The 120,894-nt window shown below is 50.0% G+C and overlaps 1 protein-coding gene and 1 long non-coding RNA gene across 2 annotated transcripts; one reads left to right on the top strand and one right to left on the bottom strand.

Moving 5' to 3' along the window:
* Window positions 1–19,504: 19,504 nt before the first annotated feature.
* Lrrn2 (leucine rich repeat neuronal 2) lies at window positions 19,505–77,401 on the top strand. Its single transcript, XM_005005888.4, has 2 exons — window positions 19,505–19,889; window positions 74,376–77,401. Exon 2 carries the CDS (start codon window positions 74,609–74,611, stop codon window positions 76,745–76,747), a length of 2,139 nt encoding a protein of 712 aa, XP_005005945.2. The 5' UTR covers window positions 19,505–19,889; window positions 74,376–74,608; the 3' UTR covers window positions 76,748–77,401.
* Window positions 77,402–86,613: 9,212 nt separating this feature from the next.
* LOC134473998 (uncharacterized) lies at window positions 86,614–94,453 on the bottom strand. Its single transcript, XR_010044526.1, has 3 exons — window positions 91,517–94,453; window positions 88,375–88,532; window positions 86,614–88,274 (listed from the first exon to the last, which is right to left on the bottom strand). It is a non-coding gene; the product is annotated as an uncharacterized LOC134473998 (long non-coding RNA).
* Window positions 94,454–120,894: the final 26,441 nt, after the last annotated feature.

A 120,894-nucleotide genomic window follows, 5' to 3' on the forward strand; every position in this document is an offset into this window, starting at 1 on the left:
ATCACAGGTGCAGGGCATGGTCAGCATCTTCACCTGTGTACAAGGGGGCTGCACTCTAAATAGCTGGAGATGGTGCCATGGACTTCCAGCTTCCAGGGAAGGTCCCAGAGAGGAGTAACAGGGCAGGGCCCAAAGGTAGTTGTGCCTCACCTCTCTCCCTTGCAAGGCTGTCCCCTCAGCCTAGAAGGTCTCTCTCTCTCTGCTGGTTGACAAATGCCTCTTCCTCTTTTATGAATTAGCTTGGAATTTTTTTCTAAAGGCTTTTTAGGGCTGTTCTTGGACAATATTGCCATTTCTTCTGTCCCACTAGACCCTGTGTGACCTCCCAGGACAAAGATGCTATATACTTTCCAAGGGCAAAGATTTCTTTGTCTTTTTTTTGTTTTTAAGCAGCACCTCAAGTGGTACACAAGATAGACTATGCAAGTGGAGGTGAGACTCAGGAGAGATTTTTCTAAAGTGAGCCAGAGAAATGATTATGACCTGGGGGGGTAAGCTTTAAATGCTTGCTGTTTTTCCAATGACACCTCCAGGACCATAGCACCTAACCTGCTGAAGAAACACTACTTCCCTCAGGGATTCCTGGAGCTGACGGGGGACCCAGTTCCTGTTCTTGGGAGCTGCTGATGGGTAGAGGTGACACATCTCCTACCTTCAAGGAGTTCCCAGAATGAGGAGTAAATATATTAGTCATGGATCTTTGTTGCCATTTACTGGTCCTTTCGAGTGATGGGAAGTATGGCCCCTGAAAGCTCCAATCTAAATTGTCTTGCAGTTCAACCCCCAGAGGAAAAGTCCTGTATGCTAATAGCAACTCTGGGAGAAGGGACAGGGCTGGGCAGTGGACAGGTAGCAGATGGAAGCCTATGATGTGCACAGAATAGATGGGCCACAGGGCAGAGATCTAGTATGGGGTGGGGACAGGGCACAAGCTGTCTGGACAGACAGATATATAGGCTCCAGGCTGCTGAGGAGGCTGGGCATGTAAATTCAGCACAGCATATCGACATGGGGCACATAGAGCAGACGTGAGGGCACATCAATACACTAGAGTGCACTTAAATGCTGAGAAGATCCTGGTGTCTGGGGTCAGGGCGAGTTAAATGGGGAGGGTGTGTAGGAGGAGCTCGATCTTGACCAGGAAATGAAAGGCAGAGAGCAACAGGTCCTTGGGAGACAGGAGCCCAAGCGGTCCTTGCAGATGGCAGGAAACAGGAATAGAATGAGCTGGCGGAGTACAATGAGGTGCGAGAGAACAATTTCTCGGAGGATACTGAGACCTATGGTCCTACCCTACCATGGACCTAGCCCGGGCCCTTCCGCTCCCCATACATCACAGGATGTCCCCTCCATCCCCGGTGGTTGTGTCCAGCTCTTGGGAATCTGAGAAAGGAACAGAGTATGGGGTGTGAGGGAGAACAGGGAAGCCCTTGCTGTTGTCATGGCAACACAGTCAAATCCAACTGCACTGTAAACACCAGCGTGTGTGAGTCTTTTCCTAAGTGGGAGCCTCAGAACAGAAGGGAACAGGGACAGCAGAGCACAGGGTGTGCGAATCACCCAGAAAGCCTGCATCTGTCCTGCCTGGCCACTGCACAGGGGCCCTGGGGTGCTCCTTTCAGACGCAGAGGAAAGCCCTGCATGCCTAGTGCCTTCCTCCATGGAAAAGAACGTGATGGCAGGTGTGGGTTTGTGCCCCAGGGGTGGCTGGGCCTCAAGGAGCAGGGCAGAAGTTTTCTCCAGCTAGGCACACGGGTGGATGCTTATATCTGTCCCTGAAGCCCAGGAGCTCACACATGGCCACAGGCTCTGCACCACTCTCCCTGCGATGGGGTGAGCTGGGCTCCAGGCGGATCCCAGGAGGGCTGATTCTTTCAGTTGGATGCAGGAGAAGTCTGTGCCAAGTGCCCAGAAGGCTGGGTCCCTGGCTCCCCCTCCCATCTCCTCTCTCTTCCCTCTTTTCAGTACTCGCTTCCCTTCCTCTATCCCTGCTCAGTGTCCCTCTTTCCCCTTCCTTTTCCTTCTCTGCTTTACTCTTTTCTTGTTCCCCTCTCTCTCTTCCCCGACCTGTGTTGTCTCTATTTGAATTGATCAAAAGCCAGGAGCAGGTGGGAAAATACTACATTAGGGACAGAGGCAAGGAAGGCTTTGGGTTTAGATCTTTGTCTTCCTGCTATGGCAAAAGCAGAGCAGAGAGATGTGAGCATCATCAGTACCATGGGGTGCAAGTCACTCACATGCTTCCAACACTCAGGGATCCCACCAATCACACCATACCTCCTCCTGGCTGCAGGAACAGAATGTCAGGCAAAGAGAGTAGAGTTGCACCCTAGCCAACCTGTGTACAACCTACAGCAATGCGATTCCAACCCCTGGGGAAGTTGGGGGATTCTCAGCACTCCATCACTCATAGTTTGCCCAAAGCCAAAACTGAAGGATCTCTCCTGACTCTCCAACTGACTGTGTACTAATTAATGTGTGGCAGGTGAGACAGCCGGGTCTCTGCTCCTGGGGCTCCCAGAGTTGCTGGAACATCTGTGTGTGATGGCCCCAGAGCTGGGTCTGCAAGGGAGGGTGCAGGTCAGCTTGAAAGTCTGGCGCTAGGCAGGTTGGCTAAGAATTCTGAGTTCTTCAGAATTGAAACCAAAGTTCAGGAGTAAGGAAGGGTCCCTTAGACCCTCAGACCCTGCTAAAATAGAAATCTTCGTGTTGTAAAGTCACCTAGTGGCCTATAGCCATATTTCATGAAGCTCACAGACCCTTATCTCTGTGGGGGGCAGCTAACACCAAGGAGCCCCTGCACTGAGGACAATTACACTAACAGAAGATAGCTAAAGGTATCCTAGACGTCATCCTGGCTCCACAGAGGGAGGTTGGCTTACGAAACCTCTACAAATAGATCCAGATTTACATTCAGTTATCTCAGTGGATCTCAGATCATGGCTGACAGTGGCAACATGAGGGGCTGTCACCCCAAGAACCTTCACTTCTGCTCCAGGACCCCACACTGTGTGAAAATATGAGTTCCTAGGTACATTGGGCAGTAGGGGCAGGATGCCTCCAGCGGCAGCATCAGGGGCTATGTGTGTGCACATACATACATGACCTCACTGGCTTGCGCAAGAGCGAGGGGCGTGTGCTTGTGTGTGTGTGCCTGTTCATGAGTGCTTAAGCAGTATGGAGAGGGGACACTGCTCTGTTTATATGTCGTCTGCATGAATTTAGGGGAGTCTATAGAGACACTTGGATCAGGGCTTCTCACACCCCCGCCACTGCCCACAAGAAGGACGGGTAGGAGGCCAGGGCCAGCAGGCACCGTGGGAGGCAAGGACTGGCACTGAGGGAGAACTTGGCCTTTTTCTGCATCCGCCTCAGTCTGCTCCCGTTGATCAGACAGAAGGTCATGGTCGTCTTAGAATCTAAGACATTCTAAGTACTCTGTCTCTTCAGAGTGCGTTCTCACCTAGGATCTCATAACAGTATCACAGGAAACTCGGAACTCAGAGAGGTTAAGCAACCTGTCAAAGCCACACAGCTCATTGGATTTGACACAGCACAGCTGATCTTCCTTACCTATGGTGTCTACATCTGTGCACCAAACCAAGGGCATATCAAAATTATTCCAGCTGAGCATAGTGGTCCACACCTGTAATCACAGCTACCCAGATGTTTGAGGCAGAAGGATTCCAAGTTTAAGGCCAGACTCTGTTGCAAAATAAAAACAAAAAATGGCTAGGGGTGTAGCTCAATGCTACAGAACTTGTCTAGCATGCATGAGACCCTAGGTTCAACCCCCAATATAAAAAAATAAAAAATAAAATTCCATTAACAAATTTGAGTTTATGCTGAACTTGTAAAGACATTCCCTACACAGCACAGTATCACAACTGTTTATACAGCATTTACATTATTTTATAAATCATCTAGAGGTTATTGAAAGTGGGAGGATACTAGTAAATTACATACTAGTATTCACATACTAGTGAATACTATGTCATTTGACATAAAGGACTTGAGCACCCATGGATTTTTGGTATCTTTGGGAAGCTTCCTGAAAACTGTCTCCCAAAGATGGCTGTACTTCCTGGCTGTTTCCAGTGGGCCAGGAATGTCATCTTTTATCAAAGAAAGGCGGTACATTGCTTTGCAGTTCACCAGTCTAAGGCACAACAGGTCTGCCATTGACCCTGAAACTTGTCTTTTTTGTTTGTTGGTTGGTGTGGTTTGCTTTGGTACCCAGAATCGAACTCATGACCTCACACTTGCCAGGCAGGCACTGTGCCACTGAGCCATATATCCCTGACTTTCTTAGGCCTCCTGGGCTTAGGCCAGGATAATTTGTGTGGGAAGCTGTTGTGTGGGATAAACAAATAAGAAAAAAGCTAAAATGCCTAGAATAAAACAGCCCCCTCTAGACTTTTGTGCTGTATTTACTCACAGCATCCATGTATTTGCATACATGCATGTGAACACACACACATGCACGCACACCCACATAAGTATGGTTGCCCTCTCCCTGGGTGTCCTGAGAGTCCTCTCCCTACCTGTGGCACCCAGGCATTGGTCTTAGAGCAGAATTCCAGATCTAGAAGTGGCCCCAATTCCTCCCTCCAAGCTGTCCTTGTGTGGGCAAGAGACTCAAACAATGATTTAACACAGTCACACCGTGAAGAAAAACACATAAACAAATGCAAAGTAACAGCCCAGCTGTGGGAGCCTCACACAGCCCAGCCAGCGGGGGAATGCAATGAGGGAGGAACAGAACTGGGGTGCTGAGTCAGAACAGCTGTGTGGAGTCCAGCAACTGAATTCTCAGGTCCCCTGTATCTGGTGAGTTGTATCCCAAGATCCTCTCTGCCTCCAGTCTGGCACTGAGCACTACTAAGCGACTGTCTTACACCCCACAGGCTCTGACCTAGGGCCCAAGGCTCTTGTAGGGCGTGAAGCAGGAAAGTGAACTGGCCAAAAGAGGGGGCAGAGCAGGCCCTACCGCCTGGGGCAGTCACCTGCTGTGGTGACTGCCCCCAGGGTAGGCAGCCTGGGGCCACCTTACTGTCCTCAGCTCTGCAGGGCCCCTTCCTTCTGAACATGCTGGGAGAGAGAGGCCACTGTGCAAACCCGGAAACTGATCCTGGCATTATAAAGGAGCCCTGTATAGAGTACCCCGCCTGCCCCCTTCTTGGGGGGCTTGCTCACCACTGGCCTCCTTTAAGGTCTTCTAGAAGCTGATTTAAATCAAGCTTTAGAAAAAAAGAAAAAAAAAAACACCCTACTTTGTATCCCTTGGTTTATTTTCCCTGAGCTCCTGCTTGTAATTTGAACCACCCTGGAAAGACATAAACATTTCTCTGTTTGAAGAGTCTCCCAGGAGCACGCAGCAGCTCACTGGTCCTTCTGTGATGGAGGAAGCACCAAATGAGAGATGCCAACCCTGCCTGGCCTGCCCTGCCCTGCCCTGTCCTGGGCCTAGGCTGCTGGGAAGGGGAGCCCTGACCTGCCTGGGGAAGCCGGCAGCTTCTTGTGTCAAAGATGCTCCTGAAGTTTACAGCTGGTGTCTAATTTATAAGCTCTTTTTTACTGCTGTTATCAGGTAGCCACAAACCTAAGAAATAAAGTAGCCAGAGGAAAAATGTCCCCTCCACCTCAACCTTCCCAGGCTGCCTGCAGCCGTCAGGGCCTCTGTCTGAGTGGCTGAGGAATGGAGTCCCCAGGGGTGGACCTCCAAAGTGATTCCCTGGGGGCACCCAGAGGCAGGAGACATTCAAGGAAGCTGGCAGGGAGCAGAAGCTGCTGTCTGTCTGGGAGCCATTCAGGGAAAACCCCTGCAAGGCCCTCAGAGGAAGGGGCACTTGTGCAGGCCTCTCCAGGCTCTGGCTGGTGGACCTGGAGGCTGTTCTCCTGCTCTTTATGTGCCCACCTCAGCAGCCACACCCTCGTGCCAAGGACCACATGTGGCAGGAAGAAGGCAGTGCTACTGTTAACACCTTAGAACCAGATCCTGCCCAGGAATCGAGGCCCACCGCGGGCCTCATGGTCTGCATTGCATGGGCCGGCCAGATTAGCACAGAACCGAGTCAGGGCCCTTTTGATTTTTGTAGGGGATGGTGTGCGAATCCTGTCATCCATGGTGTGATACTTTATGTTGTTCTGGCGTCCCCTTCTCATCACTTCTGGGCCAGTCCGACAGTGCACAGGGGACTGACAAGCATGCAAGGGATTGGACTGAGTGACTCTGGGAAGGAAAGGGGACAAGAGCACTCAGAGGGGCATGGGCAGGTGTGAGAGTGAGGAGACCACAAGGGAAGAGCTCGAACCCATCCTGACACTGTCACTGACAACTCTCACAGGCACCGGCTGGGGAAGTTGGCAGCTCATGTGCTGGGCCTGGAACATGTGGTGTACCTGGTGAGGGGGGAGCCTCGCAAAGTCTCTGCAGCGCTGAATGCCAAGGCACAGCCTTTCACCCATCAAACTGGAGGAGCACAGGGCAGAGTGATGGCTTTTCCAAGGGTGCTTGGGAATGTATAGCAGAGGAGCTGCCATGGGGGCTGAGTGTTGCAGACGGAGTTTCTTGGCTGGAGAAGAGGAGACGGCTGTTTCAAACTGCACAAAGCAGGGTAAGCCGTGGTTATTCAGTGACTGAGTCCTGTTTGCTATGACTCAGCACAGATGAGCAGCTCTGGCCTCTGCCCTGGGTCAAGAATGCCCTCTCTTCAGAGTCACCCAAAGCTCAGGCCCTCTAGACCCACCCACTATGAAATCCCTCTGCATAGAGGACTTGTGCTGTCTCCAGAATTATATACTAGCTGTGGGTTTGGTGTCAGACAGCTTTGGGCTTGCCTGCCTAGCTGCCATCTCCAGTTCTGTGACCTTTGGCATGCACCAGCATGTCTGAGTCTTAGTTTCTTCATATGTAAACAAGCCATGTTGCTTTGCTTTTTGGGTCTCTACAGGATCTGGCTGAGAAGGCAGAAGGTGCCAGGCAATGGAATGGACTCGGTAGATGGTGGCTCAATGGAGAGGAAGTAGTAGAAGATAGAACAATCACAGTAGCTAACATTGCTGTGCATCGAGGACTCTACGAGCACTTGGCCCCCTGAAGTAGGCACTTTTTGCTGTTAGAATAGATTAGGACCTTAACAGTGAGAGAAAGTAATTTGTCCAACATTTTTATCTCAAAGGTATGAGGAAGCAGCACTCTGTGCCTCCTCCTGCCAGTGGCACTCCCTGCCCTCTTGACCTCCTGAGCGATTCCTCTGACTGTTAGCTGCAAAAATCTGTTGAGTCCAAAGAAGTCTCATCTGAGCTCCAACTCAGGAAGAGTCTCAGGATGGGACCCAATCAGGGAAAGCTTCACAGAGGACCAGAAGCTCCAGATAGACCTTTAAGGATGCACAAGTTATCGGGCCATGGGGAGACAAGGATAGGCATTCCAGAATGAGCGAGGACCCAGGTGCAAGATTATTGTCAGAGGGCTTATTAAGTCCCACATTTACATGTTGGCTTTTCACTCACATATTCATTCATTCATTCATTCATTCATTCATTCAGTAAATATTTCTCAAGCAGCTACCTTGGTGATACAGAAGGGAATAAGATCTCACTGGCTAAGAATAATATGAGGAGGACAAGAACAGTCAGCCCTGGAGATCCATGAGCACTATGTCTGTGGATTCAACCAACCACAGACAGAAACTACATTTTTAAACAAATCATACCTGTATTAACAATGGACAGACTTTTTCTTGTTGTTATTCCCTAAACAATATTACATAAGAGTGACTTGAAGAGCATTTACACTGTTGTAGGTGTTACAAATTATCCTGCCATGATTTAAAGCATATAGGAGGGATGGGGGGGGTAGCTCAGAGGTAGAGCTCTGCTTAGCATGTGCAAGGGGCTAGGTTTGAGCCCCAGCACTACAAAGTAATAATAATAATAACAACAGCAAAACTCTAAAGCATACAGGAGGATGTGCATAGGTTAAATGCCAATGCTGTGTATTTTGTATAAGATACTCGAGTAACCTCAGATTCTGGTACCTGCGGGAGGTAGGCAGGTGGCCCTAGTTACCAAGACATGACTCTATGGGATATTAGGGTACTCAGAGAAAGGCCGTTTGTCCATCCTTGTAGAGTGACATGAGGTTTTTTTAGAGGAATTGGTGCCTGAATTGAAGCATGAGGGACACACATGGAATAATACAAAACATTCATAGTTACTGTCATTGCAATCAGCACTATCAAAATAATTCACATTTATTGAGGCTGTGTACTTTACATACATTCCCTCCCAGTGCCCATGGCAACACTATGAGCTAGATACTATCCATCACTCTTATTTAGAGATAAAAGCATGGAAGCTAAGAGTTGGTGCAAGGCTCATCCAGAGTCAATAGGGCCAGGAAGTGGTACAGACAGGTCCCACCCTCTGTGTCCTGCCCACACACACACGGTAGAAGGCAGGAAGAAGCATTTCTAAGTTCATCATGTGTGTGCAGGTGTGTAGGGTGTTTAGGCCCTTAGGAATGCTTCCCCGTCTTCCCACAGTGTTGCCCAGATTTCCTATCCCCAGAGGCCTGGCCTTCCCACCCCTGGATGGAGCTGACCCTTTGGCATGTGGACCTGGTGCTCCAAAGTGCCAGAACACTGAAAGGCAAAGATGCTCTCAGGAGAGCCAAAGACTCAAGGTTCAGCCCTTCAGAGCTGGCCCATAGGAAGCAGGGAGCAAGGACTCAGATTCTAAGTTTTTGCCAGGCAACTCAGGTGATGTCCTGTGTCTGGCTGTGGCCAAACTCTCCCAACAAACAAACCAGAAATGTGAAACAGAGATAGATTCAGGGAACCCCTGCTCCCTGTGACATAAACTCCACCCTAAACCACTGCAGGGACCCAGTGTCCTTTGTCTGCACCATGAGGGCTCTGTCCAGGGATTTGTAAGGAGACAGGGAGAAGGATAGGACACACTGCTGGCTAATCATCTACCTTACAGGAAGCCCCTATGAGGAAGGTCAGAGGCAAATGGGGGCAGGGGGCCCAGGTGAGTGTGGGGGATTGCTTGGATGGGAGCAAGGAGCTACCTGCATCTCTCTCTTCAAGAAAGTCAGGCAGAGGTGACTGAGCTGAGTCCCTAGGCCACTAATGCTGGGAGCAGATGAGAACTGTTAAGTGAATCAAATAATAGAAAGATTTTCAGCTCTTCCCCCGCCCCCACCAGGGCGAGCAGTGCTAGATACTCCGTGCCAACTGCGGAGCAGAGCCTGGCGTCCCCGGGAACACAGTGTGGGTTCAGGGAATGCAGCCTTGGCTCCAACATACAGCAGCAGCAGAACACGAGTGCCATGGTAATTGAATTCTGGGTCTTCCTCAGACTTGAAGGTGAAGCTGATTAGGCTTAGGATAAACAAATAGATGAAGTAAGTTTATAGTCCTGCTTCACAGGATAGATAATCCACTTAGAATACAATACCCCCAAGAGGAGGCAGAGGCTGGAAATATACAGAGCTCCCAAATGAGATAAGGATGATTCGGAGAAAATGGATTCATTGTAGGTTAGAAGGAGAACTAAAGCATTTTGGCTATATTCCTAATATTTGGGGCTGCCAGGAGACTCACCCTTCCACGCCCCTACCCCAAATACCATGCCAGAGGTCAAAGGCAGACCCTGAGCCTGTGAACATAGTAACATAAAAGTTAAAGGTTTTTAATTTTTAACATGATTATAGATTTATATTTCTACAAAATAGCAGAGAAAGGACACTTGTACTCTTTACCCAGTTTTTCCCAATGGTAAATCATCTTACACAACATAATACAATCATTATCAAAACTGGGAAATGGATGTTGATACAATTCACAGGACCTGTTCTGGGTTTCACCAATTTTGAACCCATGCGTTGTGTGTGTTTGTGTGTGTGTGTGTGTGTGTGTGTGTGTGTGTGTGTGGGTGTGTGTGGGTGTGTGTGTGTGTGGGTGTGGGTGTGTTTAGTCCTGTTCACTTTCATTACATGTGAGGATTCATGTTATCACCATGATCAACCCAGAACTATTCCAGTCACACATTCAGTTGCACCACACTCCTCTTCCCCAAGCCCTGGCACTCGCTGATCTGTCCCTCCTTCCCGTGTATAATTTCTCATTTTGAGAATGTCATAAGAATGGAATCATGCAGTGTATGACCTTTGAAAAATATTTTTTTCCACTCAGCATAATGCCCTTGCGATCTGGCCAAGCTGATGTAGCCAGAGTTCGTTCCTTACTGTCGCTGAGTGGGACTTGCTCACATGGATGTACCAGTATGTCTGATCACTCACCTATTGAGTGACATTTCTACTATTTCTAGTTTGGGGCTATCACAATTAAGGCTGCCATGTACAATTATGTGTGGTTTTCTTGTGAATATGGAGTACATGTCTAAGAGAGGGATTGCAGAGTCATACAACAAGTCCATTTATTTTTAAGAAACTGAATGAGAGGACAAAGAGATTAGCTACTTTTGGGGAACCATGGGGTCTCCATTGGAAGTGGCCACTAGGCTTTAGATGGACCTTGGCTGAGAAAGGAAGATGTCCTTGCCCTGCAGAGACTGGGGCTGGAGCCGACAAGCTGGGAAATGACCAAAGCCAGTTGGAAGGAAGGGCTACCTGAACTCCATTTGAGGCAACTTAGGGAAAACACAGAAACAAATTTTAATCAGCAAAGTGATACTGGCCTCCAATAAACCCTTAACCATGCTAGAAAGATGGGCGTCTCAGAATGATTTCAAGCCATAATAAAGTGCTGGTAAATCAGAGTCCTGTGCATAAAAAATGCAATCAAAGAGGCTTAAGGGTTCACTGAGGAGTTTTATGGGCCTCTTGCAGATTCCAATCACCCACCTGCTGGGGCTCCCAAGTGGCACACACTGGGCTGTTTCCTCTCTCCTTCAATAAACATTTGCTGAGGCCCTACTGAGTGCCCAGGAGCTCTGATAGCTATTCCACCAAAGCAAACAAAGCCAGCATCTAGGCAGCTGGTCACATTTGTAAAGTAAGTCTGTCAAACAAGAGGGTGTTGGGGGATGAGATCTTGCCAAGACCTAGGGTATCTGAAGAAAAAGCATCTCACCAGCCAAAGCTTCTTACCAGACAGCAGGCGGTAGGTCGTGGAGAAGGTACCAGGGTGCCAGGGACCTTAGGAACAATGGTAACACACTGAGCTCCTTGTTGAGTGCTGAACACGTTATATTACCTTCACACTGTAAGATTCATCCTGTTCCTACATCCTTTCTCAAATGATAGGATCTATCTCAACTAAAGTCACCTTCAGCCAGGCATGGGGTCCACACCTATACTCTCAGCACTCAAGAAGCTGAGGCAAAAGGATCACCCTGAGTTTGAGATCAACCTGGCCTATAAAGCAAGACTCTGTCTCAAAATCAAAAACAAAACAAAACAAAAAAAGCCACTTGAGTGCACCTGTCACAGGGCCTTAGATGCTTCTCGCTTGCTGTTCTCTTCCTTCAAGAAGACCTTTGTGGGTTTTGGGCTGTTTCCTGTCCTGGCAAGACTGACCAAGAAATAAGGCACTGGAGCTATTGTCCATGCGGGAGCTGTCTGTGGTCTTCCCAGAGTTGTGGGCAACAGGAAGCCTTCCCTGTCATGCGGCAGTCACGGAAGAGCAGAGGACAGGAAGTGGGAAACCAGAGTGTCCACATTCTAAAGCATCTGGGAGCCCCTAAAATGTCCTTAGCCTCAATCAGTGGAAAAGGAGCCACATCAGCGCCTTCTCTTTGTCCTTAAGAAAAAAAGATACATTCTAGATAATTTCTCCATGATGGAAGAGGAGGAAGCGCTGAAGTAGCAAAGGAAATAAATTAACGCCATCTCAGCTAAAATCACACACAATTAAAACCTGGATCCCAATGTGCTTTTCTGTGCAGAGAGAGCAGCTTGAAAATGACATGCATTAGTCACCCAGTCCAGCCCACACTCGTGGTGTGGGGACCTAAACCCGAAGCTGCAGGGTGCAGAGGAAGTGGGCCAGGTCTTTGGCTTTCAGCTTGCCTATCTAGAATCTGGAAATCCCACTCTTCTGTGGGCAAGGTGCCTCTCTCTAGAGGCCATTTTACCCTACTTCCCTCTGGGTAGGACTCACCCAGGCAGAGGCAGAGGCCTGGGTTCCTGAAGAATCTGAACCATTATCCACTCATGCAAAAGGACACTGCAGTGGCCAGAGAACCTGGACTCTCGGTCCCAGTCTGTGGCCTGCAAAGAAGCTGCCCAGCATTTTAGGGGTCACACTCCCCCATCTCTCATCTTCAAGATGTCAGTCTCTCTCCATTCAGGGAGGTGAGTTTCTCCTCCTCCTCCTCCTCTCTTTGCCTTCTAACTTCTCTTTTAATTAACTTTCCTTCTGCTAGAAAAGAAAAATCCCCAGCAAAGGAGCTAGGCAAATGTATCCGAACAGAAGCAGAAGAGCCTTCAGGAATGAGAGATGCCCAAGTGCCCATGGACAGAGACTGGTGGCCAGTGATGGGCAGTTCTCCACATCCCCTGGAGTTAAACTAGGGAGGACTGTGACCTGGAGTAAGATGCCAGGATAAAATAGAAGGATGAGCTTTCCCACAGTCACAATTTTAATCCCTTTGACAGATAGCTCTTGGGGGATTGTGGGATCTCTTTTCCTTAAGAAGCAAGAGAGCTTAGAAGGCAAAAGGGAAAGGGAAAAAACCCAAATCCCCTAAAAACCCCAGTGGACTCGAAATTGGAGGACATGGGACTGAGACCAGTTTTGGGTTCTTCCTAGCTGGGGGTCAAGCCACTGTGATCCTCATTAGAGCTGATCAGGATGACACACAAGATGTGTCTATGCAGAATAGGGGCTCAGGCCAATTTTACCCAGTTGCTTATCATGCAGGCAGCTCCTGGGACAGGAGAGTGTGGAGTAAGCTGGGCTCTTCCAGAAGAACCAATCCAGCTTGGAACAGACTTGTCAGGTCACCTGATCCTCGGCCCTCCCTACCATGTGCAGTGTGAGGCCTACGGCCAGGATCTGGGTCTCAGATCTGGGTCCCAGCTGGCTCCCCTGCAGGGGGTACCTGGAGCTGGAAGCTAAGGAGCCAGTCCTCTGGGGCTCCTGCAGGTACAGGCAGCTTCTCAGCAGCCCTCTCCATTTTGGGCCCAGGTACCAGTTTCCCTCATTGAGTTCCAGACTGACTGCTCGGCAGCAGCTGCTGGTTGTGTTTCTGAGAGGTAACAGCCCCTGGTGAATCTGCAATCCTGGGGGAACCTGGACTCAATGGTTTATGCACTTCTCCTTCTCTCTCAGCTTGTCAAACAGAGCCAAGTCATGGAAAATGACTCACTTACCTGTGCCCTGAGCACTCCTGGGTGGGGACCCTTATCCAGACACTAGGGCCTGGGGGACAGTGGGATACAGGGAAAGGTTCTGTGTTGTGCAGGGAGAGATTATGGGAAGTCTGCCATGGGCAAGCACTTCCACGGGGCACTCTGGAAACATGGTAATGAATGATACATCTCCTTGGGAATGTTTATCACTTACTAGGGAGGCCCGGGTCCCCAGAGAAAGTAAGTTTTCAGACAAAATGCAAAAGATCACAAATACGCCTGAAGTAGCATAACGCAAGCATATTCCCACAGAAGGGAAATGGAGCAGAGCTAGAATCAAATGCAATGGGAGGAAGTTTTCAGGAAGGAGCTGATGAGCAGTGGCTGAGGAATGGTGCTCTTCCAAGTGTGGTCCTCAAAACAGCTGCATCAGAATTGCTCAGCGTACTGGTCAGAAATGTAGTCTGAGCCTCACTTCAGGCAGACTGAGTAGGATCCAGGAATCTGCATCGTATTCGGCCCCCAATGTGGCTCTTGGCCAGGTATAGTTTTAGAAACAGCAATATAGAAAACAAAAATAGAACCAGGTGGGAGCTACCAGGACAAATCTCGGGAGTGGTCTGTGGAGAACCCTACAAGCCCTAAGGTCTTGGAATTAATTCAAATATTGGAAGTGAGACCACAAAGACTTCCTCCTTGGAGAGAAAATAAGAAGGGGAATACAAGAGTCAGAGACAGCACAAAAAAGGAGGGCCAAGGTCAGGAGACAGAGTCCCAGCATCTCTGTCCTGTGAATCATTTCAGAAATGAAATGTTCAGAAGTAAATAAAATCTGGTTGGAAAAGAAGGCAGTCCACAGAAGTAATGCACAGTATAACGTCTGCATTTGAGTAAATAGTTTATTCTCAACAAGGGGGATGCCTCGTGTATATCTTATTTGTAGGGTTTGAAAAAAATGCAAGGTTTGGTGGATTCCTGGAAAGATACACAGTACACGGAACACCATGATTTAGTGCCCATATCTATGTTTATGTGAAACCGGAACAAAAGTATTCATGAAGCAAATTCCTATGCTATTTCATGATTTTAAAAGTGCTTGCCACAACCCCTAGTGGGTCTCACCCATGTCATAAAATCATCAAAACTGAGAGAGATGGGTAGTGATTACTTAGAGACAACATATTCGTGGGAGTCTGTGTTTTTGAGAGGTGGGTCAGAAGTCAAAATTGAGGATTCCTGGGACAGTTGTCTTTGGAAGCCTGGCTATTCTTCCTGACTCCCAGCATCTCCTAAAGAATTTCTTCTTCCAGAAACCCCTTCTAGATCAGAATTCCAAGGGGCATTCCAGTGGAGTTACTCCAAGTCCTCTCAGATGTCTCTTATGGTGTGTTTGTGGCACCCTTGACCTAAGAGATACACAGTTTGGAGCTGGCTAGGTGTGCTACTCACAAGGCAACTGGTTAGTCTGTTTTCAGTGTGACATGCAACACAGAACCCCAACTTCAGGCCTCTAGAGCCCCCTCTTTATCCATATGGGTCTGTATGGGGGGGGGGGGAGAAAACGCCCTAGTCTTTTCCATACTCTCTTCCCCCCACCCCAGAAAAATAGTATTTCCTAAGGAATTGCCTTAATATGTTAAGCCAAACAGAATGGGACTTGGTTACCATATTGCCCAGTTTAACTGTTTTAGATACTCAGATTCAACTTAGGAAATACAAAGTACAGATGTATCATTTACAGTTGCTTAAATATGGTATTTATGCTTATGCCTATAAAATGCTGGGTACCAGGACCTTGGTGAGGAATGTAATTTCCACTATCACATTGTTTCTGGGCAGAAACGATTCATCCCATATCATTTTTACCTGCAATGCCTTTTCCAGGAATATAATCCAAGATAAATTTGGGGACTCCCTGCAGTTCTACGCAGCTCTGCCACCTGCAGTGTGTGTCCTCCTGCCTCTCTGATTCTCTGTGTTTCTAGGGTGTCTGTGGTTCTTGGGAGCTCCTGAAGACAGGGGCCAGAGGAAGATCCAAGTCTTGTGGGGGAAAGGAACTTTCAATATTGTAAATATAAAATCAGTTCCTATGGTGATGTTTATTAAGCACTAAAAGAAGATCACAATAACTTACACAAGTCTTGCAAGTTCGGGTCCCTTTCTCCTAACCTCTCTTCATCATTCAGTTTATCAGAAATGCTTACATAAAAAAGCTTCCCAGCATTTGCAAGTTGGCTTTCCCTCCCTACCTAGAACACTCTACAGCTCCCAGCCTCCAGGGCCAATGTACACACTCCTTACCTTCCCCCAAGTGAGACATCCCAACACTTAAAATGCATCAGCTTCTCTGGCCATGTGCTTCTGTGTGTCTTGTTCCTTGTTTCTTACTGCTCTAGGGGACAAAGCTCAGGGCCCAGGCAGGAAAAGGTGGGGGAGTAGTATGCATTCTCCCCCCCCCCCAGCATGTCTCAAAGCAAAGTCCATCCAGTCACCTGAGTCAGAGTCACCTAGGGAGTTTATCCATTGCAGGCTGGAGAGCTATACAACCTGCCTCTGGGTAGGATTTGCATGTTCTCTAGGTGACTCTGATGTCTGAAGATCATTGTCCTGGGGCTACCCTTGTGAGTTAGGTCACTGCTGGGACTACCAAGGCCCTCTTCTTCATGTCCTGAGCTGGAGGCTGGCAGAGACTACATCCAACATGGAAGATCCCCCAAAGATTGGCCCACCATACCCCCAGCTTCCTTCCAGGTTTCTCCTCTCACAGCCCCCACCATAAACAGCACAGCGACAAACTCAGCGTCCAGACACCCGCTCTGAAGAGCCCAGTGCAGTTGAGACCAGGACATTTCTGAGGGTGTATTGTCCTGCCATCCTTCTCTCAAGACACTCTGATGTCACAGAGTCCTGGGTTCCTGGCAAGACATTATGTTTGGCTAAGCCCAGAGATTAAACTTGGAAGACAAAAGGTCAATAACAGGGCCAATAAATCCTCTGAGTAATTACCTAAGAGCTTTCAAAGGACTGTGGATTGACTCCCCAGCTTTGCCTAGGAAAGTGTCTGGCTCTGAACAGTAGCCATGGGAGCTGGGCTAAGACGTGCAGCTGCCAGTTGCTGAGATGCACTATGCACCAGGCACTGAGCTTACCACCAGATATTTGCATCTGTAAGTCTGAATTCCTATCCCTGTGGTGCCCTCACCCTAAATAAGCATAACCAGGAATTGGTTTTGTGTTTAGACTCTGCATTCTGATGGCCTTGAGTCTAGGTCTCAGCTCTACTATGTACTACTTGTGAATGTTGACCTTGTTTCTGCTGTTTCATTTATTTTATTCATTTGGATTTATTTAGAGACAGCATCTCCTAATTTTCCCAGGCTGGCCTTGAACTCACAATGGTAATCTTCTTGCCTCAGGCTTCAAGTGCTGGAGTACAGGTGTTGTGGGACCATGCCTGGTTTTGACCTTGCTTTTCTCCTATTTTCCAAGTCCTAGAGCTGGTGAAGTTCTCAGGGAGATGATGCATAAATGAAATCATTACCCTTTCAGGTGCTCAATAAATGTCAACTTCTATTACTTGAATTTAAAAAAAAAAAAAGGTTTTCTGGCAGTCCTGGGGTTGAACCTGGGGGCTTATGCATGCTAGGCAAGTACTCTACCTGCGAGCTACAGTCTCAGCCCTTTTTATTTATTTATTTTTTAAATTTTGAAACAGGATGTCACTAATGGCCCAGATTGGCCTTGAACTGGTGATCCGCCTGCCTCAACCTCCAGAGTAGCTGAGATTACAGATGCGTGAACAATGTCTAGCTTGAATTAATATTTCTTAACATAGGAGAGAATCAGAGTTCAGTGAGATTTAGTGCTTTTCCTAAAGCAACAGGGTACATGGACAAGCTGAATTTAAAACTCAAGTCTCTCTAACTGTAAAACTATGCAATTTCCTGGTCTCCAAAAATTATCATAATTTGAAGTCAGCCCAAGAGCAGGCTTCCCCCAGACTCTTCTGTAGCTGACAAAATTCCCCAGTGCCTCACCCAGTGGGGGCAGGGGGATCTGCCACTCAGGGACCAGCTATTGGTAAACATTCCTTCAATAATCAACTTTTGGGCTGTGCTGTGATGTCCCTGTCTCATCGTGGTGCTGCGTGGGGCCGCCTCAGCCTCGGTAAGACCTGCTAGGCCTTGTGCACAGGTACGGGAAGGTGGGGCACACGGTGAGGCGCCCGGCTTTGAGGTGTTGGCAAGCTCCCCTCCTTCCCCTTCAGTCTCTATGCTGACATCCGCCTTCTGGCTGGAAAGATAGCTCTACTATCTTGACAAAGGACTCAAATGCTCAGACTCAAAAGCTTCAAATCAGCTTGTGAACATTTTCACTCCCTGAGTTCTGCCAAGGCTTCCTTCCAAGGCCCATGACATTTGCTCTGCACTCTCACTGCCCCTCCTCTGTCCCTGTAGCAGCCACCTCCCTGGCCTCTGCTCTGCCTGCCTCTCATCTCAAATCACGCATGCACTGGGCCACAGCTAACCTGCTGTGCCTGGCACCTCAGGCCCTTCATTAGTAGCTTCCACTTTCATAGTGAGTCTACAGTGCAGCCAGCGTTTGCGAACATGGGAACTGATTCAGCCTGTAGATCAGGTCACTTCCCTACATGCTCCAAGCCTCCACTCTTCAGTCTGTTAAGTGGGGCTATAAGTCAACATGGAGCCTGAGATGACATATATGTAAAAAAGCCAGCATCTGATAGTAACTCTATAAATTTCCTCCCTGCCTCCTACCTTCTAGGCAACTCATTCGTCTCTGCTTGTCTCCACTTTCCTGCCTTGCTAGCCCCATTTTCCCTTCTGGTTCAAATCCTATCCTTCCAGCTGGGCTCAGCTGGAAGCTCAGCTCCTTTATAAAACCTTCCATGAATAACCTGAGCCCATAATGCCATTTTCTTGCTGTATTTCTATGGCACAGCCATTACCTTGAAATGTTAAAATTTATTTCTTGCAGTTTCAACTTGGTCCTCTCAGACCCTTGAGGCCATTATGCCCCACAGCGGGTGGAGGTGGGGGCCGTTGGATGGGGACTTAATGTGTGCTTATTAGATAGATGTAAGTGCACATGCTTCTGTAGTGATGAAACACAGACCTTCAGGCCTGTATTACAAAGCCTTCAGGCACAGCAGTCACCACTCCATGCACCCTCGGAAAAGACAGGGCGAGAAAGCTGGGTCTGTGTCTGGCTGGAGGCACTGAGTTCAAGCTCAGGGTGCAGGAAAGCAGCTTAGGCACACCAGGCCTTGCAGGACTCCCTGCCTCTTGGGCTCCACATTGCTGGATCTGCAGGCTCTGAGCAAGCCTATCAGCAGGGTGCGGCCTATCATTGAGCTCCTTTCCATTCTGGGTCTGAAGCCTTTGCCCCAAAGAAGACCTACTTTCCTGAACCCTCACTCTTAGCAATCCCCAAATTTTCTAAGCCACTAGGTGGTTGACAAACCCTACCCCCTTCCCCTGCAAGACTGGGCCTCTGCTCTCCTTCCTTCTTTCCTTTCTACAGGTCACCCACTCTGTGGGGTGAAAGGCACAGCCGAGCCTCACTAAGGGGAGGGGCCTTGCCAGTTCCTCCCTCACCCTTACCTAGACAGATATCCTTTACCCAGTGCCAGGATGGACTCTTCCAGAACGCTGGAGCTGCCTGCCTCAGCAGGCAATGCCAGAGAGGCATGAGAACCCAGGGGCTATTCCGCTGCATTCACTATGGTGAGAGGTGCCTGTGCCCACAGACAGATTCGAACCCGCCAGAACATCTCTTAGTTCTTTGCTAACTTTCAAGGATAGCACCATGCAAAGCAAAAATGTGCTGCTGGGTACATGCCAATGCCCACGAGTGGCATCCATACTCTAAAAACTGCTGAAATTCCCCTCTGTCCTCCTGGCCTTGGCGAAAGGGTCAGAGGGAGAATCAGAAAAGCCCTGTGGTCCTCCTGTCAGATCCCAGCGCAGTGCCCCTTTCTCGCCTCAGCCACGCCTGGGGTTTGAAAGACAAGGACAGCTCAAGCTTCAGCATCGGGCCCCACCCAACTCCTTCGGGGGGGGGTGTCAGGCAGAGGGGGCCTCCAGACACTCAGGAGTTAACGTGGCAGCGGGACTGGAGGGGGCTGGCGTGGCATGCAGGCTGGGAGGAGGCGACCGACCGGAGTGGGCTGGGGAGGTTGGAAGAGCCGCGAGAAGCGAGCGAGGAGAGCGAGCGAGCGAGCAGCGGGAGGAGGGGCGCGCGGAGGTGCGCCGGGCGCCGCGTGGGCCTACTCGGCGCACTTGGCACCGGGCAGCGGGCGCAGCCAGCGTCCTGCCCTCACCGCCAGGCAGCCTCCGGCAGCGGTGGGGGAAGGGGCAGGACATCGGCCATCCCGACGTCGCCCTAGCCGGCTCGCGGGCTAAGTGCACGCCGCGGAGCGGAGCCCACCGAGCCTCCCCGGCCTGGGCGCGCGGCGCGAGGGCGCGGACCGGCGTCCCCAGCCCGGCCGTGGGCTGCAGGCGAGCCGAGCGGTGGCAGGACGGCGGACGGCGCCCGCGGGGTGAGTGTGCGGCTCCGGGCCGACCGGGGTCGCAGACACCGAGGCTGCTAGCGCGGCTGCCGGCGACGGGAGAGGGGTAGCCGCCTGGGGCGCCCAGCGCGGTCCCCGGGGCTGCGCAGCTCCGCCGCACCCGGGCGGGGGTCGGGGGAGGGGCGGGCGCCTGTCGGCCGCCGAGATACCCGCAGCGGGGCTGGCGGCTCGGGAGAGGCAGCAGGAGGGGAGCGAGTGGGAGACTAGAGAATGCAACAGAAGGCGGCCGCTGCACTGAGGCTGGACCCGAGCGGCGGGGGAGGGGTCTGGGCCTCCATAAACCCCGCCAGGCCTGCGCTTCCCCAAACTGTTGCTGGGCAGAGCCGGGCCCTGGAGCTGTCGAGGCGCGGAGAGGTGGCAGAGAGGTTAGGGAGGGCGTGCCAGGGGCGGACCAGCAGGATGTCAGTGTTCAGAGCGTGGGGACTTTCCCCTCCTCAGTGCTCGGGTGTCAGAAGTCCTGCAGAGGGCATACGATGGCCTTGGGTCTGCCCTGGGTGGCTGGCTGGAGTCTGACTGCAGCCTGGGATGGGACATGTGGGGTGGAGGATGGGCCTGCCCAGGGCTCAGCTGGGGGCTCTGGAAGCCCTGGGAACCAGAACGGGAGGGCTGCGCTGAGGCTCCCACAGCACCCCCAGGAGACATGAACTGGCCAGCCACAGGTGGGCCGTCTGTCCTGCCGGCATGGCGAAGAAGGGCGGTGTGGGCTCTGGCTCGGACCAGCGGTGCGCAGCAAGGAGCGGCTTAGAGAGGGAGACTGAGCTGTATCTGGGGCCAAGCGGAGACTCTACAGAGGGACAGAAGAGAGAGACCCCGCGGGTGGGCCCTAGGGGTGTTGCTCGGCATCGTTCTGTCCCTGTCCTTCCTCCCCCACCGAAGGAACAGGAAGGAAAATGTCAGCTGGGCTTTGTGCTGTGTTCCTCAGGCTGCCGCAGCTCCCATCTGTTGAAGCCAATGCAGCTTCTAATTGGGCGACTGGCAGGGTTGGAGGGGGTGGGCTGGGCACAGTTCTGGGTTGCCAGAGATGGACTGGCAAGCTCTCTGCCTGAAGACCCGGGAGGTGGGGTGGTGGAAGAGGCAGCCTCCCCAGGTCAGATGGCCCCCTGCTAGCTTGGTCACCATCAGTGAGGGACAGGGCAATCGAGGTCTTTTCATGCACCCAGGACAATGGAGGCGCCACGCTCCCCTGCCCCGCAGCCAAGATTGGCTCTGCCCAGTGTTCTCTCCCTGCAGGGGAGGCCAGCATCTCTTGCCATTGCCCCCTGCTCCTTCAGTGTCTTCCCAAACAGAGCACCGGGCGTGGGCAGGTAGGGCTGGATCCAGGACTTCGAGGCCCCCTTCCCTGCAGATCCTGTTGCTACCTGAAAAAGTCACTTGTGGGTAGCTTGACCCACCTTCCTGACCAGGTGCTGTTGTTCCCACAGGACAGGAAGGGCACAGTGAGGGGTCTGAGGCCCCCAGACCTGCTTTCTTCCCTGGACTGACTCTGGTGCTCCCCTTGCTTCCCAGGGCAGCCTCTGGCCCTAGGATAGGGACTCATTATGTTGAGAGGATGAAATTAAAAGGCTCAGGGCCTCAGAAATTGAGGTCTCCCCCTCCCCCTCCTTGCTCCCCAGCTCCAGCTCTCTTTGCCCTGGCACTGCTGTCCCTCATCACTTATTCCCCACCTCCCTGAGACGTCCCTCCACCCCAGCCTCGGCCTCCACTTTTGCCCCTCTAGTCCTGTAAACTGCAGCCCATGCCTGAGCTCGGCCTCCACGTCCTCCCGCTGGGCACATGCTCTGTTGGCTTCGCTACCTTCCCTTCTCAGAGCAGCCTGGTTGGTGCCTGGCAGCTGCATTCCTCTACTGCCTCCATCAAATCCCCTGCACCTTGCTATTCACTCTGGCCCTTTTTACTCCCCATCCCCTCATTTCTTTTATTTGAAGAGAAAAAAAATCTACCGCTTTAAAAAAATATTCATTCAACAATTATTTATCAAGCACTTATTATGTGCCTAGTAGTATTTTGGGAATTGAGGATACAGCAGTAAACAAACCTCTGTCTCATACAGAGCTGAACTTGGGGTTCAACTTGACAGCTAACTCGTTCTGTACTCACCTACTCACTGGGCTCTCTCAAAGACCCGCCGGGGGTGGGGAGGAGTATGAACAGTCCCAGTAAGTCATCATCACACCACTGTCCCTGGATCTGCCAGGGCCATCTCCTTCCATACTCCTGGCACCACTTAAGTGGACATTTGTGGTCTGAAAGGATGTACCGGTTGATATTTCACCATCTTCTGGGGGACTGAGTAGAAGATTGGTGCTTCAGAGAAGGAGAGCATGCATTGTTGCTTATTGAGCACCTACTATGTACCAGTTTATATTAAAAGCTTTATAAAAAATTCTGCTCAATCCTCCTGATAGCTTCCTGAGATCCACATTATCATCCCATTTTCTGGTTGAGACAGTTGAAAACCCAGAGACAGTGGACCACTTGCCCTGGGTCACGTAGTCTCTGTTTTGAAATCACTCGGTACCTGCAGTTCAGTTTCCCCTCAGATCTGCGACATCTGGTGAGCTGTCTGGTTATGCCCGAGTTCCCATTTCACCTACCCTTGCAGCAGTGTGTCTGTCTCCCCCACTTAGGAAACTGGCATATAAAAGCCTTTGCCGATGGTTGCATGAATAAGCATCCTCAGATGATCAGAGAAGGCTTTCTGTGGAGTTGGGGCCCTGGGGAGGAGGGAGCAAAAGCACGGAATCCTTCTGATCTTCAGCAGATGTGAGCCAAGCTGTGGCCAGCGGCCACCCTTCCCCAGTCTACCTGTACCCAGGGAGAGGGCCTGGAAAACCACCGCTTCTCTTCAGGGTTAGCTTAGGAGCTTGGTCCATAGCCGACCTAACAAGTCAGTGTCACTCGTGTTCTCAGCCTCCCAGGGCAAGCCTGGGCCATGTGGAAGGTCTACAGCAAAGGATGGGGTGGGCAGCTACAGGGAAGGACAAGGTCATGGTCAGAGGCTGCAGTGGAATAAGGAGGAAGAGAGAGGCAGAAGGTACCTAGGAAACAAAAACCACAAGAGAGGTGCAACGCCCCACCCACCACACACACACACCCACCACACACACACACCTTTGCAGTCCAGTGTGGCTCCGTCCCTACGGGAAGAAATGCCACAAGTGCGCTTGGGCGCTTGGTATCTCTGGCCTGCAGCGCCATATTGGTCTCATTCAGGCCCCTGCTTAGTCAATCAGCCCATCTTTTCTAAGTGCCTACTGTACTAGGTGCCAGAAACAGAAAAGTCAGATGTTGGCCCTGCCCTCAGGAACTCACAGGAAATGTATAGATTCCAGAGCTATGAGCCTTGAATTTGAATCAGGCTCCCCCACTTATAGCTGGGAGCTATTGGGCAAGTCATCCAACTTCTCTGTGCCTGTTTCCTATGCCACTTGTCAGGAGGATTAAATAAGGTAATACACGTTGCCAGCCAGAACAGCATCTGGCATATAGCAAATGCTCTCAATCAGTGTTGTTGTTATTGTTATAAAGAGGGGTCAGTCCTGTAGACAAAACCAGGCCTGTGCTCTAGTTCAGAGTGTGCAGGGGTGACTGTTTCTGTGTGCGGACAGCAAAGGCTTGCAGAAGGACATAATATTTGGGCCAAGGCTTGAAAAGAAGTCGGCTGGTAGATGTACCAGACCTGGGGACACTGGTGCCGAGGGTATCTGGGGCACAGGAATCATGTCAAATGGCCTCATGTTGGGTACGAATTGGCCCTCATGGATATCTTTAACACCGCTGACCAATCCCTCTCAGTCTCTTTGTGCCCAGTGCAGCCCAGTGCAGCTTCCAGCGGGGCTGGCCAGCTGCCCAGAACAACCCCGCACCCCTTGGTCTAACATCAGCCCCAGGGCAGGGGACCTGTTGCAGCCCTGCTGGGTGTGGCTGCATGGCCCCCTACACTTCCACCACACAGACTCAGCTGAAAACTCAGAGGTGCATACACTTGTGCCCTGACTTCTGGACCTTGTTGGGGAAACCCTAGGAGACCCCGTTGGCCTCAGGGAGCTGCCTTATAGGAGGTGAAGTTAACCAGGCTGGGTTTGGACTTTCATTTGTCTCTGTCTGTTTCTTTCACCAACACCTTCCCTGCTGTTCAGTGTTTGATAGACTTAAAGAGAGTTCCAAGATGAAGAGCAAGCAGTGGGTTCCTGGGGCAAAAATGGTTTCTTGGCTACCACGGCTCACCTTGTAATGACACAGATTACAGTATCTAGCATTTGTTGAGCCCTTACTATGTGCCAGGTACCAAGCCAGGTGCTTCACCAGTGTTATCTCACTAAATCCTCAAACACCCCTGTTAGGTAGGCTGGGACTCTTATTATCCCTGATTTAAACGTGAAGAAGCCGAGATCCAGGCTTGCTTGAAGAAGTGTTACCAGAAGAGAGACCCAGGGAAGGATTTAACCCTTCCCTCTGACTCCAGGGGTCCTGTCCCTTTACCAGCCCAGAATCCAGGGCTTCCTTGTCATCTAGCCTACTTTCCTGCCTCCCTACAAGAAGAAATTTTCCACCTAGCCCTTGTCCAGCCAGGGCTGCTACCTCCTTTTGGAGGTCATCAGAAAGGGTCTCTCTGAGCCCTTCTTCCTGTGCCTGTGGGACCTGATATTTGTTCAGGATCCAGCACTGTTTCTTTGTCTCAGCTGACTGCCTCAGGGGGGCTGGCCCAGAAGAGTCAGTGTTCGTGGGCGACGACTGGGACCGACGTGAGGGGGACTCACTGGGAGATGCGAAGATGGAGGCAGAGAGCACACTCAGGATCATGCTGCCAGCAGGATGCCACTAACAAGGCGGCATCCTGGAACTTCTGGATCCCTGGAAGAGCAAGGGCGAGCGTTCCTATCCCCAGACATCTCGCCAGGCAGCTCTTTGGAAGAAAATAGATGGAAGAACGGGGCAATGCCTGAAGCTGTCAGCTCGGGTCCCCTGAGAAAAGCAGGTCTGTGTTATCTCATCCTTCCAGATCAGAAGAAAAAGATGGCTTCCTCTGTGCTCCTCAACCCTGCCAGGCCTGGGCCTCCTTCCTAGTCCTTGGTCCTGGTGTTCCCTTGTCTTGACTCAACATCATCTTCTCACATGCCTCGTGACAGCCCAGACAACCTGCCACCTCCCTACCTCCCAGCACGTGCACTGTTTTCCTGCCTGGCTTTACTCAACCTAGTGCCATGCCATTCGCTTGACAATTCCTGTCACCACATCCCCAGACAATAAGGTGAATGCTCCTAAGGACAGAGATCTCTGTTCCCTGCTGTCCATGTCCCCAGGCTAACTGGCCAGACCTGGATGCTTAAGAAATGGCCACTAATGAGACTCCAGTGCCACCATGCTCAGAGATGGGCAGGGCCTGAGACAGTTCTGCAGGTCCCCTCTGGTTATGTGAATCTACCCTTCAAACCTTGGGCAGCTTTGGGGACATCTCGTGAAGCTCAGAGCCTTCCACTCCCTGGGAGGTCTGTTCAGAAGAAGTGACAGCGGGCAGTGACAGCAGGCAAGCACCAGTTTTCCTCTTTTCCTCCTGCTCCACACGTGGTCATTCCTCCTCTGGGCGTCATCTCCTCTGCCTGCCAGGCCAAAGACAGCACTTTCATCCTGCGGCTCTGGGGCTCAGTCCGAGCACTTCAAGGAGGGACTGACTACCCGGCACCTGGCTTTTTAAAGTGCTCCCGCAGCCTTGTCTGTGGGTGTGGGGTGTGGGGTTAAGGGTATGGGGTGTGGAGCTGGAGAGAACATAAAGAGGCATAAGACCGTCTTTGCTGGTAGGGGAACCACAGATCGGCTGGGGAGGCAGAACTCGTGCTCACGAGAAATAATGAGAGAATAATACTAGACAGAATTTAAAACCAAGTGCTAAACTGTGTGACTTAGACTATAAATGTTATCAGAACTGTGAGCGCTGTGTGGGAGTCTATAGGAAACGCTTCCTCAAGGGGTGCGGCTGTCCGCACCCCCCCAAAGCCGAGCTGTGGCTCTGCAGAGGGGGAGTTCTCAACCAAATAAGGGGTGGTGGCACAAGGAGTGACAGGATTGTGGGGAGGCTTGCAGGTGGGAAAGGGGCAGCTCCAGCCTGGGGCTTGGCCTCTGGATAAGCTGCTTCCTGACAGCGGGGCAGCTGGGCTTCTGGTATTGTCTTTTTTTGCTGTTGTTTTTGTTTGGTTGATATAGTGGGGAGAACAGTGTTTTGTTTTAAGTATTGGGTATCAAATCTAAGTCCTCATACATTCTAGAGAAGCACTCTTCCACAAAGCCCTTTTTTAACTTTGACACAGAATCTTAACTAAATCCCTAAACTGGCTGGCTGAACTTTTACATCCTCCTGCCTCAGCCTACCCAAGAGTTGAGATTACATGTGTGCATCTCAACACTGGGCTTCTGATCCACTCTTTAATCCCTTAGGGGACAAGAAGGGCAGCCCTATAGGAATCAAATCCAACCTCCAGGGCTCTCCCCCTCTCCCTCCCAGGGCCAGCTGATCTCTGTTCAGGGCAACTTTCAGCTTTAGGCAGGTCCCACACTGCCCCTACTGTCTTTCTGCAGAGCTGCACCCTGGAATTCTCCTGGGCCCGCCTCTCTGCCCAGACTGCAGCCAGCTTCTCTCCTGGCCTCTTCGCCCGGCCCAGGCTCCTGTCTGGCAGGTTGGTCCTATAACATCCTATGAGTTTCATATTTAGTGAACCGGAAATCAAATCCTGACAAACGGAGCCGGCTTCTTCCCCGGGAAGAGGAATCATGGCCCCTCCGGAGCAAGGCTGAGCTTGCCTCTAAGGTGTGGAGGAAGGTCACCCAGTGCAGGGGGAGGCGGGGCTCTGTGTGGGTGCCCTCACTAACTGAGACACAGGTGGAGACACAGTCCTCCCCGCACCCCAGCCAAAGCACAGGATCCAAGAGTCTGCAAGCAGAGCAGTCCCCACCTCGCTCACCCCTGCCCATCCCAGGCCCTTGAGGCTGAGAAAAGAGAACTCACGCTGGACCCCAGACCGTGTTCCTCCAAGCAGCCAGCAAAATCTGAGGTCCTTGCCCTTAGTCCTCAGAATCCAGAGCAAACAGTCTGCTGGAGTTGGTTAGAGTCTCTGTCATCTAACCATAAGGACATTTTGCTTTATTCTCTCTGAGCCTCAGTTTCCCCATATATAAATCTGGGTTAAAGATGCTCACTTTTTTTTTTTTTTTTTTTTTTTTTTTTTTGTCTTGCAGTACTGGGGACTGAACTCAGGGTCTTCACATTGAGCTACATCTCCAGGCTTGCTTTATTTTTCATTTTGGGACAGGATCTCACTAAGTTGCCCAAGCTGGGTTCAAATGTGAGAGCCTCCTGCCTCAGCCTCCCAGAGTGCTACAATTACAGACATGTACCACCATGCCCAGAAAGTACCAGCCACTTTTTCAGGGTTGTTAATAATAGTAGCTAACATTTGTGAATGTTTATGACTCTCACTTGACTGTATTCTGTCTCACTGAATCCACAGGAAACTATGAGGTAAACATTATTCCTCCCCACTTTGCAGTTGAGGAAGCTAAAGCCAAAAAGCCTTAAATAACATGCCCAAGGCTATACACAGGCAGCAAGTGGCAAAGCCGGAAAGCAGCCCCAAATCATTCTGACTCTGGAGCCCGGGTTCTCAACCGCCACATGAAATGAACTGATCTGTGAAGTGCCTGCTACAAAGTAGAAGCTCAATAAACGTTAGCACTATTTCTCCTCCATTTCCCCAGGGCTGTTCCTCCAGAGAATAGCTTTCCCCTGGCTCGATACATTTCTTTCCCAGGACCCCCTGGGATGTGCAATAGAGGTAGGCATGGAATGAGCTGCCAGTTTATGGTGAGAGAAGAAAGGGCTGAGAAAGGATGAGCCATTTGCATAGTTCTAAAGCTCCAGGGCCATGACGAATGCCCAGGGCGCCTGTCTGCCCCAGTGGTGTGGTTCAGCCCCACTGGGGCGCGGCCCTTAGCAACAGGCACCTTGCCAGGGTTGCACTGGAGACCAGTGGCACTCCACCCTTGGGTACTTAAGCTGGTCACTGACCAGGAGCTGAAGCCTGTGCTTTCTGAACTTGGCTGCTTCGGGGTGTGATAAAATCAGCCTGGGACTCTGACTGGTTGTGGGAAGAGGACAGCACTGCAGGTCCAGTCGGGGGAGGATGGACAGGATCTCGGCCTTGTGACCACTGAGCTGGGGGCTTCTGCAGCAGGAGAAGTGTGCAGGGACACACACAGGGCTTCATCTGACCTTCCCTGGAAACAGAGCCAGAACAGATGGCCTGGAGGGTAGAGGGATGCACGTGAAACAGAGTGGAACTGAGAAAGACCCCAGAGCAGCCGTCACAGATTCCTCCTTGGAGACCCCTTTGCTGGGGGACCTAAGACCTGCGTCTACACAAGCCCCCAGCTCAGCCAGAGCCTGATGACACTCATGGTTGAGGCCCTGACCCTGGCTGGAGTTCCTCTGCATTTCCTCAAGGGAAAATGAAGGTCTTAGCACTTTAGAACTGATGGTATCCGAGAGCCCTCTTGCCCTGTAGTTTTCAAGCACCTATAGAAATGGACTCATGTTTTCAAAACAAAACTATACTGTGTCATGGGAGAAACAGTGGCCTCCCTGTGCCCACATACTAATCCCTGGAAAGTGGGCACACATAATGATACGGGGCGGGGAGGGGCGTGGAATTAAGGTTGTGGATGGACTTAAAGTTGCTACATTGTCTGATCTTCAAATAAAGACATTATTCAGGAAGTTGATGCAGGAGGATCACTGTGAGTTCGAGCCAACCTGGACTACATAGTGAGTTGAATTATATAGTGAGACCCTGTGTCAAAAAATAAAAATATTCTGGATTATCCTGGTGAGCCCAGTGTATTACAAGGGTCCTCATGGAACAGGGGCACAAAGTTGGCATCAGAGTAAGGCCATGTGGAGAAGACTTGACTGGCCTTGGGTGGTTATTGCTGAAGAAGGGGGCCATGAGCCAGGGAATGCAGGCAGCCTCTGGAAGCCAGGGAAGGGCAGGAAGACAGATTCTCCCTACAACCTCCAGAAATGAATACAGTGACACCCATTTTGGTCTGCAGCCTCCAGACCTATATGTGGTATGCAGCCACAGGAAATTAAGTATAAGATAAAAACAGAGCAGGGAGACCAGACTCTGTGACCTCCTCCTGACCTCCCAGGGAGTGACCCTGCAGAATTGCCTCTCAGCACAGAGGCTCTGAAACACACCATGTCTGACACACAACCTGCACCTCTCCCAGACAATGAAACCAAAGCCCAGAAAGAAGCAGCTTTGTTGGAGGACACAATAACAAGCTGGGACTCCAGGCCAGGGCTGGCTTGTATCTGGTCAGGGAGCTTGGATGCTTGCACAAACTCTGCTCTCACCCATTTTTAACAGATGTGTGTGTTTGTACCTGCAAAGTGCAGGGTGCCACACTGACCCTCTGCCAAAGGTGCAGTCAGTTCCCACTGCGGGGAAGGTGGGCACAGTACTGCTCGGGTTCTGTCCTGCCCTCCACTCCTCAGGGGCCCAGCACCCTCCAAACACAGGCAGCCAGCCAGGCCACTTAGGCCTGTCAGGGTCCCAGCTTGGCTTCATCAGAGCCACCTCCTCTAGGCAGGCATGTGCCTGCCTGCAGCACCCTAGCAAGCTTCAGGCGGGCAGGACACTGCCTCAGCGAGGAGAGAGGAGGAGAGGGGAGGGGACACGACAGCAGAGTGGCACCCTGCCTGAAACCAGCGCCACCATAGTGCAGCATCTCCCCTCTGCCAGAGACTTTGACCTTCCAGGCTCCCCCCACAACACACCTGAGCCACCGGCCAGCCCCCAGGGCTGCCAGCTCTTGGTGTCAGTCTCCATGGCAACCCCACATTTGCTGTTCTGGTTTCTAATGACTTATTGGCATGTGTGGTAATTTGCAGAGCTTGGCAGGCAGAGCTTAGGGAGCTCGGAGGAGAGGCGGGAAGCAGGGAGGGGACTGGGCAGGCGGGAGAGGGCTCAGGTGTTCCAGGAGAACAGAGGCACACTTGGTCCTGCCCCACCCTTCCTAGTCCCTAGGGAGAGGGCTCCCTTGGGTCCAGGGCCTCCCTCCCTCTCTGAGGAGCATCAGTGATCTCCAGGCCCCTGCGAGGGAGACAGATGGACAGACAGATGTAGCACACAGCTGCTCACCTGTCAGACAGACTTGGGCAGGCATACAGGAGCTGACAGCCGTGTTCAGCCACGGCAGGTCAGACCACTCACATCTCCTGCCCACTCCCTGAGCCCTGAGAACAAGGGGTCCCCTCCAGGCCTGGGAATCGCTCAGCCTCATGGGGAAAGGGGCGGGCAGGGACAGTCGTCCCCATAGGACAGGTGCTGGCAGACACTTGGAGAACCAGGCAGGGCAGCACTGAATGAAAGGCCAGATGATGTAGGTGCAGGGAGGGGCGGACAGTCGAGCCATCAAAGGGGAGAGGTGAGCAAAGCCTGACCCCTCGCTGCTGCTGCTCTGCAAGCTTACCCAGCTCAGCACTGCTTCCCGGGGCACGCGGCGGGGAGCTGTGTGGCTGCAGTCCGACACGAGCTTGTCTGCCTCTTCTTCACTGCTGTCACTCTGCAGTGGGGGAAGCGGCTCCATGTGCAGAAAAGAGCGGCGTCTTTAAAGTTAGCTCCTTTTGCATTAGAACCCCGTGGCTCCTGCTGACCTGCCGCATGAGCTTGGACATGTCTCTTAATCCCTCACCAGGCCTCAGTTTCCTTCTCTCTCATGTGGCATCAACATCCCCAGCTCCCAGGGTTGTGGAAATGAAACCAGTTCCTACTTACAGAATGTGTAATGCATTGTAGGCCCCAATAAATATGAGAGAATTTAGAAAGTAATCTTTTATTTATCTTCCCAAATAAATGGGAGTGATGTGATGGTTAATTCAAAGAATTCTGGTGGGCTTGGTGAGTTCTCCTTTTAAAATATTTGCAAATTGTCTTCATTCATTTGGTAAATGTTTATTGAGTATCTTCTGTGCACAAAGTCCTGGGCTAGAGCTGGGTCTTTCCTGGTGTATCACACTCATGGTGAGTCGAGGGGCCTGTGTGTTCTCGGAGCAGATAGTATCTCTCAGGAAGGCCAGGGCTACGGAGGTGGCTGCTCCCAGAGAAAGATCTGGCTCGTGAAGGTCCTGTCTAGGTTGTGTCCACTGAGAGCTGCTGCCCAAGTCCTCAGAAAAGGTGAGTCTGTTTTCGGAACCATAAGATGCTGCCAAGGCTTGAGGGGTCACCAAGGACTACCCAGCCACCAGCTGGAAGAGGGGTGCCCATTGTCACCTGGCTATCTGAACCATCACCACTCCCTCTGCTGGCACTGGGAGAAGAAGGAGAAAGCAAGAGGCGCTGGGAACTTGTTTCCGACTCTGTCAGCAGGAGGACTTCTGCCTGCAGCAGATGCAGTGTATGTTCTGGGTGCCTCCTCGTAGCCTCCTCTGAGATGGCGCCCCAGCAGTGGTGGGACAGGAGTAGCCAAGCCAGTGATAGGGTGACAGGAGTGGCCACCCACTGTTCCCCGCCCCTCTGCTCCACACCAGAGCTCGTGTCCATAGTGATGATGACCTGGGGACTCTGACCTTCGAGGTAAGGGTTGCTATCTCAGCACACCTGTAACCTATATCCCGCCCTTAGCCACTTCCCCTGACCTATTGTTAGCTACGAAAAACTTAAACTCTGCGGGAGGGAGAGGACTCCCTGAGATCACACAGCAAGTTAGTGCCACAGGACTGGATCTAAGGCTTCAACTTTTGGTCTCATGCTACATCTGGCTCCTCTTCTCAAGTCTCCTCCTCCCACTGCCTCTCCTGATCTTTACACTGGAGCTCCAGTTCACCGGTCCGTTCCCTGGTTCTCCTCCAAAGTCACTCATTCCCAAGGCCATTTCCTAGCTCTTGGCCACCAACTGAAAATCACTCAGTGGAGCATCCTGCTTGCTGGTTGCTACCTTCTGGTCCCGAAGCTTGCTGGTCTGAGGATTCCCACATTACTAGCCTCGCACCTCTGGAGACCTTGGGGCTACTGGCACCTCTAGGGTTTTGCCACTCATTACCTTCCTTGGCTTTCTCTTCCTTGAGACCAGAAGGATTTCATGGTCCATCATTTTAAGAATCTTCTACTTCATCTCCTTTTGACGTTCTGTCTTTTTATCATTCCAGTTTGGCAGAGTCCCAGTTCTGGAATAATTGTTCTATCTGGTCCCTTTGCCTACATCCAGGCAGCTGAAGCTGCTGGGGACATGGACACACACACACACACACACACACACACACACACACGGGACACGGACACATGGACACACACAGATGAGTACTTCTACAAACTCACCATCCCCAACCCAACTGGTTCTTCACAAGCGCCTGGTGTTCCCATCACGTCTCTTGGTTCCCTCTCGCCTGAGTCTCCACAATGACTGCTTCACACCTCCCTCCCCAAACCTCCGCCTCCAATCTTGCTCTCAGCTGAGGACCTCACCTCCCACTTCGCAAAGAAATAGAAGTTACCGGGCAGAGTTCCCCAGCTTGTTCCCACCAAACCCTCCAAAGCACCTGCCTCTGCCTCAGTTCTCACCCTGTCCTCTTGTTTCAGCTGAAGCAGCAGCGCTGTCACCCCGGTTACAACTTCCGCCACCTCCATCCTATCCTATCCTTGGTCTTCTAAATTCCCCACTGTGCTCAGGTTTCTCCCAGCTTCACAAAACAGAACAACTAACCCTGCCTCAAGCCCCATCTGCTGCCGCCCCACCTCTTCTCCTTTCAAGGCAACAGTCTTGGAAGAGTTGTTCTGCAGAGCGCTGGGTTCTGCACCGCCCACCTTCCCCAGCCCCTCCCGGTCTGGCTTCCTCCTCCACCTGCTGCAGCAGCTCTCCGGATCCCTGGAACCAGGCAGCATTTCTAGGTCTCAGAAGCGTTTCCCACTCCTTCTTGACACTTCCCTTCCTCTTCTCTGACCTTGTGCTCCTGGCTTCTGGTTACTCTGGGGTCATCTTTGCTGACTCACCCTTTGCTTCTGTCTTTAAACGTTGGCGGTCCTGAGGGGCTGGTTCAAGGTGTTCTCTGCTGGTGAGACGCTCTGTCCCTAGGCTATCTCCGCCCCATGAATGGCTTCCGCTATCATCTACCCACAAGTGACACCCACATCTCCAGCCTGCATCTTTTCCTATCTGGCTCGTATCCTGATATCCTACTGCCTAGTTGACTAAATTGGATGTCCCAGGAAACCTCAGACTTGGGATATCTAAGACAGCGCTATGATCCTCCTCCTAAATCTCTCCTACCTTCCCATCCCTTTCATCCTCCACCTCTTCCAATGTAGCCTGTTTTTGTGAATGGTACCATGTCAGACCTGTTCTGTATGCCACAAACTGGGAATCATTATCCACTCTTCCTTGTCCTCTGCTTACGTCTAGTCTGTCACCAGTTTCCTAGCTGCTCTAAAATAGCACTTGCATATACTCCCCTCCTGCCTCCCTGTCTCCACAGTGCTACTTTTTTTGTCAGTATTGAGGATTGAACCCAGGGCCTTTGCAATTAGCTACCCCCCTAGTCTATTTCAACTTTTTTTTATATTTTGAGACAGGATATCAAACTTGTGATCTCCCTGCCTCAGTCTCCCACAGTGCTGGGGTTGCAGGCATCACCACACCCAGCTGCACAGCTGTACTTTGGTTCAGGCTGCCCCATCTCCTGACTGGAATAGTCTGGCACCTTCATCAACTACATCCACGGCTGTACCTCCACTCTCATCTCGCAGCTGCTGCAGGAATGACCTCCTGAGGATGAAGACAGGACCCAGTTGTGTTCTCCTATCCCCTCAGGACACTCCAGTGACTCTGCTCCTTAGAGGAATGACCCAGCAGGATCTGGCCCACACTTACCCTGCTCCCCCTGCTTGCCCTGCACTGGGTGCACAGGCCTCTTACAGTTCCTAGACTGCGGAGCTCATGACCTTTACATTTATTGTCCTCTGGCCCTTGTCACTCTGCCTAGCTATACTTCTCCCTAAATTCAGGTTATCCTAAGCTTGAATAACCCTTCCTTAGAAAAAGCCTTTCTGTACCTCCAGGCTGTTATCCAACTTGCCAGTCCAAGGTGGTCTAACCTACCTTGTTAAACACCCTGACAGGGCCCCACAGGCTTCCCTTATAGCACAAAACATGATATAACAGTGTCACCAGGTATTTATTAGGTAAGTGCATGTTTGGGGCTTGAGGCTGTGACCTAATGAGGTTAGAGACCCTATCTGTTTGGTCACTTTCTATCACTGGCCCAGATTCTACTTTCAAAGTATTTGGGAAGGAATTCATGAATGAGAGGTCTTTAGGCACCAAAAGGATCCCATGGGAAAAGCCAGAGGGACAGAGGCTCCTTGCATGAGGCAGCAGTAGACCAGATGATCATGCCTTGCTAGTGGTTGGCTGTATAAAAAAGTGAGACTCCTGTTCCTGTCCCCCTGTTCTTCCCTCCCTCTCCATCTCCAGCTAAAGAGCTCTCCCAGATTCAAAGGACAGTCCCTGAGTTCCCAGTGTAGGCCCCTCCTCACCAGTAGTTCTTTCAGGAGCCATAGCAACAACTGGTCACATTTGAATAGCTCTTCACAACCTACTAAACTCTCTGGCTGTATTTGTCCCTTGTGCTCCCTCATAGGATCACCTGTGTTTTGGGGGGGGGGGGGGAGCTGCGGCTCAGAGGGACTTGCTAGCTACTGCAGTCACGTGGCTGGTGCTGTGCCCTCCCCGACCCAGTGCATGCCCACGCTGTAGAATAGAGGCTGCTGCAAGGTGGAGATTACCCACAGTAATGCAAGGGGCTGGCACCAAAGACAAACCTACATGAGGTGGGAAGGAGGGCATGTTTGGATGTAGCATGTCCTCTGGTTTGTAGTACACTGACTACGGTTAAGTTGGCTTTGCAGAGCCAGCTGGCCTCCTGCTTTGCTTGTGGATCCTTTTAGCTCCTCATTTCACCCCCAGAGTGCTCGGAGTGGCCAGAGAACTGGTGAAGCAAAGAATGAAGACAGTGGAAGCCCATGCAGGACGGTGGCTCCTCCTCCCAGTCACCTCAGCCTTTGCCTCCTCTGCCAGCCTCTTTCTTCCCTGCCTTTTGCTGTTCCTCAGAGGCCCAAGTAAAGCCACCTGGCCTGTTCCATGTGCACTCTGATCTCTGACCACACCTCCGGCCTCTCTCAGGCTGCTCCCCTGGCTGGGGCTATTCACAGTCTCTCCTCTGGACTGACTTTGCCAGACTTCCGTACTCACCTCTAGGAACAGCTCTTCCAGGAAACCTTCCCAGGCCTGGAGAACTCCTCCCATGTGCTCAGCGCCCCACACACATCCTACTCAGTGCCCTTCATTGCTGGGTCTCTCTCCTCTGATGCAGTTCGGCACAAGACTCAGTGATTCACTAGGTGTTCCCAGTGCCTGGTAGGCAGCTATAGCAACCAAATAACACACATTGAAGGCTCGCCATGCCCTCCATGCTGTTTAAGTGCTTAATTTTAACTCCTTGGATACTCAAAGCAACTTTTCATTTTAAAATAAGCATAGATTCAAGAGAGGAATAAAGAAATGTACAGGGAAGTCCTGAGAACCCTTCATCCAACCTCTCCTGGTGTTAAAATCCTCTCTGAATACAGTATAATATCAAATCCAGGAACTTTCCAGGGTGGTGGTGCATGCCTATAATCCCAGCACTCTGGGAGGCTGAGACAGGAGGATCACAAATTTAAGCCTACCTTGACCAATTGGTAACTTGGTCTCTCTCTCTCTCAAAATTTAAAATTTCAAAAAGGATCTAGAGATGTAGCTCAGTACAAAGGTTCTGTGTTCAGTCAACATACTGGAAAAAAAAAAAAACCACAGGAAACTGACTACTGACATTGATATAATCCCCAGAATTTATCCAAATTTCACACCCATTTAGGTGTATAACTTTGTATAGCTATTGCCATGATAAAGAATCTTAACTCTATCATGGCAAGACTTCCTCTGCTACCATTTTATACACAAACTCCCATCCCTAACTTCTGGCAAATACTAATCTCTTCTCCATCTCCATAATGTATAATAATTTCCAAGTGTTATATAGATGGAACCATCTAGGCTGGGATGTTTTTGCTATTGGCTTTTTTGAGCTCAGCATAATTTATTGTAAACCCAAATTTCGCGTGTGGTCATCCAAGTAGAGTAATCCCTTTTCTAGTTTTCCTCACAATCCAAAAGGTTATATTTGTAATCCCATTGAGACGTCATTGGAATCCTAGCAAGATAATTCCAATCTGCCACCACCAATGCAACCCACATCGAGAGTAAAAACACCAAGATATATTCCAAGTTAAGGACAGCCAAGGGGTCCTAAGTCCAGTCCTTGCGAGGACATGTAGACAAAGGCCTTGATCCTAGATCTCTCCTAGAATTTATTATCTTGTGAAGAAAGAGGGTGGCTCAGGGATGAATAACAGTGAGGACAGTAGGGAACTTGAACTGGCTGGCCAGGTGCAAGATTGGCATCTCTGTAGATTATAGAGATAAAGATATGCAGAAGAATCAATTTACATAATCCAATTAAGGGAGCAGTGGAATGGTTTTGGGGAGCTATCTCTTTGGTTTGTGATATACAAATTCTTGTGCCCTGGGGAGTCATAGCCTCTTATCTTGAGACTCATACCCAGTTGACATTCCTGGAGCTATTTGCTCTAACATCTCGGATGCTCAATCCTATATTGTGGAGAACACTATGTGAGGAACCAGGACTGTCTGATGGCTATAGATTTGGCACATTAGCACCTTAGCTAGCCTTGTTTGCAATCCTCAGAGCCAATTGAAGAGAGAAGGAAATACTCTAGCCAGCCTTTTACATATCAGTGTAAGGAAATGAGTCTCCAAGTAATCAAAGTCACAGTAGTTGTTTTGGATTCAAAAGGAGTCACTGGAGTTGTCTCCCACAATAATTTCCTTGAGTTTCATGCAAATTATTGCCTATATCAGTATCTTCTTTCTGTTGCTGAGTACCTGTTGCTGAGTTCCTCCCAGCACTCTGTGATAGGATGGGCTACAGTTGGCCTATGGACATTTGCATTGTCTATTTTATAACTGAGGAAATGAACTTACCCAGATCACATGGCTAGTAAGTGGCATTTAATAAATGTTTAGTAATAGGTGCCAAATAGATGCTTATTGCACTGAGCTCAGCTGCAATGAGGGTACTTTATGCTCTGCTGTCTCAGCATGGTGTGTTGCACATAGTAGGGTTGTGTTATGGTTTGTGTCTGGTTGTCCCCCGAAGCCTCATGCAGTCATGGAAGCAGCTGAGTCTAGTGTTTGTGACTGGCTTGTTCTCTAGCGCTGGGGTTGGTGGTGTAAGTGCTGCAGCTGCCCAGGCATGAGTAGCTGGCATACAATATAAGGGAAGGAAGGAGGCGTGATTTTCCTTTTTGTCTTTCTAGCTCTTGTTGCTTGTGGCCACCATGAATGCCTACCCCTTAGCCATGCCACCCTGCCTTGGAGCCAGCTGAGTATGAACTGAAACTTCCACTAACTGCAAGCTAAATAAACCTTTCCTTCCTTCATTTTGGGCTTCAAGTTTTTGCCTTGGCAAGGAAAGAAAAATAACCAAGACAGTTTGCCAGTGAGGATGTAGATAAGTGGCGTCTATACTTAGTTTGATAGCAGTCATGTCCAATTCAGTCTGCACCTATACATTCATGAGAGGAATACAGTAAATCCCTCTCATTATCTTATTTTCCATTTTGCTTGGAGTATCAGGAAGGGAAAATTGGGATGGTAAATATGATCACATATAGGTCTGACATTTTATTGCCCAAATGCCAAAGCTATTGGTTCCAAATTAATTTGTGCCATATTTGGATGGTATCTTGCATCTAATTTACAGGTTGCTCACTTGATCAAAAGGCAAAACAACCTTCCCAACTCCTGCCTTTGGCCACCATTGCCCTCCCAGCTGGTGCCAATGCAGTCTGCAGAAACAATTGGTGAGGACCTGCATGTGCCCACCCTAAGCTGAAAAGTCTGCTGGGGTGTTTTTGCTCACGGAAGAAGTAACAAGTTATTGCCACTCGGCAGGGGCCTCAGGAGGTTTAATTAAGGAGGATTTGTGGAGCTGTTGGAAGTCCTCCTCTACCAGGTATGGAGAGCCAAATACGATTAAGTGATTGGAAAGGAACCCCAAGTTGGACTAATCTCACCCTGGGCACAGTGCCCAGGAGGCAGGTTGCTGGAGTGCCTACCTAGCCCCATTCTTTAGAAAGGTGAGGTGAGGAGACAGCCAAGCCTTGCCTCCAGGGATACACTAGGGACAAGTGGGGCCCCTGCAGCAAGACTTTCACTGAGGATGTGTGGGAATGTGACCTTGAAGGAATCTGTGGTTTTGGCCACTGGAGTCCTCAACACAGGCCACAGGTAGCAGGGACTACAGGGTAAGACTGTGGTCACTGTCCTCAGGACCTGCCTCAGAGCTATGCAGGGTTATTAGATGCCAAGCTCAGTCCTATAGGGCCTATCCCAGCAATAGTTCATGGACCAGAGAGGTCATACTAACAGGCCTCTGGGAAGAAGTGTCCTGGAGGACTGGGTCCCACACTGGAAGAACAGGCCTAGGCATGTCCATAACCATACTTGTGCAGAGGGCTAGGCAGGAAAAGTTATAAGAAGCCATGTACAAGACATGTAAAGGGTTGATGTGGAGTTCAGAGCAGTTTAAAATGAGACTGCAAAGTAATTTTATCTTTTGGGCATGTCATTTGGTTTTTGTCTTTTGTGTTTTGAGACAAGGTCTTGATATGTAATTCAGGCTGCTCTTGAACTCACTATGTGGCCTAGGCTGGCTTTGAACTCATGGTGATCTTCCTGCTACAGCCTCCCAGGAGCTGGAACTATGGCATGTGCCGCCATACCCAGCTTGGGCAGGTCCTTTGGGAATGTAACTCCAACTTCTGTGAATGCAGAAGTACTCTCCCATTAGAGCCACTTCCCAGAGAGGACTGAAGAATCATCACCCCAAGGAGATGGAGCTGTGGTTTAGATAACGTTTCCCAAATGCTTTTGTGGGCAGGCTTAGTCCTCAGCCACAAGATATGCATCAGTGGTGAGGACTTTAAGAGGTGGGGGCTGGTGGGAGGATTTGAGTCCCTGGGGACTCACAGAGGATTGTGCACCTGCTGTCTCTTCCTCTTCTCCCATCCCCACCAAGGAGTGTGAACACCTCGCTGTCCGCATGCTCCTGCCATGATGTGGTGCCTCATCTCAGGCCCAAAACCCAGGAGCCAGTGGACCATGGATGAAAGCATCCACATCAATGAGCCTAATGAGACTTTCTCCTTATACCTTGATTGTCTTAGGAATTTTTAATAACAGTGGGCTGCAGGGAAAGAGAGCTGGAGAAACAGAATGGACCATGAGGAAGTGGAGCCGCTGCCATATCCAGGGTAGAAGCTCTAAGGGGTCACAAGACTCATGGGAAAGTTTAATACTTAAGGGAACTGAATGCAGAGAAAGATCAGAAAGAGAGATGGTCAGTGGGTTCGCCAACAGCTTAATGAGACTATACAAGCTCATAAGAGAGCCTGCAATCCGCAGGGGAGGATGGATTCCCAAGAGCAGGTGGCCCTTGGAAGGCGGCAGGTGTGTGCTGCTCCAGGAAGGAAGGTTGTCAGCCATGCCGACTGCTCCCAGGGTCTGAGAACTGGGAAAATGTTGGCTTGAGAAGAGTGGTAAGATTGCAAACCAGCTCTCAGAGGCTCGAGCAGAAGGGGTCTGTGCACAGAAGGAGGGCACAGCATATTTTTATCATGGTTCTTAAAGAAGGATGAAGGGTAGTCAAAGGTCTTCATTTCCTGAGGGTGAGGGAAGGACAAGACTGGTTTTTAAGAGGTGGGGACCTCTTTCCCTTGAGTCAGAGGGAAGGGGGCAGATGGGCTGGATGGGTAGAGATGTGGGAGGCACAGGGACGGAGGCAAAGTTGGTCACACCCGCCGGCCTCCAACAGCCAACGTTGTCTCCTCAGAGAACAGTGGTCGCCAAGGTTGCTTCCTCAGAGAACAGGGTACAGATGGGAGTGCAGTGAGGAGCAGATCTCGGAAAGGCTATGCGGGGTGTGCTGGGGCAGCAGCCAGAGAGAAATGAAGAGCTTGCTTGCGGCAGAGAGGATGGAGGAAGCTGGCACCAGGAATGTGTAACAGGGCCAGGCTGCCAGCTTCCCTGCTTTCTTCTAGGATGCTTTGGGAAGGAGTGCTTTCTAATGTCTTAATCAAGGGGACAACAATAACCTAAGCATGCTGTAGAGGGATCCTCCCAGCCTGGTCTCTTCCTGGACAGCCCAGCCCAGAAGCCCATTCCCCTGGCCTCGCTCTCTGAGAGAGCCAGCCTTTTAGAAAGCTCAAAACCATTTCTCCTTGGCCTGACTTACGAATGGATGCGGTGCTAAGAGTCCCATTTGCCCTCTGCTGCTCCCCGTGGATTGTTTTCATTTTTCTCTGTCCTCCGGCTGGTCACAGCAGCTTAATAGCTTGGTGAGGGTCAGGCTAGGAAGATGAATGCTGGCCTGTGGGGGGCTGTGTCCTGTCTCTCCGTTAGGGAGGTAACAAAAGGCAGGGCAGGGACAACAGAGAAGCTAAGGAAACATAAGACACAACAAGCAAACCTGGGGGCCATCCAAACAGCGACTCCACAGGCATGGAGGATGCTGTGGCTCAAACACCCTGACTGCTGGTCTAATTAGGTGTGATTTGGAGGGTGTGAGGTGCATTTCCCAGAGTCCAGTGCACCGTGAGGAACCCACAGTAGATTACCAGTGTGTGCTTCAGAGAAGCAAGTGACTGATCCCCATGTCTGTGCATGCACAGACTATAGGGCCCTTGATGGCTGCCTTGTCTCGACTTGGTGCATTCAATAAATTCAGATGCTTTAGGGGACCCCAGAACACAGCTTCCTACTCTCCATCCCTCACTATTGCGTGTGGCTTCCTGACGGCCAGGTTAAAAAGGGAAAAGGGCTGGGAAAGTTCCCATGGATGGCATCAGGGCCATGACCCCACATGACATGGGGCCCCGTCCTGCTCTTGTCTGTGCTGTGAGCTGATGCTGCTGTATGTTGTCTGCCGAGGAAAGAGCAAGCATCCTGGGGCTACTGCCATGTCTTCCGCCCCATCCACTCCAGGATGGGCTGACGCTTCCTTACACCTATGGCATCTGTCAGCTCATGGTCCATGAAAGATGCAGGGGAGGACACTGAGGAAGAGAACCCGAGATTGAAGGAACATCCTTCAAGCCCTCTGGATAGGAAGGAACCTGGATTCTGGTCTTACCTCTGACCTCTGACCTCAGCACGCAATGTAGCTTTTAAGGACTCACCAAGGCTTTCTGAGCCCCCACTTCCCTGCTGAGGCTAGTTTTTCCAGCTCAGTCCCCTGAGCCTTTCAGAGAGCAAAAAGGAGTTCAGGAAAATCAGATCCCACTAGTCATCAAATCAGTTATCTCCTAGGAAGGGGCATCTCCAGCTGTCCCTAGCTTTATGACACAGCTAGGGTATGTTTCTCCATTTCCAGGCAAATGACTGAAGCAGTCCTAGAGCCATCCAAATTTTAAGTTCCAGTTCCCAGCTAACAACTATCTATTTGAACTTAGGCTTATTATTCCTTAACCGAAGATCAAACATTTATCCAAAGAATAAGACTTAATTTCTTACACAAGGTATTTGTGAAGATCAGATAATGTATGAGAGAGCATTACATAATTTTTTAAAAACCAGAACCTTTTATTTTTTTTTAATTTTTACTTGGATAGGGTCTTACTAAGTCACTAAGTTGTCCAGGATGGGCTCAAACTTGGTGATCTTTCGATCTCTGCCTCCTAGAATGCTGAGATTATAGGTATGTACCACACTGAGAAAATTCTAAAATGTCCTGTCACTGTTCAGGGGCTGAGAAGGGCTGGTGGTAGGAATATGGAAAGATCTTGGGGCTTGAGTCCTATGGACCAGTTCTGATCTCACTCTTTATGAGACTGTGGACTTGGACTAGTTGTGTTTCTCCTGTCCTCAGCTTCATCGTCTGCAAAGTGGACTCAAGTAAACCATGCTCGGAGATTATTGGATTGTATAGAATGGTGCTTGGCTGCTTATGGGACTGCTTATGTCAGTGCCCCCAAATATTGCTCCCTGCCACCTGCCATGCGAGCCCTTCCAGGCTTTCAAGTCAAGGGCAGCTGTTTTACACACATTTCTGGCCTCTTGCCAGTCCTGGCATTTATCTCTGGAATTGCCATGTGCTTGCACCCTCCCCAGGGTCTCTAGCTGTGGGTTTCTGCTTGCTGCCAAACAGCAGGTACACGCTGAGGAATGCACGATGGGTCAAATGCAGTCTGCAGAGACCCAGGGACCTGGCCATCCCATGGTGTGCCCTCTCTGTTGGGGACCAGCTCTCCCCAGCCGCTCTACCATTAGATTTGCCCCATGATGCTGAGACAGGTGCCTCGGGACAGCCATATGGGAAATTCCCATCCTTCATGAGTGGGCCCACTTCCTTTGCTGATTGTACTTGGCCCACAGGGCAGCCCCTCATTTCCTGCTGCTACCTCCGCAACTGATTCTGCTGCAGCCTGGCCAACTCTTCCTGTCAAGGACATCTGGGAGCCTTTGGCCTCCCAGCTGCACTTATGGCTCCCAGCAGGATGGCACCATTTGGAGCATTTGACCAGGCAGATGTCTAATCCCCTTTTACTCCATCATGTGGGATCAGTAGACCACCTGCCTCAAAAGTGCCCTTGGGGATGAAAAGACATTTTAAAAATGGTGGTGCCTGCCTATAATCTCAGCACTGGGGAGGCTGAGGCAGGAGCATTGCCATGAGTTGGAGGCCAGCCTGGACTACTTAGCAAGACCCTGCCTCAAAAAAGACAATACACACGTGCAAATGCAGATTCCCAGATAACCCTCCAGATTAATTTAATAGATTACAGAGGCTCAGAAATCTCTCTCTCTCTCTCTCTCTCTCTCTCTCTCTCTTGTTTTGGCACTACAGATCACTGATCCCTTTTTAAATTTTTATTTTGCGACAGAGTTTTACTAAGTTGCTTAGTTTCCCAGGCTGGGCTCAAACTTATCATCCTCCTTCTGCATCACAGAGTGCTGGGATTACAGGTGTGCATCACCACACCTGGCTCCCACAGTAGCCTTATGCATGGGAAAGTTTGAAAACCATTAGTGTGTCCTTTCCCCCCAATTCTACTGCAGAAGAACTCATACAGTGAAATGAACATCCTAAGTGTGCAACTGGATGGATTTGGACATGGGACATGCAATGTACACGTGCTACCACTCTCAGAGCAAGGCCAGGACATACAGAGCATCCACCCACCCCCAATTCCTTATCCTCTGTAACTCAAGGAGCTAACCACCATTTGGAGTGCTAGCAACATAGATTCACCTTCTGTTTTTTAATTTCATATAGTGGAACATTTGCCTTCTTCCTCTCCACATTATGTCGATGCTATCTGCTCTCACAAGGGCAAACAGCCTCATGTTTCCCAGGCATAACCCTAAAGCCCTCTCATTACAGTTGTGTGTCCTCCCCACTCCCAGCCTTGTGCACCCCAGACTAAGAAGCAGGAAAGGACCCAGGCCAGCTCCCCAGCTCCCTCCCGAGACCACTGCTAGGGACATTCATTTGTAGTGTGTGGATTGCCAGAGTCCAGGCACATTCCAGGTAAAATTGGCCAATTTAAGCTACAAATGAAGAGACAAATGAGATGGAAATTGCCCTGAACAAGACTGCTCCTCATCAGTAGGTATTGGACCTGACATGCTGAGCTGTATAACCTATTTCAGCCCCTTCCTGTAGCTAAGGTTGAAAGGCTTCCCTGGTGGTGGGAGACACCATCTCCTTCCCATGGAGTCAGGCAGAGGGGCAGCCCAGGAGGTGGTGTGTGTGTGTGTGTGTGTGTGTGTGTGTGTGTGTGTGTGTGTAGGGAGTGTTGGGTATTCAAGAAACAGGGCAGCACAGGAAAAGGATTCTGTCATCCCCCATATATAATATATAATATATAATATATATTATAGTGTTCATCTACTAGGAGGCCCCGTGCTACATGTTCAAACTATAAAGAGCAACAAGATCTTAGGACTTGAGGTGCTGCCAGACCAAGGGAAGAAGAGAGAAAAAGTGCTGGCGATGATGATGACAGGGACAGCCAGGAGAGGTGGAGGATGCATCTGTAGAAGGGAGGAGCCCCAGGAAGGACCAGACAGGGTGGCAAAAGAAGTGGAAATAAGCAGAGAGGTCAGGCCAAGGCCATTGCAAGGTGCAGCTAGACTTCCATGATAGAAACAAAACAGGAAGAAGATGGGCCTGCTGTCTGCCTGAAACCAGAGAAGGCAGCCATGAGGACCCCGAGAGAGGGAGCCCAGAGGTGCTTCTGCAAGCGTCAGCATCACTTCTTGGTTCAGGGTCAAGGATTGGGGCTGGCAGGAAGCGAATCCATGCAGTGAATGGGGAACCAATGAAGAAAACATTTAGGTGGTGGCTTCTCCACTATCATGTAAAGAAGGACCAAAGACCCAGGAGCTCCCCATCCCTGGGTCTCTGCCCCATCCCTTTCTTTCTTAAAGGAGTTGTCAAGAAGCAGAGAATTCCAATTTGTTTTCCTATAGACCCAAGCTAAATACAATTTTAGTAATAATAATAATAATAATGAACAATTACAAAGCACTTACCATGAGCCAGGCTGTTCTCAGCACTTCGCACATGTTAACTCATTTGCATAATAAGTATAGGGGCTGCAGTGCATTACAAAGCCAAACACAAGTACGTTTTGAACTACCCACTTACACATCATGAAAGTGGGTTATGAGCCATTGGCCACCATAAGAGCTCTGAGTCAACTCTCTCTCTGGTGACTGTGGGGCGGAAGTCCTGGGAAGCAGTTCCAGGCACTTTATCTCACCCCTCCCTTCTTTTCCTGGAAGCAGAAGCTTTCTAGGCCATGCAAGGTGCTCAGGCTGGGAAGAGACCCTAGAGACAGCACAGAATATGTGGGTGGTCATTACAGAGCATGGCCCTCTCTCCAGGGACTACTCCCTGCCCATTATTAGAGCCAGAGTCACCCCATTGTGGATGTTGCTTAGCCTGAGTGCCACCAGGGAACTAGTTTCCATAGTAACAGAGATACAGTAGACCCTTCTTGACATTCTCAAGGGATACATCATAGCCCTTCATGGCTCCATGGGCTAGAGACTACCATGTACTTTCCCCTATAAAACGCAGTAACGTATGACCGAGGAATGTAATGAGGATGGCTAGTGAGGGCCCAGTCCCCTCACTCCCAGTCAGCCAGGAGGTGTCCCAGCATCAGCTCACAACACTCAAAGCTGAGCAGTGGATACTGTTTGGTGTCAGATCCTGGCTGGTCACAACTGCAGAAACCCATGTTATGATAAATCTGAGCGTGCCAGTGTCTACTGCCTCTTCCAAATGACAATAGCTAGAAGGGACTTCCCCATAAACATGGGAGACTAAACACACCCATGTGACTTTGCGCCTTCCAAAACCCACTGAAATAAATGAGTGAAAAAGATGAAGCACACCCAGCAAAGAAAAGATTGGAGTGAAGAATCATTGTCAATCCAGTCTTGGCAGCTGAGAAGTTTAACTGATTTGCATTAAAAAGAAAAATCTACGAAGACCTGCAAAGAGGGCAGTTCAGGAGAAATGGCCAAATTGCTGCCATAGAACCACAGAAAAGCCTGGAAAACTGTCAATATCTGAAGATAAGTTCTGGGGTAAGGCTCAGAACAGGAGAGTGTGACTCAGATCATTTCCTCACCTCACTTCACCCCAAGACTGTCTCTGGTTTACCCCAAAGCATCCCAGAGAGAACTGTACTTTCCAGAGAGATTGGATTAAAAAGGGGCTGACCTGGGGACATGGCTGTACATATGGGTGAAGACGAGGCAATATGTTGAAAAGATGGGACCCCAGCATGGTGGCACATGCCTGTAATCCCAGCGCTGGGGAGGGTGAGGCAGGAGGATCGGTACAAGTTTGGGGCCAGCCTGGGCTATAGAGTGAATTCAAGGGCATCCTCAACTACATAGCAAGACTTGTCTTAAAAAATAAAAAGATAGGGATTTGCTGCAAGTCTGCAATCCAAATGAGGAATGTTTTGTCCCTTTCCTCCAGTGGCCCCAGGAATGCTGGTAGCTGGACAAATGGTGACATTGAGGGGACTCCCATGGAACCCTCCCATGCTGAGACCCACCCACTTACAAAACTCTGCCCATGCACACGGGATTTCTAGTGCCTCACTATAAATATGAGCTTCTGGCCAAGACTTACTAGATTTTTAAGGCAAGCATCTACTATAAACAGCCTAAGTCAAAATAAACAAAAACACAACAATTTGAAGAAGGCTAATGCTATGCAGGGAGGAAACCCAAAAACCATAGACGGCACCACCTACATAACTGATAACCTCCAAGAGCTAAAAGAGGATATTATGCTCACAAAATAAGAACACAGGACTTTTTAAAAAATTGATATATAATTCATGTACCATAAAACTCAGCCTTTTAAAGTGTACAACCTGATGGTTTTTAGTGTATTCACAAATTTGTGCACCCATCACTGCTATGTAATTCTAGAATATTTTCATTATCTCAAATCAAAAAAAAACCCATCTCCATAAATACTCATTCTCTCCTCTCAGCGTCTGGCAACCACTAATCTACTTCCTGTCACTATGGATTTGCCTATTCTGACAAGTCATATAAAGGGAATCATCTAATACGTGGTCTTTCATGTCTGGCCTCTTGCACTTCACATAATGTTTTCAAGGTTCATCCACATTGTAGCATATGTCATTACTTCTGTTCCCTCTCATGACTGGATAACAATATTTCCCTGAATGGATAAACTATTTTTCAAATCCATTTGTCAGTTGATGGACACATTTGGGTAATTATTGCTTTTAAAGGGGCTTAAGAAGAATGAACTCTGGAAATTTTAAAAGTTTAAACAAAATTTAAATTTTAAATAAAAATAAAAATTTTAAATTTTAAATAAATAAAAATTTAAATAAAATGAAGATGATTGCAAGAGTTCACCAGGTGGCCAGCACAATCAATGGAAAAAGACTCTCCACAAAATGTAAGTCAGAGTGCCATTACATTATAGTGAGATTCCATAAAACAAAACAAAAAGACCCCCCTGCCCAAAGACACAGCATTTTGACATTTCAGAAAGTCAGGGATATAGTGAAATCTTAGGAGTATCCAGAAGGAAAAGGACAGGTTTTAGAAAAACAGCAGACTTCTCAACAGCAACTGGCAGCAAATAGATGATGGAACCTTTACAAATGTGTGAGGGGAAAGTCTTTTCAGTGTGAAATTATACCCATAAAAATGCCCAATGCAGCTATCAATTAACTATGAAGGTTGAATAAAGACATTTTGAACATGAAACATTTTTAGGAAAGTTACTTCTTTTTCAAAAGCAACTTGAGGATGTACTCTTACAAACAAGGTGGACATAAAGATGACGTGAGACCCAGAGGCAGAGATGAAAAGTAAGAATGTTGATCATGGCAGGAGAGACCGGGAAAACAGGCCCTGCGAGTGAGAAAGGGCAAGCTTTAAATTCTTTCCAAATGTTTATCTATGTTTTTTCATTTTTCAATCCTATTTATTTGTTACATGCAGATAGAGAGCCAACAGCAGAGAGAAATACTGAGCAAACAGAAAGAATAGAGACTTTCTGTAGAGAACAGAGTGGAGCTCTGAGGCCTCCAGGCTGCTTCAGCTCCCATCTCCCCACTTTGCAAGATGTCCTTGTCCTTCACCTCACAGCCGTTGGGGCTACAGTCACATCTGTCTGTCTTCCTGCAAGGTTGAGAACTTCCTCAGCACAGAGGCTGGGGCTTGGGCTCTATCTTCTGTATGTGTCCCCTGTGGCTGGCAGAGAGCAGGCTTGAGTTAATGCATGGAGAGAGAGAGAGAGAAAAGGAGGTGGGAAAAAGAAAGAGGAGAAGTGTGAAGTGTGGCTGGAGGGATAGTGTTGCTCAGTGGTTAAGCACACAGACTTCAAGATCAGACTGTAGAGCGTCAAGTCCCGGATTTACCTGTGCAGATTAATCTCTTGTGTCTTGGTTTGTAATGAGCATAAAAGCATCAGAGGGCTTTGGTAGGACTGTATGTGTTCATACACATGAAGCACTTAGAATGGTTCCTGCTGAATACTAAGTCAGGAAGGGTCAGCATACTGTCATTTGACAGGTGAGGGGGGACTTCCACTCCCAGAAATCAGAGAAATGTGTTACGGTTGGGGTCTAGAATGTCCCCCAAAGACTCATCATGTTGAAGGCTTGGTTGGCAGCTCGTGGGGTTTGAGAGGTGATTACATCACAAAGGCTCTAACTTCATCAAGGGATTCATCCACTACTGAGTTCCCAGCCCAGAGGATGCATTAGCAGGCTGGGCCTGCCTAAATGAATGAAGCGGGCCACTGGGGGCGTGGGTTTGGAGCATATAGTTTGTCCCTGGCCCCTTCCCTCCCTCCATGATGGTCTCCCTTGCCATAAGGCTAAAAAAAAAGGGCAGCCAGATGTCTAGGGCATAAACCTGTGAAACTGTAAGCCAAAATAAACCTTCTCTTCATTTTTTTTTGGTCTTTTTCATTTTTATGGGTACCAGGGATCGAACTCACAACTGCCTGCTTGCAAGGCAGGTGCTTATGCCACTGAGCTAAATCCCCAGCCCCTGAAGTGGACCATTCTTGAAATTCAGAACTTCAGAGCTGAGAGGAATCATTGTGTAGCTGTGTACTTGCCAGTGTCCCATCATGTGCCCTAATATAAGTCATTTCTCTGCTCTGTGTCCTCCTTCCTTGCAAGCTGTGACCTTCTGAGTAACAAACAGCTCAACTTGCTTGAATGTGGAAGCTACCCAAGGAACAAGCACTTGGTGACATTATAGGTAGGAAAAGACTGTCTCACACCAGCTCTCTGCATCTGCATAGGGGGCTCTGCCCTGACATGGACACAGGGACAGGGATGCCTTGGGCCAGCTCTTTTCCCAGGAGGCAGGACTGACCACGGGCAGCAAGAGGGGACCCAGCTACCCCATCAGAATAATCTGCATGGAAGCGAGCCCAGTCTACAGCATTCTGCACACAGAATGAGGGTTGGGAGGAGTAGGACGGGCTCCAGGTGACTCATGAGGACACTCTGGGTTTGAGGAATGTGTCAGGGGCTGGGTTCCAGCACGGGAGATGTGGCTCTAAGAATGGAAATGGCCACCATTCATCCAGTGCCTTCTCCATGTGGGGCACTTTCTGAATCTCTAATCTTTCCAACAACCACCCTGCAAAGCAGGTATTATTACTCTAATTGTACAGAACAGCAAACTGAGACCCAGAGCAATTAACTTGCCAGACATCAAACAGATAGTGAGACAAAGAGCCAAAATTTTAGCTCAGGCTTTTCTGGCTCTTCCCATTGCATAGCCCTGCCTTTCTGCGAGGCCCGTACACACGCTTCTTCCCTGACTCCAAACAGGGGAGGAGCAGGTGGAGCCTGAGAGCGTGGGTCAGTATAGAGCCCAGGGGGCAGAGGAGAGGACCTGAGACCCTCCTGCCCATCTCTGTTTTCCCTCTGACTCCCTGTCTCTCCTCAGCATGCTGCAGGCGCACAGCCACTGTTTTGACTGGGCGTGAAGCTGTCCACAGCCTCTGTCTTCTCTGCTTCCCAGCCTCCCATTGTCTCACTAATTAAAGGCCTCCTGAGAAATTCTCCCTGCTGTGTGTTGCTTGGCAGTGTGCCAGCATCCCGCTGCGGAATGGAGTGGCAGGCACCTGGTACTTGGCACACAGAGACACCTGGGCATGGGCAGGGGCCAGTTGGGGAAGGGAGGTGGGGAGAGAAGGAGTAGCCCAGAGTTAGGACAGGCCGTAGCAACCCCACCCCCCAGTCCCGTACCCACTCCCCATCTGGGAGGATCCCACAGCTAGGAAGGTGGGGCTCAGCAAGGAAAGATCTCACAGAATTTCTTGGTCCCCCTCGATTCTGTGTGACCTGCCTGAAAGCACCTGCCTCAGAGCCCTTCGCCTGGCTTTGCCCTGGTGACCAACTGTCTGGGGTCCCTGAACAGGAGCAGTTTTTAGAGGATGCAGGATTTCAGTGCTGGACTGAGGGAAGGGGACAATTGTTCTCCCTTCTCTGCTTCCTCATCATTCTCATCTCAGTTGACAGGTCCCTTCCTCAAACAGGCCACCATGTCCAAATGGCACCAAGTCCCTCATCCTATTAACCTGTCTGTTCCTGAGTCACTTTTCCATGAGTGCTGTAACAGCACCAGTATTGTGGCTCATAGCAACACGCATGTGTCATCTCATAGCTGTGCTGGCCGGAAGTGCATCTGGGTGGCTGGTGTCTTCAGGGTTCAAACCTCAGAAGTCAAGGTGTCAGCCAGACTGGACCCTGGAGGCCCTGGGGGAGTATCACTTGGAGCTCATCCAAGGGGTTGGTGGGATCCAGTGCCTGTTGGTTGTGGATGAGGTCCCAGTTTCCATTTTCCTGTTTCTGGCCTGGCTATCAGCTAATGCCCACTCTTGGCCTCTAGAGGCCTCTCTATTACCCTGCACACAGCTTCCTGTGCCTCTGATTGGCCAGAAGACATCAGGTCCTGCATTCTGGGCATCCTTCTGCTGCCTCCAGCGGGGAAAGGACTCATTGATCTAGAATTGTCCCACTCAGGTGATGCAAGACACACTCTCTTCTTAAAGTCTGTAACCTTAATTACACCCTCGGGGTGCCTTTCACCATGTAATGCTTCAGGAAATCAGGGGTGGAGGTCTCTGCACGCTCACCACTCTCTGACACCCCATTACTTACATGGTTATCGTCCATTTACTTGCTGCTACATCAGGTCCACAGAGGAGGGGCAGTGTCTGTACTGGGCATGGCAGTCACCCCTTAAACAGTGCTTGCTACCTAGTAGGCTGTTGGTGTTTATTGAATGAATGAAGGAATGTGTGGCTGTCTCAGTGACTACTGATGCCTGGTGGAAATGGGAACTCATGGCAGGGATGAGGAGACTTCTTAGAGCCACACCGGTCCCGTGGACTGACGGGAGCCAATGTCAGGCTGCTCAAAGCCCCCTTCCCCTCCAGCTCTGCCTCTCTGCCGATGTGGAAAGGACCGCTAGGAGCCCAGATGCTCAGTCTGTCCCTGGCTGGGGAGAAAGGACAGAAGTCATTGCTGGGTAGCTGCCCTAAGGGTGGTGATTGGGTGGAGACAGGGCCTGCCTCCCTTCACTGGGTTCAAAGCCAATCCACCTGGGACTTCAAACAATTAATTTCCCCAATCTGCAGAACGATCAGCTTCTGAGGAAAAACAATTAGCCCACTGCAAATTGTAATTGTCATCTCACTCCTGATTTTAATTTGGACTAATGAGGGCTAAGTGATTCCGGCTCCCTCCTCCTCCTCCCACTGCACCCAGGCTTGGGCCCTCACCTGCCAGAAGGCATTTAACCCTCAGCTGCCCACCCTGTGCTCAAGGCTGAGGGACAGTAGGGGTGGCTGGGCCCTAGCATGGGCAGCAGGAAGGAGAGAAGGAAGACAGCACCTCTAGTCACAGGGGAGCTCCGTGTTTACCAGGCTTAGAGGCAATCAAAGTTTTATTGAACAGAATTGACTACTGGCTCACTTCTTGTCACAGCCAGTTACCTCTAGCTGTATGGCCTCTGTGGGCCCAACTTCGGCAGTGTCTGTCTGCCTCCCCCGGGACAAGAAGGCTCTGCCAGGCTTTGATCTCTACCTGAGCACAGGCCGGGAGTCTCTGCAGCTGGGAGAGGAGGGCTCAGTGTGGGAAAGTACTACTTAGTCTACCCCTTACTCCTGCTAAAAAAATTCAGACCCAGAAGGGAGAGGACCACACAGACCCTTCTCTCTCTCTCTCTCTCTCTCTCTCTCTCTCTCTCTCTCTCTCTCTCTCTCTCTCTCTCTCTCTGTATTTTTTGGGGGGTATAGAACATCTTTCTACTCTTGCTCGTGGTTTGTATCCAGTGCCTTGATTGCATGGTATATTCACAAGTGCAGCGAGGAGGGAAGAGAACCCAAGGGGTGCCAGGCCGTGTCTCCTGCCCTCCCCCAACTTAGCCTCATCTCCACACACACTTCCATCCATTCATTCGCACATGCAGTGATGCTACACACTGAGGAACATGCCAAGTGCTGGGGCCAGGATAAGTTAGGTCCCTCCCTGTCCTCAAGGACCTCACAGCTCATCGGTTTCCAAACATGAAGTGGTCCATCCCATCGCCCCTGACCCTCTCGAGGTCTCTCCAGCAGGAAACCTCCCTCAGGCCTGAGCAGCGGTAGGTCAGGGGATGACCAGGTTCCTGCCTCTGCTCCTTCCCACAGAGAGGCCTACAGCTTACCTGCTTCTTTGAATCACTGCTGCCACTTGAGGCATTGTTTGGAACCAGGAATTCTGAAGTCTTTTCCTGGCTTTGACATTGTTTTTTTCTGTATTCTTCTACAAATCCCTTGACCTGGTTTCCTCCTTCCCAAAGCCAGAGAGTGGTGGTTGGGGTGAATTGTCAACTCTATTGGCTTCAGGATCCACATGGGGGGTTGGTGGAACATACTTCTAGGTGTAAGGTGTTGCATTAGGTCAGTAAGGTGTTGCATTAGGGTCTGGTCACCTGGCACTATTGGCCTACCCTGCTTCCTGGCTGCCATGAGCACCTGTCACCATGATGTTTCTGCCTTGGAACTGGCTCAGAGAGGCCTCATCATCCTTGTCTGCCAGGGGTAGCAGGAGCAGCTCAGCTAGTGGAAGGGCTGTGGTCTAGCCAGGAGCAGCCTGGGTACAGATCTGCTGTCACCATGGAGTAACCTTGAGCCCTTGAGCCTCACTTCCTCCTCCAAACAGCAGGGAGGGTGGTGACCAATCATGAGGTCACACAAGCCCATGCTGGCCAGGGACCAGAGTGCCACATGAGAGGACTCTGTCATTGCTGTGCAGTAGACAAACTGAAAGTGCTGGGGGTGGGGCAGAAGCACATGGAGCAGGAAATGGGGGAGGAAGGAGTTTCTCTATTCCTGGGGCCCTAGAGCTGGATCATTCTGAAGGCTTCTTCTAACTCTGCACTGAAGGATTTGACATTGAGGCCTATCCAACAATGGAATGGCCTTGTGGGAGACCTCACTTCGCGTGGGTATCTGTCCTTCCCAGGGCCCCCCACTTGGTGGCAGATGCCAGCTGTCTCCCCTAAACCCTCTCTTCTTTGCACCCTCTCCCTTACACATCACCAACCCCTGACCAACCAGCTCCAGCCCATGCTGTCCTTACAACTCTGTCTTTAGCCAGGCTTGCACATTAGAGTCTCCAAGTGAGTGGTAGAGAAAGGATTAGAACCTTAAGTCTTTCTAATCCAGTTTGTGCTAATACTGCTGTTCCGTAGGAATATAATACAAGTCACATGGGTGACTTTAATATTTGAGTGGCCACATTAAAAATACAAAGAAACCTTAGCTCCAAATACCAAAAGCATCATTTCAAAACATCATCAATAATGAACTTATTGAGATAGATTATGTTCGTTTTCCTTATTAAGTCCTGGAAACCTAGTTTGTATTACATGTACTGGGAGTCTCGATTTGGCCTCACCCCATCTCACATTGCCCTGTGGGCAATGGACAGGGCCAGTCTTTGTCCCTCCTGCTGAGTCAGAGGGTGACTCAACATAACAGAGCTCCCTGCCCCCACCTCACCCCCCGCGATTTCCTGCCTACCGTTCTGGGGATCCCACCCTGCCTTGCAGTTCTGGGGATTGGTACTCCTCTTCCTTCTCACCTGCCCTCCTGCCACCTGCTCTGCCCCTCCCTTGCTCTCCTGGGGAAAGCCTGGTTGTCAGACAAGAAACCTTAAATAGGTGAGATAAAGGTGACAAATGTCCCTTATTTACATTCAGGTTCTATCTAGGGTTTTGGCCCTTGAATGGCACCTCTACAAAACATTTCATTTGGAAATATCAGAGTGGCTTTTGATAAGTCATCTGTCATTCTGATGGTGGCTGACAGACCCTGGCAACAGCATGGTGGTTCTAATACACTGTGGAACGCATCTTTTGCCATCGCGAAGTATTTTACTTATCCATCGTGGCATGGAAACCCTCTTGAAGGAAAGATGTGATTAACTCCGGCAGATCAGGCCTCCCAAGGCTCTCTCCCCCTGATTTCCAACTTTCCAGCACCCTGATTCCCTTCCTACCTGGAGTCAGTCTTCCCATCATGGCAGAGCTCTGAGCCCTTCCCTTCTGCCACAGCACCCAGGAAGGAATGCAAGCTCTGTTACCCCGTGGGGAGCAGGGACACATCTCTGGCCTGGGCTGGAACACCAGATCGGAGTGCTAAGGGTGCCCATCTTGGTCTTGCTTGTAGACTTTGGAAACAGCTCACTGTGCAGGGTGGAAGCTCAGCCTTCTTCATGGACACCATTCCCTGGATGTCACTGCCCACTCTGCTTCCCTGTCCTTGTCCCCTTCCTCCTCTCAGCTATATTAACACAGGTGCCCACAATTCCTATTTCCTCTCAATTTCAACTGAAACAGGATTTTTTTTCAGGAAAGGAACATTCGCTAAAAGCTAAAGAAAAATAATACACATACCCAAAAAGAAAAACACAAAATACAAAAAAACTCAAATCACCAAAAAGCAAAGCTACAAGTGCCAAGTTCTTTCAGGTCATATATTTCTGCTCAAAATAAAAGCAGTTAAGTCTTAGATGATTTGGGCTGGACTTGTCCAAGCAGCCTGGACCCAGCCCCTTCCTTGATCTGCTCCCTGGTAACCAGGGCTCCATCTCCTCACCTTAGAGGTCTCCCCAACTTCTTCCTCCCAACCTCCTCTCCATACCTTGGGGCCTGAGCCCTGGTCATGCAGCCAAGCAGGCCCGCTCGGGTAGCAGCACTCAAAGGTAGGCACTGAGTTAAAGTTAGGAATCACTGCTGAGGGAGCCCTTCCGGAGCTCAGTAAATGGAGAGGGCAACCCTGGTGCCAGTGTCACTGTCATAACTGCACCTGAGGTCACCCTGAGGAAAGTGGTCACACACAGCCAGGTTATAGGACGCACTGTCCCTACTTCCCGGCAATAGGCTCAACCCACTCTCCACCCCCCAGTTTCTGTTGTCTGGGAAGGAGAAATAAGAACAGAGAAGACAGGTACCATTCTTCAGCGCAAGCCCTCCCCTGTCTCCTGTTGGGGCCACGTTGTGATATCTACAGAAGTTCTAGAGGAAAGAGCTCTCGCTCCAGGGCTGGGCCAACCCCGATTTGGTTTGAGTTCTGTGTAACTTCTTGTGTGGCCAGGGCTAGTAAGTTGCCTCAGTTCCCTCAGCTGTGAAGTGAGTGAAGGAGACCAGTCTCAGGGAGGTAGGCCTAATGCCATGAGTGTTCACCTTGTGAGTCCTTTGCCCGTCTTGTCCCTGTCCTCTGCCTCCCCCAGTGCTTCTACAAGGTGGCAAAGGGACTGGGATGAGTGGCAGAGCCCTTTTGCACCCTAGCTCAGAGAAGACAAGTGCAGACGTAGTGACACACGGTAAAGCCTGTTCCATTGGATCCAGCCATCCTCACAGAGGGACTGCCACCTTTACAGGATGCTTCCATGAAGGGAGACCCCACTGCCACCCACGGCAAACTCCACCTACTTAGTTCTTACTGATGGAGCATTAACCACCTTCCAAAGCCTGGGATGCCAGGACAGAGGGGTCCAGCCTGGCCCTTGAGAAGCTCAGTCTAGGGAGCAGACGGAAGCACTATGGCTCCTGCTAAACTAGCCAGGTGCTTTGGGAGCAGAAAGGAGAGGTCAATGGAGCTGACACTGGGAAGATAATTAAGAGCTCCCCAAGAAGAGAGTGGAGGGATATCCCAGACACAAGTTCAAAGACAGGAAAAAGGACAAAAGAGAACAGCCAGCTCCAGGAGAGTTTGGGGCAAAAAGGAGAGGAGAGCTGGCGAGCTCCCAGGACAGAGAGGGTGGGGAGACCGCCCGATGCTGGTGGAAAGCCCAGCTGGAAACTGTAGAATGGACATGGAGCTCTATAAGGGCAGCTTCAGGGGGGAGAGGGGACCCTCGGGCAGCCATGGAGGGTTAGAGCCAGTGGAGGGGGACATGGCTCTAACCATTGTCCCATCTTACCCACCACCATTCCCCTGGGGACCCATTCCCCTGGTACTGCATTGTTGCAGCAGATGGATACAGATGTGCAATCCCTACCCATACCTACTGGGAAAGGGAACTCATTTATTAGACACCCGCTGTATGCCACAGTGCCAGCCAGCATTATCACCTTTAATCTTCGAGATAACCCTGCGAGGCACTAGTCTCATTCAGTGAGATAGAAGCTGACACTCAAAGAGGTTAGGTAATTTTTTCAAGGTCACACAGCTAGGAAGAGGCCAAGGCAGGATCTGAACCCAAGTCTTTCATATTCTACAGGCTTTGTTCTTGCCACCATTCCTATAGTGTTTGGTTTCCAACTTCCTAAACCTGATCTCCTTCTTTCTATCTAGCTCCTGGAGTTGTGGAAGAATTTATATGACACTGATGCTACTTTCATCATTAGAAGGCTGTCACCAGGGTGACAGGGAACAGTAGATATGGAGCTGCCACAATAGAAAAATGAAGCATTAAGGAAGGCACTCCATCACTGCCCTGGGTTACAGGCGGCCAGCGCTCTGCCTGGCATGGGACTCCTTGTCATAATTCTGCTTCTGCTGTGTCCCCAGAATGGTCCTAGCCCCATCTTCAAGCAAATGGAAGCCAAGCTTCCAAATGCACCCCGAGTTCTGAGAGATGATGTCATATTTTGTGGCAAGAAGTCAACTCAGCATTTTCATGATCCAGCAAGACTAAAGTAATGCTGACCAGTGGGGGGCCAGAGACTCTGCTGAGACTGATAAATGCTGTGGACAGTCTCTCCCAGAGAACGTACCTGTGCACAAACACCGACATACCTGTATACAACTGCAGCCAATTCCAGGCCCTCTGCAGTCTGACCAGGGACTCGGGAGGTTAAAAAGATTTCTCTGGAGCTGCAGGTGGGGTACATTTATAACAGTTTCTCATAGTGGCTCCCTCCTGACCTCTTCCCTGTCCTAAAGCTCTGGGGGAAAGCAGAGGAAAAGAAACTCAGATCCTGTCATTATTTAAAAGAGGGTGTTCGCCCCACCCTGTATGGGGAGGCTGTAGCCTCTGGGTGCTATGAGAGCTCTAGATTATTTGTGTCTGAATTGTTCAGGGTCCTCGCTGTCCACCATAGTGTGGGTGGGCTGCCCAGACATTGGGAGGCAGCTCTGTGACTGCTCCTCAGGACACTGGCTCATGGAACCCTGGGGTTCCCTGCCCTACTCAGGATTCACCAAAAAATGCTTTACAGGAGAGCAGCTAGTTGCTGCAAGGTGCTGGGTCCTCCTGCTCCCCTCGGTGACTACTGCTGCCTTGAGAGGTTCCTGGCCCTTCCTAGTGGCCCACTGGTAATAGAGCTGCCTAATCACTTGTTTAAACCAGACATTTAGTGTGTAATGACTCCTGGCTGGGCCCAGAGAAAGCCATCAACTGTCCCCTGCAGGGACTAGCCCTGGCGGACTGTGGTCCCACTGGCTGTAGGAGCAGGGGGCAGTCCCACCTGCACAGGGCTAGCTATGGGGCAGGGAGCCGAGAGGGTGCCAGATGGGAGGTGCTGTTAGCAAGCTGGGCAGAGAGCTGACCCCTTGCTCCTCCCTTACCTGTCCTGCTACTCCTGGGCTACTCCCTGACCATGAGAGTAGAAGGGGACCCAAGAAGTGGGGTACCTGGGCTCATTCCCAACTTCACTAATGGCCTCAGAGGGCAGCATCTCGTACAGGACAGAGCTCTGTGTGCCTCCACCTGTCTCCTAGCAGAGCAGACAATCTGGCAACACCTCAGGCTTCTCAGCCCCCGGGTACAGCTATAAAGCCAGCAGACTTGCTTTTTGCCCAGAGTTTGGTGTCTGGGGAAAGAAGCACTGGAGACATCAGCTACAGCTGATGTTAATTATTAGTATTTTTATCTTTATTACAGGAGAGAATGGCCCCCCTGTTAATTCCCTGGGAAAGTGAGCTGGCACCATCCACGCTTGCCCAGGAGAGCAAGCGCAGCAGATAGAGCTTCCCAACCTGGCCGCTCCACGCAGATCCACCTGCTCAGCCACAGCAGCCTCTGCCTGCCGCTGCCTCCCCCGGCACACACACACACGTGCATGGTTACACGCACACATTAGTGCACCAGAGGATGGGGCATAGCCCCTGCGGTATGAGAGAAGGCACTGGGCCCTTGTTCCGGTGCCACTTACAGAAAACTGGGCTGTAGCAGAGCCATGTGGAAGGGTTGTTCCAGAGCATTCTACTGACAAGCACTTTAACCACCCTCGTTCCTTAGGCTCCTCCCAGCCAGACACTTGGTGGTGAAAGGGAGGTCCTACACACAGTGTTGCACTGAGTCGTGGCTTCTGCTTGTACCAGCTATGTGCCTTTGGGTAAATTGCTTAACCTCTCTGAGCCTCCATTTCCTGTGCAGTAAATATAACAACCTTACTCTTAAGGTTATCGTGTGAATTCAAGCTTTTAAAATACTTTCTGAAAGACCCAGCCCATAGTAAGCCTTCCATAAATGGCACCTATTAAAATTCAAGACTTCTTATCCCCATTTTACAGAAGAGAAGAAATTGCAGGTTGGCAAGATTGTCCCACAGCTGGCACATGGTAGGGCTGGGATTAGGACCCTGGATTTACACCCAGACAGATCTCTTACTGCCAGATATGTTTTCCTGGAAGACACTTGTGCTGTTGATGTGCCGAGGTGTATTTCTGCTCACCATCTGGCTTTGCCCTGCCACTCGCTCTGTCCTCCCTGGTCTGTCCTACACAAATGACTGCTGTCTGGGGACTCCTCCAGGACATCACCTGATACCCAGAGCAGTGCTTTGTCGTGAGGGCATGTGGAGAGGCAGAGGAGACCTGGAGCCGGCAGGGCTGCTTGGGCAGGTGAGGAGGTGGTGATGGGAAGAACAAAGACAGCCAGGGATGAGGAGGGAGGAGCCGAGGAATGCAGGCCAGAGATGGGGAGGGAAGACAGACGCAAGCCCAGGTGAGGCTGCGTGGCCAGGAGCACCAGCTCCACTGCTGCCATTCTAAATGCCCAGTGAGAGAAGCCCACGTGCAGGACGCCTGCTTCCTCTTTCCTGTCACATGACCATGACACATCCTTATGTTTAGTGGCCAATGGTCTGAATGTTTGCTCCCACCCCAAATTCTCAGGTTGAAACCTGATACCCAAGGGGGTGGTTTTAGGAAGTGGGGCCCCTCAGGGCATAGCCTTCACAAATGGCATTAGTGACCTTACAGAAGCAGGTAGAGCTGCCCTGTCCCATCACCACAGGAGGCCACAGGGAAGACAGCCCTCTGCCCATGAATCAGAAGACTTCACCAGACCCTGAAGCTGCTGACTCCGTGGTCTTGGACTTCCTAGCTCTAGAACTGTGAAAAATAAGTCTTGGTGCATATAAATTTCTCAGTTTATGGTATTTTGCTATGGGCATGCAAATGGACTCAGACAGTGGCAAATCGAGCTCTGAAGTAAAATATAATGTGATTATAAAAATGTGAGAATTATTATCTCAAGCCAAGCATGGTGGTGCATCCCTGTAAACCCAATACTCAGTAGACTGAGGCAGGAGGATCACTGTGAGTTCAAGGCCAGCCTAGACAACATAATAAGTTCGAAACTAGCCTGAACTACACAGCGAGACCCTGTCTCAAAAAGAAAAAAAAATTATTGCCTCAACTCTGTTGTTAATATATAGTTATATAATATACATACATATGCATACATATCCCATGCGTCTGTTTCTGTGTGTCTATATATAGTCATGTATATTATTAAAAGCACTGGCCCTTAGCCCTTACTAGCTATATGATTTTGAGCAAGAGGCTTAACTTCATTTAACCTCACTTTTCTAGCTGTATGATGGGGATAATAAAGAGTCATGAGAATTGAAAAAGGTAATGGATGGCAAGTTCCTGGAGCAGGATATGCCCTTAATGAAATTCACTAATTTGATTGCGGCTGTTGTAGCGGGACAAGGCATTTATTGTTACTTCCACTTTAGAGCTGAGGGAAGTGAGCCCTGGAGGCCATCGTGGGGTACGGGTATGGAGGGTAGGGGTCTTGTCTTGCTGTCACGGTACTCCATGTGGGCTGGGAGCCTTTGTGGGCGTTCATGGACTGAAAAGCATTGCCCTTTGTTCAGCGGAGCCCCGGTACTGGGGCACAGGGCTCTGGGCTGCCCTGGTCGGGCCAGGCCCATCACCAGGGGAAGTGAGAAGACCCTTAAGGCCCACTGGAGCCCTGCAGGCAGTGGGCCTCTGCAGAGCTGCTCAGCCACACCATGCATGCAATCCTGTGCTTACTCACACAGTGAGAGGGACCTCCAGGTACGATCTGAGGCTGCCTAACAGGGGGGTGCCATTATGCAGAATGCAGGTGAGACCTTGTGTGGTCCTAACAGTCCTCATGTGGTCTCCTGACAAATCTCAGTTGGTGTTTTGTTTGTTTGTTTTGGTTTGGGGTTTTTTTGTTGTTGTTTGTTTGTACTTGGTACTGGGGATTGAACTCACAACCTTACACTTGCCAGGCAGGTGCTTGTCCCACTGAGATAAACTTCTTTGCTACATATTTCTGACCAGACTTTGGGCAAGTTAGATAACCTCTACACACCTCCATTTCCTTATCTGCAAGATGGGGGCTGCATCAATAAGAGGCCACGGAGTGCTGGGCTCAGAGCTGGCCGGGAAGCAGCTGCTGTGAATGCCGAAGCCAGCCACGGAGGCCTGGCTCTGCAACCAAGTGCCCAACTGCCTCTGTCAACAGGGAAGAGAGGATGGAAGTCTCTGGATTGCTGTTTGTAGGTCTCAGGCTGGGGGCCCAGAAGGCACAGTTGGGGTTCCCTATGCAGTAGCGTTCCTGAAGCAGGAAGGAGACCAGAAAAAGCAAGAAAGAGAAAAGAAAGCCCCAGCATATTCTCCTCTGTTTTCTCCCAGCTCCACAGCTCCAGGGGGGAACTGAGCTGCATAATACAGTGGGATTTAATAAAATGCCTTAACTCACGAAGTTTGTCTGCTGCCAGCTCCTTAATTAAATTGCCTAATGCTGCTTTGTGATGGCAGCACAAACCCCTGTGTTTAAAGAGAGTGGTGTTGCCATGGCGCTCCCGCCAGGGCGAGGGGCGAGGGGCAGGAGGAGCATACAGATGAGGGTCAGCCCTTCCTGCCTGCCTCACACACACACACACACACACACACACACACACACACACACACACCGCTGCCCACCCCCCACCGACACACACTCTGCAGTCCCTGGGCTCTGTCTTCCTTCCTAGGGAAGGGTTTAATCCTTGCAGAGAATGCAGAGCGAGGGCTGTAGAAATGAGGTTTTGGGAATGCGTGCACAGGGCAGAGCTGGGGGCTGAGGGTGGGGGACTGGCACAGGCCTGGACGTGCAGGGTAGCCTTGGGGGCCAGGGGCAAGCAGCCATCTGCACCTCACCTATGTGCTGTACAAACACTTAGAAGGTCTGTGAAGCCCCAGACTGGTGTCTGGGCTAGGGGAGAGAGGAAAAAACTCACTTGCTGTAGACACTGGTTCTCAGCACTGGGTTTGCAATAAAACTAGCTGGGGAGTCTTCTCCAAATATTTTATTATAAAAAAAAAATTTCTGACAGCTAAATTGAAGGAATTTAACAGTGAGCAACCATATACCCACCACCCACATTCTACCATTAACTTTTCACAAGAGTTGCCATTTTGCTTCTCTCCATCTATCTGTTCTTTATCCATCCATCCAGCTTATTTTTGGTGCCTCTCAGAATAAATAACACACTGCTCTTTAAATACCTCAGAATTACAACTATAAGATTCATGTTTTCTTTATAGTTTATTTTTATTTTTGATAGAAAATTTATATATACAGAAACCCTGGGAAGATTTCTTTAATATCATGCCTGTAAACACTGATTTAATTAGTCTAGAGTGGGATGTAGGCACGGGTGTATTTTAAAAGAGCCCCATATGATTTGATGGTGAAGCCAAAGTTGAAAAACACAGCGTGGATAGGAAGTGAATACTTGTCATTTTTATGTCCCCAAGGCAGAATGCAGGGACTGGCTGGGTCCATGTAGACTCATCCCCTGCTCATGTATCAACCACCATACCCCTTCCTCTGGCACAATACATGTGTGCAGCAACATGTGTGTGTTCGTGCTTCTCTTAGTGTGTATCTGTAGCCCTTATGCCCTCCCCCCATGGTGCTGACATGGGCACATTGTCAAGTGAACATTTGCAATGGCAGCATCCTCCTCTGTCTCTGGTTCTGTGTGCACCACAGCAGTGCGGCGGTGTGCATGCTCTCACCCCATCAGTACCCTTCTGAGGATCGAGGCTCAGGCAGGGGATGGAGATGATGACGGTAATGGATAGCATTCAGGGTGATGTGTGTGGTGATGGCAGTGAGCACAGGATGCTGCTGATCACAACCAGGGACAATGTATATGGCAGTGATGGGTGTGGTGACATTAACAGAGGGGGTGGGCTGAGTATAGTGCTGGTGTGGCAGTAAATCCCAAATGGTGATGACACTGCTGATGACAACTGTCCCAGAGAGAATTATGTGCTGACAGATGCTCATTCACCACAGGGACAGGATGCCTGCTGGGGAAGAATGCTGACTATCACCTGGCGGGAAGGTTGGCCTCTTGGTCACTCAGGAGCCCTGAGTGCACAGCGGCAAGGTGCAGCTCCTGCAGAGACTCTGAGAGACAACCAGAGAACCTCCCCATATCCGGCCCCACCGAGGCCCCAGAAGAGGCTCCAAGCCTGCCTGGAGACAGAGCTGCAGTTAGGGTGAACACACAGGCTTGGGAATGCCAGCTCTCTCGTGACCAGCACAGATTTTATTTCTCTATGTGGTTTCTTGTTCCCTTCATGCCTGATAAACTCTGGGGATGATAAAGGCAAACTGCTCTGGCTTCTCCTCACTTAACCCAGGCAACATGAAGCAGAGCCCAGCAAAGCCCCACCAAAGCCCTACCAAGCCCCAGAGCAGTCCTGACTCCTGAGATCGCCCTCTGCAGGCCTTGGCTGGCACTGCACTGACTCTTACTGGGCTGCAGAGAAAGGTTTAAGGTTTAAGGATGAGGACAGGATGAGGATGTGTGCCAAGATACACACATACACTCTCTCTCTCTCTCTCTCTCTCTCTCTATATATATATATATATATATATATATATATATATATATATACCTAGAAAATTATGCTAGAAAATTTAAAGTAACATTGTACAATCCATTCATTCACAGACAAGAAAACCAGCAGAAGGACAAGGACTTTAGCTCAGTGGCATAAACACCTGCCTGGCAAGTGCAAGGTCATGAGTTCAATCCCCAGTGCTCCCCCCACAAAAAGAACCCCAGCAGGAATTGGTAAGCACATAAAACTGTTGAAAATGATGATACAAGGTCAGGGATTTAGCTCAGCAGCATATCAAGCATGTCAAGAGTGAGGTTGTGAGTTCAATCCCTGGTACCAAAAAAAAAGAAAGAAAAAAGAAAATGACAATAAACACAGGTCATGGTGGCACACACCTGTAATTCCAGCCCTAGAGAGGCTGAGGCAAGAGGATCACCACGAGTTTAAAGCCAGCCTGCACCACATGAGTAAGTTCAAGGCAGCCTGAACTGCATAGTGAGGCCCTATGTCAAAAAGAAAGAGACAATAAAGCTCCTTTCTTGTATCTAATATCACCAGTGCCAAGTAAGCACGCTCCTGAGATCTGCTGGCGTTTAGAATGGTCCTTCATGCACCACTTCTTGCTCACCTGACAGATGGCTCCTGAGACTCTTCGCAGGTTCTTTCCTCGAAGCCACCAGCCTGGGTGTATTTGCACAGCACTTGCAGCTTGTAGGGCCTGAGTCATGCTTGTGTTTTCAGTTAATCTGTGCATCTCTGTAAGAAAGACAGAAGGTGCTATTCTTATCGCCATTTTTCAGAAGAGAAGACAGAGGGTCCTGAAGATTAAGCCCGTTCCCTCCTTCTGCACAGGTAGCAGAATGAAAACCGGAACCGGGAGTCCCTGTGTAAGCTCCCTAGGCACCGCAAACCAGGAGACTGCAGAAACTTCTTTCCTCCACTTCTGGAGGCTGGAAATCCAAACTCAAAGCGTTGCCAGAGCTCCCCTCCATTTGAAAGACATGGCGAGAACTTGCCCATGCCTCTGCAGGCTTCTTTCTGCTGGTGGCCGTCAGTGGGGGACACACTTCGAAGTCAGATCACATTCTCCATGCCTGGAGTTAGGACTTTAAGGCAACACTTAGGAGCAGAGAACAGTTCAACCCGTAAGGGCCCCACCCCATGCCAGTGGGCTCTGCCGTATGCTGCTCATGTGCCATGCTTCATTCCATGCATTTTCTCCTCCATCTTCCCTCGTCGAGGACAAGGTGCTCCTCCTTCAGCTCAGCACTCCGAGCTGCTGGAGCACCTTCATTTTCTGTTCTTCCCAGATTATTACAAGCTACTAAGTGGAATCGTGAAATATAGGTGGGCTTTTGTCTTTTTATTCCCAGACAGTAAAAATCATTAGGCTTGCTCTTAATTAGTTTAATTTTGCAGCTGCTAAATATTGATTTAACCTGCACTCCTTTGTACTTGCCGCAGTCACTGAATTATGCTTGTTATCGATCGCAGGTGGAAGTATTTTCTTCCACTGGCTCAGGGCTGTGGGTGCCACTGGCTGTCCAGTGGGTACATGCACAGGCGTGGAGGAGAGGAAGCCCGTGCCATGCTGGAGGGCTTCCTTCCCTTGAGGAAAGGCTGCTGACCTTACTCCAGGGGCCTGTTTCTCTTGGCTTGGTGTAGGTTAAAGGCAGATGATCAGCTGGAAGTCTTCTCATTCCATTCCGAGCTTTGAGTGGGGGCTAAAAGGGGGTGCAGGGCTGGGGTTTAGAGCCCAGGCTTTGGTACTGGCCAGAGTCCTGGCTTTACCTGCTGCATGTTCTTCAGGGGTTCCCTATCCTCCCCATTGGTGAAGTAGAGCTCATCACCCTACAATCATAGTGTAGTGGGCATGCCCTGCAGACAGAACTAGCCCAAGGCCTGGCTCCTGGGGTCAGGCTCTGTCAGTGATTACCTGGTCCTTCATTGCCCTCACACCAGGAAAGCAAGGACGGACTGGAAGTGACTGGATCCTCTACCTTGCCCCTGATACTTGTTTGCTCCATGGTCTTGGGCAAGTCACTTCATATTCTTTCTATTAAACTGGGGATATTGGCATCTGTGAGATTCAAACATGTCTTATTTCCACTGCAACAAGATCCCATAGACTAGGTAGTTTATAAAACACAGAAATTTATTTCTCCTGGTTCCAGAGCCTGGGAAATCCAAGATGAAAGGCACTGACGTCTGGCAAGAGTTATTCTCTGCCTCCAAGATGGCTCCCTGAATACTGCATTGTCTGAGGAGAGGAATGCTGTGTCCTAACAGGGAAGAAGCAGAAGAGCATAAAAGCACTAGCCTCCCACCCTCAAGCCCTTTCATAACAGCATTAGTCCTTGGAGGACGGGGTGCTTCGTGACCTAACATCTCTCCAAAGGCCCTACCTTCCAGCTCTGTGGCATCAGAAATTAAGTTTCCAGCACAAGAATTTTGGGGCATGCATTCAGGACACAGTGACATGAGATTTCAGTTGCCAGGTACATCCTGTCCTAAAGGTTATTATTGTTGATGGCCCTGGTAGTTACGGCCCTTTTGGCCCTTTCTGCTCAGTGTCACATGCAGACCTCTAGTCAGCCGCAATGGCCCCTTCACCACGTAGCCACACACTCAGGCCACTTTCTTCTTGGATTCACCTCCGTTTTTAATCCCAGGCCCTTTGTCCCACCGACACTCCTGTATCTTCCACCCTCTGTGCATTCCCTGACCTGCTGACCAGGCAACACTTAATGGGCTCCACTGAAGAACAGTTTGCACATCATCAATGTCACCACTTCTAGTGCACAGTTCGGGGATTGTTAGCAGATTTCCCCTGTGTGTTTGCCCAGCTTCCTACGTGGGGCAGATTTGTGCTCTTGCCCCTAGGTTGAGTCCTGCTGCCCGTACTATGGTAGCTTTTATCTCTAATAGGATGCTTTATTTTAATCTGTGAATCCTCACCTACCCTCTCCATGCTTTGTACCCCTAGCCCTTTGCATTCCTAAAGCACCTAGTTTACGGTCAGGGCTCTCTCTGTTAATGCTCCTCGGGTAAAGAGTTTCCTTGTGGCCAGAGGAGGTGGAGTAGGAAAACTCATCATGTATACTTATATTTTTAGTTAAGCACATCTAGATGTCACTGTCCTTGATTTGTACAGTTGGCCCCTAGAGGTTGTTGCATTCACCTTCAGCACCTGGAGGGCCCCACCCAGAATCCGTACTTGGAACAAATTTCCCAGCTGCCCATGCTGGAGAGAGACTGGGAGAGGGGATGTCTAGGACAACCCTGGAACTGGTAGCAAGAGCTAACAGGCCATACTCATCGCATGGGACGGTGGAAGGAAAAGGAAAAACACCCTCCAGCAGGGCTCAGCTGCAGCCATTTGTCTCGTGGCTGCTCAAGACAGCTGACAGAGGGAGAAGGCAGCAGCTCCCATGTAAGACCTAGGCTCCTTCTGCAGCATGATTTATTTCTGAGCTTCATCTGGCAAACCTGCTGATGAAACGAGTCTTCTCTTCTCTCTGCCTCATCAATTTTCATTCTGATTTCATTTTCCTTTTCCGTCAGAAGGGGTCTGGCCTTTCTCTGTATTTAATGGGCCTGCTCCCCCTGCACCCTAGCTCCCGCTCTGCGGGGCAGATGGTTCTGCTCCCCATGCTCCCTCTGCCTGCCCTGCAGCCTGGTGAGGACAAGGCCCAGATCTCCTCTCAAACTGCTGCAATCTCTGTGGGTGCCTTCCTGTCTATTAGTACCCAGGTCACAAAGCCACTGCTCCAGCCGGCCTCAGCAGCTCACAGAGAGACGAGCATCGTATTGAGCAGGGAGTCTTAGGGGGTGCAGGAGGCAGCAAGGTTTGGATTGTTGGGAGGGGTGCTGGTGGTCAGGGAGAACTTCACAGAGAGGTCGTGTTGCATGGGGACAAGAAGGAATATTGCTTGCATCTCTGGAGTCATCGTTCTTCCCCCACCCTTGCATGAGCTCCTAGGGATCCCTGGTGGCTAAGAGTGAACTAGGCCCCTGGCTGCAGGAGGAAGCCTTTAAAAGTGCTATAGGGAGCTGGGTATGGTGGTGCTTGCCTGTCATCCCACAACACTGGGAGACTGAGTCAGGAGTGGGATCACAAGTTGAAGCCAAGCCTGGGCAACTTAGAAATCACCCTGGAAGTCTGCCTGGTACATCAGCCTGACCTAGGAAGGGAGGCTGGGGACGCCAGTGGGTCAGCAAATGGTCATGGCTGTCCACCTGGCTTGTGGCAGGGGCCAAAGTGGACATGTGTGGATGCTATCAAGCTGAGTATTTAGGGTCTGCCAGAGTGGCCCTCTCAACCCTTGCAAGAAGTGCTAGGGGCAGAGGATGCTCACCTCACCCTGTAGCATGGCTGTTTGGTGTCACTAGAATAGCTCAGAGGACTGTCCTGGGATGCCAGCCCCTACTTTCTGTGACGTCAAAGAGGGCAACTCTTCCCAGGAAGGAGTGTCAGCCTGCAGTGCAAAGGTTCCCAGGAGGAGGGTGTCCTGCTCACCTAGAGACTGAGGTGTTGCCAGCGAAGCATATGGGGCTCTGATGAATGAAAGGTGGATGGAAAGAGAAGGAAACTGTACCAAGCCCGGGAGCTCTACAGATGTCTTCATGTTCCCTGCATGAGGCAGACCTCTCCCCACCACAGATGAAGAATCCCAGAGGCTGGTCAAGATCACACAGCCATGTCACACAGAATGATCACTCCAGAGAGATGCAAGCAATACTCCTTCTTGTCCCCAGGGTTCTGATGCTTTAACCCTTAGAGAGGCAGGTGGAGTCCATAGGATTTCTGAAGGGGAGCCTGAGACAGCCCCAGAAGGGTGAAGGCTCACAAAGGAACCTGTCAAAGCCAGGAGCAGAGACTTAAGTCAGAGCAAAGAGCCTGACTTCACCTAGGAGCCAGTGGCCACACTGGACCAAAATGGCCATGGAAAGTCAGTCAAGAACCAGGGAAGGAGACAGGGGTGTGTGTCCAGGAAGACATGTCCTGGGATAGTGACCGAAGGCAAGGACGGCAACAGGAGTATCAGCCCAGACACAGCCCACCTCCTAGGCATTTGATCCCACGGGGCTTTTGAGCTGCAAGATAATCCACGCCTGCAGCCCACTGGCCTTGCCTTTCTTTCCCTCCCCCTTTCTTCCTGTTCTTCTCCAGATGTTCTCTGAGCTCCCACTGTGTGCCAACCTGTTGGAAGCCTGGCAGCCTGGAGCAGAGTGCCCATCCTGAGCTCCTCATAGTAGGACAGACAAATGGGTAAACACCAGATTATGATGGAGGAATACTGGGCACCACATGAGCCTGGGAGAGGGTGAAGGGAAGTCAGAGAATGTTTCCCTGAGGATCGGCAGAAGCCCTGGCAGCGAGGGGAGATTGGCTCAACCACTCTCCACACCTGGTGGGCTGGCTCAGCTTCCCCAAAGCCTGTTTTGGTGCAATGCAATCAGACAGAAGTGACCGTGTGCTACCTGCTGGCAACCTCTGGCCTAATTAAGGGATAATGAGGCAGGCTCCCTTCCAGGCATGGTGCTCTCTCACCCTCTGCCAGGGCCAGCTGGCAGAGCAGAGATTCCTGCCTGGCCACAGGAGTCTTCCTGCCCAGGTCCAGAAAGGGATCCCTGACCCCTGCTATTCCAGAGAGGGGGAACAGCAAGACTGGACCACAAGAACCTCATCCTTGCCCAGGGCTCTCCACCCCCATTGTGCCACCTGGGGTCAGTGAGCTCTAGCACAAAAGCACAGAAGTAGCTGGACTGGTGAGGGAGAGCCTGAGGTCCCACCCTGAACCCACATACTGGCTGTGGGGTCCGTAGTGTCTGTGAGCTTTGGTTTCTCATCTGGAAAGCACCCCCGCCTCTCATTGTTGTTGGGAGGACAAAGTTGGTGGATAAAGGCTGGCACAAAAGGAATTTAGGCACACAGAAGCCCCCAGAAATGTTGTGTCTCTTCACTGAGACTGTGCTGCATGTCCTCAGCCCAGCAGTCCTGGAGTTGGAAAGACCTCACTGACCTTCGAGCCCTTCTAGCCAGAGGCCAAGGCAAACCATGTATTTTGTGTCAGGTTCCTGTACACACTGTGTGTTTGTGTGTGTGTGTGTGTGTGTGTGTGTGTGTAAAATAGAAGCAAATTCCTCCAAACAACACTTGTACACATTTGCCTGGAATCCCAGGACCCTGGCATTGTAAGGCAAGAGGATGGCAAGTTTGAACCCAGCTTGGACCACTTAGTGACTTAGACTCTGTCTCAAAATAAAAAGTGAAAACTGCGGGGGATGCAGTGCAGTGCGAAAGGCCCTAAGTTCAATCCCCAATATATTAAAAAAAAAAAAAAAAAAAACAGAAAAAATCTTAGTCTGGCTACATGCAATGCTCTCTGACATCTTCCATCTTAGTTCATCTTTTTTAAAAAATGCAAATTGTACCCACTTGAAGTTGTTTTCATGGCCAACCAGTGGGCTGTGTTCTCGATTCACAGCAGAGCCCCCGCAGCACCCTGCAGGTTCTGGAGGCTGAGAGATATGTAGCAAGCTGCACTTTTCCCCTGGGGTGCACAGCAGGCAGTGAGGACAGTGCCGCAGGTCTTCTCAGAGGGTCTCCTGGGCAGCTGTGGGAGTAGCCATCCTTCTGTAGGGAGACTGGGGGAAGCATCATGGAGGGAGTGGCATTCAGAATGTGCTGGCATCTGCGTGTGGATCACGGTCCTCTGTGCACACTGCTGTGTGTATTTTACACCTCCATATGTTTCAAAAAGTATTACAAAAGGTGAGGTGAGAAGGAAGGGGGAAGGGCAGTGATAGGGGACACAAGCACGTCCTACCCCTCACCTGCTGTGGACCTCACAGCAATTCCCCCTTTCCCAGCCCAGGCATTTGATTAAGTGTGTTGTGCATGGTTGTAGAGTCAGGCTCAGACCCTGATCACAAAACTCAGGTTCCTTCTGTGCCACCATCTCTCTTTGCATAAGTTATTTATGGGATAAATTGAGGCTCTGGAGGACTAGAGAAACGCTAAGGTCTCTGCTAGATCCAAGGATCTGGTTGTGTGTGATTAAATGAGAGGTGGGAGTGAGTGTTCTGCTCACCTCCCAGGAAGGGCTCAAGGCCTGGTGTGCAGAGGGGGGCACCTTCTGCCCTCTCGGCATCTCACCCACCCCGTGCTTACCTGCTGCTGAGGAGGCTGGAGTTTTTCAATGCTACTCTCAATTATGCTGCCCACCTGTTGGGTGGAGGGAGCTGGCCCTGCGGCAGCCAAAGCCAGGCAATGAGCACCTCCTCCCTGCCGTCCTCCCTTTAGACCCTCAGTTCTGGGGGCTAGGCAGGGTGCCCGAGGGATGGACAGAAAAAGCAGGGAGGAGGAGGGCGAGAGAGGCTCTGCATACACAGCCACCTCCATGCTGGATCTCCAGGCCCAGTAGGAGCCCTAGAGTGGTGCTGGGGGTGGGGCCAAAAACCGAGGTTCCGGCTCTGACCATGGTGTCTCTGAAACTCTGCCTTAGATGATTACTAAGGGCTTAGTTTCATAGGTCTAGGAGGTGAATTCCACACTTCTTGATAAATCCAGAGATGCTTCCTGGAGGAAGGGATCCACCTGGGTTTGCAAAGTTGGCTCTTCCAAGAGAGTAACTTGTCTTTGGAGTAAGGCGGCCAGCCCTGTGTCCCGGCCTGTGGTTCCATGGCTGTAGTCTCCTAGCCAGCCATTCCCTATGGTCAGCGGGCAGGCTAAGATCTGCGTGCAGCCGCCAGCTCCTGTCCCTGCAGTACCAGGCCCACCAGCACTCACACAGGAGCAGCCCCCACCATGCCTGTATTACTCAAGCCTGGCGGCAGTTGGGGTAGATTTGCTAAGGACCAAGTGGGGATTTGCAACTTAAGCAGGTGCTCCAGACACTCTGCTCCTGTAGAGCCAGCACTGCTCCATGGTGACAGGACTGGAGGGGCATCTTAAGGAGACAGAGACCCTGAGTTCCAATCCTGAATCCTCTGCACAGATGCTGTGCAACCTTCTGCCAATCACTTAACCTTCCTGTCAGGTGCCTCCTATGCCCCTTCTTTGCTTGCATATCGTATGGGCAGGAGAACTGACTACAATATACATGTGTTATATGTTTCATTGTGCATACCAATTCACAAGTCCCGGTGCTCGCTAGATTCTACACTTGATTCTCTGGGAGCCCAAAAACCATGGTGCCTGTGGCAAGGAGCTTGCAATCCAGCTGGGGAAAGGGACACAAGATAGTCTGAACTGCCACTCATCCAAGTGGTTACAGTGCAAACACAACTTGCTTTCTCTGCAGCTTCCCAGTAGACACTGCTAATGGGCCCGTGTGAGTGGGCTGTGTACAAGACAGCCTTAAACGGTGACGGCAGGTGAGAAGGCAGCCCTGAGCGCCATCATGGAAAGGACTCCGTATTCAAAGCGAGGGAAGGCCTCGCCCAGGCCTGGGCCGTACCTTCGAGTCAGAGGTAGTAGAGCCAGACCCCAAAGGCCAGCCCTAGGCTCCTGCCCAGCCAGAGGACGAGCACCAGTGCTGCAGCTGTTAAGTTCCAGTGGTTTCTTGGTAACTGCACAGACAAACACTGACTCAGCTCTTAGAAAGAAGGCAGTGGAGGAGGAGAGGGAAATCAGACTCCGGCAGGGTCTGAGGGTCAGATACTCCCTGCAGAGCCCTCTCTACCTGCTCTGCCCTCAGCTTCCTCTCAACTTGTGAGTCATCTTGGGCTGGCCCCATCCTTTTCAGTTTGGGTCCTGCCTCCCCAACCAGCATGGCTCTCTGTGAAGTTATTTATCTCTGTTATTTATTTCTGCTCAGAGCCTCCCAGCCAGCTGGGGCACAATGCTGACCCCCAGTGCATAAGCTCACAGGAGGCTTATTGAGCCCTGGGATCCAACATCTCACCTTGGGAGACGCCAGCACTGGAAGGCAGCCAAAATTAAGTGAGCCCCTACAAGGTGCAAAACACTGAACCCATTTAATTCCAATGAGTCTTATTTTATACATGAGGAAATGCAAGCTCAGAGAAGGCAAGTAACTCTTCCCAGGCTAGCAAGTGGTAGAAGCAGATTCTGAGTCACGAACTCTCTGGGGGTGGCCCTTCTCTCTCATACCAGGTCTAGGTGAGAGTCAGTGGTCTCTGTTGTGTTAGCATGACAGGGCCATGGCTTTGTATCCAAAATCCATGACGGGAACCTCTGAGTCCCTATTTCCTGTCTACCCTCATGGTACATCACTCAGTTCCCCCCCCCCCCGTCCCCAATTCCCAGTCACTGGCTTGGATGGCTGGATTCTCCAGGCTTCCCCTTGCACACGTGTGCAGGCGTGCATGCATGTGTGCACGTGTTTGTTTACCCTGAGGTTTACGTGTCAGCACACACACTCCTACGCAAACCTCTGCGCCTTTCAAGCCACGGTTGTTTTTCCCACCTTGAGAAATAGCTGCCAAGGCAAGTGGGAAGTAGTCGGATGTACACAGGCCTGCTGCTCCCCTGCCCGGGATGGGTACCCGCTCCGACTGCTCCCCTCTCCCTCATTGTGGAAGCAGGATGAGGCTGCCAGGAAACCCAAAGCCCTCAGAGAGGCACCTGAGACCTGGCTCCAAGTTTCTCAGCTCCTTGGTAAGGAGCCCTCGCTCCAAGAATCAGGAATGGCCACCAGCTGCTGCTGCAGCCAATGCACCCCAGATCTTCAGGGGCCCAGGGCAATCTGGGTCAGACCTGGGGACAGAGAAGGAAGGAGGAGACTGCCTAACCTCCAGCCTGGCTGATTTTTCTTTGTTGTTACTGATCATCTGTATGACTTAGACCAAGTCCTTTGACCTCTTCTGGACCACGAATACCTTCTTGAAGACCTGTAATGAGGATTAAATGGAATGAGATGCTCAGTATTTGAAGAGTCTTGGCCAATAGTAGGTGCTTGTTAAGTGTGTGTTTGCACTTTTTTGACACCTGCGGCTGAAAATCTACCTGGAATCTGACCTCCATCCAAAAACTAGAGAGGAGGGAACCCAGAGTTTGGCCTTTTTTGTTTCTATCTGTGGTTCTAGGCCAAGGCAGGCCCTGCCTCTGGGAACCCTGGCCCTGGGGCCTAAGATAGGAGCTGGATTGTTTGGATTCCGGATTGGGGGTGGAGGGCCTTCTCTGGATGAGCTTGAGTTCTACAATACACCCTCAAGGAGCACCTATCCCATGCTACAGGTTCAACAACAAACAAGGCAAGCCTCCAGCTCAGGGTTGGGGAATTTGTGGCAGAGCCCTCTCAGCACATGAGCCAAGTCAGCCCAGCGTTGCCCTAACAGCTAAGCATCAGATAACCTCACTTATGGGGGCAGTGTTGCACTTCATGATAAATAAGTGGGTTTCTGCATGCCCTAGGCAAATCCTGGGCAGGCCCACATGCTTCCCCAGCCTGAGCTGATGTGAGGCCAGGTCTGCTGTCTTTCAGCTCAAGTCCTCGGTAGCCCATTTTATACTGGGTTGGGTTTGGTTTGGCTTTTTTAATGGGCTCCCACTCTATAGCCCAGGCTGGCCTTGCACTCACTATCTTCCTACCTCAGCCTCCCAAGCAGATGAGACTCTAAGCGTTCACCATGGCACCAACTTCTGTCCCACACTCTAGAAGCTGCATTTGTTCATGCTATCCCACACACAGCACCGGGGTGTGGGGTCTCTTCTATCTACCTAGTGAGCCAGAGGGAGGGAGGAAAGAGGCAAGAAAGGTTAGAGAATCTATTCTTCATCTCTCTGGGCTCAGAAGCTATCTCAAGATGACCACTGTTCCAGCTCACCCATGTTACTTCACACACACACACACACACACACACACACACACACACACACACACACACAGCTTCCTCTGAGTCATCCCAAGGCTCTTCCCCAAAGATTCATAGTCACTTTGCATAGGTTGTAGAAAGACACTAAAGCTGTAAGTATTGTTGGGCAGACTCCCAGAGGCCTGGTGCCTCCGAGGCTCCTCTGGCTTCTTGAGTGGAACAAGGGAGGTTTGGGTGGAGAGATAAGAGTCTGCTTCCTGTCTCCACCTTAACTCTGCATCCTCTCCTTCCAGGGCTGCCTATGATGGGCCACGGCAATGAGGGAACAAGCCAGGCACTGGTGCATGAGAATGAGAAGCCACAGCCAGGAGGGCACCAAGTGATGCCTACCCAGCCTCACATACAATGACTGCCCTGGGAGGGTGGCTTCCTGGACCTGGGCAGGGTTGCTGACCCTAACGTTGCAAAACTGAGAGCAGGACACTGGACTCTTCCCGTGGATGCTCTCCTGTCCTGCAGCTCCACCATGAGGCTCCTCGTGGCCCCCCTCCTCCTAGCTTGGGTGGCTGGTGCCACCGCTGCTGTGCCAGTGGTGCCCTGGCATGTGCCCTGCCCACATCAGTGTGCCTGCCAGATCCGGCCGTGGTATACGCCCCGCTCATCCTACCGCGAGGCCACCACCGTGGACTGCAATGACCTGTTCCTGACAGCAGTGCCCCCTGCGCTCCCTGCAGGGACACAGACCCTGCTGCTTCAGAGCAACAGCATTGTCCGCGTAGACCAGAGTGAGCTTGCCTACCTGGCCAACCTCACGGAGCTGGACTTGTCCCAGAACAGCTTCTCGGATGCCCGAGATTGCGACTTCCGAGCCCTGCCCCAACTGCTGAGCCTGCACCTGGAGGAGAACCAGCTGACCCGACTGGAGGACCACAGCTTCTCTGGGCTGGCCAGCCTTCAGGAACTCTATCTGAATCACAACCAGCTCTACCGCATAGCTCCCCGGGCCTTCGCAGGCCTCAGCAACCTGCTGCGGCTGCACCTGAACTCCAATCTGCTGAGGGCCATCGACAGCCGCTGGTTTGAGATGCTTCCCAACCTGGAGATCCTCATGATCGGTGGTAATAAGGTAGATGCCATCCTGGACATGAACTTTCGGCCCCTGGCCAACCTGCGTAGCCTGGTGCTAGCGGGCATGAGCCTTCGGGAGATATCAGACTATGCCTTAGAGGGGCTGCAAAGCCTGGAGAGCCTCTCTTTCTATGACAATCAGCTAGGCCGGGTGCCCAGGCGGGCCCTGGAGCAGGTGCCGGGGCTCAAGTTTCTAGACCTGAACAAGAACCCACTGCAGCGTGTTGGGCCAGGAGACTTTGCCAACATGCTGCACCTCAAGGAGCTGGGGCTCAACAACATGGAGGAGCTGGTCTCCATCGACAAGTTTGCCCTGGTTAACCTCCCTGAGCTGACCAAGCTGGATGTCACCAACAACCCGAGGCTGTCCTTTGTGCACCCCCGCGCCTTCCACCACCTGCCCCAGCTGGAGACCCTCATGCTCAACAACAATGCTCTCAGTGCCTTGCACCAGCAGACGGTGGAGTCCCTGCCCAACCTGCAGGAGGTGGGGCTCCATGGCAACCCCATCCGCTGCGACTGTGTTATCCGCTGGGCCAATGCCACCGGTACCCGCGTCCGCTTCATTGAGCCACAGTCCACCATGTGCGCTGAGCCACCTGACCTCCAGCGCCACCTGGTCCGAGAGGTGTCCTTCCGGGAGATGACAGACCACTGCCTGCCCCTCATCTCCCCCCGCAGCTTCCCCCCAAGCCTCCAAGTGGCCAGTGGAGACACTGTGGCCCTGCACTGCCGGGCACTGGCTGAACCAGAACCTGAGATCTACTGGGTCACTCCAGCCGGGGTTCGACTGATGCCTGCTTACATAAGCAGGAGATATCGGGTGTACCCTGAGGGGACCCTGGAGCTTAGAAGGGTGACTGTGGAAGAGGCAGGGCTGTACACCTGTGTGGCCCAGAACCTGGTGGGGGCTGACACCAAGACAGTCAGTGTGGTGGTTGGCAGGGCTCCCCTGCAGCCAGGCAGAGACAAGGGGCGGGAACTAAAGCTCCGGGTGCAGGAGACCCACCCTTATCGAATCCTGCTGTCCTGGGTCCCCCCGCCCAACACAGTCTCCACCAAACTCACCTGGTCCAGCACTTCTGCCCTTCGGGGCCAGGGGACCCCTGCTCTGGCTCGCCTGCCCCGGGGTACCCACAGCTACAACATCACTCGCCTCCTGCAGGCCACAGAGTACTGGGCCTGCCTGCAAGTGGCCTTTGCTGATGCCCACACCGAGTTGGCTTGTGTATGGGCCAGGACTAAAGAGGCCGCTCCTTGTCACAGAGCCCTAGGGGACCGGCCTGGGCTTATAGCCATCCTGGCTTTTGCTATTCTCCTGCTGGCAGCTGGGCTTGCAGCCCACCTTGGCACAGGCCAGCCTGGGCAAGGGGTGGGTGGGCGGCCTCTCCTTCCAACCTGGGCTTTCTGGAGCTGGAGTGCCCCCTCTGTCCGGGTAGTGTCTGCACCCCTTGTTCTGCCCTGGAATCCAGGGAGGAAGCTATCCAGATCATCAGAAGGGGAGACACTGTCACCACCATTGTCTCGAAATTCCTGAAGCTTGGCCAGTTCTCAGCAGCAGACAAATAACTAGGACTGCTTTTTACCAAAAGGGAAGCAATCTGGGCTAGATGCCCCGCCAGGACAGTGGATGGACCCATATGGTAGAGGCCTGGCAGCTGGACCAAGACAGATGGGGCTCTGTGGTTCCAGAGGGTGCTCCTGTGCTCCAAAAAGTTCCTCTTACCTGTAGGAGTCCTCTGCTGCCTCTCTGAGGACTCTGGCTGGACTCTGGCTGGAACCTCCCACTTCTCCATTCATCTGTGCGCCCAGAGGCTGCTGGCCTTCTGCTTGGCTGTCCCCTGCCTGTGCCCCCAGGCCCTCGGCCCGCAGGCTGCACCCTCATCCTCTCCTCTTTCTTTGTACAGTCTCAGTTGCTTGCTCGTTCCCCTCCTGGGCAAGGACTGAGGAGGCCTCTCCTCCCCTATCTCAGGGGATGGCCCCGAAGCTGGCGTGGCTCCTGCCGGATCTGAAGGACATCTAGGGAGTGGGATACCCAGGGATGGCTCCTCTCAGCAGCCTGGGCGCTTTGGAATTGACTTTCTATAGGCAATTTTGTACCTTTGTGGAGAAACGTGTTACCTGCCCCCAATCCAATTCACTCTTTTCTCCTTTTTGTAAAAAATAAAAATAAACAATAATAACAATATCAGTAAGAGGGGAAAGGAAATGAAAGGAAAGAGTCCTTTGCATACCGAGTCTAGGAAAGCTCTCTGCTTTGGGGTCATTTTAAAGCCTGGAGGTGACAGAGAAGGCGAAGGTCTAATAAAAGTGAGAGAAGAGAGGGGTGGGTATTTCCTTTTTGGTTTGAATTCTGGGCTCTTGATCTGCTCCAGACCCCAGAGAGTCCCCGTAGCTGTGAACAGGGGTGCTGGGAGGAGAGACAGGGGGCAGGAGGGCTGATGGGAGGAAAGAAGAGCGCACTGAAGACAAGCAGAGGGTGGGAGAGAAAAATGGAGACAAGCCTGGAGATGGAGAAAGAGAGAAATTTCCATCACCAACCATGGTCATCCTGTCTCCTTTTCTGATAAGCAAGTAATGTGCCAGTGCCCAGGAGCACTTCCCGGCCTATTTCTAATTAAACAAACCCAAGAGGCAGAGAACTGCAAATCATCCAGACAGCAAGAACTCTGGTTCACAGGGAGGGGAGCATGGTGGGGCAGAGGATCTGGGGTGGGAGGACTCCGGGATAAAGGAACTGCTGCCTTCGTTCCTCCCTTCCATTTTGGTATAATCTGCAGTGAGCCTGGTTTGCTTAGTGTATTTCTTTTAACTGACTGATTTCTGAGAACCAAATGTGAAGGGGAACGAACATCTGTTGGAAAACCAACAGAGCCAAGGTTAGAGCAGCTGCTGCGAGCCAGCTGAGGGCAGCGCCAGGGCCAGAGGCCACTGGGCAATGGTTCTGCTTCTGAGATGGACTTGTGAAAGGGATGGGCTTCCTGAACCTGGCAGATAGTCACACATGAGCCCAGGAGCGCCACTTGATATTACAGAACACACATGGCAAACTTGTTGGACCTAAGCCACCAGCAAGACTGTAAACAGATCCATAGATGGATGGCAGCCCTGGGACACAGCCAAGGCCCATGGACCTAGAATGAGGAACATCCACCAAACCCCGAGGGATAACCAGAGGGTAGCATGCCTCAGTAAGCACAAAGATCTCTGAGGACTGTCAACGAGCAGCTGGTTTAGAAGCCTCCTTCATCCTGGGCAGGGGTCTCATGCTTATCCTGTAATAAACCTGCAGGGCTTGTTCAACACAGATGACTGTTTCTCTCTCTTTCTCTTTCTCTTTCTCTTTCTCTTTCTCTTTCTCTTTCTCTTTCTCTTTCTCTTTCTCTTCCTCTTTCTCTTTCTCTTTCTCTTTCTCTTTCTCTCTCTCTCTCTTCTCTCTCTCTCATGCACACTCACACACAGCCCTCATCTGGAAAAGCAAGATGGCGCCTAAGAATGTACATTTCTAACAGATTTTTAGCACCGACCCTGTTAGACTGGGATAGCACTTTGAGAACCACTGGGCAGCTGCCTGCAGGGCTGGTGCTGTTCACACCTGCTCCAGGCCTTGGCTTTTTGGTAGACAGCAGGAGACAGTTGGGCAAGGACATAGAGGGCGGCCCCTCTGCCCCTTCCCGCCCTAAGGCCAGTAAGCCCCCTTTGTGCGTGTTTTCCCAGGGAATGCAGATTTTGGTGACAGAGGGGACAGAGGTGCTTTCTGCATCACATACTTGTTCCTTCTTGCCTGCCCACACCCTGGCAGCTACTCCTGATGCTTCTCAGGGTACTTTCTGAAGTGTTTGGGGGTCACAGAAGTTACCCTGAGCAGCGATGCCCCCTGACTAGAGCCGGCCTGTGGATTACAGGGTCGTGGTGACCATAGGCAGCTGCGGTCAGAGTCACCCCTTACCTTTTCTTTCCTTTATAAGGCTGGATAATGGTTGCTTTCTTGGCCAATTCATGTGACACAGAGAATGAAGATTCCATGCCCCTAACTAAAGCCTGAGCCCAGTAATGCTCTGGAATCACCAACCCCATTGCTAACCCACAGCTTCCTAAAGAGCCCCGGGCTGGGGGGCAACAGCCTAAAAATGACCCCCGCAGATCTAGAATGCCCAAGGCTTTCTGTCCGTCCAGCTCAAACACTAGAACATGTACTTGTGGTCACCAAGACCATTTGGTCCACTGATCTACCCCATTCCCTCAAGCTTCTCCCTAAGACCCTACCTGGGAAAGGGAAGGTCACCGACCCCAGAAGGCCACCCTGGCTCCCAGACCCCTGTCTTCATCGCTTGTGCCCAGCTACTGTGTAGGTCTGCACAGTTCAAGTCTTCTCCAAAGTCATGGGGAGTTTTTTCTATCTCTCTGAATCCCAGGACCCGAACTTGTCAGCTTCCCACAGAGAAGGAAGCCAGGTAACGTGGAAAGAGGTAAGTCCCTTTCCTCCTGAGAGCAGGAAGCTGTTGGAGGGCCAGGAAGCTGCGGAGAGGGAGGAAGAGAGCCAAGGTGGGCCACCATGTCCTGGAATAGGCGAGGCCCAGCTGCATTCAGGTGCGGCTCCCTGCCCTGCCGAGGTCTGCACATCTCTAAACACAGCCTGTGTGGCCTTTGCTGTCAACCTGTACTCTGGACCAAAGTTGTGTCAACCAAGCATGTCGGCTTTATAATATGCAAAGTGCAATAGACTTGGCCTCTTCCATACATTAAGATTGCTATCTTTTCTTAAATCCTAAATAGGAAACAAGCTTTGTTTCTGTTTCTTTTTTTTTTTTTCAAAAGTACTAGGTACTGAACCCTGAAATACTCTAGCACTGATCTATATTCCCAGTTTTTTTTATTTTTGAAATAAAGTCCTCCTCAATTGCCCAGGCTAGCCTTGAACTTGCAGTCCTCCTACCTCTGTCTCCCAGTTGCTGGAGTCACAAGTGTGCACCACTGTACCTTTCTGTTTCTGTTTGAATCTTAAGCTGCTATTTAGGGTCTGTCCGTTACATCCATAAAGATGATTTCAGTGCCCAGTCCAATTACTGAACATATTCATTTTCCATTCCTGGTGATGTCACTGGGAAATTTACCCTGCCCTTGCATTTTTATCCATGGCTTGGATGGATTGTGGCACACACTTGGGCCAGGAGATGCTTCTGAGGCTCCTCCCTGCAGCCTTCCCCATCACCTGACACTCTCCACTCATCAGCACATACACAACCACCCCCCAAAATGCATCATCCTGCAGCCCCCATGTCTGCAGCTCATCTGCAGAGCTGTCAAGGCAGACTTTGTGGAATGAAGTGTCAAAATGAGGGTCTAGTGAGTCTGTGGCATTCCCAGGAACTCTCGCCTAGTCCCTGTGACACAGCAGTAGATGAGACTGGTTGATCTAGTGAATGGCCAGTTGGGACTTTCCTGAGCCTAGCACTGAAGTCCTGTGTTGAAGGACACTCTCAGTCCTGGGAAAATGGGTGGCTGGGCACACGAGGTTAGTGAGCTGGCCAAGGCAACCCAACCTGCCTTCCTCCTGCCTTTGCAAGCAACAAATGTCTAAAGAAACACAACTAGAAACTAGGGATACAGATGAAAATTGCTGAGATCAGAGGTCTTGCATTTTAGCAAAAGGAGAAAGTTGATGATGAGGAGAAATTAGTAAAATCATGCAATGTGTTGGATTATAATAAGTACTACAAGCTGGGCTTGGTGGCGTATCCCAGCACTCAGGAGGTTGAAGCCAGAGGATCGGCTCAAGTTTGAGGCCACCTGGGCTATATAGTGAGTTCAAAGCCACCCTACAGTACAAAGCAAGACTCTGTCTCAAAAAAGAAAGAAAGAAAAGAAAAGTTAGGTATGAGGAAGAAAGGGGGCAGGGGGACTTAAATAGGGTGATCACACATGGTATCGTTGGGCAGACTTAGAGGAGAGAACCATGCAGCTACTGTCTGGGGAAGGGTGGCCAGGCCAGGGGAACAGCCAGGGTGAAGGGCATGGGCAAGAGTACTGCTGTGCTGAGACCAGGGGGCGTGGGAGAATAGCCTTGAGGTCAGAGCAGGAGAGTAGCAGCAGCAATCCTGCTGGACCTTGTGGGCCACCGTAAGGGCTTGGTTTTGCCTTCCAGGAAGAGGGAAACCACCTTGGTGTGGCTTGCATGGACTCCATTTGGCTACAGGATTGAGAAGACAGCACAAAGCTTTGGGGTCTACAAGAACAGAACAGAAGTGGAGTCATGAGTTAGAACTCTTGCAGACCTAATCTCAGAATTCTAGAAGTTTTCCAGGGCTGGACACTAAACATCTCTGTATTTTCTGAAGCCATCCTTTCTGCCACTTTTGCAAACTGAAACCAGAAGTATTCACAGGCTTCTCACCCTTCTCCATCTCTCCCAAGTAATTTGTGTCAATCCAGGCTCTGCCATCATATCTGCAGGGCATGAGGAATGATTTAATTGTCCTCAACTCCATCTGGGTTGCTTGTTGTCAAAGCATGCTGTTCCCAGGGACTCAGCAGTGACAGTAGAAGTTACTATCCTGCCCTTCTGCCAGCCAGGCAATGCCATCTACCTTCCCCGCAGATGGTTTTACTAACGGGCATCACAAGTGGCTGATCACCTGTCCGCTAGCCTGCGTCATACAGTTCTGACCCCCCTGCACTGATCTTCAGAACTTAGCCCTTGTTCAGGAACCTCCCGTTTTCTGCGGGTTGGCAATGACGTCTAACACAGACTCAGCGCTTGCCGTGTGCTGACCGCTGTAGCAGATTTCTCAGGTACCGTTTCATTTTGCTCACGACTACCTTAGAAAGTAGACACTGTTATCCCCATAGGATAGATTTAAATATCAGAACTCAGAAAGGTTAAAGGATGTCAAGTTTACCCAGCTGGCAGGTGGCAGAGTCAAGATTTAAATGCTGTCTGATTCCAAGGGCGCTGTCGTAACCAGTCTGCCTTACTGTATTCAAATTCACATGCTTTAAAAGTATGTCAAAGAGAATTTAAATTTGAGAATTTTAGAACTTCTAAAATATGTGCATTAGGGAGCTCCCTGCACAGCCACTTTTATTTTTAGATACTGGGCTCTTTTAAAAAAAAATCCTCAGGATAATTTGCAACTTCCTTGTCAGGACTTTTCTCACTGAAACCTCTTGAACGATATTCTCTTGAGAACCACAGCTGACAGTTCTTTCCCGCGAAGCTTTTAAACATGCTTTGGCACAAGTCTGACCATGCACCCTCAGCTTTCATTCCCTGGATTCTATCAACTCTAAAATTCAGTAGCGGCTTCTTCTGGAGGTTCTGGTCACTCTGCTGCTACTTGGGTCTCATTTGCCAGTCAGAATTAAGACCAGATCAGCTTTTGCCCACAGAGTTCCTTCTGTTCAGAGCTCAGACGTCAGCTAGCAGATCGAGAGAGATACTGAGCTGAACGTGCCCCAAGCAAGTGTCTAGAAGGCAGGACTTAGCATCGCCATCACTTCCCCTGGCTCCCAGGCCCCATCACATGTCGGTTAGGATACATGGTCCCCACGCCTCCTCGCAGTCATGGGACTTGTCTTGTCCTCATTCCACAAAGTTGTCCAGAGGCAGTGGCCTTTCCAAAGGCTGCTTCTGCTCCTTGCTGACCTCCCTGTTAGAGTCACAATTTCTGCCCTCCACCCCCGCCACCACTACTATCCACAGTTGTGCTCCTCTCAAGTCCTTCTGCAGTCCCTAAAGAACCCAAAGTAATAATAACCTGTTCAGCCTAAATCATTGAGCTATTACTAAGAATAAATGATGAAGTGGTTTCTGCAGTGAGCTCAGGTATGTCCCATAATAGACCATACATTATTCTTTTTATGTGTGGCATTGGGGATTAAACCCAAGGCCTTCACATTGAGCTACACTCCCCAGCCCTTTTACTGCCTTAAAACTTTTGAGCTAGAGTCTCTTGCTAAGTTGCTAAATTTCCCAGACCTCTTTTGAACTTGTGATCCTCCTGCCTCAACCTCTTATATGTATTATTCTTACTAGATAGGTCAAGCTTGACTTCTTTCTTTCCTCCTCACAGACTGATACCCTGCCCCTTTTTGATTCCTGAGGGTGGTAACCAGAGGAAGAATAATTCCCCAGCATTCCCTCAACCTACTGGTGTTCTGTTGTTGTTGAGGAAGCCACCATTCTCAAACCAAAGCTGTAGGCCATCCTGAAGGAGGACGCACTGGTGCCTTTTGCATGCACAGGGTGATGCAACAATGTGATGATTAGAAATTTCTACACAGACAGAGGTCTGGGAAAATTTAAATAACTTGCCTAAAGTCACACAATCAATAAGAGTAGAGCTAGAACTTGAACCCAGGTCTTCTAATTCCAAATTTCCATGCTCTATTCACTTGGCACCCTGCCTTGTGGGCAAAGCACAAGGAAAGAGGTTGGCATGTCCCTCTCAGGGGTGTGACGGCAGGCAGAAAAATCAGGCCACCAGTAGGAAGTGCAGAGCACAAGGAGCCAGTATTGCTTGCACTGATGAGGATAACAGGAGCTGGTCACATGGTGGGCAAGAACAAGAGGCAGCAGAGTGGTCCTCAGGTGCCTGGAGACAAAGCAACCAAAGCAGAGGACCCACCGCTGAAGAATACTCACCGCGCTGCTCCAGAACTCAAAGGCCACACTGTTGGTAAAATCCCGGCTTTCCTAGCAGAAGCCAGCCTCCAGGAACACCAGGGCCAGGCCTCTGCTTTCTTACCCCAGCATCAGGCTCTCCATTCCTTTTACAGCAGTGGCAGAGAGGGGACTAGAACCAGGTCCAGGGCAGGGGTGGGTGAAGAGCCAGAGGGACGGCTGTTCTTCCCAGGCGGTCAAAGGTGGAGAGACCGGACTCCTGTGAGTAGCTGGCTGCTCTGTGTGTATGCATATGTGAAATTTTCTGGAGAGGGCACCTTGGATTTGATAGGATTTGAAAATGGGTCTAAAACTCAGGAAGCACTAGTGCATTAGAAGGGCTGAGAATTATACTCACAGTTGCAGGATGGAAGACACCAGCCGGGAGTTGCCAAGGGAAACAGCCACCCACAACTCTGAGGGTCTGTCAGGGAGAATTAGATGGAGGAATGTCTACTATCTCCGCAGCTAAGTGGGATTCGGATTTATACAGACACTTCCTTTCAAGTATGGAAACTGAAGAGAGGACTCAGCACCTTTGTTACAAAGCAAGGGCTGCTGCCTCAGCTCTTAGGCTTCAACCAAAGGCTCCAGCTTTTAACCCATCCAATCCTACAGCTTCTTGCCACACTCTGCCACACCAGCATCAAGGATTCCCGGCCCCTGGGGCCAGGTGAGAGCTCCCCCTGCCCATCACTGACACCTGCCTCACCAACATGTGCCTAGGAGGACCAAGGATTTGCCCCAGCACCAGGGAAAACTAGTTCAAAGCCTTTCTCCCCTTAAGTCTTGGGTAGATCCAACTCACTCTGTTCTTGCTTTTTGCTCCTTCCTCAGTTCCTCCACTCTCTGACCAATCCCTGCCAGCCCATATGTAGGTGCATAAGCCATGTGCTCATGTGCAAATGTGTGCTTGTACAAACACACAACTTTATAAATGTCATAGGCAGCTCTGCTCCAATCCCCCATTCTACACGCCATCTGCCAGAAGCTATTTAAGAACCTAATAAAGCCATTTTAGCAGGATTCCTGGGTAATCTGTCCTTTACTTCCCAGGGTAAGAGCAGCTGCACTCCAGATGGAGTTCAACTTTGCTACCAAGCAGAGGCAGAGAAAGCATCGACCAAAGGCTAGCAAGGGACCCCAGGGACAGCCCCACAAACAACGCATGAGTCAGCTTCAACCAGAGGACTTTGAGGTCCGGCAGAGGCAAGGCACTGGATTCAAATCTGTGCTGTGACCCTAGTTCCGCATGTTTCCTTGAGCTAATAACTAAATCATCCACCTCGTCAATGAATTGGGGCTCACAACCCCTCCCTTCATGTGCTGCGATTGGCTCAGAAGCACCATGAGAGAGGTTAAAACACCAAGCAAAGCCCCATAGGTTCTCGTCCCTCAGTGCAGAGGGCAGCTTGGAAGTTGGCGTTTGTAACACAGGTTCCCCAGGGTACTGCTGGTCCGAGGTCCACACTCTGGGAGCCAGGAAACCACCTTGTGAGCATCCTCTGAGGATTCAGCGAGGGACTCTGCACAGCACCTGGCACATAGCAGGGACTCCCACCCATGCATTGCAGTCACTGGGGAGCTTTAAGCCATCCTGGTGCCCAGCACCACAGACCAATGAGAGCAAAGGCTCCAGAATGAGAGACAGGCAGCACCACTTCCTAAAGCCTCACAGAAGACTTTCATCCACTGGCAAGGGTAAGAGTGACATAAGGGCCCAATAAATTAAAACCCCTTCTTCCTCCTCTCCTCTTTCCCAGGTGCTCCGTCTTCCACTCAGGCTCGCACGGAAGGAAGTTTGACCCTGGCTTTGGCACCCAGAGAGCGTGCTGGCGACCAGGGAGAAGTGAGGAACAGCTCCACCCATTCCACAGCTTCACCACACAGTCAGGCACCCCCTCTGCGCACTCCTTATCAGCCGAAGAAGCCCTCCCTGTACCTCCAAGGTGCTCGGGGTCAGGGATGAGTAAAACACCCAGCTCTGTTCTCAGGAATTTGTAGCATAACTTTTAAAATGTAGAATAATAAACTCTTAAGATCTGGAAGAGGCTGGGCCCACTCCCCCACCACCACCACAGTTCTCCTTCCCACCTCCCTGTCACCTCATCCCAGCTTTAATATGTCTAGTGACAGAAGGCTCACTACCCCACACATCAGCCTACCCAGCTTAGCAATTCTGTTTGTTAATGTTTCCTTAGACAAATAACCCCACTCCCCTGTGACACCCACTAGTTAGCCCTAAACCCTGGGGGCTCCTCCTCACAGGCTTCCCCATCTCCAGCTAGCAGGGAGAGGAAACAACAGGAAAGGCTGGGTATGGAGGCGCACACCTGTAATCTCGGCACTCAGGAGGCTGAGGCAGGTGGATCACCATGAGTTTGAAGCCAGCTTGGGCTACAAAGTGAATTCAAGGCCAGCCTGAACTGCATAGTGGATCCTTGTCTCACATAAAAGGAAGCACATTCAGAACCACCACCGAGGGATCAGAAGGGCAGTGCAGGGCTGCTGCTGGGAGCACTTTCTCTCCGCTTCTCCCAGGCTGAGCTGCAGACCAGCACAACACAGAAATATAACACACCATCCACTTCCACCCCTCACTGCTACACGCTTTCAGCTGAACCCCAGCATCTCTCCGACCTAACCCATGTGCCAGAGGCCCGCACCAGTCTCCAGGAATTGTAGGTTGTTATGACCACATACACACCCCCCATGTGAACCAATCACAAAGTAAAATTGCATAACTGGCCCCAAGAAATGCAGATTTTAATGAGGTTGATAAAATCAATGTTACACAAGTGTTTAAGTCACCCCAAAGCCACTGAAAACATAAGAATCTGGGGAAGATGAATTACAATGAAGAAGAGAAAATCAACAGCATCATGGCATAATATGTACCTGCAGAGTAAATGATCTGGGCATGAAAAATCAAGAGATATCTATTGGAAATCGATGAAGCACCACAATTTTGTTTTGTAGTACTTGAAATTAACCCTAGTGCACTCTACCACTGAGCAACACCTTCACACCTTTATTTTTTTGTTGTTGTTTGTTTTGATACAGGGTCTTACTAAGTTACTCAGGCTGGCCTCAAACGTGCAATCCTTCTGCCTCAGCCTCCTGAGAAGCTGGGATTACAGGTGTGGGCCACCCTTCCCACCTGGCCAGCTACAGAATTTTTGTAAAAATAAAGACTCTCTTTCAGATCTTGCTGTAAAAGTCGAATAGGAAATAGTGTTCCACCAGGCATGGTGGTACAGACCTATAATTTCAGTGCTTGGGAGGCTGAGGCAGGAGGATTTTGACAAATTTGAGGCCAGCCTGCACAGTGAATTCAAGTCCAGCCTGAACTACATAGTGAGACTCTGACTCAGCCAAAAGAAAAAAGACAAAGAAATGGTGTTTCACCACAAAAAGTTTATCGTCTGGCTAGCCTTGCACAATAAAATAATTTCCATATCGTGTCAATGATGTAAACCAGCAATGATCAAAAGTAAGCAGAAAGCAGGCTGAGAGCCCAGGAGGGACCCAGTGAAGACCAGCGTGGCTGGCGGAGGCTTTGCCCAGGAGAATGGCCCGAGCCTGTTTCCAAGGAAGCTTGGCAGCCCTCCACTGCCTGCCGTCCTTTCCGTCTCCTCTGTGGATACCCACAAGGGATTCCCAAAAAAGCAGGACACCCCAGGACATGGAACACACCAAGCGCACTGAGGAGTTCAGTCATAGGGCTCTTGTCAAGACCTCGGGAGCACAGGTGGCAGAGGAAGGCTGAGAGGACACCGCTGGTGCCCCTGAAGCGAGGGACGGACGAGGGCGCCACTGAGAAAGCGCTCAGCCCGCGGCGCCCCCTCCAGGCCGTGGGGACCCGCTCCGACAGGCACGTGCCTAGCGCGCCCTAGGGGTCCGTTTCCACCAGGGGGGTGGCCGGGGACAAAGTCACACAGGGGCCACAGGGACCGGCGGCCTGAGCAGACTCTCTTCTCCACGCGATGCCCCCCTGGCAGGGGTTGAAGCTTTGCCCCCATACCCCACCCAAGCCCCAGGCAGAGGCGGAGGAAGGAGGCAGAGACGCCCCAGACGGTGTGGCATTCGTGGCAGCATTGCGTCTCCGCCTCTTGGCCTCCCCGCTAGTTTCATGGAGGACACATAAATCACGATTAATAGCAAGAGGGAAGGAAGATATTATAAATTCGTGCAGAGGAAGGGCGGCCTGAGTATGGAGAAGTGCCGTCAGGGAACACCGCAGTGGTGAGCCGACCCCTTCCCACGTGGGTGTCAGGTAAATGTCCATTTACCTCTGTGTCCCCACCAGTCCCCTGACAAGGCCGGGGGGGGGGGGAGCCGGGCCCCTCCCAGAGGTGGCTCAGGTGTGGGGAGTCTTCGTCCAGCTGACCCTTTCTTGCTTCTTGAAAAGAAAGAATGCCTTTCAGTTTGCAGAACTGAAACACTGCACCCCTTAAACAACTCCCTCCCCCCACCCCAGCCCTGAGGAACTGCCCTTTCACCTTCTTTAAATTCGACTGCTCGTGCATGTCATGTGCATGATGTCCTATAGCGCTTGTCCTTTTGTGACTGGCTCATCTTGCATAGCACCATGTCCTCAGGTTATCCATGTGGTCACACATCTCAGAAGTCCCTTTTCAAAGCCGAATAATGTTCCACTCTGTGGATAAACCACATTTGGTTTACCCATCATCTGTCAGCAGACATCATATGGCTTCCTCCTCCTGACTCCTGTGAGCACTGTGTGTGCACCTGCATGGGCAAACCCTTTTTCAAGACTCTGCTTTCAATTCAGGGTGTGTGCCCAGAAGCAGAGTCACTAGTGCTTGTGATCATTCTGCGGCAGCTTCCTGAAGAACAGCTTACTATTTCTCATAGCAGCGCCCAGGGGCTCTGAGGGCTCTGGCCTGCGCTGCTGTTGAAAGCACCATTGAGAGGCGTGAGAGCCAGGCCGGGGGGTGGGGGTGGGGGGGCTGGACAGACTGAGGTCCGGCCCTTCCCTGCCGTCCTTTCGGCTCCTGCTTCTGTTCCTGGAGGACCCCAGGCGGCATTCAGTCCCCAGGAGTGTCGCCCTCTAGCGGGCCTGAGAGGAATGGTGAAACTCAGGGGCTTCCCGAGACCAGCACCAAAGCCAAGAGAGGCCGCTCTGCGCAGTACTGGGAGTAGGAGGGAAGGGTGGGCTGGGGGCAGGCGTAGAAGGTCACCGCCACTCTGCCCGGGCCGCTGCCCAAACTTTCAATGAGAACTGGGCAGCTAGAAGCCTCGGGGAGCTCCGATCTGGTTCTCTCACGTCACACCTCCGGGTGCATCTGAGGTAAGACGCATCAGAGGCTCCCTTCTGCCCTCACACTCAAGTCCCAACTCCTAGGGGTGCAGCCACGGCCCTTCACGCCCTGTCCCACTGCATCTCCAGGGTCTCCCTTTTCTCTGACGTCAGCCTCATCAAACATACCACACTTACTGCCTCTGCCAGGCCTTTGTACACAATCCCCTTCCATACACACACACACACACACACACACACACACACACACACACACACACAGCTTGGAACATTCTTGCTCACACCGGGCTCTCATCCTCCTCTACCAGCTTCTACTCAACATTCAGGTGTCAGCCTAGATGCTCCCTCCTCCAGGAAGCCTTCCCTGACCTCCTCCAGAGTCAAGACCTCTCCTCCGCCCCCCTACAAGGCGTATCATGGTTTACCACACTGGGGACTTCCCAAAATACAGGGCCCCATGAAGATAACAGTCTTGGCCATGTTTCTCCCTTGTGCCTGGTACTCTGCCTGGTCTGGAGTCCTTCAAGGAATGAATGAGGGAATACATGAGGCTAAGGGTCTGGCGCCTCCCTCCCACCCACAGAACAAGGGAGCACACTAACGTGCAATCACAGCAAGCTAAAAATTGGGCTTTTATTCTTGCCTTTTGGCTTTAGCGCCTACCCAAAATTATGGGAAAATAAGGCACAAAGTGGGCAGAGGCCTCCTAAGCAAAGCACAAGCCCTCCAGCTCCTTTGGAAAGCTGCTTAAAAGCTCTGCACTGCAGGCTGTTTTGGATTTATGACAACCACCACCACCCTCATCTGGGGCTTCTTCAAGCTCCGCCCTGACTTCCTGGCTTCTGACCAACAACCACAATTGGTGCCCTGTGGCCCTCACCAGCCCCATCCCTGTCCACCTCCTCCCCTCACTGCCAGACTGTGCGATCCACAGCCACCTCCCTGGGAGCCAGGGAGGCCAAGAGCCTGGTGTGACAGTGATGAATTTCTCTGCACTGGTCTCTAATTGGCTGCTCCCCAAGGAGTGTGGGGACTCAGCAAGACAAAACCCTCCCCTCCAGCATCCCAAATCCTTTCTGCAGCTGATAAACAGCAAATCCCTTGCTGGGAACGTTCCTAGGGGAAGAGCAATGAGTGGGGGAAGGAAGGCGGGAGGGTCCACCCAGGCCAGGCCTTGCCCCAGAGTCCCCAGCCTTACACATCCTGGGAAGACAGTATACTAGGGAACTTCGTGTGGGTGCTATTGTCATTGTCACACTAACTAAAAGCAGCACGCAAAGCCACACAGATTTCCATCTCTACTCATCCTTCAGCTCCTGTGCCATCCCAGACAGGTCAGGAGGACAGGGTGGGGACTTTACAACTACAGGACTGCCATTGATTACATGTTCCCTGTGAGACAGGGTTCTGTACACATTATCTCATTTTTCTCAACAAAGCCAGGAGGAAGAGAGTTACTATTTCCTTAACCTAAAGCCATATACCAATTCAAGATTTTTAATGCTTATTATTCAATGTCACATTCATAATGTCATTGTATTAGTCACTGTCCTGTTGCTGAAACATTTTACCCAGCACAGGCAACTTAAAGAAGAGGTTTATTTTGGCTCACGGTGTGGGGGATTTAGTCCATGGTCAGCCGATTCCAAGGCAGAAACATCATAGTAAAAGGGCAGGGCAGAGGAAAGCCACTCACCCCATGGCAGCCAGGAGGCAGAGACAAAAGGGTGAGAATGTGTCCTTCCAGGTCAGGGTCCCAGTGACCCGCCTGCAGCTAGGCCCTGCCTCCTGACAGCACATCCTGCCGCACATTCTCCAGGGGCTTAGTCACCCATGAGCACAGCACCTCTGTGATCTAATGCAAAACCCGGCCTCTGAACACATGAGGTTTTGGACGACACTTTGGATCTAAACCATAACATCATTACTGTGCTGTATTTGGTCTTTTTTTGTTGGTTAGCAGACTATGTTTGGAGCTCACAGTGAAGCTGAGCAGGAGGTAAAATGTTCCCATATATCGCCTGCCCCCAGACACACACACACACACACACACACACACACACACACACACACAGACACACACACAGCCTTCCCCATCACCAAGACTCCTAAACAGGTAACCCATTTTTCACAGCTGATAAACCTACAGGGGGACATCACTGTCACCCAGAGGCCACAGTTTACAGTATGGTTCAGCCTTGGTGCCACACATGCTGTGTCTCTGGACAAATGTATGATGTGCACCCGCCACAATGGTACAGAATAGTGTCGATGTCCTAAAGCTCCCCTGCTTAGCTGGAGAGTTTTAACCTCATTTTCTAGGCAAAGAGACCAAGGTCTAGGAAGCGCATGTGACTTACCCAGTACCAGGTCCAGGAGGTTCCTAGCCGTGCCCTTTCTTCCTCTGACACAAAATCTGGCCTTCTCCGTGCAGTCAACCAAGGGCAATGCAGGATGGGAGCCTCGGATGCCCGCCCGGGGCCAGATGCTATGAGTGGCTCCCTGGTCCAGGCGGTGACCCCAGCACCAGCCATGGCCAGGGCAGAGACCCAGCCTGGGGTAGTGAAGCAGAGATTCCGGAATGCAGAGCTGTCCTTCAGTGTAGAGGTGAGACCTTGCCGTCCAGTGTCCCTGGGACAGGGCCAGGCTTGGAACCCAGCAGGTCTTCTCTGTTCCATGGAGAGACGGTGGGAGGAGTAGGCAGGAGTTCAGAGTAATTAGTGTTTCTGTGTTCTCGGAAGCCAGCGGACCCAGCCTAAAGCACTGGGACACCCAGTCCTCTGCCTGCACAGCCTGTCCCGGCTGGATGGGTTCCAGTTCCAGCCCAGTGCCACCAAAGGTTAGATTTAGGGCACCCAGCATCCAGGCGCCCCACTTACATCCCTTAGAGGAACCCAAGGGCCACAAATGTAGGCTCTCAGTCCCTTTGCCCTGGCACCAGGCTCTCGTACCTTCTCCAGGGACCTTGCCTCCCACCACAGTCATGACTGACAACTCAGAAATGGCAGCCAGCGAGCAAGAGTTTAAGCGACCAGCCCATGTTCCACATTCGTCTCCCCAGCTGGCAGATGGGAAACACAGAGCCCAGAGAAGTTAGATGATTCACCCATGGTCACACAGCAGAGGCACTAATGTAGCCCTCTTCCTTCTGCCACATGTAGTGTGGCTTTGCTGTCAAGAAAGCAGGGAAGGTTTTTCCAGTGACAAGCAAGACACAAGGCTGCTGAGTGTGATGCCTGGCAATAACGCATGTGATGAGAGAGAGCAAGTCTTCCTGCCACCTCCCCCCGGGAAGAGTGACCTGGCAGGGGCCAAGGACATGCAAAGAGCTCTCTGAGGATCACCGCCGTCTGGTTGCCTCCCTCAAAGGCCACCGTGGGGGCTGAACAGCACGTAGGGCAGAGGGAGGAGCCTCTTGCACCCCCTACTTTTGGGCTCCCCCTCCTTGTCCCATCTGGAGACGTGGGAAGGTCAAAGAGGTTCTCTAGGACTTTCTCTGTCCTCATTTCTCTGCTGCCCATCAGGAGCCCCGTTAAGTCCTAATTAGGAGTAAATCTGAGCAATTAGTGGGGGCTCTGCAAGAGCGATTATTGGGAACAGCAGCCACCAGCACTCAGGCAGAGGGCAACAGGGCCTGCCCCAGTGACACCCAGGCCTGGAGCTCTGTGACGCCCCTCAGCCTGCCCTGCGGTCCCCCTGGCTCCTTCCTCATCCCTCTGCCCTGAGATTGGAGGGCAGCGGAGGAGGCCAGGGACCAGCTCATGTGCAGAGCTCCTCCCTGCCTGAAAGATGTTTTTGCAGTGAAGTGAAATTCTGTTTGTCCTGAAGTGAGACCAGAAAGACCCAGAGAGATGGGGCTCCCAGCTGCTCTAGCTGACCCTGCCCCATCGTGCTTACACACACGTGCACACACATGTACACAGGCTCCACCCCAGAAAAGATGGTGGTCCAGCATCCACCCTGCAAACCACAGGCCCCTCCAACCTGCACAACCTCCCCCTTCTCCTTCCTGCCTGGGACTTGGACTCAGGAACCAGAATTGGACCTGCCCCACGCCAGACCTGGGGAGCTCACTGCCTTCCCTTCTCATGCCACTTCTTGCTCTGAGCTAAGTTCCACCATGACTGAGCCCAGCAGGTCTGAATGGCAAGAGAATTTCTTTTGCCAAAAAACAAGGCCAATGTGGGGCAAAATGGCATTAATAACAGTATGGTGTCTAGACAGAAAGTAATGATCCTGAAACTGCCCTGGCCGGACCTCAGCCTGCTCAGCCTGCCAGCCACTCTCCAAGGACACCAAGAACTGGAGCTCCTTCTGCAAGGACACCCAGCACTGGGGTCCATATGGACCCTGCAGCACCATCACCTAGGAGAGTCATCTTCGGCAGGCGCAAGATGACTGTGGAAGAGGAGGAGAGGAGTTCGCAGAAGTCTTGGAGGAGAAACTGAACAAGGCATGTGAGTCACAGAGAGGAAGGGTTCCCTTCAACATGGGAAATGTTCTGACAGAAACGCAAGCTAACAATAGCACAGGGATCTTGGGAGGTGCCAGAGCTCTGTATTAATAGATATTCACACAGGTAGGCACAGTGTTTGAGAGCTTAGTCTTTGGAGCCAGATATGTCTGGCTTCAATTTCTGCCTCTGTCATTTGTGAATTATGTGAGTTTGAGAAAGTTACTTAATACCCAGTTTCTTTATTGGTACGTGTTCATGATAATACTTATCCCCTCAAGGTTTTAGGTTTATTATATGCAGTTAATGAGAGAAAGTAACATACCTCATAGTGGTAAGCACGTAAAAACTTTAACTAAAACTATATTTATAAATAATAAGCAAAAGCTAAGTGGCTTCTACTCAGGGAACACTCACAAAGCACTTCTCAAGCATTACTGGACGCTTTTGTCATCCATGGCAGCAAGATCACTCTGCTCTGGCCACGTTCACCAGGAATCTGTTACTGGAACAAAGAAACAAGCTTGCAAACAAACAAACCAAAAGGTCTGCAGGCCTCCGTCCTTCTAAACGATCAGTTAGTGAAGATCCTAGTGAAGATCCACTAGGGATGCCTGTTTCGGGAAGATAAATCATAACCCTGGAAGGCATTGCAAGCTCTGTCTCCAAAAAATGCATGTACTTTATAACACAGCTTCAAAAGCCATAAAGCAAAAATGAACAGGGCCACAAAGGGAGATGGACTGTATGCAATTATAATCAGAAATGTTAACACTCTTCTCTCCATACTTAGTGAAACAGTCAGAAAATTAACCAACAGATAAAAGATTTGAGCAACACTATCAATGAATTTGACCTAGTCAACATTTTCAGACAATAGCTGGCAACATCAGAGTGGACATTCCTTTCAAATATATATGAAATATACATGACACTTTTGTCATCTTGGGCCAGGGATATGGCTCAGTGGTGCAGCGCCTGACTGGCAAGTGCAAGGTCCTGAGTTTGATTCCCAGTACCAAAAAATAAATAGAGAGAGAGAAAGAGAGATTATCTTCCAGAACACACAATAAAAGCCAATAAATTTAAGTGGCTTTAAAGCACACTAAGTAGAGTCTATGACCACAATGAAAATAAATTAGAATCAATAACAGAACATAAACTGGGTGTGAAGGCACAGGCCTGTAATCCTAGCACTTGGGAGGCTGAAGCAGGAGGATTGATGTAAATTCAAGGCTATCCTGGGCTACTTAGTGAGTTCAAGGCCAGCCTGCACTACTTAGCAAGACCCTGCATCAAAATAATAATAGTAATAATAATGAAGGTAACTTAAAAGTCTCTAAATATTTGGCAACTAAGTAACTAAATAACATTCATTTAATAACCCATTGGCCAATGAAAAGGAAACTTAGGAAAGGATATAAAAATATAACATATCAAAATTTATGGAATGCCACTGTCATTCTTTATAAAGTGTATAGCACTAAACACTTATCCTAGAAAAGAAGGTCTCAAATTCTCCAGCTTTCTGTCACTGCCCTGATGCAACGATGTGCTTATATCCCACCCACAGACCACCATGCTCTAAGGAAGATATGTTGGCCATCTTCAGTCCACCTACCACACCACCTGGCCCACCACAGGCTCCAGAAGCACCACTTGACCAGAGTTCCATCCCACTGGTTACCTTATGGACCTGCGTCTTCCTTTCTGTTCCATTTGGAATAAACAAAATTCTGGCCCCATGACTCAGTCCTCAGACATGGACCCATTTCTCAAGCCCAGTCAGTGAGGAAATGCAGACCCCAGACCCCCTGCCTCTTAAAACCCCCCTGAGCTCCCTCCCCCCTCAGCTCTTCGGGTGTCTGGCTCCTCTCACTGTTTGGTTTCTGCTCAGAAAGGCCCTGCTGTTGGTCCCATCGTCCTGATCTCACCTCCCCAGTGGACCACTCTTGCAGACACTCAGTCAGAGCTCCCTGTGGTCATCCCGTCTCCCTGGCCATGGTGAGGGCCCTCTGCCCCTGGACCAGATCCGGACAGGAGCATCACAGACACAGAGCACTGTCGGGAGACCCAGGTCCTCAGTGTCCCTGTGTGCTGTCATAAAGATCCCCAAAGTAACCCTGGCTCCTCTGCATGTTTTAAATTCTTTCTTTTCTTCGCTCCTTTGATCCTATGAACTCTCCTTATCCTTCCAGACATCTATTTTTGCTTGTTTCCCAGAACACATTTCTAATTCCTTGCAATAAAAAACTCCAACACAGTGTCCTCTCCTGTGTCACCAGCTGTTTAGTCGCTGTATAACACTTTTCGAAGTCTAAAATGGTGTTTCTAAAATGCACTGACATGTTTACTGTCTGTCTCTGCCACTCGAATGCAAGCTCTGTGTTAGCAGGGACCTCTTCTGTCCTGTTCCCTGTCCCTGGCACCTACCCAAACTTGCCACAGAGCAGGGACCCAGAGGAAGGTACAGGGAGGTGAACCGCACCGCCCCGCAAGGTCCAGCCACGCTGAGCACCTGACTGTGGACATGAGGGGCAGGAGGGGGCCTGGGAGCTGTGGATGAGCTTGCCCTTCCCCAGGGGCTCCAACTCCAGCTGGGGACCCCAAGCCTCAGATTCCAACACCAGATCTCCTCCCCTCCCCCTTTGATCTCCGTCAATCCCTCGCAAATCTCAAGCAGTGTCTTGTAAATCTTTAATTACAAGAAAATTGCAACCCAACCAGTGAGCACAAGAACAGCGTTGATAAATATTTAAAATTGCTACAGCAGCAGATCTGAAGGGATTAAGAAAAGATATATTGGAGTGACAGTTATTAAACACTAAATCCCAGTAAATGTTACAGAGCAGATAAATAATGCAAACCGCTGACAGCCGCTCTGTGGTTGACAAGACAGGAGAGACGTCTGCTAGGGGACATGATGTCAGGGGAGGCAGCGGGTCCCCACGGGCTGTGGCAAGGGGATTGGATGAGAAGGTGCAGCCGTGGGCCTGGCTGCCCGTCCCCTGGAGGCATATCCTGCTCCACGGTTCCTCAGCATCACTACCTACCTGCAAGGTTGGTGGATGGGAGAAGGCAGAAGGAAGGAAGGAAGGAAGGAAAGATGGATGAATACACGGAGACAGCAGCTGTCTGCCAGGCTGCCCCTCTGAGCCTTCCCAGGACTCTGGAGCCGGCCTGTGTGGATGCCTACCGTCACACGGCCCTTTGGAAGGGAAGCAGCGGGCCCCTCCATTCATACCTTCGCCCTCACTTCTCACTCAGCCACCATTCGCCTCTCCCCACTGATGCACTGACGGACTCACCGTACATTCACCGGCTTGTGCATTCTTTCATGTATTTAGTCAGTGATGTATGCACTGGTTTATTCATGAGTCCCGCACTTACTAGCCAAGCATCTATGGAGCATTCCTGAAACTAGGGACATTACAGAGCTAAGTGAGACCCAGGCCTCGCCCTCAAGATCAGAAAGCCCAAGATGAGTAGAGACCAAGCTTTGAGAGACCAGGAAAGGATGGGACTAGAATGATAAAAATACTACCATATAGTAAGCTCTTGGCATTTGCAGGGTCTTAACTTGTAGTTTGACTATTTAATAAAAACCCACAAAATTCTGTAGCTGCCAGAGATTTGCAGCATTGTTAAGATCCCCATTTGAACTGCACAGGTGCCACGGCTGTTATATGGAAATGAGGAAGCACCTGTCAGGGCGGGAGAAGCAGGGAAGACTCCCTGCGGAGGAGGAGCCCGGAACCGGCTCTCCACAGGTGCTTCTGTCTCCACTCACTCAGTTATCACGACCCCTGCCCATCTTAAGGATTTAAGAAACCAGAGATCGAGGATGGGGATTTAGCTCAGCGGCATAAGCACCTGCCTTGCAAGCAGGCAGTCGTGAGTTCGATCCCTGGTACTGATAAAAAGGAAAAAGACAAAAAAAAAAAAAAAAAAAAAACCAGAGATCAGTTTGCCGAAGGTCACAATGGCAATGCACAATAAAATTAGACGAAGTCCCAAGCCAAGTGGTTTCTTTCCATTCAACTCCCCCACCCCAGGGCCCCGCCATCTTCCTCTCTGCAGTGAAGAAATGCAGTGAAATCTCTTCCCCTAAGGTCACAGAGACAAGGGCATTTTATTCGTTGGACATATTTATATCCAATAAACATAGACATTTTAAATGTACAGTCCAGTAAAGCTAGATAAGTACATATGCCAGGGTAAACCACATGTGAATCAGGATATATAATAGTCCCATCATGGCAGAATGTTTCTACCAGAGTCCACCATGGTTTTTTGTTTTTGTTTTTGTTTTTGTTTTGGTGTTTTGTTTTGTTTTTTGAATGGGGGATCGAACGCATGACCTCGTGCTTGCCAGGCAGGCGCTTAAGCCACTGAGCTAAATGCCTGGCCATGGTTCTAATTTTTATCACCAAAGATTTGTTTGGCTATTCTGAAACTTGTATAAATGGACCTCCTGAATAAATGGCTTCTTTTTCATAACATAGTAAGATAATGTTTTTAAAGGGATCTTTGTAAGAAGCTAAGGGCGATTCCTCAGAGATCTTAAGAGTCAGGTGACAGGTCTCCCGTGCTCAGTCCTTACTGAACTATAGAAGTGACGAGACAGGTTGGCACTGCCCGGGTTACCTGAGCTTCTACTCCACACCCCTAGGAAGTATCTCCCAGGCAGTGCTAACCAATACTCAGGGACTGGGTTCTAATATTCCGGATCTGGGGCATCTGACCTTCCCGTTGCCTGTCCTATTCCTGTCTCCAAGTGTGCGAGACACAGCAGTCTATGCAAGTCACCTCTCCACTGTACTAGGCCTCTCCCACCTCCCAGGTAAGCAAGGCTCATTCCTAACTGGTTCTGAGGTCCCCCTGTGAGTCTGACTACGTCATCCTTCTCCCACACACCTCCTCTCGCCTCCAGGAAGAGGAATCCAAAGTGGTTCTGAGGCTCATCCTCTTCCACAAGGTCCTGGAGTCATCTTGGCTCAGACTTTCTGGAAGCTTAGTGGGTTCTAAGGTAGATACCATTTTCCCAGGCCTTCTGGCTTTGCACACCATCTCTGACAGGCAAGCATGTTCGCATCCTGGAGGCCACCGTGTCCTAAGCTGAGTGTGCCTCTCGGCACCATCACAGAGCAGGAGTGCATCCTTCATAGACTCAAATGCTGTGACTCACCAGTAAACAGGCTCACTCGGAGAACCAGTCCTTCGGCGGTAGGTGGGACGTCCAGGTGTCCCTTTGGGGAAAGCACATTGTCCAAGTCCCCCAATTACATTTTCACCACCTGAGAAAATCACTTTGATATATTCTGACTGCACGCAGGATTTTCTGATCCAGGGATGTGGGAAATTCCACTGTGGGAATTTCCCAAGTGTCTACAAGAAAAGAGACCCCTGTGGTAGCTAGAGATTGATCAGATGCAGGATGGGAACAGTGACCTCATGGCACTGAAGGACCACGTGGCACTGAAACTCCAGTGCCCTCTGCTAAGAAGCAGAAGAGCTGGAGCTTAGGGATGATGGATTGAATCTTTTTCACTGATATCCTAGACATTGGAAAGTAATTATCTGAAGCTTAGGCTGTCTTTTCCTCAGGAAGTACAATACTAATGTGTTCTGTGGCATCCTTCCAGAACATCCCTGGAAAAGGACCCAGACTCTGTCCCACCAATTATCTGCCTTATATTGCTCCTATCCAGAAAAAGGGGCAGCCAGTACATGATAAATGTCCTTGTTCCAGAGTGCATCAGTCAGTCAATCAACAACCATTAAGATGCCTATTAGAGACAAATGTTGATTTTATTCACTCTGAGCTTTACTCATCTACTCTCTCATACTTTACTCTGAGCTTTACTTACCTACTCCCTCATACTATTTCCTAATTGTCTCTATTTCTGTCTTTCTCTCTGTCAGTCATTCATTCAACAAAAACATATTATTTCATTGGAGAAGCAACTCAGTACTATAAATAGCACTTACTTGAGCCAGAAGGTCTGGGTTTCAGCCCCTACTCTGTTACCTTGGCCTCTGATATCTCATCTAAGACTGGCAAAAATCAAACTTACTTGTGGAGATACTGCAGAGAAGAGATGAGTTAAATTCCTCCCCTGTTTGAGAGGTTTTCAGGCACAAAGTGCTGGAGATGCTTTTTGCTATTAAATTAATACTTATCACCTTATGGAAGGCACAGTAGTAAAGCTAAGACAGTGCCTGGCCAAGAAACTCCACCTGCCCACAAGGAGCTCAGGTCGTGAAGCTGCAGAGAAACCACACCTGAGGACCTGGATACGTGCGAGGGTGGAGAGATGCAGGAGTTGGGGAGAGATCACAGGCAGAGGTGGCACTTAGGCTGCACTGACCTTCAGGGCCCTGCACTGAGTTGCTAGGGTCTTGGGAGGCAGCTCATTCAGCCTCAGGTGAGGTCTGAGGTGGGAAGTTATGGTCAACATTGGCAGAGTTTACAGAGACCTTCCACATGCAGGGAGGCAGGAGAGGAAGCCATGTGGGGAGTCAGATTGACAGACCATTGGTAAGATCCCCAGAAAAGGAGGCACACAGTCAGGCACGGTGGCACGTGCCCTAATCACAGCAGCCTGGGTGGGGGGTGAAGCAGAATCGCAAATTCGAGCCTAGTCTGGGCAATTCTGACTCAGAATTTAACAATTTTTTCCAAAAAGGCTGGTGATACAGCTCAGTGTGAAGACCCTGGGGTCATCCCAGCACCATCAAAAAGAGGGGGAAAACAACATTGGCATCGTCCATGAAAGAAAAGTAATAAGCTGGAATTCATAGAAACCAGAAACTTCTGCTCTGTGAAAGACACTGCCAAGAGAATGAGGGCCCAGACACAAATGGAGAGAAAACATTTGCATAAGCCATGCCTAATGAAGGGCTGTTATCCAAAATATACAAAAGAACATTTAAAATCAGCCAGAAGAAAACAACTTGATTTAATAAGTACATTAACAAGCACCTCACAGAAGATGATGCAGGAAGATGCACTGTGTCCTGACGTGTCAGGAAGAGTGAATTTAAATGACATGATACATTACTGCACACTCAAGAGGATGTCCACACACTGACACCAGCAGACACCAGTGAGCATGTGGAGCCACTGGAACGCCCATTCGCTGCTGGTGGGAACACAGTGTGGTACGGCCACTTCGGAAGAGTCTGGCAGTTTCTCATGAAACAAAACCCTCTTTTATCATAGAATCCATCAACTGCATTTTTAGTATATACCCAAATGAGCTGAAAGATTGTGTCTGCATGAAAACCTGCATAGATGTTCACAGCTTTATGCATCATTGTCAAAACCTCGAAGCAGACAAGGTGTCCTGAGTAGGTGGATGGATAGGAAAGCGTGGAGCATCTTGACAACGCGGTGTTTTTGAGCACTAAAGGGAAGCAAACAACCCGTAAAAAGATGCAGCGGAAGCTGGAAGCATATTGCTAACTTAAAGAAGCCCATCTCAATTACCGAACCTTTTAGAAAAGGCAGGACTGCGCAGACCATGGAGAGGTTAGTGGTTGCCAGAGTTTGCAGAGGGAGGGATGACCCGGAAGAGCCCGGGGGATCTTGAGAGCAGTGTGACTGTCCTGTGTAGCCCTGGCTGCGGGTCTTTATATGCCTGCCCAAACTCATACAGCAAATGCTCCCAGAGGGGACCCCAAGGTAAGCTGTGGACTCTGAGCGGTAACAAGGTGCTTGTATAGGAACAAGGTGCTTGTAACGAACATCCCAGTCTCTCGGAGCGTGGTTAAGGTGGAGGCAGTAGGGGAGTGAGTACAAGGAAACTTACTGTGCCATCTGCATGTCTGCTGTGAGCCTAAAAGTGCCTTAGAAATGTGAAGCCTCTTGGCAGTGGCAGTGAGGAAGGAAAGGTAAATTACGGACGTGGATGAGGGACCCGAGTGGGGAAGGGGTGGTAGATGAGGAACAGACAAACTGATCCAGCTTGTCCCCAGCCCCTGGGGCTCCAGGGTCTCAGAGGGTCTCGGAGGCCTGCGAGTGAGAGACTCCCTCTGCCATGTTCCTCTGGGCTTTGAGGGACATGTGATACATCCAGGTAGGAGGCACCCAGCAGGTGTTTAAATACATAACCCGGAGTGCAGAGAACCACGTGGATTTGGGAGACGCAGCATACAACAGATGGTTTTAGCCATGGACCATAAGCCATTGGCTGCCAGGACAGCACGAAGAGACAGAAAAACAGTGGGCCAGCTCCCCGCAAGGATGTCGGTGGCCTGGATGAATGCTTTGGAAAGACACTGACCCCATCCCTGTGCCCCAGCCACCCCTCCCAGCAACCTTCTGCGGCTCCTATTGCACCTCCCTACCTGTCCCCATAAAAACCAAAGCAGCCTGAGGCTCATTTCCTGGGAAAGAAACCTCAGCCAGAAACTCCACACCAGGTTTCAGGGGGAGGTCAGCTTGGCAGGCACAGAGCAGGGAGGGAGAGAGGGGCGATGTGGTGAGATGCGAGGGAAATACAGGACAGTAGAGAGGGGAGAGGAGAGAGCAGATAGGCAGGGAGAGAGGAGGAGGAGAGCAGGAAAGGAGAGGGCAGATAAACAAAGATGGGGGTCCGACTCACACAAATTAGACTGACTTTTAAAAAAACCAAACAGAGGTGGAGGTTTAGCTCAGCAGTATAAGTGCCTGCCTGGCAAGCGCGAGGTTGTGAGTTCAATCCCTCTATCAAAAAAAAAAAAAAAAAAAAAAAAACAAATCTTCTGGAAGCTGGCACTTACCCACCGTGGAAGAGTTATCTTCCCAACCACGCGAGCCCAGGCGTGGCATCAATATGGATGACAAGAGGGACGTGGAGCCAGACCTGAAGCTGCGGAGACGACATGAGACAGGTAACATTTCCTGTCCTCATAAGGAAATGAGAAAAGGCCTGAAAATAAGCAAACTGCTTTTCTCTGCCCTCATGAACGTTCTCGCCTCCTGCATGTCTTCCATGTGCTTGCACGTGCACCCGACACTGCCTCACCAAAACCTCAGTGAGGACAGAATTCGACATTCTGCCGCCCAGCCCTCGAAAGGCACTGTTGTCCCGCCTGGCTAGAAGAGAGAGGCCCACTATCCGGGCAGGGAAACAGAGCCCTGCCTCCCCCAGCAGAGCCCTACACTCACTCAGTCTTCCCCTCCCGTCCCCCCAGCTCACCTCCCCACTGCGCAGCTCCTCCTCCCGGTGTCTGCCTGGATTTCCTGACCCCTGGTCCCTTCAGGGGCTCCCCGCCTCTGTGAAGTGAGCCTCCACCCCCTCCTGCTTCCCTTGGCCACAGGTCTGCACACGGCCAACAGTTCTGCAGTTCCAGGCTGACCCGAGGACACCACCACACCCTGCACTTTCTTGGTGGTATCAGTTTTACTGGCTACATTATACTCACTGTACATCCTTCCCTAAACTTTACCTAACTAGGGTTGAAAATGTTACATGACTAAGCTTTTGTTTTATTTAAAAGAAGAGTTTTTGTTTTTCCCCTGAAGCTGTTGCCCATGAGCTTGAGGGGTGAGGTAGAGGGCATTTCTCTGGGTCCTTGGAGCTGCCTATTCCACAGAGGGCCTGGGATGTTGGGCATCCCTGTGACCTGCCTTATCCAACTTCTTCCCTCTAGCTACAGGATAGCATCTGAGCGGATCCAGGTCCAAGGCAGGCACATCACCATCAGCTGATTTGCCACACTGCGTTATAGGATGCCACCCCCTCTGACAAACCATAAATATCCTATGGTTAGGGCTGGTCATATTCTAGCCGTCACTCTGTGCCCAGAACTTGGCACAGTGCCTACTGTGTCATGCTATAAGTCAACAGAGCAACACAGAGTGAGCCCTTAGCCTGTACCAGGTGGAAGTGGGTGCGCTATCCTGCTCATGTTTCAGAAGCTGAGGATGAAGCTCATCGAGGCATAAAAATTCAACTTGGTTTTAAGCTCCTGGGTTTCTAGAGGAATCTTCCCTGAAATCCTCACTTAGCAGTTCTAGGCCTGGCAGGCATGGCTCAGAAGCAACATCACCCCTGTTCTATCTCTGACAAGCAAATGGCATCCTCTGAGGATTTAGAAATCTCCTGAAGCTGAAATAATGACCATAAATGCCAATACATTTCAAAAGCAGTTTCCTATCAAATAAATTATAGATGCTATGCAAGAGGCAGAGCAGATACCATTCCCACTTCTGGTTAATAAAGTGAGGCTGTAAGAGAAATAACCTGTCCAAGGTCCTGCAAGCTCGAAAGGCTTGCAAAATAGGATTGAGCTTGCCTTTAGTCCACGTATGTGGACAGCCATGCCCTTTCGCCCATTTCATATCAGCTCGGGGCATCTGGGGTGGCAGTCTCTGTCCCCAGGGCTGAATCTTGCAGTGATGCCACGCTCCCACCTTGGGGCAGAGGCTGAATTCCCAGTGTGTGGGAGGCGGGGACAGCCTGGGCCTCCTCTGCCTCGGGGGCTGCACACTCTAGGCCAGCTTTATGAAGGAGGGCTACAGTTATTTCCTGCATAAAACATCTTTATGGATTTGCAAATGCCACATTGTAAAAATGGCTCTCTAGGTTGGACCAGGCTGAGTGAGTTATGCCAGTGAGTCACAGAGGAAGTGGTCTCTGACCCCCAAGACATCTCTAACCCAAAGCCTGGGTAGCACAGCAGCTGCCACCAAGCCTAGCCCAGGCTGAGCTGGGAGCAGACACCAGTAGAGACAGACAGCCCCTGCCCTCTCAGGCACAGCATCCTGTTTAAACCTCCTGCAGATGTGTCGAGGGGACCCATAGAGTGTCAGCTGCCTAGCCAAACGCATATCCACAAGTTACAGGGCAACTCCCAGGGGCATGAGCCCTTCTCTCCTCTGACAGCCACACTGATTGGATCAGCCACACAGTCTGCCTAATCTGGGCCAATGAGAGGCCTTCCTTAAGAATTTGGATTTGGAACCAAGAGACTCTGGACAGCTGACTTCATAATAAACAAAATGTGTGTAAGCTTAAGATTTGTCATAGTGGCCTTTCCTTCCAGGTAATCAAGTATCAGAGAGAAAGAAAGGAGTCAGACTTGCAAAGAGGAGGCCCCTTGCATCCAGGCCTCTGGGTTCCATGACATTCATCACACTCTTCTAACAGGGTTTTCATCTGCGCTGAGAGTTGGCTTTTGCCACAAGTATTTAACACAGTATAACTCAGTCATTCACAACAAAAGGTGATTTTGTCCCCCTGGAGACCTTTGCTGATGGATAGAAATATTGAAGATAGATCTAGTACATCGCCAAGGAAGTTAGTAATCACCCTAGACAGCCCAGGACAAGCCACCCACACACTGGAAACCCACTCAAATGGTCAAGCGTGCTGTGGTCAAGGTCCCTGGTGTAACTTCATGCCACGTGTATGTCTAAGACAGGAGCATCACCACACTTCTCCATTTAGTGTTTTAGTTACTTTTCTCTCACTGCCAAGACAAAATACCCAACACCCAACATGAAAGGGGGAAGGTTTATTTAGCTCACAATTTGTAGAGGTTTCAGTCCATAAATGGCTGGTTCCACGGCAGAGTGGCTTGACAGAGGAACAGTGCAGAAGAGAAGCAGTTTACAACAAGCAGAAGACAGCAAAAACAAACAAGGAAGGGGGAAGACAAGCCTCTTTCTGCCCCTTTGTAAACAGGCTACAGGGATTAGATGGTACCAGTCTACTCAGTGAACTGATTTAGTAATCACCCACCCTAAATCCCAATGCACTGCATCATGAATCAGTCACACACTGTAGAGCCAGCCACCTCTGAAAAAGCTCCACCTATGACTACATGAGGCTTTGAAAGGACATCTAGACACAAGCCATAATAGCAAGGGTCCTTTTACTTTAGATGATAATATTCTGGTGGTGGCAATCTCTCTCTCTCTCTCTCTCTCTCTCTCTCTCTCTCTCTCTCTCTCTCTCTGTTTTTTCAGATGAGGTCTCACTCAGTAGTTTAGGATATAATAGTGATATATGACCCAGGTTGGCCTGTAACTTAGGGCAATCCTCCTGCTTCAGCCTTCCAAGTGCTGAGACTACAGGTATGTGCCACCATGCCTAGCTGAGAATTCTTATTGGAGACCACTAACAAAGTGGCTCTGAGCCGGATTTAAAATTAACTAATTGGCTTTCTATGTTTTTCTGTGAGTTTGTCCTAGGCCTAGGCCCCTTGCCTGGTGATGAGAGCTGATTCACAGGAGCTTTATGAATCACTGGTCCTGGCTGAGACCTGTAGTGGCCTGTGATGCCAGAGATACCTCAAATGCAAGACAAAGCCACAGCTGAGGACACCTGGCTCAAACACCAATTAAGGAGATACAGGCTGAAGCTGCAGGGCATCTCACTCCTGCTGCCTCACTCCTGCCATAAATGTCAGCATGGAGATAAGATGGTTCCCCTAAAATGGCATAATTTACTTCTTGGAAAAGTCTTTCAAGTGACTCCCAAAGTCCTGCTCATTTCCCACACTGTCCTCAGTATCCCCCTTCTTTCTTTGAAAATGTAATAAATATGAGCAACTCAGAGAAGCTCTTTGTCTTAGCCCTAAGAGTCAAGAACTCTGCCAGAGGGTTTTGATCCTCCTGGAGCCTTAAAATCATGCTGTTTGTCCCATTTATTTAGGTCTTTGTCATACACTTGTTTGGGAAATTGGGGATCTTCGCCAGGTTCATGATAAATTCTCATACTTTTGTGGCAGGGGGAAGGGCAGACACTGGGCATTGAACTCAGGGCCTTATGCATGCTAGGCAAGTGTTCTCCCACTGAGTTACAACCCCAGCCTTCTGCGTTTATTTTTTAAATTTTGAGACAGGGTCTTGCCAAGTTTCCCAAGCTCGCCTCGAACTTGTGATCCATCTGCCTCAGCTCACTGTGCAGCTGAGATTATTGGTGTGCGCCACCTTATTCCCATTCCTTAAATAGTGAAAACAGTGTCGATTTTTTAGCATAACCTCTCTGAAGAATCATTTAACAATTTGTATACATGGGACCTTAACATGTTCACTCCTAGATCTGTCATTTACTTTGTAGAAATTCTTGGTAGAAAATCTTAAATTGGACAAACACACAGAAAGATGTTCATTTTAGCTTTATTTACAACAGTAGAAAGTGGAAAGAAATATCTAACCATTCTGTATCAGTAACAAAATTATGATACATTCATAGCACAAAATAACAAATGCAGCGCTTAACTTATGTTTGTGAAGATTATTTAATAACAGGGAAATGCTCATTATGTTAACTAAAAACTAGAACATGGCATTTTTAAAATGTATAAAAGCATAGGGGGAAAAGGCTCAAAATATTAATCAAATATATCTCTGAGGAGTAAAATAATAAAAGTCAATATTTTCCTAATTTTTCATTTAATTAAAATTTTCCTATAACAAATTTCTTGTTTTTGTTTTTGTCTTATACTGGGTATAAAACCACGTGCTAGGCAAGTACCCAATCACTGGCTACACTCTCAGCCTCTTTTTTGTCTTGGAGATAAAGTCTGCTAAGTTTCACAAACTGAATTCAAACTATGATCCTCCTCTCTTGGTCTCCTGGGTACCTGGGACTACAAATGCATGCCACCATGCCTGAAGTATTACCTTTGTAATTAGGAAATTTTAATATCAAAAATGAATCCTAATGGTGGAATTTAGAAGGATGCAGATTGATGGATTCATCTGAAAAGAAATACATGATGGGCTTATCACATGCTCAATGCTGTGAAGAGGTATAGACAAGGCTCCTGCCCTCATGGGCCTCCACTCAAGAAGGGGGAGCACCTGGGAGTTTCCAGTTAACTTGCAAATTTATGGTCTCAGAAACCCTTCCAAAAGACTTTCTTGCTCTTAGTTAAATAGCTACTGTGTGTCAAGGACACACCGTGTAATTGCAAGGTATCTTCCCATGTCCGCCTCTTGTTCCCTGCCCAATATTCTCCAAGGTGCAGGTCACAGGACTTGTGGCCTGTGGCCAGGATTCAATCCTGATGCATTTCCTGCCAAAACCAATTATCCATCCACTCTGCTCCCTGCCTCCCTGGCAGAGGATTCATGAGCACAATGGCAGATAGGGGATATTTCAGAGCCATGTGCATGGATACCACAGACATTTCAGGGTCAGGAGAAGCAGACAGAAAGGTACATGCAGGGAAGGGTCAAACAGGCTACAGACTGGGCATGCAGAGGGAGGGCTGAAGGTCAGGTCATCTGCAGTGGCAGCGAAGGCCAGCGCCAGGCATTCGGGCAGAGGGACAATCACTGTCATGGGTTCACACTGAAAGAAAGAGAGGGAAAAGCAAAAACCATTTAAGGACAGGCTATAGAAAGAAGAGCACTTTGATGCAGGTTGACATAGCTGCTGCTTTGGCCAACAAGAACATGATGTCCCCAGAGAAGCTTCCAGAAAGTGAATGGCAAGGAGAGGGGATGTATACAGCTGCAGGCCTGAGCGCAGGGCCCTGGAGGACAGAAAGAAGTCGGAGATTATATAAGAGCTTACAAAGAGTTATAGAGACTGCCTCCTCCCAGAGGAAAGCAACATAGAGGCTCTGGCCTTCCTGCTGACCAAGAAGCTGGGACAGCAAGAGAAGGAAAGGGAAGCACCAGGCCAGACCTGGAGACCACTGGGCACTTGGGCTCCCTGGGTCTGCCTGCAAACTGAATTAAGTAAGGAGACTGGATGGGGCTGGGCAGCCTGGCGCCTGTGACTGGAAGAGACTACTTCTGCACTTGCATCAACTGGCTGACCAGCACAGTGCTCCATTCAGAGCCCAAGTCACTGTGGGTGGTGACACTTACACCCCTTCAGTGACAGAAAGAGAAGCTCATTGTGGAAACTTACTGCAGCAGCCTGAGCTGATTTTCACTCACAGTCTAGCAGCTTTCTTGCCATCAGACATATTCTGATTCAGTGACTTCCAGGGCAAAGTGCCGGACTCGGAGTGCAGAGCCCTGAGCTTGAGTTCCAGGCCTATCGTAGGTCACAGGGTCAGACACATGTCCCTGAACTCCCAAAACCTCTGCTGTAAAGTGACAAGGACAGCACCCACCCACTCTTCCTCCACCCCATTCTCTCGGGGCCTCAACTGTCCTTTTCACACAGAGGTGGTGATGAAACTGCCTACTTCATCTGGACATGGTGACACACACCTGTAATCGCAGCCTTCTAGGAGGCTGAGGCAGGAGGCTTGCAAGTTGGTAGCTTAGGTAAGCCAGTATAGGCAAGTTAGCGGCTAAGGGAGATCTCGTCTTAAAAATGAAAAAGGCTGGGGATGCGGCTCGGTGTGAAGGCCTGAGGTTCACTCCCCGGGGCCAGGTGGGGAAGCCGCTGATTCCACAGGGCAGGGGCGAGCATTCCAAGGTGCACTCCTTTCTAAGAGCACCAGCCTCACTGCCTCTGCTCCTGTTTGCAGGCTAATTTGCGATAATAGACGTGAAAGTGCTTTGAGAAATACACAGCATTCCATGTTTAAACAAAAAGTGTTATTTCCTCTCCTCTCTCTTCCTGCCTTGTGTCTCAAACTCCCCACCACACCAGGAAGCTGCCACACTAAACTGCCAAACACACAGTCTCCCCTACAGGCTCCCCAAATGCCGCCTGTGGGCCGCACCTTGATGCCTCACTTCCTGTATCCAGGGAGCCGCCCTTCCCTGGGCCTCCCCAGAGCTTAGCCAGCATCTGTGCTGACCCAACTGCGTGGATGCCCCTCTCTGCAGCTTCGATGTCCATTTTGTCTCCTGGCCTATCCCCTCACTCCCACCCCACCTCGAGCTCCAGGGCACACACATAGCTAATTTTGTCCCCGCCTACCCAGAAGCTCAGAAGTACAAACCTATCGTTTTTGTCAGCCATACTAATGTTGGCGAATTTGAATGAATGAGTAAACAAGATAATGTACCTGAAATCACTTTTTACTGTCTGAGGAATGATCCTTATTAATAGTTCATCTTAAGATTTTCATTAATCGAAAACTAATCTTTGCAGGGCTCGTGCAAGTGCTTCGAGCAACATGTAATGGAGTCCCCGCCCTCGGGGACTTTACAGGATAGAAGGAGAGCTGTAGTAACTTTATTACCACAAATGACAATAACACAGATATATTAACATGAACCTGTGCTATAAAGCAGACTGCCGCAAGCTGCAAAAGCATAGTCAGGGATAGATCCACACCCCCAGCACCTGTGGGGCTCCTGATGGAGGCGAGCAAGGAGCCCTGGCAGGCCTGGGGTGGGCCCCTCTCCTGGCCCTGCCCTCTGACTGCTCTCTTCTTTCAGCTCTGGGACAACAGAGACTCTCCGGGGTGCATGTGGCCAGCAGAGGCTGAGGGCTGCTGGAGCTCCAGAACCAGGATCCTGACAGCAGCTCTGGGGCCCATCACACTATGGCTTAAACGACTTTGCTACTTTTTTTTTTTTTCTTTTTTTGGTGCCAGGGATCGAACTAACAACCTCAAAGTTGCCAAGCAGGCACTTACACTTCTGAGCTACATCCCCAGCCCATGGGTTTGCCACTGAACAGTCATGTGATTTGACATATATTTTATCCAACACCCAGTTTCTTTAGTAACAGTTGGTAATGATTACATGAAATAGCAAATACAGAGAAACTGAAAAAAAAGGTTTTAAGATGTATATTCAATAATATAAACTATGAGCAGGTTTGATGCTGCACCCCTTATAATCCCAGCTACTCTCAGGAGGCTGAGCTAGGAAGAATACAAATTCAAGGCCAGCCTAGGTGACTTAGAGACCCTGTCTCAAAATTTAAAAATAAAAATAAAAAGGGCTGGGGATGTAGCTTAGCATGCCCTGTTTCAATCCCCAGTACTGTGGTGCTGGGAGTAAACTCTAAGACCCATAAAATTGCAGTGCTGGGGCTGAATGCATCCTACCCCAGCATCTCATAGGCCCTGGTTCTGGACCTTGAATCCTTCCTGGGACCCCAAGAAAATGATGTGGATTGGTAATGCCCAGACCACCTTCATTTTAGAGTATATTTAAGTATCTCTCCCTCTAGTGGGGAAAAGAACTAATCTGTACTTAAACTGTGGATACACGAAAAGAGAAAACGGTCCTATCTCAGCCATGAGACACACAGGCAGGGGCTGCTGCCCTCAATGAGGAAGCTGGGCACAGAGAGGGAAAAGGATTCAGCCAATGTCACAAAGCAAGCTCTCAGCAGAGTCCTTTCTCAATCACACAGAGGCACCTACCATCCACTAGGTTTGGTGCCTTGAGGCTGAAGGCCTGGAGATCAGAAGTCGCACCAGGCCTTGCGCTTTGAGATTCAGGTGTTGGTTAGGTCCAGGAGACACTGCTAGGAGCTGGTCAGAAGACTGAAGCTCTAAGGAAGCAAATCAAGCTCTGAGCTCTGCAACCTGCAGCTCTACGCCTCTATTGTCCTTTCCCTAAAGGAAGAAGCTTCCAGCATGCCACTCCCCACACTGGCCCAGGGCCTGGCACAGAAACACCCTCCTGTTGAATCTTTAATTAAAAGAAGCAGCATTTACACCGGAATGGTGCTGAGCTACACACTAAGCTGGGCTGGCAACTGCCCCTCTGGGAGCAGGAAGACAGATCAAAGCTGCCTTCCTGGAGCACTCGCTCTCCAGGGAGCTGGCAGCAGGAAAATAGCTTGGGAGCACCATAAAAACTAGATGAGAAAAGGGAAGAGGGCTGGGAATGGGAGGATCATAGGCCCAGGGGAGCAAGACACCAGGCTGAGCTTGGGCAACCTGGTGTCTCTCCTCACTCCCAGGCCCAGGGACAACTGGTGTCCTCTGCTGTGGTCATGCAGCAAAGCCCTGCCTCCACGGACTGACTCTGTTGAGATTCCTTCCGTGACTTTCCCCCACCTGGGCACCCAGGCACTGGTAACATTCACTGACTATGCTCCTACTCTGCTGGACTGTAAACCTTCACAACTGCTGCCTCTGCCTGCAGTGTCCTTGGGTTGGGTTGTCCTCTGCATTCCAAAAAGTCTAATTTAAGAGAAAGCCACTAAGCAAGGACAGAGTAGATCATTGTTAAGCATGGGAGGCAAACTGCCTGAATTCAAATCTCTCTGCCACCGCTTGCTAGCTGTGAATGCCAGGCAAGTCATTTAACTTCTCCGCACCTCACCTGTCAGACTGGGCCGTCACAGTAATTCACAGTATGGTGGTTAATGAAGTGATACCCAGAAGTACGTGATTAGGAGAGCGCACCAGGTAAGCACAGGCCGGCTCTCCCCACAGCCCACTGGACCAGCTGAGGGCTGTGTCCCAAAGCACAAAGCACTGCCGTGTGCTCTTCATTCGAACTGACCCCTGCGTGTGTCCTTCTCAACCACATCTGAGAAGGGGAGGACTGGACATCATCTACTGGGGGAGGGGCAGTGAGGCAGGAGTGTATGGGGGGATGGCAAGAGGACTAGGGAGTAAGGGAGCCTGCTCCTGGGACACTCTTGTTCTCTGTGTAGCCCAGGGAAAGGAAGTCCACTGCCCCAGGGGGCAGGCTGAGCACTGGTCCTGCTGCTACTGTAGCAGGGACCTCTAGACCTCTGCTGCATAGCTGCTGGCTTCCTCTGGGACAGTTTTAAATTAAACACACCTTGCCAGGAGATTAATTTCCTCTTGAAGCTCTTGTGTGCTCCATTGGATTCCAGCTATCCTATCCTCCAACTATCCTAACTTTGTTCTCAAGAATTCATACCCTGGCTGAGTATAGTGGTGCACACTTGGAATGCCAGCACTTGGGAGGCTATGTGGGAAGGATTATTGTGAGTTCAAGGCCACTCGAGAGCTACCCAGTGAGACCCTCAGAAAAAAAAAAAAAGAACTCATACCCTGGCTATGGAGATACACACATGTGCACATATGCACCCTTGCAAAAGTTCCTGAAACTGACCAAAACATTTCATCCGCCTTGCAGAAGAAGATAAACAAGAGAAGATTGAATAGGTGACAATTAAGTTATGCTACAGCATGAAAGGATAGATATAAAGTACTACTAACAATATGCTCTCCCCAGTGAACTGACACAAATTTGTCTGGTACTCAGCAAATATTTGTTGAATAAATGACTGTTAAAATCATTTGATAAGCCAGGTATGGGGGCACATACTTGTAATCCCAGGACTTGGGAGGCTGAGGCAGAAGTACCACTGTGCGTTCCAGGCCAATTTGAGCTGCAAAGTAAGTTCAAGCCAGCCTGAATCATATAGTGAAACGCTGCCTCAGAAAGACAGGGGAAAAAATGTGATAACTACAGTCAATGTAGCTAATCAGCATCAAATCTGATTCACATGCAATCTTTAGGATCCCAGGCCCAGGTAAAGAAAATATTTGTTGAAAAGAATGTCCAGTTGAGAGCCAGGTATGATGGCACACTCCTGTAATCCCAGCACTCGGGAGGCTTGAGGCAGGTGGATCATTGCAAGTTCAAGACCAGCCCGGGCTACAAAGTGAGCCCAAGGCCAGTACAAACTGCATAGTGAGACTTTGTTTCAAAAAGAAAAAAAAAAAAAACTCCAGTTGAGGGCGCTGGCTGTCCTATTTGAGAGGGGACTTGACAGTAGACCCCAGCTGCTGTTCTCCGATCCCAAGCACACTGGAGCTAGGCTGCCTCTCCCTTTTTGTGTGGACCTGTGTTGGGACCCCACAGGCAGCTTCAGCAAATGGTTATGTGTGAGAACTCACTATCCTCCAGCTGATCCCGGTGCAGGCAGGAAAAGGGGGCAATTCCTGTATGACAGACTCTACCCTCGGCTGGGCCTGGCCTTCCTCACTGCAGATATTTAAGTCTCTCTATAGTGCTATGACTCATCTGTCTGTCCTTGGGCAGAATTCTGCAGGGAAATCACATGCCGAAGCCAGTCACTATCTACACAGAGTGAATACACTGAGAGATTCTAGGGACAATAATTTTTTAGTAAATTACCTATGTGCAGAAGGGTCTGCCACAGGAGCTGGGGGAAAATGAAGTAGGTGCCAGAGGTGGAAATAAGATTTGTGCACTAATCACAAAGCAATCAGTGGATGACATGAGGCCTGGAGCCACTGGATCTGTCTAGCGGAGGAGGCAGAGGGAAAGGTCACCCCGCCAGGGAACTCCCATCCATCTCAGACACCACCAGCTGGGCCTCCATGCACTAAGACCTGCTTGGTAGAGATATTGTCCTAGCCTGGCTCACTGTCCTTGATCCTGCAGTTTGGGCTGTTCAGCCATCTACCTGCCCTGCTACCCTGGCCTAGGTATGGAGGAGGGTGCAGCCTTGGCTAGTTACCCTCCGGAAGCCATATATGGGTGTGGCTGACCTTCCTTCCTAAGACCTGTAAACTCCTCTTCTTATGCTCTGTACTTGCCTCAGTTACCAGGGTCCACGAAGGAAAGAGGCAGAAATTCTCATCCCTCTTCCCGACTTGTCAGATCCTCCCAGCTTCTTCCTATCCTGGCCACTACCTCTGCCTGTGCACAGAAGCCTGCTGGATGGAATTTCCCTCTCATCTTTCTCATCCTCTCTGGGTTGTGGCCTAACCCTCAGACCAAATATTCTTTGCAGGCTCGGGTAATTGTGTTTCCAAACTCATTTTCATGGCAAGCATGTTTTGCCTTGCAGGTCCCTGGGAGCAATGTCTTTGCCCTGCGGAAACAGTTGGCAGTGAATTGGGGGGGGGGGATCAGAAATTGAACTCAGGGCCTCGCACTTGCCAGGCAGGTGCTGTGCTGCTGAGCTACATCCCAGCTCTTGGCTGTGGATCTCAGCTGTGATGATGGGTTTGGGGTAGGAGATAGTCTTGACTAGAATGGCTACTTCTAATCACAGACAGAGCATGAGTTCTGGATTCAGACCCTGAATTTAAAATCCTAGTCAAACAATGTCCTAGCCAGATAACCTTGGATGAGTCATTTAACCTCTCCTCATCAATGACAGGAATGAACATCCACCTCAGATCTGAGGAAAGAATATAATAAATATTTTAGGATCTTGGTGCAAAGTTGAAACCATTTCTCCTAGCATGGTAAGGCTGGCACTTCCAGCATGGAGGTGGGGGTTGAATGCCAGGGAAGCCAACTATCCTTTACAACTGAATACCAGCAGGCTCAGTTATTTAAAGGCATTTGGCCTCAACTCTCTGTAACACCTGAATATTGCACCCCTCTGGCAATTATTCTACTGTGTTCTGTCTTGCAACATGAAAATCCTTGTGAAAGACACTAACATGACGTGAAAGGTTTTGTGATTTTGTGTTGTTATTTATTTTGCTGATGAGAATACAGAGTGCCCTGGAGCAGAGACACCGGGAGAAAGCAAGGCCTGTGCCAACTACAGAAAGCAAGTAATATGGCAGGCCCTGGCCAGGCTTTCTTTTATCCATGACTTAATTCTACTTCACAGCAAATGTCAAAGGTAGTTATTACTGAGGAACTTTTTCTTTTAACAAGGCAAGTCCCTTGCATCTATAGAAAATTGACATATGCCAGTGACTTAAGTCAATTAATGAGGGAATTGCTCAAAGAAGAATCCAAAAAGCAGATGTATTTAGAAGCTATTAGGAATGCTGAAATTAATTTGCTTAACAGATGGAAAACTGGTCAATACCCACAAGGCAATAATCAATTACATCTCCACTAGACATAATTTGCATTTCTATGCACAAAATCAGCTGTATTATCAGTTTTCTATAATTTACAGTCACAGGAAAGGTCAAAGACAATGGAAAGCCGAGAAAACCCAAGGGGAAACTATATAGAGCACTCTGACCATTTCAAAGTCCTTCATAACACCCCTAACACTGTGATTACCCTCGCTGCAGAAAAGGTAGTGTCATGGTGAAGAGCTGAAATGTCCCCCAGAATTCTCCTGTGTGTGGCAGGGGACTGGGCCATGGGGGTGCTAGTCTCATGGGTGGAGTCATCCACTGATGAGGTCAGTTGCTGAATGTGCTGGTAGGTGGGGTCTGGTTGGAGGCAGGTCACTGAGGGTGTGACTTGAAAGGAAGGGCCTGACTCCTTCCTTCTCTCCCTGCTTTCTGGCCACCATGACGTGACCTTTCTCTTTGCCATGCCTCTTGGCCATGCCATTTCTGTCTCAGAGCCAGCCAGTCATGGACTAAAGCCATAAGCCAAAAGAAACTTCTCCTTTACACTCAGTGCTAGGTATTTTGTCACAGCTACAGAAAAGTGACTGAGACAGAGGACTAGGCATAGAAAGTGGAAAAGAAACAGTGATTCAGTCCGAAGTGGTTTCCAAGTGCCAGTCTCATCTGGGGTCTGGGGAAGTCCATGACAATAATGTCACTTCTGAGATGAAACTAGAATACGGTAAGTTTTTCTATTTCAGAGAAATATACTCAATGGAGATTATATTCTTCCTACAGTTCTAGCTTTAAAAATGAAGGATGGTATAAAAAACATGATAGTAGCAATGGTTCTTAAAATGTTTTTGCTTGACAAAATAAGGGCTGGCAACCCTATGTAAGTCTTCATATTAAAAGAATATATGTGGTTTCCATGATTGTGTTTGGCCATCTTTAATTTTCTTCATCTGTGATAGCCAAATGTCTGCAAACAGTGATTCTGTTCACAATTTTGAAATTTTCTGTTAAAGAAATGCACTTGTCTTCCTGCAGGAACGGAAGCCAACTTGGACAAGCTGGGCAAACAGATATGCAGGCTGACCAGAGAAGGGACAAGAAAACGCTAAACTTACTAAGTCCTGGCTCCCAGAGGGAGTGGAAATGGAGTTAAGCCAGAAAACTGCCTTCTTAGTGCTGGTTCCAGTCATTCAGCATAGCACGCTGTATAGTTTGTGCTAGTCTGAATATTTGGGCCCCTCAAATTCATACTGAACTTGATCTCCAGTGTGACCATAGTCAGAGGTGGGGCTTTAGGAGGCGACTGGCCTACAAAAACTCCTCCCTCATGAGTGAGATCAGTGTCCTGATAAAAGCAGCTTGAAGGAGCTGGTTTGCCTCTTCCATCTCCTAAAAACACATAAGAAAGTGTCAAGTCCAAGCAGTGGACCCTCGTCAGACCACCTCTGAAAGCACTGGGCTTCCTGCTTCAAAGCTGGGAGAAATGCATTTCTTTTGCCTATAAATTACCAAGTCTTAAGATCTGAGTATAGCTGCTCAACGGTGTAAGACAAATTATCAACACCATCCTCCCCAAACAGGTAAGTTTCTGAGGCTCAATGAAACCTTGTCTGGGTTCACACACAGGCTGAGAAAGAAAGGTGACAGGGGCCATCTTCTTCCTGAGAGCCCACTCTAGGATTCAGGAGTCTGAGCAAACCCAAGAACCAAAGCAGGAACTTGCAGGCTTCAAAAAACCTACTCGTATCCAGAGAATGAGAACAGAGATTTCTTCACATGTTCGATATTAACATTTTCGACTTCTCCACATCAAGACTTTAGTTGCCAAGCCCTTTTGCCTCCCATTTGACTATCCTGCTGTTAAAAGTTGGATTGGAAATGATCAAAGACACTGTTTTAAAAGGGACGGTGCTGTCAACCAGAGTGAGGAGCCCTCATGGCTCTCCAGGGAAAGGCCAAGGCAAGCACACCGAAGTGCCGGGTTTTACTGTAAACAAGTTGGGCATCTTATGGCACCCACCATCCCCAACCCCGGGCAGGCGGATAGATCCAGTGGGGCCTTAGAGCACTGGTACTGAGAGTACACAAGATCTGCTTTCTGCTGGCTAAACAGAAGAAAGTGAGCAGGAGAAAGAAGGTTCTGGTGGTTTTTAAAGGAGTGTATATCTAACCTAACTCATAGTGTAGCTGAACAGCTGGGTTGGAAAATTGGTCATTTAGCTCTGCAGCTTGTGGCAGGGACTCACAGGCTGAGAGAGAATAAAAGCAGCTTGGTTTTGCAAACTGCAGGACCATGAACCAAAGCAAAAGATCTAGGGAGCAGGAACTCAAACTTTTTCTCCCCATTCCTACACACCAGGAGGAGAGACAGGACTGAGCAATGAAGACATTTGCCAGAGCTCTGAGCATTACAACCATCAGCAGAGTTCTGGAGTTTTTGTGTTCCTAGCTCTGCCTTCAAGAATGTGCCAGAATTCCAGAATCTCAGAAGAAAGCCTTGGAGATGGTGCAGGAATTCCTGTTTTGGAGGGGCAAGACTCCAGGGTAAAATTCCTTCCTGTGTGCAGGAAAACTTGCCTCCAAGGGGCTGGGTGTGTAGCTCAGGGGTAGAGCGCACCCTGAACTTTATTCCCAGCCTCCTCCCCCCAAAAAAGCCCCAAAATATGTCTCTCTCCTGCCTACTATCAATGTTAGATTGAAGTCGATCTCCAAGATGACTTAACCCACAGGTCACATGCCCAAATGCACAGACAAGTATTTTTTTGCTTGTTCTACGTAGTGTTTTTAAAGTTTTTTGATCTAATATTGAGAGAGATTTCCGAAAGAATTTGGCCTTGCAGATTGATATATAAGAAAGGCTGGAAATGATGACTTCACCTGAAAATACCTGACTAGACTTGGACAGGGACTGTGACGTCCCTGTACCCTGTGATTCGGGTATAGCCCTCCGGCTCACCCCATCCCCCAGCCCCCAGCCCAGCTGTCCCTTGTCTGGGAGATTTTCTTTTTTTTTTTTTTTTTTTTTTTTTGTCTTTTTCCTTTTTATCGGTACCGGGGATCGAACTCACGACTGCCTGCTTGCAAAGCAGGCGCTTATGCCGCTGAGCTAAACCCCCAGCCCCACGGCAGCACCAATTTTCCTGACCCACTTAGGTATGAGTCTGTGAAGCCAGACCTATTCATGCTGCATACTTCACCAGGATCCTCCCCATGCCTCAGTTCATGTCTCTCCTTTATTTTAGCCTGTTCCCTTCCAGAACCTTACTCACCCTTAGGATTCCTTTGCTCTTCTACTCTTGTATCCTTCATTAGTATGCAAACAACCAAGCCAGCAAAGCAATTTTGTGTAACACTCCTTTTGCCGTGTCCATGCATCTAAGACAGTGGCTTTTAACCAGCAACCAGACCAGTTCTCCCACACCATAGGGCTTTGGGGGATTTCTGGTGTTACCATAATTAGAGCACCTGTGCTTAGGAGCCAGCGATGCTAAATTATCTTTCTGTGAAAAAACAGTTCTACTGAAAAACAAGCAAAACATCTCATTCAATGCTAATAACTCTCGTGGCGAAAACATTGCTTTAAATGGAGTGCCTGCTAATTTTGTCTTGTATCATTCATGCAACGGCTCCATGCCTATGTAAAATGGGGAAAACATTTCATTCATATAATGCTACATTTCCATTAGAGTTGTGTGGATCATGAGACACAGCAGAACAGCTATCTGACATATATGAAGCACATAGATGTGAACAATATTGACTGAGGAAGAAAATGGAATGGTGTGGCAAGAATTAAGTGTATACTCACAGAACTGAATTGTGTTATACTAAAATAACTATCTGCCACTAAATTATGCAGGCCTAGCCCCGCCATGTTTCTCCTGTCTGAGCAGTGAGGGGCTGTACTAGATTTCTGGAGTGCTGTCCAACTCATCTCTATGGTTCTGTATTCCCAGTAAGATAGCATGGCATACTCTTCTGATTTTCGCTCAGGCTTGTGTTGATTAGGCCAGCATTCCCAGACACAGTGCTAAAACTTAGCTGGGCTGTACTTCCTTCCCCCTCGGATTAGAGGACAATGACTGACAAAGACCTAACCAGACCCAGGACAGATGCACACTGGTATCTGTCATACCACTCACTTGAAATTCAAGACGTTCTGCAGGAGGCTGTGGTAGGAGTGGTGAGTGGCCTCAACTGCTGTCCCCTTTCCTTGGGTAGTTTCTCCCCAACACCTAGCCTTCTGCGAAGGACATCTGTCCATCACCAAAGTCCACTGGCACCAAGAAGGATTCAGGAAGCAGCTCCTGAGGCTCAGAAATAGACACCTTTCCCTGCTGCCTGCTGGGAAGCAGGCTGGCCACACCTGGGGGAGGCAGGGCATCAAAAGGAAAAACTGCAGTGCAGTTCATCTGAACAAATCAGGAAAAAAGGAACGTCACTAGGTTATTATTAAGAGAACAATCTGTAACTAGGTTACAGTCCTGACAAGACAGCAGATAATAAAAATGCACAAAATAAAAAATGGAAATATAATTCTCTTGTGTCTAGTGTGGAGTTAAGAGTACCACTTACCCTTTTACTGAAGGTTTTACTCCTGAATTTTAGAGAAATACTACAAATGATGTCTCAAAACATCAGATTATTTAAATAAAGATCTGAACTGAGGTGGTTATCTTCTGGCAAGTTCAACTCTACATTGTTTTAAAGGCAGAGGGACTGTTCTTAGATCTTATAGAATACTGGTGCCCTCTGGTGGAAGATAAAGGTTACATTTGCTGGTCAAAAGTCAGATATTTGTTTGGTCATTTGTGTTTGAAGCTGCAGTTCCCCAGCTCTGATACACAGATTAAGATAAGAAATATCAGGTGCTAAGTATTTGTATCACCACTTCATTTGCCCAGTGTACCTGTTTTACAGATCTGTAAGCTGAGGCTTAAAACATCAAATGAATCACCTCAGGTCACCCAGCAAGCACAGGTATATTCTCATGACACCCTTCTCTGCCTCCCACCCCTACCTTCACCCCCACTAAAAGAAAAAAAAAAAGTACACATATCCATCAAACAGGTCTTCTACCCAGGAACTTTGAAGTCTTTTTTTTTTTCATGCACCAACTACCCAGCTTAAAGACTTTATTGTAACAAATGTATGGTTACTTCTCATTGGTGATTCTGTCAGCAGTTAGTGATGAAGAGGGAATAGCCCCAGACTTAGAAGAAGCAAAACCTTACCCAGATCCAACATGGCATGCAATGCTTGGTCTTGCCTCATGACTTTGCAAGGTAAGGGGGATCGGAACATGGTCTTTAAAGCATGTTAACTTAAATATTTTTATACTCCAATGTCCTAACCATCAAATGTGTGCTGCTTCTCTCCTGATTTTCCATGGGGCAGAAATAATCTGGAATATCTGCTTAGTTAAAATCTAAGTTGCACAGAACAAAACAAAAACCCATTCTCACCACCACTGACTGTTCCTAGCCATTTCCATCTTCCTCTCCCTCCATCAAAGCCTTAGACGTCAGCAGTGGCTCTCAGGACAGACTTCCAAGGCCAGCATCAGCAGCAACACCGAGGAACATGGTGAAAATGCAGGCAGATGGACCTCACCCACTCTGCTTGACTGCAATCTCTGGTAAAGTTTAAGTCTGAAATTAACGCCTGCCAAGTGGTGCCGGCACTTGC

The sequence above is a fragment of the Cavia porcellus genome, unplaced genomic scaffold (genome assembly GCF_034190915.1).
Source record: "Cavia porcellus strain 051 isolate PalLab524CR breed Dunkin Hartley unplaced genomic scaffold, mCavPor4.1 scaffold_29, whole genome shotgun sequence".
Taxonomy (NCBI): Eukaryota; Metazoa; Chordata; class Mammalia; order Rodentia; family Caviidae; genus Cavia; species Cavia porcellus.

Excerpts from the sequence above, each read along its gene's own strand:
- Lrrn2 (XM_005005888.4), top strand. The coding sequence starts at position 74,609 with ATGAGGCTCCTCGTGGCCCCCCTCCTCCTAGCTTGGGTGGCTGGTGCC.